This window comes from Dipodomys merriami, unplaced genomic scaffold (genome assembly GCF_024711535.1).
Source record: "Dipodomys merriami isolate MVZ:Mamm:240054 unplaced genomic scaffold, mDipMer1.0.p SCAF_71, whole genome shotgun sequence".
NCBI lineage: Eukaryota > Metazoa > Chordata > Mammalia > Rodentia > Heteromyidae > Dipodomys > Dipodomys merriami.
Window position 1 is genome coordinate 5,682,397 of NW_027206302.1, and position 115,860 is coordinate 5,798,256.

General features: G+C 46.4%; 3 protein-coding genes and 1 long non-coding RNA gene across 8 annotated transcripts; 1 reads left to right on the plus strand and 3 right to left on the minus strand.

Moving 5' to 3' along the window:
• Nucleotides 1-37,564: 37,564 nt before the first annotated feature.
• LOC138817975 (uncharacterized) lies at nucleotides 37,565-43,085 on the minus strand. Its single transcript, XR_011368946.1, has 3 exons — nucleotides 42,981-43,085; nucleotides 41,908-41,948; nucleotides 37,565-39,611 (listed from the first exon to the last, which is right to left on the minus strand). It is a non-coding gene; the product is annotated as an uncharacterized lncRNA (long non-coding RNA).
• A 160-nt stretch (nucleotides 43,086-43,245) lies between these two features.
• Nucleotides 43,246-52,283, plus strand: Zc3h12a (zinc finger CCCH-type containing 12A). Its single transcript, XM_070008728.1, has 6 exons — nucleotides 43,246-43,355; nucleotides 44,170-44,649; nucleotides 48,666-48,805; nucleotides 49,912-50,146; nucleotides 50,586-50,692; nucleotides 50,816-52,283. Exons 2-6 carry the CDS (start codon nucleotides 44,204-44,206, stop codon nucleotides 51,664-51,666), a joined length of 1,779 nt encoding a protein of 592 aa, XP_069864829.1. The 5' UTR covers nucleotides 43,246-43,355; nucleotides 44,170-44,203; the 3' UTR covers nucleotides 51,667-52,283.
• Nucleotides 52,284-63,648: 11,365 nt separating this feature from the next.
• Nucleotides 63,649-91,241, minus strand: Meaf6 (MYST/Esa1 associated factor 6). 5 transcript variants are annotated; one of them, XR_011368948.1, is made up of 9 exons: nucleotides 91,061-91,240; nucleotides 89,549-89,664; nucleotides 86,836-86,923; nucleotides 86,699-86,744; nucleotides 71,708-71,900; nucleotides 66,647-66,676; nucleotides 66,484-66,541; nucleotides 65,830-65,863; nucleotides 63,649-64,270 (listed from the first exon to the last, which is right to left on the minus strand). XR_011368948.1 is itself a non-coding variant. In XM_070008781.1 (8 exons), exons 1-8 carry the CDS (start codon nucleotides 91,148-91,150, stop codon nucleotides 64,262-64,264), a joined length of 606 nt encoding a protein of 201 aa, XP_069864882.1. In that variant the 5' UTR covers nucleotides 91,151-91,240; the 3' UTR covers nucleotides 63,649-64,261. The 5 variants fall into 5 exon arrangements, 3 of the variants coding, with proteins under 3 accessions (XP_069864882.1, XP_069864883.1, XP_069864881.1); XR_011368949.1 differs by lacking the exon at nucleotides 66,647-66,676 and having other exon boundaries at nucleotides 91,061-91,239; XM_070008781.1 differs by lacking the exon at nucleotides 66,484-66,541.
• Nucleotides 91,242-102,541: 11,300 nt separating this feature from the next.
• On the minus strand, nucleotides 102,542-111,862 carry Snip1 (Smad nuclear interacting protein 1). Its single transcript, XM_070008709.1, has 4 exons — nucleotides 111,569-111,862; nucleotides 110,128-110,230; nucleotides 105,442-106,028; nucleotides 102,542-104,094 (listed from the first exon to the last, which is right to left on the minus strand). Exons 1-4 carry the CDS (start codon nucleotides 111,787-111,789, stop codon nucleotides 103,827-103,829), a joined length of 1,179 nt encoding a protein of 392 aa, XP_069864810.1. The 5' UTR covers nucleotides 111,790-111,862; the 3' UTR covers nucleotides 102,542-103,826.
• Nucleotides 111,863-115,860: the final 3,998 nt, after the last annotated feature.

A 115,860-nucleotide genomic window follows, 5' to 3' on the forward strand; every position in this document is an offset into this window, starting at 1 on the left:
CTTCGTTGGGGATGGGGTAGGGGAGAATTGGGGGGGGGAGGTATGGGAAGGGGAAAGAAAGGAGGAGGCAACAATGCTTGATAAGAAGTATACTCATTATCTTGCCCATGTAATTGTAACCCCTCTGTACAGTATTTTCACGATAAAAAAAAAAAAGAGCTACAGGGTGTGGCTCAAGTGTTTGTCTATGAGGCCCTAGGATCATACCCATTACCAGGGGCTGGGAAGGTGGCTCAGAGGTAAAGTGCTTGCCTCACATGCATGAGTCCCTGGGTTTAATTCCTTAGCATCATATAAACAGAAAAGGCTGAAGTGGCACTATGGTTCAAGTGGTAGAGCACTAGCCTTAGAGCTGAAGAACTGAAGGACAGTGCCCAGGCCCCACAACCAACCGGAAAAAAAAAATACCCACTACCAGAAAAACAAGCCAACCACCAATGGTTTGTGCCTATAATCGTAGTTACTCAAGAGACTAAGATCTGAGGATCGCAGTTCAAAGCTAGCCCTGGCAGGAAAGCCCATGAAACTTTTATCTCCAATTAACCAGCAAGGATCCAGAAATAGAGCTGTACTCAAGGAATAGAGCACCACTCTTGAGAAAAAAAAAATCTAAGGGATAGCACCCCAAGACAGACAGACAGACACACACACACACACACACACACACACACACACACACACACACACACACACAACTTAAAACTAGTTATATGATCCAAACATTACAAAAAAAAAAAACTGAAGCAGGGCTGGAAATGTGGCTTAGTGGTAGAGTGCTTGCCTAGCTTGCATGAAGCCCTGGGTTCCATTCCTCAGTAGCATAGAAACAGAAAAGGCATGAAGTGGTGCTATGGATCAAGTGGTGCTAGTCTTGAGCAAAAGAAACTCAGGGACAGTGCCCAGACCCTGAATTCTAGCCCCAGGACTGGCAGAAAAAAACCTGAAGCAGGGTCTCACACAGATTTTAATGTGCCACTGTTTACTATCAACAGTAATCACAATAGTCAAAATCTACAAACAACCTGATGAACGGCACACAATAGCACACATACTGCACCATCTAATTCAGCGTTAGACAGGAAGGACGTTCTGGGAAGACTCCAACATGGATGTATCTTAAAGGGAAATAAGCTCCCATCCAGGGTCATGGAAAGACAAGAAGCAGATGAGTTCATTTATCCCAGGTGTGTAGAGCAGAGAAACTCATGACATGGAAACTGGACTGGGTCATCAGAGCCTGGGGTTGGGACCTGGGAATGCTCATTCTGGTTTGGAATGAGACGTGTTGGACACAGGTGTTGGTGACAGCCCCAGAATGAGGTGAATGTTTTAAAGTCCTGGCTAAAGATGGTAAAAAAAAAAAAAGGTCAGTTTCATGATGTACCCTTCATCATCATAAGAAATGTTGTGGTACTCTACCACTTGAGCCACACCTCAATCCTTTTTGTTCTAGCTTGTCCTTTCATTCATTCTTTCTTTCTTCTTTCTTTCCTTCTTTCTTTGTCAGTGGTGGAGGCTGAACTTGGGCCTAAGGCGCTGTCCCTCAGCTCTTCAGCTCAAGGCTAGCACCCTACCTCTTGAACCACAGCGCCACTTCCAGCTTTTCTCTGCTTATGTGGTGCTGAGGAATCGAACCCAGGGCCTCATGCATGTGAGGCAAGAACTCTACCACTGAGCCACCTTCCCAGCCCTATTCTAGTTCTTTTTCATATAAAGTCTTGCTTTCTACCCAGGCTAGCCTGGACTGTGAACCTCCTGTTTACACTTCTTACCATACCTGGAATGACTAGCATATATAACCAAATGTCTTTTATTGAGATGGTGATCTTGAAAAGTTTTGCCTGAGCTGGCCTCAAAATGGGATCCTCCTGATCTCAGCCTCCAGAGTAACTAGGATTATAAACCCAGCTTGACTCCTGTTTCTTCCCAGGATCCATCTATAATAACTCCTGAGTCCCCAAGCCCACACTGCATGTGGTTTATTCCTAAGTTTCCCCACACAGGCCACATTAGGACTGAGTCTTCTCATGCCTCTTCCTGGCATGCACCCCAACGTGGCCTCTAGTCTGCCAGAGCCAACTGTTTCTCCAGGACACCTGTCTCCATCTGACAATCTGGTCATTCTTCAAGGACAGTCCAGGCTCTGCAGAGCTACCTATCCACTTGTCAAAAACTGTAAAGAGCAGGAATTTCCATCGGCAGAGAAGATCCCCCCCAAAGATTGGGGTGTTATTGCACAGGGGACATGAGCCAAGCTTGGGTCTGACTTAATCCTCCCTCCCTCCCTCCTTATTCACCCTATGTGTGCTTCTCACCTCCCCGCTCTGAGCGGCTTGCTCTGTGAGTTAGACTTCCATCAGGCTTGTTACATATGAGTGTTATATGTGATAGCTTGAAAACTGTGCCTAGGTGTACGTGTCCCACGTGTGAGCAGTCCTGAGCACTGCTGGAACCTCTGCTCTCTTTCTGCTCCAAGTCCTGGCTTCCTCCCCCACCCCACCCCTTTTGTTCTCATCTACCACTTCATCATCATCATCATCATCATCATCATCCTTCCTCCAAGGCTGTGGTAATCACGACTCTTACACAGCCACACATCATCACCCAGGGTCTCCAAGCCCAGCACCCAATCTCAAGGTACCTCATGACCACAGGCAACGGCCCCGCCTCCCTGCTCCACGCCAGCCAATAAAGCAGCTCCCATCCACAGCAAACTCTGCTGGAGACCAGTCAGCACCAAACAGCATTTCATGTCTCAAGCCTGTGTCCCAGTACTGAGATTTCCTCTAGAAAAGCTGGCTGTGAGCCGGGTACTGGTGGTTCATGCCTATAATCCTAGACTCAGGAGGCTGGGATCTGAGAATCAGTGGCTCAAAGCCAGTCTAGGCAGGAAAGTCCATGAGATTTTTTATTTCCAATTAACCTCCAGAAAACTGGAAGTGGAGCTGTGGATCAAGTGGTAGAACTCTTGCCTTGAGCAAAAGAGAGCTCAGAGACAGCATCCAGGCCCTGAATTTAAGCCCTACCATTGACGAGAGAGAGACAGAGAGACACAGAGACAGAGACAGAGAGACAGAGACAGAGACAGAGAGAGAGACAGAGAGAGAGAGTCAGAGAGAGAGACAGAGAGAGAGGAAAAGAAAGAGAAAGAGGAAGGAAGGAAGGAAGGAAGGAAGGAAGGAAGGAAGGAAGGAAGGAAGGAAGGAAGGAAGGAGGAAGGAAGGAAGGAAGGAAGGATAAATACAGGCTGTGTTTGTTTGTCTGGCTTCTACCCAGGCCTCCCCTCATAGTTTTCTTACAGTGGGGGTGAGAGATATAATTCAGGGTTAGGAGGGTCTACATCTCTGTGATTAAAACAGCTTCTAGAAAGTAACTGTCCCCAAACTGAGCTACTGCATTGTTTTGTTTTGTTGTGTTTTTTTTTAAAAAAGGGAAGACCTTCTCCAGTTCATATTTTTAAACAGATTATGGCTATTATTTTTTTCAAAGCTTAAAACTTTTATTATTTTGTATCAGACATCTTCCTAAGCTCTCTTATTTGCCATAATTAATTGTCTTGTTCATTTTATCAGGTTTTCTAGTTATAAAATTGCATCTTTGGCAAACGATGATAATTTTCCCCTGACTTTCATAATTGTGTTTTCTGTCTTATCACATCAGCTGGGATCTGTGTTCTTGGCTATGATTAAACATGTGGAGCTTTTGAGCAGAATTTTTAATAGAAAAGAAAAACATCTTTGGCAGGCAAAGAGGCTGAGTAAGGAGCTAAAGGAGACTGGTGGTATCAGGGATGGTGAATAAGGACCACACTGGGGTGGGGTGAGGATTGCGGGCAGGAAGGCGTGGCGGGCACTGTAGTGGCCTACAGGCTCCTGGTGGTCCTTCTGTGGATGGCTGGAGCTCCAGGCACTTTACAGACTGAAGCCAAACAGGCAAGGCTGGCATTCTGCCCACCCTGGCTCAGTCTAAAGAAGTAGAGCTCAGGCCATTCTCAGCCTAGAGATGACTGCGTTCAGTCTATTCCAAGTGTGTTCCTTTCCTGATAAACTTTCCTTCCTTCCTTCCTGTTAGTGCAATACGTTCCACTCCCCTCGTTCAGTATGCACTTCTCTCAGGCAACACTAGGCCCATTTAGTACAGGCAGTAAATAATCGGCCTCCTCCCCACTTCACCGTGAGATGGCACTCCTTTGGGGCAGTTACAACCATACAAGGCAACAAGATCCTCTTAAGTGACTTTCAAGTCTGGGTAGCTGCAGGGCCCCCTATCTGCCGTAAATCCTAGCCTGCCATGATGAAGCCCCTGGCTCACATGTCCACACCAGGGTCTCTGCGTCCTAGCCCCTCCTAGGTCACCTCAGACAATAGCCTGCACTCTCTCATGTGAGAAGGGGTCTTGCAGGTCTCTTTGCTGGCAAGAAACCCTTCCCTTGGTCTCCGTACCTGGATGTCTGCGTGGTTTTCTGAAAAAGTCTCCCTCCCTCCCTCCCTCCCTCCCTCCCTCTCTCTCTCTCTCTCTCTCTCTCTCTCTCTCTCTCTCTCTCTCTCTCTCTCTCTCTCTCTCTCTCTCTCTCTCTCCTCTCTCTCTCTCCCTCTCTCTCTCCCTCTCTCTCTCTCTCTCCTCTCTCTCTCTCTCTCTCTCTCTCTCTCTCTCTCTCTCTCTCTCTCTCTCTCTCTCTCTCTCTCTCTCTCTCTCTCTCTCTCTCTCTCTCTGTCATGGGGCTTAAACTCTGAGCCTGAGCACTGTCCCTCAGCTCTTCAGCTCAAGGCAAGCATTCTACCACTTGAGCCACAGCACCACTTCCAGTATTGGACACTAGAGTCTCATCGCCTTTCCTGCCCAGGCTGGCTTTGAACCACAGTCCTCAGATCTCAGCCTCTCAGCCTCTGGAATAGCTAAAATTACAGGTGTGAGCTACTAGCACCTGATTTAACAAAACAATTCCTTTTCTTTCTTTCTTTCTTTCTTTCTTTCTTTCTTTCTTTCTTCCTTTCTTTCTTTCTTTCTTTCTTTCTTTCTTTCTTTCTTCCTTCCTTCCTTCCTTCCTTCCTTCCTTCCTTCCTTCCTTCTTTCTTTTTTGTCAGTCATGGGGCTTGAACTCTGGGCGTGGGTGCTGTCCCTCAGCTCTTCAGCTCAAGGTGAGCACTCTACCACTTGAGCCACAGTGCCATAGTCTTTCTTCTTTCCTTCCTTCTTTTCTTTCTTCCTTCCTCCTTCCCTCCCTCTTTCACTTTTCATTCCCTTCTTCTGGGAAGATACTAGGCCTTAAACTCAGGGCCTGGGTACCGTCCTTCGCTTTTTTGCTCAAAACTAGTGCTCTACCACTTGAGCCCCCACTCCACTTCTGGCTTTTTGGTGATTAAAAATAAGAAATGTCACGGACTTTCCTTCCTGGGCTGGCTTGGAACCATGATCCTCAGATCTCAGCCTCCTGAATAACTAGGATTATAGGCATGAGCCATGGGTGCTGGGCTAAATTGTTTTTATTATTACTTCAGCTTAATTTTGGTTTTGCTCTTTTCCCTTCCAGCCTTAGTATAGATAAATCTGGACTAAAGCTAGATCTTGACATAAATATGCTTGAGTTCTCAGTTGCAGGTCTGGCTTAGGTTAATAGCTTTTAAATACTTAGGCCTGCCTATTTATTACATGTCAAGTACTAATGTAACATTTGTTTGCAGACAAGATGAACAAATCCCCTTTTGATAAATGCATTTGGTAGAAGTTACTCTAAAATTTCTTGACGCTGGGCACTGGTGGCTCACGCCTGTAATCCTAGCTACTCAAGAGGTTGAGATCCGAGGATCGCGGTTCAAAGCCAGCCCAGGCAGGAAAGTCCATGAAACTCTTATCTCCAATAAACCACCAGAAAACCAGAAGTGGCACTGTAGCTCAAGTGGTAGAGCGCTCGCCTTGAGCTAAAGAGCTGAGGGACAGCGCTCAGGCCCAGAGTTCAAGGCTCACGATCAACAAAAAAAAAAACAAAAAATAAATAAAATTTCTTGATGCAGAATGGCCAACAGCCATTAAAAACCCTTTTACCCAACAAAAAATAAAAAATGTCTGATAGATGTTAGATATTTTCTATAACATAGATATGAAATTATATTCAAAAGTTTATTTTTATTTTTGAAATTATTTTATCACACAGTAATTTTTTCACCTATTTAAAGAAAACCAGCCAGGCCCTGGTGGCTCACATCTTTTAATCCTAGCAACTCAGGAGGCCAGCCCAACCAGGAATTATCTCCAATTAACTACCAGAAAACCGGAAGTAGGGCTGTGGCTCAAGTGGTAGAATGCTTGCCTTGAGCTGAAGAGCTCAGGAACAGCACCCAGGCCTAGAGTTCAAGCCCCATGACCAACGAAAAGGAAGGAAGGAAGGAAGGAAGGAAGGAAGGAAGGAAGGAAGGAAGGAAGGAAGGAAGGAAGGAAGGCAAACTCCAAAATTTTGCATGAGAAGCCTCCCCTGAGAGGTCATGCCTCAGGATTGGGAGAAAGAAATCTGAACATTAGAAAGTGTTAGTGGGCTGGGAAGTTGGCTTAGTAGTAGAGTGCTTGCCTCACGTGCATGAAGCCCTGGATTCCATTCCTCAGTACCACATAAGCAGAAAAAAGCTGGAAGTGGCACTTCAGCTTGAGCTGAGGAGCTGAGGGACAGCACCCGGGCCCAGGGTTCAGCCCCCCACAACCAACCAAAAAAAAAAAAAAAAAGAAAGAAAGAAAGAAACTATTAGTACCCAAGGTGGAAAAGCCAGACTGAGCTTCAGGAATCACAAACACTGGATCAAATCTTCTTGGAACAGTGTCCTACTGAGTGAATTGCACCTTCCATGTTCTGACTAAGCTGGATCCATGACATCACCTTGCCACCCCCTCTAGGCAGAATCCCAGGGAGCACCCCAGGAAACTGATAAGACTTTAACAATAGTATCATTCACTTTCTATGTATTCATCTGCAAAGAAGAGTGAGAAAAGCAATTAGAACTGTTTATAAACATCTCCTAAAATGTGAACTCAAGAGAGAAATTAGCAGATCTTTTCATTGTTTGCTCCGCTCCCACAATCTACCTCCTCTCTTAATATATTAATTAGCATTTTCCTAACCACTCCTCCAGTTCACCAAGCAACTTCACACATCTCCACTCAAGCTGCATTCCTCATAGACAAGAGGAATGCAGAATTAAAGCCCATAGCCAGTGTCTCACGCCTGCAATCCTAGCTACTCAGGAGGCTACGATCTGAGGATCACTGTTCAAAACTGGCCCAGGCAGAAAACTCCGTGAGACTCTCATCTCCAGTAAACTACTCAGAAAAAAAACTGGAATGGCACCATGGCTCAAGAGCTCCAGCCTTGAGCAAAAGAAACTCAAGGAGAGTACTCAGGCCCTAAGTTCAAGTCCCAGGACCAGGAAAAAGAAAAGAAAGGAAAAGAAAGCAGAGTTAACAGCAAGAGTTCCTTTGGTTTTTTTGTTTGGGGTTATTGCTGCTGTTGTTGTTTTGGAGGTGGGATGTCACCGGACAGCCTGCCAAGAGCCTGTGTTATTTTGCACGATCCTCAGAGCTCTGGCTCTGCAAGTTCGAGACTCCAGGAAAACCAGGTTCTTTTGGCCCTGGCTGTTTACACTTCTACCTTCACCAGTCAGTCAGTACTGTCCTCCAGGTGAACTTCTATCCATACTTACAAACCCATTTCAGACTGGGCACAACTATCTCTTTTCCCCCAGAGAAGCATGGGCAGGTCAGCCAGCTGACCTGCTATTGGGGTGAAATGAGGACTATCTACTTCTCTGTAGTATAGGCTGGGCTCTCTCTATCATCAAAGGAAAAACACTGACAGCACTGACAGCCCCCTTGCTGTCAGAACCCACTTCACGCTTGGCCAACTCTACTGATTTTGTTGTATGGAGAGAGAAGGGTCCAATGACAGCGTGGCCTGGGCCCCCCCCTTTTTTTTTGGCCAGTATTGGGGCTTGAACTCAGGGCCTGGGCACTGTCCCTGAACCTCTATGTGCTCAAGGCTAGTGCTCTACCACATGAGCCACAGTGCCACTTCCAGCTTCTTCCATTTATGTGGTACTGAGGAATCGAACCCAGGGCTTCATTCATGCTAGGCAAGCACTCTACCACTGAGCCACATTCCCAGCCCCTGTGGGCCATTTTTATTCGTTTCTTGCTACTGGCCCTTTTAGGCCTTCAAGCAGGCCTCGTGCCAGATGCTGGTGGCTTATTCCCATAATCCTAGCTATTCAGGAGGCTAAGCACTGAGGATTGCAGTTCAACACCAGCCCAGGCAGACAAACCCAAGAGACTTATTTCTAAACAGCAACACACTGGAAGTGGAGATGTGGCTCCACTCATGTGTAGTAGAACCCCAGCCTTGAGCAGGAAAGCCATGCAAGAGCTCAAGACTTTGAGCTCAAGCCCCAGTTCTAGCATGCACATAAACACACACACTCACTCTTCAAAGAGTCTTACAGGTAAACTTCAGTCAGGTTCTCAAGTTGCTCCCATGGGGTCCTTAACCTGGATCCTCCCACCAGCTTAGGAAGGACTTTTTGATGGGGTAGGATCACTTCTGTGTTCTCAGCACTGTTGAGCCCTGGTGGAGGAGGGGACCTTATGCTGATGTCCCCAGAATCTCAGCCTTGGGCTTCTCCTGGCTCCTCTCCAAGCCCTCAGGCCAGAGTAGCCCGCCACCCTCACCCACGCCTCCACCCCCCCCCCTCCAGAAGACGGGCTCCAGCCTGGTCCGCAGCTCTGCTGGCCCAAGGCCACCATACCTAGATGGTCCCCCTCCTCTCCCTCTCCCATGCACCAGAATCTGTGATCTGGGCTGGGCACTGGAGGCTCACACCTATAATCCCAGTTACTCAGGAGCCTGAGATAGGAGGATCAAGGTTCAAAGCCAGCCTTCCCAGAAAAGTCTCAAAGACTCTTATCTTCAATTGGCCAGCAAAATAACAGAAGTGGAAGTGTGACTCAAGTGTTAAGAGCCACAAGCCTTGAGCCAGACAGCTAAATTAGAGCACAAGGCCCTGAGTTCAATCTTAGTACCAGAACAAAAATAAAAACCAAGCGCCCTCCTTTTGGGAGGTTGCTACTGGATTGCCAGGACCATTGGTTCTCACACACCTCACCTTGGAGCCCTCCGGCCCCCGGCCCCCACCTGGCCTCCCCACCAGTCCTGTGTGTCTGCCCTCGAGGGATACCCACACAGTCCAGGCCTGGCAGCCATACCTGGAAGGCCCTGCCCTCCTCCAGTCCCCAGGGGGTCTCTGACACATCCTTACTGGATAACAAGTGCACTGCTGCAGGTGGCAGAGCAGCACTGGAGCTCCATTAACCTTACCTGGCACTGAGCGTGCGTGCGTGCGTGCGTGCGTGCGTGCGTGCGTGCGTGCGTGTGTGTGTGTGTGTGTGTGTGTGTGTGTGTGTGTGTGTACAGAGCTACAGAGCCTCTGCCAAACCTTGGGGCACAGTTGCCATGAAGAGGAAGCCCACCTTGCTCCAGATCCCAGAATCCAGGACCTCAGAGTCCCAAGAAGCGGGCCTGCTCTTCAGACCCCACCCCCCCACCCCAGATCCATGGCCAGCCACAAGGCCACAGGCATGGAGAGCTGGCAAGACTGATGCCCCACCCCAGGTGCCCCCCCCCCCGTGTCCTCCCTGGCCACCTGGCCTGCATTTACCCCCCTACCTCTGAGCCTACCGCTCTCCCGTTGTTTAATTTCATTGAACACCAAGTCCCAGCCCTGTGTTAATTGGTTTTACTCCAGCCTTTTGTGCCTCCCATTAAACGAGAAAATGCCACCCATAAAATTTTAATTTTAAAAGCCAAGTTGTTTGTTTTATATTGAAATTCCCCAGGCAGCTCAGCAGAGGAAACAGACACATTTTCATTTCATTAAAGCAACTTGAGTGAAGATAGAAAAAAAAAAAAAGACGAAGCTGAAAAATTAGATTTAAGAATAGAGAACAAGAAGCATTTAAAGAAAATTAATGGAAATGAGCTGCTCGTGGAAGTGGGGGTGAAAGGCAGAGACCAACAGCTCAGGCTCTGCCCCCCCCACCAGCCTTGTGCAGGGACAGCAAAACAGAACAAGAAGTTGGGGGCCACTCTCAGCTGGTGCCCCAGAGGCGGGGTCACGGAAACCCCACTGCTTGTCCTGGGGGGCGGGGGGAAGAGGGCTGCCTGCTACCTGTAGAGCTGTGTCACCCAGAGGGGCCTGGCTTAGCATGTATCGATGTGTCAGAGTAGGCAAATCACCTTGGTTTTCCTCATTTGTAAAATGGGAATAATTCATAGCTAATTGGGGTGTTGTGAGAAATTGATGAGTACCTTGACAATACTTTAAAAGCCAGGTGGTGGTGGTACATGCCTATAATCCCAGCCATCAGGAAAGCAAAAACAGGAAGAAGTCAAGTTTCAGGTCAGCCTGGGCAAAGTTAGGAAGACCTTATCTTAAACATAAAATCAGCTGGGTGCAGTGGCTCATGCCTAATCTAGTTACTCAGGAAGCTGAGATCTGAGGATCTCAGTTCAAAGCCAGCCAGGGCAGCAAAGTCCATGAGACTCTTATCTCCAAAAAACCACCAGAAAACCAGAAGTACTGTGGCTCAAGTGGCAGAGCACTCACCTTGAGCTGAAGGGCTGAGGGACAGCGCCCATGCCCAGAGTTCAAGCTCCATGACTCACAAAAAAACTAAGTAAAATCAAAGCATGCATGAAGCCCTGGGTTCAATTTCTCAGTACCACACAAGCAGAAAAAGCCAGAAGTGGCGCTGTGGATCAAGTGGTAGAGTGCTAGCCTTGAGCATAGAGAGGCTCAGAGACAGCCCAGACCCTGTGTTCGAGCTCCAGGACTGGCAAAAAAAAGCAAAGCCAGGCATTGGTGGTTCACACCTGTAAGTCTAACTTGTCAGAAGGCTGACACCTGAGAATCACAGTTCAAAGCCAGCCCAGAAGGAAAGTCTGTGAGACTTATTTCCAATTAACCAGCAAAAAGCTGGAAGTAAAGCTCTGAGTCAAGTGGTAGAATACTAGCCTTGCGCAAGAAAAGCTCTGAACAATGACCAAGCCCCGAGTTCAAGCCCCAGGACTGGCACATAAAAAAAAAAAAAAAAGAAAAATATAAACAGCTGGGCCTGGTGGCTTACTCCTGATATCCTAACAACTTAGAAAGCTAAAGTCTGAGAATCAAGATTCAAAGCCAGCCCAGGCAAAAAAGTCCATGAGAAACTTATCTCCAACTAACCACCAAAAAGCCACAGTGGAGGTGTGGCTGAAGTGGTAGAGCACTACCCTTAAGTAAAATAAACTGGCAAGAGTTAGAAGCCCTGAGTTCAAACTCCAGTATCAGCACAAAAACAAAAACAAAAACAAAACAAACTTTTAAAGGGCTAGGGGCATGGTTCAAGTGTTAGAGTGTGTATAAAGAAGCCCCAGGTTCAGCCTCTAGTACTACAAAAACAAAACAAAACAGAGACTGGTGTACAGCGAGTGCTAGCTTTTCCAGTCCTGTCCAACTCTGCCCTTTAGCTCCATGTTCTGACATTGCCCTCCACCTCCCTCCTCTCCTGCCCTCCTAGCCCCCTCCTCATGGTCAAGTTCCTTTTATGGAGTCCCTGAGCTAAAGGCAGCTGACAGAGACTGAGAGGTCTGGTATGAGGGGTTAAGGGGGAACGGGCAGCTATTAGCTATTCCATAATTCAGTTCTTGCTGCCCAAACTCATTCATTAAAACATTATTAGAGCCAGACGCTGATGGCTCATGCCTATAATCGTAGCTACTCAGTATGCTAAAATCTGAGGATCATGGTTCAAAGACAGCCTGGACAGGAAAGTCCGTGAGACCCTTATCTCCAATAAACTGCTCAGAAAAAGCCGAAGTGGTGCTGTAGCTCAAGTAGTAAAGTGCTAGCCTTGAGCCCAAAGAGGCTCAGGAAAAATCCCAGGCCCTAAGTTCAAGCCCCAGGACTGAGGGGGAGGGGAATTATTAGACCCCATCTTTGTACAATTCTCACACTTCTCAGCTGTGTGTTCTTGGGTAAGTTTCTTCTGGGCCTTGATGAAACAGGAATCATGTCAACCAGCCACATGTAGTGAAAGTTCAGAAAAGGAACCTGTGGGGTACAGGACACAGAGAAAGGGGAGCAAGGAGAAGCTTCAGGGCTGAGATCAGAGACGAGGGGAGAGGAGGGCAAGGGAGGGGAGAGGAGAGGAGGGGAGGGTAAGGGAGGGGAGGGGAGAGAAAGGGAGAGCAAGGGAGGGGAGGGGGGAAGGGGAAGGGAGGGGAGGGGAGAGAAAGGGAGAGGAGGGGAGAGAAGGGGAGGGGAGAGAAGGGGAGGGGTGAGGAGGGGGGGAAGAGGTGGGAGGGGAGGGTTTTCACAATGGAGCAAGAAGCCTCCTGCTGGAGTTCCTCCAGATATCTCAGAGGGATATTCATGGTGCTCCCTTTCATTCTTAAATGATGAATTATATGGTCATCCTTCTGCAAGTGTGTGCGCGTACGCACACACACACACACACACACACACACACACACACACACACACACACACGAGTATACATGCTCTCAAGAGTGGCTATTAGTCCGGGGACTTGTGCAGGAGCCCCTGGGTGCCAGCGGAGGGAGGGCACAGAGGGTCAGAGATGCCTGTGTGTCTTCTCAATCCCTAGGGGTGTGGAAATCCCAGCACGGGCAGCCTGTGTCCTGCAGCCTGCAGCCCACTTCCCACGGCCTGCCAGTCACCCTGGGCTCTGCCCAGGCCCCTGGGCCTCCTCGGAGAGCACCATCCTCAGCCTCCATCTCCCTGCACACAACCTCCACAGGGCTGGGTGTGAGAGCTGCCTGGGGGCTTCTCAAAGCCCAGAAAAGACATCTCCGGGGCTGCAACAGGTACATGTTTTATGCTAGCAGGATTTTTTTCCCATGCAGTTCCCAAATTGTATGCCAAGGAACCCCTAGGACTTATTTACAGCTGGCAGTTCTGAGAGGGTAGGACCAATGAGATCTCTCTCTCCCTCTCCCTCAACCCCCCCCCTGCCAGATAGCATACTGGGTGCTTGGGGACAGACCAAGGGTAGAGTAGACTTCTGCCCACAGAGAACAGACATGGGAGGGCCATGACAGGACCTGAGCAAGGAGGCACGGAGGCACAGGGAGGGAATAGTGGGGTCTTTCATATGGCCAGGAAGCATGGAGAGAAAACCAGCTATGGAGGGAGGAAGGTGAGTGGGCAAGGTGGATTGGGCCCTGGTGGCCATGACCCTGGGCCTCCGTTTTTCTCCCTGCTCCTCCTCACCTGCCCAGATTCATCCTGCCCTCTAGGGTCACAGCTACCAAGAACCCCATTAGCTATACAGGAGGCTAAGATCTGAAGATTAAGGTTCAAAAGCAGCCTAGACAGGAAAGCCCATAAGACTCATCACTAATGAACTCCCAAAAACTTGGAAGTGAAGCTGTGGCTTAAGTGGTAGAGCACTATAGCTTTGAGGTGTTTTGTTTTGTTTTTTATTTAAGGGGGGAAAAAAAAGCTCAAAGGGGCTGGGAATGTGGTTTCATGATAGAGTGCTTGCCTAGCATGCATGAAGCCCTGGGTTCGATTCCTTAGTACCACATAAACAGGAAAAGCTGGAAGTGGCACTGTGGCTCAAATGGTAAAGTGCTTGAGCAAAAGAAGCTCAGGGACAGTGCCCACACCCTGAGTTCAAGCCCCAGGATGGACTGGCATACACACAAAAAAAGAACCCAACCAGAGGCTTTTTAATCCCAGGATTCCTAGGACTGCACCCTAGACACAGCTACCCCAGACAGACAGTTTCCAGGAAGCATCTTACCTTTCCTGACATATCCCGCTCATCTACAGGGCTGTCCAGATAGAAGAACCTTCTTCTCCCCTTTCTGAAGCCAGACACTTTCATACTGCTTCCTCATCTTCACTCACAGCCTGCTTGCTTCTCTTAAAAATAGAGCCAGGAGAGGCGGAGAATAACAAAAAAGAAACAGAGGAAAAGAAGAATTTCAGAAGAAAAGCGAAGACCCCTCCCCCAACCTTTACTGGCCGCGCGGCAGTGCGCCAAGCCGCCGGCCAGCCGGCCCGGCGGGGGCTGCGGGAGCCCCAAGAGACACAGCAGAGACACAGGGGGCCGCTTTCAGATCACCAGATACTGGTTTACAGAACAGCGGATCGCCAGGAACAGAGAAGCCTACCAGCCGGGAGTCTCCACGAGGATCCCACCCCCACCCCTCACTCTCCACCTGAGCAGAGAGGCTCCATCCCGCCAAAGCCGCTCGGCACCAGCAGCGCGCCTGCCCGATCCCGATCGCAACGACCCGGCACTCTCCACCCGAGCAGAGAGGTTCCATCCCGCCAAAACCGCCAGCAGCGCGCAAAGGGAACTGTCTGCAGACCACCCACCCGCCCGCCCGATCACGATCGCAACGACCCGGTGGGGCCACTCGGGCCCCAGAGGTACCGCGAAGAAGCTGTCTGAGCGGGGACACTCTTGACCCGACAGCTTCGACAGAGGCAGAGACAGAAAAGAATCACACAGAGCCACCACCGCCCAACCCAGCCCGGATTGCAACAACAACTGACGACCAACACCACACAGAAACAACCAGCTCCAGGGTGAGTACCCCACAGGGGAAGTGTATCCCTCAAGGGAGACCAGAGCTGGAGGGAATCCCCAGACCCTGACCTAGACTCCCTACCCCAACACCCGGACCACAGGACCCACTAAAACTGGGAACTGTTTGAGAGCTCCACCAGCCCGTGGAGCACACTCAGCTGGCCAGGCTAGAGCAAGAGCACCCCTGGAAGGGAGCTTAAATGCCCAAGCCAGGAACAGCGCCCCTGGGTCAAGACTACCAACAGTAGAAGAAATTTGAACTGTGTCCCCCAGGCTGTATAACCTAGGTGGTATACACATCAGCACAGGCCTAACGAGTGCGCTCCAGGCTGCATAACCTAGGTGGTATACACATCAGCACAGGCCTAACAAGCGCGCTCCAGGCTGGGGCCGGAACCAGGCCCGGGGATCCGGCGCCTGAACAACACAACCAACTCCTCCCAATTGAAGTAAAAAGCTGAGCATACGCCTCAACAGAGGGGAGAAAGCCAGGAAACAACACTCCCCGGGGAAGCACGCCTGTGACAACAAAAGACCTGGAGGCCCAGGACAAGAGAAGCCCAAACCCCACCAAAACTCCACCCATATACCCTAGACTGGGAATTGGGCAACACAGGCTGCCAGCACCTGATAGTAAGCAGGAGCTCAGACTGTTAAGGCGGCTCAGCAATAGAGTGATAGTCTTGGATGTATGAGGCCCTGGATCTGATTCCTCAGCATCACAAAAGCAAAAAGGGTCAGAAGTGGTGCTGTGGCTCAAACGGTAGGGTGCCAGCCTTGAGCTGAAAAGCTGAGGGACAGCACCCAAACCTAGAGTTCAAGCCCACAACCAGCCCAAAACAAACAAACAAAAACACATCAGGAGCCCATAGCAGACTCCAGCATTTGGGAGAGTGCATCCAGAGCATCTGTTCTTCACAAGAGCACCCGTAGGAGCAAACACAAGCAGTCTAGGCTGCTCAACCCTTCCAAAGGCGGGAACTGCCAGCAATCTACAGCAGAGAGCTGAGAATCCTAAGTAAGTCAGAATAGCAGCTGGAAATAGGCTCCCAACAGAACCCAGATCAGGCACAGACTCTCTCTACCAATACAGAATCAGCAACCAAGCAAAGACAGACACACCAAAACAAAATTGAAGAGCAGTCTCCTGAACCTCCATGCGAAAATCACAGAGAAAAATCACAAGGTTTACTACCACCCAGGACAGCAAGCTCACCTCAAAAGCCAGCAGCCACACAGGGGAGAGCCCCAGTGGGAGCAAAGCAGGAATGGAAGACAAAGGCTACTTCCAAGGGTTGCTGGAGGCAATGACTCAAGAAATAAAGCGAGAAATTGATCAGAAATTGAAAGAGCACAAGGATGAACTATCCAAAGAGATACAGGGTATCAAACAAGAGATGCATGCAAAAATAGAAGCTGCACAAACCTCAGTAAGAAGTGAGATAAACGCCAAATTAGAGGTAATGCATACCTCATTGAGAGATGAGATCAGTACTCTGAGAACCAACATTGAATCCATAAAGGGATCCATTTCCTCCATGCAAACCACAATAGAAGCCACTGTCAACAGAGTGAATGAAATGGAAGGTCGAGTGTCAGATACAGAAGACAGAATACACCAACTGGACCAAAAAGTGACAGATATGGAAAAATTACTCAAATTAAACCAAAGGGATATTCAAGAGCAAGCAGATAATGCTAAAAAATTTAACCTTCGCATAATTGGAGTGGACGAAGGTGAGGAATTCCAGAGCAAGGGAATGCACCACCTATTTAACAATATAATCAATGAAAATTTTCCCCACCTCAAAAATGACCATCTTAACTACATCACAAAAGCTTATCGAACACCCAACAAGCAAGACCCCAGGAGAAACACTTCTAGACACATTATAGTAAAAATGATAGATCTGAATAATAAGGAAACAATCCTGCATGCAGCAAAAATGAAGAAGGAGCTATACTACAATGGGAAAAAAATAAGAATTACTGCAGATCTCTCCACACAAACAATGAATGCAAGAAAAGCCTGGGAAAGCACCATACGAGCCCTGAGAGCCAATAACTGCCAACCCAGACTGATCTACCCGGCAAAGCTAGCATTCACATTTGATGGAGAACTGAAAACTTTTAATAGCAAAGAAAAACTAAATGAATACATAAACATTAAGCCAGCATTACAAAGAATTCTAAGAGGGGGGACACAACCTGAAGAAAGCAGCCAGGAACTGGGGCCTGCCCCAAACAGGCGTTACTCAAAGTCTAACTGAGCAAGCACAGGAGGAAAGGAAAAAAGAAAAACTTAGGAAAACGGAATGGCAGGGACAACAATGCATCTCTCTATACTTTCTCTTAATATAAATGGGCTGAATTCGCCAATTAAAAGAAAACGAACTGAGGACTGGATAAGAAAACAAGACCCATCCATCTGTTGCCTTCAGGAGACCCACCTCTCAGCCAAACATACAAACAAACTCAGAGTGAAGGGGTGGAAAAGGATCTACCAATCAAACGCCCCCAGTAAGAAAGCAGGTGTAGCTATCCTGATATCTGACAAAATAAACTTTTCATTAAAATCAGTACAGAAAGACAAGGACGGACACTACATATTAATAAAGGGAACAATCCAAGAGGAGGATATAACCATCATCAACTTATATGCCCCAAATATTGGTGCACCCAGATATGTCAAACAAATGCTCTCAAACTTACAGAATAAAATAGATCCCAATACGATAATACTAGGAGACTTTAACACACCACTCTCACCAAAGGACAGGTCTACCAACCAGAGGATTGGCAAAGAAGCTACCGAATTAAGAGAGGCCATACTGCAAGCGGAATTAACTGACATCTACCGAGTATTTCACCCTAAAACAACACAGTACACATTCTTCTCAGCAGCTCACGGAACTTTCTCCAAAATAGACCATATCATAGTTCATGCAAGGAACTTAAGCAAATACAAAGGGATCGACATAATCCCCTGTATCCTATCTGACCACAGTGGAATCAAGCTAGCTCTCAATAACAAAGCATACCGCAGAAATTTCTCCAATACATGGAAATTGAACAGCACACTCCTTAACAATGCCTGGATAACAGAAGAGATCAGAGAAGAAATAAAGCATTTCCTACAACTCAATGAAAATGAAAACACCTCACAAAGAAACTTGTGGGACACAGCAAAAGCAGTCCTGAGGGGCAAATTTATTGCCCTCAGTGCCCACATCAAGAGAATGGAGACAGACCAAGTAAATAATCTCATGTTGCAATTAAAACAGCTAGAAAAACAGGAAAAAATGGGACCTAAAGCTACTAGAAGAAGCCAGATAACCAAATTAAAAGCAGAGATTAACCAATTAGAAAATCAGAAAACCATAACCAAAATAAACCAAACAAAAAGCTGGTTCTTTGAAAAAATAAACAAAATTGATGGCCCATTGGCTAGATTAATTAAAAAAAGAAGAGAGGAAACCCATATTAATAGGATTAGGGATGCCACGGGAAACATCACCACACGTACCCAAGATATCCAAACAATTCTAACAGACTACTTTCAAAAGCTATACTCTCTAAAGGAAGAAAATCTGGCAGAAATGGATGCATTTTTAGAGAAATACAAGTTGCCCAAACTGAGCAAAGAAGAAGTTAACCAATTAAATAAGCCAATATCCTATAATGAGATACAGGAAGCTATCAAAAGTCTTCCAACAAAAAAAAGCCCAGGACCAGATGGATTCACAGCAGAATTCTATAAGACCTTCAAACAAGAACTAATACCCATACTCCTCAAGCTCTTCAGAGAAACAGAGAAGGAAGGAGCTATCCCAAACTCATTCTACGAAGCCAATATCACACTCATCCCCAAACCAGGCAAAGACCCAACCAAAAAGGAGAATTACAGGCCAATCTCCTTGATGAACACAGATGCAAAGATCCTTAACAAGATTCTAGCTAACAGAATCCAGAAACACATAAAAAAAATAATTCACTATGACCAGGTAGGCTTCATCCCAGAGACACAGGGATGGTTTAACATACGTAAGTCAATAAATGTAATCCAACATATCAACAGAGCCAAGGTCAAGAATCACATGATTATCGCTACAGATGCAGAAAAGGCCTTTGACAAAATTCAACATTCATTCATGCTAAAAGCTCTGGAAAAAATAGGAATAGAAGGAACATTTCTAAAAACAATAAAAGCCATTTATGACAGACCAATAGCCAATATTATACTTAATGGGGAAAAGCTACAACCAATTCTCCTAAAATCAGGAACAAGGCAAGGATGCCCACTGTCTCCACTCCTCTTCAATATAGTCCTAGAACCCTTAGCCAGGGCAATAAGGCAAGAAAAAGACATTAAAGGGATCCGCATAGGAAAAGAAGAAGTTAAACTATCCCTTTTTGCAGACGACATGATACTATACCTCCAAGATCCCAAAAACTCCATCCCCAAACTCTTAGAAATCATAAATCACTTTGGCAAAATAGCAGGATACAAAATAAACCCACAAAAATCAGTTGCCTTCCTATACACTGATAACGTACAGGAAGAGAGGGAAATAAAGGGAGCAACCCCATTCACAATAACCTCCCGAAAAATAAAATATTTAGGAATTAACCTAACCAAAGATGTAAAAGAACTATTTAATGAGAACTATAAAAAGTTAAAGAAAGAAATTGCAGAAGACACTAGGAAATGGAAAGACCTCCCATGCTCCTGGATAGGCCGACTTAATATAGTAAAGATGGTAATACTTCCAAAACTAATATACAAATTCAACGCAATTCCTATTAAAATCCCAATGACGTACATCTCTGAAATACAGAAAACAGTCCAAAAATTCATATGGAACAACAAAAGACCTAGAATAGCCAAAACAATTCTAGGGGATAAAGACAATATGGGAGGGCTATCCATGCCGAACTTCAAACTCTACTACAGAGCTATAATAACAAAGACAGCATGGTACTGGCACAAAAACAGACCCGAAGACCAATGGAACAGAATAGAAGATCCAGAAATAAATCCACAGGCCTACAGCCAGCTGATATTCGACAAAGGAGCCAAAGACATACAATGGAAGAAACACAGCCTCTTCAACCGCTGGTGCTGGGAAAACTGGGCAGCCACATGCAGAAAACTAAAAGTGGACCCCAGCCTATCACCATGCACCAACATCAACTCAAAATGGATTAAAGACCTTAACATTAAACCTGAATCTCTGAAACTACTGCAGGACAGAGTAGGAGAGACACTTGAACTAATAGGCACAGGAAGGAACTTCCTGAACAGAGTCCCAGGGTCACAACAAATTGGAGAGAGACTCGACAAATGGGACTACCTTAAAATAAAAAGCTTCTGCACAGATAAAGCTATCGCAACCAACCTAGAAAGACAACCAACTAATTGGGAAAAAATATTTACCAGCAATATATCAGACAAGGGGTTAACATCCTGTATATACAGGGAACTCAAGAAACTAATCCCTCCCAAACCTAACAAACCAATTACTAAATGGGCAAGGGAACTAAAGAGGGACTTCTCAAATGAAGAAATAAAAATGGCAAAGAAACACATGAGGAAATGTTCATCATCCCTGGTGGTGAAGGAAATGCAAATAAAGACAACCCTGAGATACCACCTTACCCCAGTCAGAATGTCCCACATCCACAAATCAGCCAACGACAAATGCTGGAGGGGATGTGGAGAACGAGGAACGCTATTACACTGCTGGTGGGAATGTACACTCATACAACCACTTTGGAAAGCAGTCTGGAGGGTCCTTAGAAAGCTAAAGATTGACCTCCCTTACGACCCAGTCATACCACTTCTAGGCATCTACCCTGAACAACAGGAACCAATATACAAGGACACGTGCACCTCCATGTTTATTGCAGCACTGTTCACAATAGCTAGGATATGGAAACAACCTAGATGCCCCACCACAGATGAATGGATCCAAAAATTGTGGTATCTATACACAATGGAATATTATGCAGCCATTAGAAATGACAAAATAATGGCATTTGCAGGGAAATGGATGGAGCTAGAAGGAATCATGTTGAGCGAGGTAAGCCAAGAACGAAGAGACAAACAGTACATGGTCTCCCTGATAAGCGGATGATAAATCCAAAATGTTAGGTGATATGACAAAACTAACAGGACTTAAGAAACAAAGAACTCCCACTCATCTGGTTGAACCACTACTAAATATCCCCATGCTGCTGATCACGTGTATGGTATATAACATATGAACACCGTTATATATTACAGACTGTGATAGACAATTTGCTCCAGGAAAGTTAGAATGAACGTGTGACTTTAAATGAGCATCATTATTCCACAATACTGTGAATTTCCGGAAATTAAGTAATCACTTAATCACAATCAAAAAAAAAAAAAAAAAAAAGAACCTTGGGGAAGGGAGGGAGGGAGGGGATGGTAGGGAGAAAACAATGGAGGGGGTAACAATGTTCAAGAGGAAGTGTACTCATTACCCCACTCATGTAACTGTAACCCTCTGTATAGAATCTTTACAATAAAAAAATTAAAAAAAAAAAAAAATAGAGCCAGGGCTGGGCAGGGAGAAGAGTGTTGACTCTAGTGGTAAAGCGCCTAAAACAGGCCCTGAGTTCAAACCCCAGTACTGCCAAATGGAAAAAATAATGCCAAATGGGCTGGGGAGATGGCTCAGTGGTAGAGTGCTTGCCTTGCATGCCTGAGGCCCTGGGTTCGATTCCTCAGCACCACATAAGCAAAAAGAAAAAAGCCGAAAGTGGAGCTATGGCTCAAGTGGTAGAGTGCTAGCCTTGAGCTGAAGAGCTGAGGGACAGTGCCCAGGCCCAGAGTTCAGGCCCCACGACTGGACCAAAAAATAATAATAATAATAATAATAATAATGCCAAATAACACCAAATAGTTATCTGTTTGGTGGGTCTCTGCTCACGGGGAGAGGAGGGATGCAAATCCACTCCTGGACAGGGCCAGCAATGGGGGGGGGGGGGGGGCGCTGCTTTGTAGTCTGCTCTTCAGTGCTTTGGCAGGGAAATGTCCTTTGCCTTCACCAGGCCAGATGACCCCCAAAGGGGAGATCCTCTGGACATTCTACAGAGGGCCTATTCCAGACAGCTCTCTCCACTTGGCCTCCAAGATGCCTGGGCATGTTAGAGAATACTAAATCACTTGGACTCTTTAAGACCTAATTTTGTCAATTGGCGAGAGAGCAAGCCACCCTTAGCTACCCTGATGGGATACATCAGGGCCCGTGAAAGATGGAGAGTGGACTACAGAAGGGACTTCCTTCTGTTCAGGGTAGCTATCTCTCTGAGGTGATCAGGAGGGGATGGCATGAGCCAATCCTGGAACATACACTGTCTCCCCCAGGGTTCCGCGAGGGTCTGGCTAGCACTGAGACTTCCTGGGGAAAAGGCCTGGTAGGACAGCCACACCCACAGAGCCTAACTCTGGAAAGGAAGTGGCCTGTCTTCGCTTGAGTCACAGCCTATGTAGACGCGAGGCCTCACGCATCACCTCTGCTGATGTCAGGGCTTCGGGGGCTCTCAAGAAGGGTGATGTGAGGCCCGGAGGTTACATAACTTCCCCAAGGTTCTGGTGGGGGTGACAGGCATGGCAGGGCCTAGAGCCCAGAAACCCCTGCAAGTGCTCATCTGAGGCAGCCTCCCACACACACCAAGCCTCCTTTACAAACTCAGGCTTTGGCCCGGATCCTTTCTGGTTTCTAAAGCATCTTTCATAGTAAGATCTCCTTGGCAGCGTGAGCGTTTGCACTGTCCCTCAGCTCTTCAGCTCAAGGCAAGCTGCTCTACCACTTGAGCCACAGAGCCACTTCCGGCTTTTTTGCTTATATGGTACTGAGGAATCGAACCCAGGGCCTCATGCATGCAAGGCAAGCACTCTACCACTGAGCCACCTCCCCAGCCCCCCATATGAGTTTCTAAATGCATTCAGGTCCCAACTCTCAGACGGGTGGAGTAGAGGACAGCGAGGCAGGTGCACTGGGCATGGGCCTCCTGCACAGCCACCAGTGGACCTCAAGGCCCTCAGCAGTGCCCAGGGCTGTCTGCTTTCCAAACTCCCCAGCTCTCATGCCCTGGAGTGTTCTGACTTCTGTCCATTATGAGAAATCTCCTCTTGAACATGGACACATTCAAACCCAAATATTGTTGCCTTAGAACAAAAGCTCCCTCCAAATGCTTTATGAAGTAGATTCCCATCCTCAACAGGAATAACAATCTCTTTCTCTCTTTTTTCTTTTCTTTTTTATTTTTTTTATCAGTTGTGGAGCTTGAACTCGGGGCCTGGGCACTGTTCCTGAGCTCTTTTACTCAAGGCTAGTGCTCTACCACTTTGAGACACAGAGCCACTTCCAGTTTTCATGGCTAATTGGAGATAAGAGTCTCATAGGGACTTTTTCTGCCCAGACTGGCCTAGAACCTTGATCCTCAAGCTCTCAGCCTCCCGAATTGCTAGTATTACAGGCACAAGCCACCAGCACCCCGCAATAATTTCTCTTGATAAGTGGAAGTTTTCCATAATCAAGAACCTACTTCTCTGAATTGGTGAATTATGGCAATAGGCTGATTCCACCCCCATTTCAGATGCCAGGATGGCAGGGACCCAGGAATGTTACTGGCTGGAAGAGCCAACAGGTTGAAATATGGAGGCACTATGAAGAGAAGGGGTCTCCCAGGAAGACCCTCCTTTCAGGCCTTGGCTCTTCCTCAGAGCCAGGTGGATCCTCACTGTCCATCATTGGGACAGAGACTGACCTCACTGCCTTCCACATTCCTTCCCAACATCCGCATCCCATCAGGGTAGAAGCAGCCAATGACGTTTAACCCACAAGATCCTGCAGGGGGCGCGCTTAGCTTTGCATTTATTTTTATTTTTATTAATTTTCATTGTTAAGCATGGAACCCAGAGCTTCACACAAGCCTTCCTCTGGGAGGAAGGGAAGGGAGGGACTTGAACTCAGAGCCTGGGCACTGTCCCTGAGCTCTTTTTGCTCAAGGCTAGCACTCTACTACTTGGAGCCACAGCACCATTTCATTTTCTGGTGGTTAATTGGGGATAAGAGTCTCATGGACTTTTCTGCCCTGGCTGGCTTTGAACCATGATTCTCAGATCTAAGCTTCCTGAATAGCTAGGATTACAAGCGTGAGCCACGGGCACTCAGCTAAAACAACTTTTAAGACCTCTCCCAAGACCTACAAAAACTTTCCCCTATTACTATATATATTTTTTATTTATTTATTTTTGGTTAGTTGTGGGGCCTGAACTCTGGGCTTGGGCAGTGTCCTTCAGCTCCTCAGCTCACCACTTGAGCCACAGCACCACTTCTGGTTTGCTGAGTGGTTTACTGGATTTGAGTCTCATGGACTTTCCTGCCCGAGCTGGCTTTGAACCCCGATCCTCAGATCTCAGCCTCCTGAGTAGCTAGGATTACAGGCGTGAGACACCGTGCCCAGCTACTACCTATATTTTATAACTGAATCAATGAAGCCTCAGGGTGGTAGGGCTGGGAGGTGGCAGATCATGATGTGCCCTTCAACAAAAGCACAAGATTCTTGGGATCCATCCTGGGGGTTCCTGACTTTAAGGACAGTAATAGCATCTGTTTCTAGTTCAACATTTTAATCAGTTAATAAACACTCATTAATCCTTGAAGTGGAACTGTTCATGAGACTCCATCAAATGGAGATTTACACTCTTCCTTCCTTAATCTTCATTGGAACGGTGCCAGTCCCTGGAGTCATTCTGCCTATTAAATGGTGCTCAATTATTTTTTATTTAATAACTGATAATGGATAGTCTACACCCAGAATAGACCCAAGTTCTAAAACACATTAATCCTAAAATAGAAGTTCACAAAGAAAGATTCTTAATTTAAAAAAAAACATTTCTATGCTGAGTGCCAATGACTTCAAGCCTGTGATCCCAGCTACTTAAGAGGCTGAGATCTGAAGATTGCAGTTCAAAGCCAACCCACAAAGGAAAGTCAGTGAGATTCTTGTTTCTAATAAACCAGCAAAAAGCCAAAAGGGGGTTGTTTACTCAAGTGGTAGAGCATCAGCCATAAGTCAGCACCCAGGCTCTGAGTTTGAGCCCTAATACCAACACGAAAAACATAAATAATAAACACTTCGGTAACTCCTCCACGTATCTTCCTTGCTTCTGCCTGACATTGTTCCCACTGAGATGCACACTGTTAGGACCTGAGTGTCTACCTGGACAATGAGCCTGAGTCCTGGCCCTACACCCTGTGCCAAAACATGTCCCAACTGAGCAAGATGGTACACACAGAAAATAGCTACATTAGAAAACAACGGGCAATTTCATGTCATAAATTGAGAGTGAAAAGACTTCTTGTTTTTAAAAAAAAAATCACAGAAAACTCTAAAGCCAGCAAAGAAAATGATGGTTTCCTATACAAAACTGGGAGGGGGAGGGGGAAATCCCTGGTTTTTAAAGACAATAGAAATGCATAGGCAAAGTCAAAAACAATTTGGCTGTCAGGAAAAAAATACTGGAAACAAATCACAAAAGAGTTCATTTTCCTTATCTTTAAAGAGTTCCCACAAACCAATAAGCACAAAAATGACTACCACCAACTCAATAGGAAAAAAAAAAGATCCACAATATAAACTGGCCACAAAATCTGTGAAACAGTCTGAAATGTCTGACTAAAGAGCCATCATGTGGCACCACCTGGACCCGAGGGAGAGACCACTGTCTACCTTCTCTGATGGCCTCTGCACTAGCATAACTTCATTCACATGATGAAGGCCACTCCTTTCCATTGGTGGGAGGGTAGCTGGCAGTGTCTGTGAACAGGGATTTAATAAGATCTTTATAAGATAGATGCTGGGCTGAGGGTATAGCTCAGAGGTGCAGGTACTTGTTGACAACAGGTGAGGCCCTGAGTTCTAAAACTAACACTGCAAAAAGTAATTGAGGGGCTAGGAAGGTGGCTCAGTGGTAGAGCACTTGCCTTGCATGCATGTGGCCCTGGGTTTGATTCCTCAGCACCACATAAGCAAAAAGAAAAAAGCTGGAAGTGGTGCTGTGGCTCAAGTGGTAAAGCACTAGCCTTGAGCTGAAGAGCTGAGGGACGGTATCCAGGCCCAGAGTTCAGGCCCCACAACTGGACCCAAAAAATTAAAAAATAAAAATAAAAAAGTGATCGATGTGCCAGGCACCAGTGGCTCACACTTGGAATCCCAGCTATTCAGGAGGCTGAGATCTGAGGATCGTGGTTCAAAGCCAGCCAGGGCAGGAAAGTCCGTGAAACTGTTAGCTCCAATAAACCACCAGAAAACTGGAAGTGGTGCTATAACTCAAGTGGTAGAGCATTAGTCTTGTGCTGAAGAGCTGAGGGACAGAGCTCAGGCCCAGAGTTCAAGCCCCATGACCAACAACAAAAAAAAGAGTGGAGCTGTGACTCAAGTGGTAGAATGCCATCCTTGAGCAAACAAAAAATCTCAGGGACAATGCCCAGGCCCTCAGTTCAAGCCCCAGAACAAGCATATAAAAAAAATGAGTAAATGAATTAAAAATAAATGAGCCAAAGGCTGGGATGTTGTAGCTCAGTGGCAAAGCACTTTGCTAGCCGGTGCAACACCCTGGATTTGATCCCCAGTACCAAAACAGAAAAGAAAAAAAAAAAAAATGATGAGCTAAGCCAGGCACCAATGGCTAGCTCACACCTGTAATCCTAGCTACTCAAGAGGCTGAGATTTGAGGATCACGGTTTGAAGCCAACCCTAGCAGAAAAGTCCCCAGGAGATTCTTATCTCCAATTAACCACTCAGAAACGAGAAATGGGTCTGTGGCTCAAAGTGGTAGAGTACTATCCTTGAGCAAAAGAGCTCAGGGACAGCACCTAAGCCCTGACTTCATGCCCAGTACCAACACACAAATAAATAAAAGCTCATATTCTCTGTTATGGAGTAAACTATATCCCCCCTCCCCACACAAAAAAAATTCATACACTGAAATCTCAACCCTTTCAGTACTTCAAGACATGACCTAATTTGGAAAGGACTTCCCAGATGTAATTAGTCAGGATGAGGTCACACAGTGGGCGGGGTGGGTGCTATTTCAGTACATCAGTGTTTTAATAAGAAGGGGAAATGTGGCCACAGGACTCACGTACAGGGAGAGAGTCCTGTGAAAGTCAAGGATGAGATTGGGATGCTGCAGCTACAAATCAAGCAGGCTAGATGGAAGCCCCTTTCCCCCAGGCCTGGAGAAGAGCCTACATGTAGCTTTCATAAGGAACCAGCCTCGCCCACACCTCGATCGTGGATCTCTAGCCTCCAGAACTGTGACACACATTTCTATTGCTTAAACCATTCAGACTGGGGGAAATTGTTACAGCAGTGCTACTGAACTAAGACACCCTTTGACAGAGCAGAAAGAATGTATTCTTCTACTCCAAAGGCCTGGTCACTGGTCTATGGTAAAACTGGAAGTGTGTGGCCTTCAGAAGCCCAAAGGGTTACTGGGAAGAGGTTAGGTCATGGGGTGTGTACTCCAAGAGCCAGACCCGGCCCCTTCCCGTCTCTTTGTTTCCCCACTTCCCAGAAGGGAGCAGCTTCTCTCCAAACTCCCACCATGATGTATCTATAGACTTGACACAGGCCCAATGATAACAGGACCAAGAGGCCATGGACTGAGGCAACCTTTCTTCCTTACAAGCTGATTTTTCTCAAGCATTTGGTCACAGTGACAGAAAGCTGACTGGCACACTTACTATCCACTGGTGCAGTTGCAAAGTGATGAGCGGACATGTGTGACAGTATTGCTCCTAATAGCTAGAGGCCAAAAACAACCTCAATGCCATCAGTTGCAGACTGCCTAAGAAAACATCCTTACCTCAGAAACTTCTACAACTGACAACTGTAAAAGACAGGGTAACATGGACTGAGTGGAACTCTCTCAGAGCTGGGTTTTCCAACGAGAAAACGCAAAGCGTAGTTAGTCGGTTGTATAGACAATCTGTTTGTATTAATAGAAAGATAAATGGGATGAAGCCTCACTCTGGTAGCATACTTGCTTAGCATGCACAAAGGTTAGCATACAATTCCCAGCGTTGCACTCACATATAAAACAAAACAGAGATCCAAGCATAGTGGTACGTACCTGTAATCCCATCCCTGGGGAGGCTGAGGCAGTAGGATCACAAGTTTGAGGCCAGCCTGAGCTATATAGGAGACCCTGTCTCAAAAATATATTCTATGAAAGCTGGGCACCAGTGACTCACTCCTAACTGCTCAGGAGGCTGAGATCTGAGGATCGCAGTTCAAAACCAGCCCAGGCAGGAAAAGCTGAGAGACTCATCTCCAATTAACCACCAGATAATCAAAAGTGGCGCTGTGGCTCAAGTGGTAGAGTGCTTGCCTTGAGCTAAAGAGCTGAGGGACAGCTCCCAGGCCAGAGTTCAAGCCCCAAGACCAACTATATAGATATATATAAAATGGGGCTGGGAATGTAGCTTAGTGGTATAGTGCTTGCCTAGCATGCATGAACCCTGGGTCAATTCCTAGGTACCACATAAACAGAAAAAGCTGGAAGTGGTGTGATGGCTCAAGTGGTAGAGTGCTAGCAAAAGCAGCTCAGGGACAGTGCCTAGGCCCTGAGTTCAAGCTCCACGTCTGGCCAAAACAAAAACAAATATATATTCTATGTTGGGCTCACATCTACAATCCTAGCTACTCAGGAGGCTGAGATCTGAGGATCTCAGTTTGAAGCCAGACCCAGCAGACAAATCTGAGAGATTTTTTTTTTAATCTCCAATTAATTCAGAAGTGGAGGTTTGGCTCTAGTGGCAGAGCATTAGCTTTGTAAGAGAGAGCATGAGGCACTGAGTTCAAGCTCCAGTGTTGGCACAAAATAAAAAGAATCTGTCTATCTACCTACCTATCTCTCTATGTCTAGAGGAAAGGAAGCTGGGGGGTGGCAGTATGTGAGTGTGAATACTTTACTTCCGGGTGCAGATTCTCCCTGGAAAGATCCCGAAAAACTGCCAGCTTTAGTTGTCCCTAGAGAGTAGAAGCTTTTTTAAGGCCCTTGGAAAAGAGATTTTTCTCCACCACATAATCGCACCTGCCCTGATCATGTATCACCCATTTTTAAAATAAGAAAAAAATTTGCCTGAAACATCAAGATGTCTCCACTACTTCAAAAAACGGACACTAAAAGGAGAAAAAGTAGCCATTTTGGCTTTTCATCTTTTGGAAATAACAGCTATTCACAACTTAAATGAGTTCTTTGAAGAAGTGAGAGGCTCTTTCTATCTCTTCATTTAGAAAGAAAGCACATGATGTGTTTTTAAAACAACCAAAGAAATCACAAAAATGGAGCCCAAGATGCAAGAATTCTAACCCCCATCTATTAAAAGCAAATAGATTCATTTTTTAAAATTCATAGTCTGTAAGGTTTTGATCTGTAATGATAATTTCAGTATACAATCAGCTCTCAAATCAAGACTAGCAAATTATTTTTAATTCACTTATCTATAAACCTTAGTTTTCATGATAAAACTAATTTAAATTCTATAAACAATAGGCTTCACTTATTAAGTAGAAAGCAATCAAAAGTAGCCTTTAAGAATAATGAAATTGGGGACTGGGAAATTGGCTTAGTGGTAGAGTGCTTGCCTCGCATGCATGAGGCCCTGGGTTCGATTCCTCAGCACTACAATAAGCAGAAAAAAGCCAGAAATGGCACTGTGGCTTAAGTAGCAGAGCACTAGCCTTGAGTGAAGGGCTGAAGGACAGCACCCCAGCCCAGAGTTCAGGCCCCACGACTGACCAAAAAGAAAGAAGAAGAAGAAAGAAGAAGAAAGAAGAAGAAGAAGAAGAAGAATGAAATTAGCTGGGTGCTGGTGGCTCACACCTGTATTCCTAGCTACTCAGCAAGCTGAGTTCTGAGGATTGCTGTTCAAAGCCATCCCCAGCAGGAAAGTCCAAGAAACTCTTTTTTTTTTAAATGTTTTTTTTAATTGTGAAAATAGTGTACAGAGGGGTTACAGTTACACAAGCAAGGTATTGAGTACATTTTTTTCTTTATTTATTTATTTTAATTGTGAAAATACTGTTCAGAGGGATTACAATTACATGAGCAAGGTAATGAGTACTTTTCTTATCAAGTATTGTTGCCTCCTCCTTTGTTTCTCCTTCCCATCCCTTCCCATCTTCCCTCCCCCCCCTTACCCTTCTCCCCTCCCCCCCACCCCGCCCCCCTCCATGAGACTCTTATCTCCAATTAGCCACCAGAAAACCAGAAGTGGTGCTATGGCTCAAAGTGTCAGAGCTCTAGCCTTGAGAAAATAGCTCAGGGACAGGGCCCAGGCCGAGTTCAAGCCCAAAACTCAATCTCTCTCTCTCTCTCTCTCTCTCTCTCTCTCACTCACTCACTCACTCACTCACACACACACACACAGAAAGAATAATGGAATCTTTTTTTTTTTTCCTAGTCCTGGGGCTTGAACTCAGGGCCTGGGCACTGTTCCTGAGCTTCTTTTGATCAAGGCTAGCACTCTACCACTTGAACCACAGCACCACTTCTGGCCTTTTCTGTTTATGTGGTATTGAGGAATCAAACCCAAGGCTTCATGCATGGTAGGTAAGCACCCTACCACTAAGATACATTCTCAGCCCAGAATAATTAATCTTTTTACACATCAACTTTTTCTTTTTAGTGGGGGGGAGGAGGGTGTTTGGTCACTCATACGTCTTGAACTCAGGGCCTGGGAACTGTCCCTGATCTCCTTTGCTCAAGGCTATTCTTCTACCATTTTGAGCCACAGAACCACCACTTCCGTTTTTCTGAGTGGTTTATTAGAGATAAGAGTTTCACGGACTTTCCTGCCCAGGCTGGCCTTGAACTAGATCTTTAGATCTCAGCCTCCTGAGGAGCCTGGATTACAGGTGTGAGCCACCCGCACCCGGCCACTTTCAGTTTTCTTGTGGTTAACTGGGGACAAGAGTCTCACTGACTTTCCTGCCTGGGCTGGCTTTCAGTCACTATCCTCAGAACCCAGCCTCTTGAGTAGCTAGGATTATAGGTTTGAGCCACCAGCACCTGGCCAATGAATAAACTTTTTATTAGAATTGGCTAATTGTACAAAGTGAGGGTTTTTGTGATATTTCCATATGTGAATATACATGTATATATTCCTACCTACAGCTGCATGCTATATACCCAGCTTTATATTTAAGCTGAAGACCCATTAACTTTTTGCCTGAGCTGGCTTCAAACCTCAATCCTCCTGATCACTGCCTCCCAAATGGCTGAGATTACAGGCATGTACTGTTAGGTCTGCCCTGGGCCATGTAGGCCCTGCGCAGACACATCCCTACCTCTTGGCTAACTTTCCATTCAGTATCTGTGTTACCTAGGTAACTGGAACACCTGAAAGCAGTCAACTCTCCCCCACCCCCACCCGCTAGGTTACATCCTGGGCCACCTCTGGTCATGCGTCCCATCTGACCATTGGAGGGTCCCAGGCCCTGAGGTCACATGCAGATCCAATGTGGCCATACCTGTCCTCCACCTGGCCACACCTCTTCCTGTCCCTGGCCTAGATAAGTCCTGGGGGGGGGGGTCCTCTTTTGGCCATGCCTCTCCACCACGCACAGCAGGGGCAGCAATTTAGTAAATAAACTTCTTTTCCTGCCTAAATATCATATGTTCTCTTCATAGGCTACCTAATAAAACCTACCTATTTAATATACCTTACATGTACCACCATGCCCAGCTCCAACCTCCCTTTTTAAACTTCCTTACAAAATTCTATATACATCTCATTGTGATTTCATATGCATATACAATGTGCTTTGATCATATTCTCCCCTCATTCCCTTTTTCCCTTCCTGCTTCCAACTGGATTCCCCCTGTAATGGTCCCCCATTTATGTTCATGTTGCCCTCTAGTTGTATCCATTATTCTGCAAGTGACATTCATTTCTCATTCTTTTTTATGGCTGAATAATAACTCTACTTACACATAAACTTTCTAATACAGCCTTTGGATTAGACTGAACTAAAATGATATAAATTTTTTCATTTTCTAGATCCTATCGAAATGATAGAATGATTTCTTTTTCCTGATTCAGAATAAGGTTTGTGAGGTCATCAATTGCTGTGAAATTCATTTGAGTGTCTAAGCATATTGAGCAAAAAAATGCAGCCTAGACCTGCCGTGTGTGGTTGTATAAACCATAAGCTGCACAAGCCCAGGGGCACCGCACAGATCAGAACCCGCATGGACAGTGTGCCACCGGTGCAGCCATGCACACGGCCTTCTGGGCACAGGAAATGTTGGAGAAACACAGATGGCTTTGGAGGAACGAGAGGACCATTGTCAAGAGCTGGGGTTATGAGGATTGTGAGGCCAAACCTCTCTAGGCTGACCTCCCTTTTAAAGGCTCTGGCAACTGAAACATCCCAGAGTTGTTGTAGAGTGGAGAGGGAGGAGTCGTCTGTCAGTTCCCCTGTCTGTTCCTCCACCTGTTCAGCTTTTCAATCACTCAGGAGCTGAGAAGGAAAGCCAGAAGAGGGCCCACCATGCTCTAGATCTTTACTCCTTCCTATAGCTTCAAGCAAGGCTTGATCCAAGCATCTATGCTCTTTTCATTGCTTGATCCCATCTCCTATTCTATGTCCTGATACTCCTTGCTTTTCTTATCTGTAATTAGCAAGAAAACATTGGCTTCCTGGTTAGGCCAAAGAGAAGACCCAGCACTAAGACTCAGCGGCTCTAGTTGACCTAAATGGGAGCATAGGTCTTTTCTGGACCAATTACCATAGCCTGGAGAATGAACTTTTCTGATTTGCTGAGCCCAGCTAGGCCCCTCCCCTCAAATAAGGTTATTTCCAAGGGGATCACAAGATCAGGAAATTCCCACTCCAGTTAGGAAGGGCCAACAGGTCTAAGTAACATGATTATCAGCACCTTGTACCTCTGACCAGACGGGGAGTGGTACAACGGTGAGCCACATGCAATGACCTCTCTGTGTCACCCGTCTGTGACTTCACTGGCTTCAGGGAGTCCCTGCCAGCCCGGAGGGCAGCCAGGCCAGGCTCTGCAGTCAGATCTGGTCTCACTGCTGGTACATCCCTGCCCAGCTTCTAGTCCTCCACTTCCACCCTACCTCCACAGACAGCCCAGCTGGAGACCTCTCAAATTCTGTGCTCTCTCTCAGCTCTGAGTCCCCAGTGCCTCTGACCTCCTAGAAGTGACTCAGGTAGAGATGACCATGCAAAGCACCATGGGAGCTTTAGATTTCATCCACATCCACTCACCAGGCACTAGACAACCTGTTGAGGATCAGGGGCCTTGTCCTCAGGCCAGAATGCCAGGCAGAGACACAGCTAGGATGTTCTTCAACAGTCCCCTCCCACCCCACCCCCGCCAGCCTGCAGACACAAACATCTACCCAGCATCCTCCACAGCAGGGTCCCTCCACCTAGGGCCCTACTTACCAAGCTCAGAAGAAGACCCAGTTTTCTCTGGCAGTATCCAGTATATCACCAAATCCAAGTCCCTTAGTACAGACGAGGGACTTCAAGCCCAATGTAGGTTGAAGTTGGAAGGCTCAGGGCTATCCAGAATCCTCCCTGGGCCCCAGAGTGGTGGCCGTAGGACCTAGCTGGTGGGGTAGAGACCATCCACCTTTTACCTACTTCTAGGCCCCGCCTCTTCTGGGAACTTCAAAACCAGATGAGACTCACCTGTGAGTGAAGTGCTCCACATGAAGGTAGAAGAACCTTCTACTCAGCACTGAGGTTCTGCCCCTCAAGTGTTAGGCCTCACTTGAGGCCCAGGTGAACCACATGTACCGGGGGAGGGGGAGGGGATGGGTAGGGGGCTGTGTGGGTCTGACTGCCATCAAATGAGGCCAGGAGTGGTGGGATAGAAGAAGCCTGGCTAGTCTTGGAGTTTTAAAGGAGCCTGGCATGTGGCCAGAAGCAAGGACCTTTCCTCCTTCCCTCCTTCCTGCCCTGCTGTCTGTCTCCCCATCTATAAACTCAAGGTTTAGGTTAATCAATCTCTAGGGGCTTTGAAGCTCCAGCAGTCAGACTCAAGGTTCAGAAAAGAGGGAGCAAAGGCAGCAGGATTGGGGGAGGGGAGAGGCTGAACAAAAAGGCCTCAAGATTAGACCTTGGATGTGGTTTGTTGTTTCCCCCTTCCCCCCACAAATGGGAGTCTACTCAACTTCAGGAGAACTGAATGGACACATGAGGCCCCATCCCCCAACCCACTGTAGATCTCTAAGGGCCATGCGATCAGACTGTATTTTTTTCTTTTTTTGCCATTCCTGGGGCTTGAACTTAGGGCCTGGCCATTGTCCCTGAGCTGCTGCTGCTTTTTTTTTGCTCAAGACTAACACTCTACCATTTGAACCACAGTATCACTTCTAGTTTTTTCTGTGTATGTGGTACTAAGGAATCAAACCCAGGGCTTCCTGCATGTTAAGCAAGTACTCTACCACTAAGCCACCTTCCCAGCCCCAGACTGTATGTTCTAGGCAAATTTTCAGATTTAGGTGTTAACTTTTGGTTAACAGGAGAGCTACAAACATGGTAGTTTCCTTGATCCTTACCCAGTTTCTGTCCATCCTTCTGTGTGTGTGTGTGTGTGTGTGTGTGTGTGTGTGTGTGTGTGTGTGTGTGTGTGTGTGTGTGTGTGTGTGTGTGTGTGTCCATATGCTGCATACATACACACCTATGCCAGTCAGTACTGAGGTATTAACTCAGAGCATGGGCACTGCTCCTTAGCTTTTTCTACTCTAAGCCTGATACTCTACCACCTTAACTACACACAAAAACCTCCACTTCCAGGTTTTTCCTGATTAATTGGAGATAAGTCTCATAGACTTTTCCATCCTGGCTGGTTTCAAACCTTGATCCAAGGATCTGAGCCTCCTGAGTAGCTAGGATTACAGGTGTGAGCCACTAGTGCCCTGCCATCTTTCTAACAGCTTATACCACCAGTTCCTTGTTCAAGGCCCAGATATACTTGATAAACTTACTTCCAGGCCCCTGTCCCCAGGCCCAATGCTGGGCACCTTTTGTATCATGTCAGTACAGGTCCTCGGGTCTATGACCATTCCAGTCTGCCAGTATTTCTCATGAGTATTGGCAGTTTTTTGCAGAGCCCTAGTCTGCTTTAATTTGGGTTTGTCTTATGTGCTGATCTGGGGTGCTGGGTACCACAGAGGCAAAGTGCCTCTGGTCACATCATCTCCTGGCAGGGATAGAGGTCTCACTGCTGAGTTTAACCTTGGTCTCCCAGCCACGGTGCTGTCTGTCTACAGGTATCTCCAACTGTAAACTTACTGGCTTTTCCTTTCCTCACATGAGTGGTCTCCAATCGTTGTCTCCAGAGCACACCCAAGCTCCACCTCCTTGGGAAGCAGGTAAGCATCCATATTCCTTCCAAGGGATTTCTGTGTAAGGAAGATTTTCCTCGGCCCAGCATGACTGTAACCCCAGCACTAAGAGGCTGAGGCAGGAGGTTGGTAGGTTTGAGGCCTTAAGAAGGGTTAGAGGCTGGGAAGGTGGCTCAGTGGTAGAGGGCTTGCCTTGCATGCAAGACACCCTGGGTTCGATTCCTCAGCACCACATAAGCAGAAAAAGCTGAAAGTGGCGCTGTGGCTCAAGTGGTAGAGTGCTAACCTTGAGCTGAAGAGCTGAGGGACAGCGCCCAGGCCCAGAGTTCAGGCCCTACAACAGACAAGAACAAACAAACAAAAAGTGTTACACCAGGTGCTAGTGACTCATGCCTGTAATCTTAGCTACTGAGGAGGCTGAGATCTGAGGACAGCGGTTTGAAGCCAGCCTCACAGGAAAGTCTGTGAGACTCTTATTTCTAAATAACCACCAGAAAACTAGAAATGGAGCTATGGTTCAAAGTGGCAGAATGTTAGACAAGCAATAAAGCTCAAGGAGAGCACTCAGGCCCCAAGTTCAAAGCCCCATGACTGACAAAAAAAAAAAAAAAAAGAAAGTACCAGGCACCAGTGGCTCACACCTGCAATCCTAGCTACTCAGGAGGCTGAGATCTGAAGATCATGGTTCAAGACCAGCCCAGCCAGGAAAGTCCTTGAGTCTCTTATCTCCTATTAAACACGAATACCAGAAGTGGAGCTGTGGCTCCAGTGGTAAAGCACTAGCCTTAAGCTGAAGAGCTGAGGGATAGCACCCAGACCCAGAGTTCAAGCTCCACGAAAGAAAGAAAGAAAGAAAGAAAGAATAAAAGAAAGAAAGAAAGAAAGAGAGAAAGAAAGAGAGAAAGAAAGAGAGAGAGAGAAAGAGAGAGAGAAAGAGAGAGAGAGAAAGAGAAAGAAAGAAAGAAAGAAAGAAAGAAAGAAAGAAAGAAAGAAAGAAAGAAAGAAAGAAAGAAAGAAAGAAAGAGAGGGGGGAGGGAGAGAGAGGGAGGAAGGAAGGAGACAGAAAAAATAGGAGGAGAGAGAAGGAGGGATGGAGGAAGGAAAGAAAGGAGAGAGGGAGGGAGGAAAAAAGGTGGGAGGGATGGAGGGAGGGAGAGAGGAAAGAAGTTAAAGAGAGTTGCAGGGTACTCTGAAACTAGGAAAATGTTTTCCTGAATTCAGACGTTGGCTGTACCTATGGTTCAAGGAGACCCAGATGTTTAAACTGGCAAGACTATGGCATGAGGTACTAGTTTTGCACAGAGAACTTGTCTCAAAAAAAGAAAAAGAAAGAAAAGATCTAGCTCTTTGCTCTTCGTTATATATTTAATAATACACTATATATATTTAATAATACACTTTATAATACACGTTATATATTTAATAATACACTTGTATCCTTATTTTGAACTCTCTGTAAAATGCAATGGTCCGCTATGTATTCCATTAGTCCCATGGTTCCAACCCTGGCCCTGGAAGCTCCTTTGATTCAGGTACTCTGCCATGCCATTTGTGTGTCTGGAGCCGTTCTTTACCCTTTAGCACCACAAGAAGCTCCAGGCACACATTTTTCATGGCCCCATGCTTATAAGCAGGTTGTCTTCAAGGAAATATTGTTTAAAACAAGTCCTCCAATTATCTTGCCAATAATCCAAATATATTGTGCCACATTTCAGTGCATAATAAAAAAAAGCTGTTTGATTTTTGCAGCCCTGCTGTGACAAATCTTTGTAAAATACACCAAGAATCTTAAAACAAGAGAGATGCAGTCCTTCTGCCTTGATGATTTTAAGGATCAACTCTGCAGCTAAGGCAAGGGAGAATTCCACCTAATCTTCCTGTTCCTCTTCTTTTTTTTTTTTTTTTGTCAGTAGTAGGGCTCGAACTCTGGGCCTGGGTGCTGTCCCTCAGCATTTCTGCTCAAAGCTAGTGCTCTACCACTTGAGCCATAGCACCACGTCCAGTTTTCTGGTGGCTTATTGGAGATAACAGTCTCACGGACTTACCTGCCCAGGCTGGCTTTGAGTTGTGATCCTCAGATCTCAGCCTCCAGAGTAGCTAGGATTACAGGCACGAGCCACCAATGCCCAGCTTTCCTTTCTTTTGTTGGGGTTTAAACTCAGGGCCAGAGCACTGTCCCTTAGCTTTTTCATTCAAAGCTGGTACTCTATCACTTGAGCCACAACTCTACTTCTAGCTTTTGGTTGACTAACTGGAGATAAAAGTCTTATGAAGGCCGGGCGCCAGTGGCTCACGCCTGTAATCCTAGCTACTCAGGAGGCTGAGATCTGAGAATCGCGGTTCAAAGCCAGCCCGGGCAGGAAAGACCGTGAGACTCCTATCTCCAATAAACCACTAGAAAACCGGAAGTGGCGCTGTAGCTCAAGTGGTAGAGCGCTCGCCTTGAGCTGAAGAGCTGAGGGACAGCACCCAGGCCCAGAGTTCAAGCCCCACGACCGACAAAAAAAAAAAAAAAAAGTCTTATGAACTTTGCTGCCCTGGTTGGCTTCAAACAATGATCCTCAGATTTCTGCCTCTGGAGAAGCAAGGATTACAGGCATGTGCCACCAGTGTCTGGCCCAATCCTCTCACAGAGTTGCCCATCTTCAGAGTCCTCCCCAAGCTGAGCCTCCAAGGTCATTTGTCCAGCCTTTTCCACCAAGCCCCTAAGGGAGGCCAGTTTTGTAGACTTCGTCCAGGGAAGTGGGCAAGCCAGCTCTCCAGTCATGCATGGTGGGAAGCAGGCTCAGCTTCATGACCAGTGCCATTAAATCCAGAGGGCTCCTGAGGACTGGGGCAGAGGTTTGCAAAATCCAGCTGTAAGTGGAGCAGGGCTTCCCCAAAGGAACCCTGAGTTCTGCAGAAGAGAGGCAATTCTCAGGAAGAAACTGCTGTCACCAACCAGAAGAGGGAGAGACTGTGGTTCGCAGAGGAGGGCAGGGAACTGGCTGACTCATCACCAGATCGTGTGGGCTCTCCCTGGCAAGTGCTGGCCAGAACAAACCTGAGCCCGTGAGGCATGCCAGAAAAGATCCGGGCAGGAACAATCCGGCATATAGGGAGAGCACAGCAGGGAGCCGAGGGAACCAACCACTCAACTTCTGGCAGGTCCCACAGAGGAAGTGATGTCACCAAAAAGATGAATGGAATTGGGCAGGCAGCAGTGTGGGGGAAGGGAGGGGACGGGGGGGGGGGGGGACAGCATGAGACACTCCTAGCCCACGAAAAAGCTGACACAGAGGAAGACACAGAGGTATCTGTCAGGTGCTGGCATTGTGCCCACTGCCAGGAGAACACTGCCTAAGTGTGAGGCATATGGCTGTGGTGGTTCATGAATCTGGACACACCACTTTGTGTGTGTGTGTGTGTGTGTGTGTGTGTGAGAGAGAGAGAGAGAGAGAGAGAGAGAGAGAGAGAGAGAGAGAGAGAGAGAGAGAGACTAGTCCTGGGTCTTGAACTCAGGGCCTAGGCACTGTCCCTGAGCATTTTTTTTTTTTTTTTTTTGGTCAGCGGAGGGGCTTGAACTCAGGACCTGGGCGCTATCTCTGAGCTCTTTTTGCTCAAGACTAGTACTCTACCACTTTGAGCCACAGCTCTAACGTCCAGTTTTCTGGTGGTTAATTGGAGCTAAGAGTCTCACAGACTCTCCCTGCTCCAGCTGGCTTTGAACCGCAATCTTCAAATCTTAGCCTCCTGAATAGTTAGGATTACAGGCATGAGCCACTGATGCCCGGCTCACTCATGTTTTTACCATCTTAAAGGTAGTGAGATCAGTGAAGAATCTGCCATCACCAAGCTCTTCTCAAACAGAAGAGGGACTGAGGGAGATGAGCGCATGACGTGCCTGGTGCTGACTGGAGTAGATGAGGTGCTCAGAATCAGGCTGGGGCTGGCACTCAGTAGGGCAGCCTTAGGTCCCCTCTCTCCTCATCCTGTGGGGTCCAAGGGTGGCTGTGCTTGATTGGGGCAATACTTTGGGATCTTCAAAGATGACCCAAGCTCCACAACAGACAAAAGACTAGAAAGAGCCAGGCCAACTCAGAGAGCAGCCTCAGGACCAGGGGCTTTCCCCTTCTCTCATGTCTTCTGTGGGCTCCCATAGGCAGGAGTCCAAGGTGAGATCACTGCCTCAAGAAGGGCTGTGGGACTTCCAACCCTGCCCCTCCCCCCCCCCCCACCTCCATCCTGAGCCAGCAACTTCACTTTTCCCAACCTTCACATCCATTTCCTCAAGTGTGCTACTGCATGCCATTGCATCCACTGAATTAAGACATTGGCAAGCAGAACCAAAATGTGCTTTGTGTGTGTGTGTGTGTGTGCGCATAGTTTTCTTGGTTTGCTTGAAGAGACAGCATTCTACCACGTGAGCCAGATTTTTTGCTGCCTAATTGAAGAGTCTCAGGAACGTTTCTGCCCAGGTTGGTTTTGAACCACGATCCTCCAGTCAGCCTCCTGGGTAGATAGGATTACAGGTGAAAGTCACTGCTTTTTTGTAACAAAGTCCTAGAAAAAAAAAAACATCCAAATAGAGATAGAATTCCATTTTAGGAATTGAAATAGATCGAGAGAGAGAGAGAGAGAGAGAGAGAGAGAGAGAGAGAGAGAGAGAGAGGAGAGAGAGAGAGAGAGAGAGAGAGAGAGAGAGAGAGGTATGTATGTTATAAAAATTGTAAGTAAAAAACTACATAAGTAGCAGGCAATGGACATGAATTTTTTTTCTTTTTTCTTTTTCTTTTTTGCCAGTCCTGGGACCTGAACTCTGGGCCTGGGCACTGTTCCTAGGCATCTTTTGCTCAAGGCTAGCACTCTACCACATAAGCCACAACTCCACTTCTGTTTTTTTTGAGAAGAGTCTCACAGACTTTTCTGCCTGGGCTGGCTTTGAACTGTGATCCTCAGATCTCAGACTCCTGAGTAGCTAGGATTACAGGTAGGAGCCGCTGCTGCCCAGTAACATGGATTTTTAAAAAAACAAAAGGAAGTCATATTTACATAAAGTAAAAAAAAAACTAAACAATACACCATTTAGGGACTGACAGCAAGGGAATGACTTGCAGAAATTCAGGAAAACAGTTCCAGGAAATGGGAAGGAGGCGGTACAGGGGCACGAAAAGGCTACACTTCACCAGCTACTGGCACTGGTTTCTTTTCTTTTCTTTTCTTTTCTTTTTTTTTTTTTTTGTCAGTCGTGGGGCCTCAACTCTGGGCATGAGTGCTGTCCCTCAACTCTTCAGCTGTAGACTAGTGCTCTACCACTTGAGCCTCAGCCCCACTTCCGGCTTTCTCTGCTTATGTGGTGCTGAGGAATCGAACCCAGGGCTTCAGGCATGCAAGGCAAGCGCTCTACCACTGAGCTACTTTCCCAGCCCCTAGTTTATTTTCTAAATTAAATAATATGTGGGTTCTTTGGAATTATTGCTACTTTTTTTCCTTTTTTTTTTTTCTTTGCTGGTACTTGTTCTTAAACTCGGGGCCTGTGTGCTGTCCTTTAGCTTTTTTACTCAAGGCTGGCACACTATACCGTTTGAGCCACAACTCCACTTTTGCCTTTTGGTGGTTTACTAATGATAAGAGTCTCACAAATTTCCCTGCCTGGGCTGGCTTCAAACCATAATCCCCAGATCTTAGTTTCCTCAGTAGCTAGGATCAACAGGTGCTGGTGAGCCACCAGCACCTGGCTATTATTCTTTAGATTGTACATGTACAGTTGTATCTAAATTATCTTTCATAATAACCAATGTTTGATTCACACAGAACAGCACCCAGGGCTGGGAATGTGGCTTAGTGATAGTGCTTGCCTAGCATGCATGAAGCCCTGGGTTCAATTCCTTAGTACCATATAAACAGAAAAAGCCGGAAGTGGTGCCATGGCTCAAGTGGTAGAGTGCTAGCCTTGAGCAAAAGAAGCTCAGGCTCTGAGTTCAAGTCTCAGGACTGGCAAAGAGGGAGAGAGACAGAGACAGAGAGACGAAGAGAGAGGGAGTGGGGAGGAGGGCTGGGAAGATGGCTCAGTGGTAGAGTGCTTGCCTTGCATGCATGAGCCCCAGGGTTCAATTCCTCAGCACCACATCAGCAGAAAAAGCCAGAAGTGGCGCTGTGGCTCAAGTGTCAGAGTACTATCCTTGAGCTGAAGAGCTGAGGGACAGCACCCAGGCCCCAGTTCAAGCCCCATTACTGACCAAAAAAGAGAGAGAGAGAGAGACTAGCACCCTGTGCTTTTGATAAGGTAGAGATTATGTAATTTAAGTGCCAGACCACAGTATTAAGCCCTTAATTTTGAGGGCTTTGGCCCTCTGAATCTCAGTTTCACCAGGAACAATGTAAGCCAGTGGTATGACTAAGACTTTGTCCTCTGGTTTGTGGCTTCTGTTCCCTTTCTCCCTCTCCCCTTCCTCTTGCTCCTTTTCCTTTCACTTCCAGTGAAAACACCTGCAGCCATGTACAGTCACACACTGAAAGCCAAACTCTCCCGTCCTGGGGTCTTGGGGCTTTCCCAGAGGGCAAAGGCGACCCGTGATGCACTGAAATAGGTGTTCTTGGTCCCAGATCCACCCATGTCTTTCCCACTGAGGCAATTCTGCCTTTTCTGAGTTTCTCAAGAGTAAACATAAACAAGCATGTCAATCTCCTTCATCTTAGCCTCTGGATAAATACTGTGAAGTGCTGTGTTCTCACAGTACTGGGCACTCACTGTGCTGGGCACTGGTGTCTCACACTTGTAATCCTCGTTATTCATGAGGCTGAGATCTGAGGATGAGTTCAAAGCCACCCTGGGCAGGAAAGTCCATGAAACTCTTACCTCCAATTAAACAGCAAAAAGCCAGAAGTGAAAGGATGGACCTAGAACAAATCAAATTAAGTAAGATAAGCCAAGCTCAGAGAAACAAATGGTACATGTTTTCTCTCATATGCAGGTGCTAGAGCTAAAATACAATGTATGATAAATGAAACATGATAAATGAAACAGGACTCTAAGCATTCACACACAGTGAGGCCAAAGGAGGATACTCTTAGGAGAGGAAAACAGGCTAAGTGGCTATGTGCCTCTGGTCATATACAATAATATGTATTGAAATGACCTCCAGAAAATGGAAACAAGAAGGTTTTTTTTCTTTGTTGCTGTTTGTGTTTTCCTTTCTTCCTTCCTTCCTTTCTTTTTTTCTTTCTTTCTTTTTTCTTTTTTTGTTGATCTTGAACTCTGCAGGCTTGGGCGCTGTTCCTCAGCTCTTCAGCTCAAGGCAAACGCTCTACCACTTGAGCCACAGTGCCACTTCCGCCTTTTTCTGCTTATGTGGTGCTGAGGAATCGAACCCAGGGCCTCATGCATGCAAGGCAAGCACTCTACCACTGAGCCACCTTCCCAGCCCAATAAACAATTAAAAAGAAAAAAGAAAAGAAAAGTATGTATTACTGGTCAAAAAAAGCCAGAAGTGAAGCTGTGGCTCAAGTACTAGTCTTGAGCCGAAAAGCTCAGACACACCACCTAGGCCCTGAGTTCAAGACCCAGTACCAGGAAACACACACCCACAGCGCTGTGATCTTGGAAGGGACCATGCACTGACCTGGGCATCAGCCTTTTCCTTGCCCTGGCTTTTGTCCTCACTGTGCAACTTCAGGTGGCAACCATCGTTCCATCCTGGGTAAGTAGCTATTTCAGAAAAAGTGGCTTGGCTCCTGCGAGTGTGCCAGCCTCTGTGTACCGGGCATCCGTCAGGGTAACTGGTCTGCCTCTGAACCCGTTTTTATCTACTTCGGACGGTGCGTGGACCCCTCTCTGAACCTCCTTCACTCTACGTGCACCTTCATCAGGCCGGTGGACTAGTCCAGTCCTAGGTACCCAAAAGTTGCGCGCACCTGGTGCCGCGTGCTTACCTGGCGTGGGGCGGGCCGGCAGGCCGCGCGCTCCCTGCAGCCGTCTGCAGTGGGGCCGCGGAGGCCTGGAGACGGCGGGCAGTGGACCGCGACTGAGAACCAACCCTGACCTGACTGACACTCAGCAGACTGCACGCAGGAGGCGGGGAAGGCGGTCTGGGGCGTGGCTTGGGCGGGTGGGCGTGGCTTGGAGTGGGTGTGTCCGGGGCGGGGCGTGCCGGGGGCGGAGCAGGAAGGGGCGGCGGCCGTACCCGGCTTCCGCGTCGCGGTCCTTAAAGCACCTGCTCGTCCTCCGCCCGTACGAAGGCGCCGCCTGCTGACCCCCGGGACGCGGCCCCATGGAGACGCCGCCGTCCGCGGCCGGCGCTTGGCGGGGTGAGTGGGCGGCGGGGAAGGCGCGCGGGCCGCGGAGTCTGGGCGGAAGGGGGTGAGGGGGGGTTCCGGCGGGGTCGGAGCCGAGCGGAGGAACACGGGGCCGGTGCTGCCTCCCGCCTCGCCGGGCCGGCCTCCCGCCTCGCCGGGCCGGCCTCCCCGCCTCGCCGGTCTTCAGGATCGCTGTAGCTTAGCTCAAGTTTGGGGAGCCCCGGGAAGGAGGCGCCGAGCGCGCCCGGGTCTCGGTCCGGGACGGGCTGGCGTCACCGCCGCCCGGCAGCCAACCAGAGCCTCCCAGCAACTTTTCTCCCCGGTTGGTCACCCCGGAAACTTCCCTCCCCCGTCCCGTCCGGGAGTCCAGCCACGGGCCGACACCTCCTGGGCCTGGGCCCTCGAGTGTGGGACGGGTGGACGGAGGTGATGGCTTCCACCGGGAATCCCCTCCCGCCGTCCCCACCCCCCCCCCGCCCGCTGCGCACACACAACGCACTCACAACCCCAAGTTTCCATCTGAGAGCCCCGCCCCTGCCTTCTGGGCCCCCTGGGCTGACGCGGGCGTGATTTGGCTTGTGGGGGGAGGTGGAGTTAGACCAAGTTCAAATTCTTCAGTCGCCAGTGAACTGCAGAATGACCTTGAGCAAGTTCTCAATGCTTGTGCCTCCGTTTCCCCCGTATATAATGAGAATGATGATCATCCCCAGCTGAGGCTAGCTTAAGCTGACACATGTGGATGGTTGTAAGTAGTCGGTGTGGTGGGGCAGGCAGGAGAAAATGAAAGTGACATTCCTCGTTCCTCTACTCTGTGGTCGTCCCCCAGGAGTTGTGACAGGTGCCTTTCTGCAGTCCGAGATATGAATGGCCCCTGTGACACGGACAGGCTTATCCAGGAAGCCAACTCCATCATGAGTTTGTGGGGTCCTGAGGACAGCTACAGCTGTCAGGGAACCCTCCAACCAGCCCAGGAACCTGCCACTGAAGAGGCCTTGGCTTCAGAGCTGCAAATGAAGGTGGACTTCTTCCGGAAGCTGGGCTATTCATCCTCTGAGATCCACGGAGTCCTACAGAAACTGGGGGCCCATGCAGACACTAACACCGTGCTTGGGGAACTGGTGAAACATGGCTCAGCCACGGAGCGGGAGCACCAAGTCCCACCAGACTCCTGCCCTCAGCCCCCTCTGGTGCCTCGGGGTGGGGGCACCCCTAAGGCTCCCGCCCTGGAGCCCATACTCCCAGAAGAGGACAAAGAAGGCAGCCACCTGAGACCTGTGGTCATCGATGGAAGCAATGTGGCCATGAGGTACGTGCCACCTCAAGAGAGGATGGATGGCATGGAATGGTTGTGGTGTGCCTCTACCACAGTGGTAGAGGGGCATACAGGCAGGAGGTTGACTCCCCCATGGACTGCTGGTGAGGGGAAGGGGAAGTCCTCCATGTGGCCCTACTGCACGACAGCTGGCTCCCTTAAACCAGCCTTTGGGTTTTTCAGCAATGGCCTAGGATTGAAAACACAGGGGTTAAAGCCTTGTCCAGTGCCACACTACTGCTGAGTAGTAGGGCCAGGGTTCAAATCTAGAATCTTCTGGCCTCAGAGCTCACTTTTTACTGTGTAGTCCCTGATGAAGCTACTCTCTCAAGCCTCCATTCCTCACTTGTGACAGGATGCCAGATGGGGCCAGGATTAGCCTGTAGGCACCAGCTCTCTGTAGGAGCCAATCACATAATGAGCCTCATTTTCTCATCTGAAAGACAGAACTATAGCACCCCTTGGGTGGTCCTCATGGGAGTAACTGCTATAGAACCTGGAGGGCCCCAAATGCCTGGCAGTAGTTATTCAGGGGCTGGGTCCTCTGAAGTTTCCTCTGAGGGGAAGTCGCCCTGGCTTCCCAAGGTGTGTTGTGGGCAGGTAGCTGATGCTCTGGCTGAAGGTGAATGCACACCAGGCAGATGGACTGCCTGGACTAGACAGGTCTCTAGGGGATTCCTGGCCTTGCACTTGTCTCCCAAGCACATCTTACAGGGAATAGGATGAGGTGGAAGCAGAGGTTGAGGGGAGGCTGCCATTGACCTGACTTCTCCCTTCAATCTAGGCCCCACCCTCTGGCCCTCCTTTCTCCCAGTTCGCTGCCGTGTGGCTGGTGAGTCAGGTCTGGGTGGATCACCCAGAAGGAAAGGTTCCTGTCTGGCATGGACCCGGGGAGACCCCAGACACAGGGGAGGGTTTCTCTGCTGGCCTGAGAGATCAGGTGGGCTGCTGGAGGCTGGTATGACATCAGCCTCTTCTCTCTGGCACTTGGCCACACCTACTCCCAGCCCAGCAAGGGCAAGTGAGCTGTTTAGCTGGTCTTGGCCTGGCTCAGCAGGCATGCAGGTGAGCCAGCTCTCTTCCATCCCCCTCGTCTGTCTTCTGGTCTCTAAATGGACTGGTCCTGGACAGGAAGCTGAGATACATTGGGGCAAGCAGATACAGCCAGTGCCTTGAGAGTTCAGGATCCTCTCTCAGGCTCCAGCCTGATCTGGGCTAGAGGGTCTGTGACTTCTAGGCAGAAGGAGTCTAGGGCAGGGAGGAGAGCCAGTGGTAGAGGGGTACAGGGGAGCTGAGGTAGCGCTGAGAGCGCCTTTGCCTGCCGGCCTGACTGCTGGGGGTTTCTAGGCTGGGGCAGAGGCAAGAGGGGAATTCCAGCCTCGTACTTCCTGTCTCAGCTGCTGCTGTGTTCCTGCCCTTCTGCCCCCTCCCCGCAAGTGCAGGCGGGCTAGCCCCTACCACATGCAAATTGTGGGGAAATTCACCTCTGTTTCCTTCTAAGGGAATTTTTCTCCACTAGTCCAGCCCAGCCCAGGCAAATCTTTTCACCTGGGGAGCCTGGCCCAGCCCTGCCCTCTGTCCTGGGGCGGGAGCCACGAAGCTGGAGTCTCCCACATAAATACATCTCTTCAGCCTGGTTGGCTGGGCCAGGCTGCCCGTGCCGCAGACCTTCAGGCAAGCTGGACTCCAGGGGTGGAAACCTATCTAGATTTTCCTGGGCCAGTTCCTGAGTTGCAGTGAGCTGGATGGAAGTCTAAGGTACCCAGGCCTGAGTTGCAGTGAGCTGGATGGAAGTCTAAGGTACCCAGGCACGGGATGTTGTGGTTCTGCCAAGAGGAGCACTGTGCCTACCTGCTGAAGGAACATTCCAGATGCCAGGGCTCCTGAGAGCAGACTCATTCCTAGCCAGCGTTTTCAGTGTCCAGAGGCACTGTACACCCTAGCGTGCCTCGTTCCAGGCTTAGCAGTTCTGGCCCAGGAGAAGCGAGCGCACACACAGGTGAGTGGTGTGTGTGATCAGTGTAGCTACCACCTGGGGAGACAGCAGAGGGCTCACAGAAGGTGACAGTGTGATGGGGAAGCACTGGACATTGCAAAGACACAGGTCAAGGGCCTGACCCGTCCTGGCAGGTCAGGAAAGGCTTCTCAAGCTATGGAGCCTTCAGTGGCTCTTGGAGGGGCAGGAGTTTGCAATGTTCATCATTTTTCCTGTTCCCAGACTGCTCCTTCATCTGCTTTCTTCCTCCCAAAGTTTTGTGGGAGCACACACATTCTTAGCACTTAGGAGGCAGTTCAAAGCCCACCTGGACCACATAGGAAGTTCCAGTCAACTTGGATAAGACCCTGTCTCAACACTTCAGGTCTTACGTTAGGGGCAGGAAGGTAATCCAGTGGCACCAATTCCAGTTCAATTCCAGGTGTCCTTGGAATAGTCAGGGAGGATAAAGTGCTGCCCCTGGCCTCCAGTTGGAGTCAGTCCTGCTCATAATTGTGTGAGCATCAACAGAGAGTGGTTATGAACACTGGCTCTAATTCTGCATATCTGCTTCATTATTGCTGTGTGACTTTAGTGACTAAGTAACCCTCTCTGGGCCAATTTCCTCATCTGAAAAAAAGGAGGGAAAGGCCCATGACAATACTCATGGGCTTACTGATGATTCAGTGTTGAGACTTGGACTATCAGGTTGGTAGCTTTTGGTAAATGTTAACTGACAAGCAACTGAGTGATAGGAAGGTACCAGGCAAGGATGAAGGCTGCACTGGAGCTGGACTGTGTCTCCCCTACAATTTATATGAGACCCTGGAGCCCATTATACCCCCCAGACAACCTCCATGCTTTCCACCACCCCATGCCCACTGCCTTCTCTTGGGGCTCCAGCTGTGCCCCCTACCCCCACAAGCCACACACAGGATGTGGTCTGCTATGGACTTGCCTCTTTTGCGTAACGTTTATTCTGCCATATTTTCCAGACACAAGAGTCTGAGTTGCTCATTAAGGGGTCAGTGAAAGACAGAGCTCTGGGCAGGGAGCCCCCAGCCCCAGATCTTTCCTCCCTTGACAGAAAGTCCACTTTGCTGACCTTGCCTTGGCATCAAATCAGCATGAAACTTGTCCACTGACATGGCCCGTCTAAGGAAGCTCCTGTCCACTGGGCCCATTTTTCTGATGGAGAAACAGAGTCAGGGCAACTCCTTCAAGACTGTCTTCTCACTAATCCAGCCAGTTTGGTGAGATCTGGCCCACAGACCTGGGCTGGCAGGGTATCATTGCCCTAGCTCTTCTGGCCAGCTAGTGGAACCTCTAGCGCTGCCTGGCCATCTTTTTGCCTCAGTCCCAGAGGAAGTGAGGGGAGGGGTGGGAGGGGGGGATGAGGGGGGAGGAGCCTACAGCCGCTCAGGGAATTGGCCTCTTGGTAGGAAAAGCTTTGCCTTTCACTTTCACACTGCACATCGAGAGACCCACTGTCACTTCCTGTCCCAAGTGTAGCAGACTGACACCCCTTTGGGGTGCTAGCCTATAGCATGGTGCACAGACTGAACTTTAATCCGGAAAGATCTGGTTTCTCTCTGGTGAGTCTGGCTGGTGCTTCCCCCGCCCCCAACGCAGCACAGTGCTGTGTCACGGCGTTGCTGTGGAGCCGTGGTGTTGGAGGGGGTGACTCAGTGGGCGTGCGCACATCTGTGTCCCTGTGGTCCTGGCAGCTTGAGGCAGGGCAGGAACTCAGTACCTTTCCCTGGCCCCAGGTGTGTTGTAAGTGGCCCGGCCCTCGCCAAACATGGGTAGCCAATGCTGCCAGATTCCTGGGTGGATCCATACTTTGAGATGGAATCTCAGGGAAAGTCCCTGGGCTGGGCTGGCCATCCCAGCACTGTGGAACCAGGCCTCAGGCCCCGCTGGCCACCGGCCAGGGGCTGGAGCAAGAGCTGCCTTATGTTCTTGCTCAGGCCCTGGTGACAGCGTGCTGGCTGCCCGCCCTCAAGAGCTGACCTGTCCCTCCCCTCCCTCCCAGCCACGGGAACAAGGAGATCTTCTCCTGCCGGGGCATCCTGCTGGCCGTGAACTGGTTTCTAGAGCGGGGCCACACCGACATCACAGTGTTTGTGCCATCCTGGAGGAAGGAGCAGCCTCGGCCCGACGTGCCCATCACAGGTATGTACGTGTACTGCCCTGGGGCCCTGCTTTTTCCCCAAGAGACCCAAGCCAGGAGCATCAGCTCTTGTCCCAGTTTTTAACTCTCCTCAGAAATCACCGTCGTCAGCCAAACACTGGTGGCTCCTGTCTGTAAATCCTTAGCTACCCAGAAGGCTGAGATCAGAGGATTGCAATTCATGGTCAGCCTAGGCAAAAAAAGCCTGTGAGACTCCATCTCCAGTTAAATAGAAAAAAGCAGGGCTGGAAGCATGGCTCAAGTAATAGAGCAGCAAGCTGAGCAAAACTTTGGAACGCTGAATTAAAGCTAGAAGCAGAAGAAAACAAGGTGAGGGGAGGGACAAGGAGGAGAAATTGCTTTGTGCAGCCTCTGCCTCCAATCCTAGGCATTTCCCATGTTACGCCTTCAACCTCCCAGTGTCAGAGGAGCACTATAGCTTAATACCTGAGGCTGTGGGCACTGGACCAGGGCAGCCAGGGTTGGAATCGTGGCTCTCCGCCCCAGACAAGGACTTTGATTCCCCTACCTCCACCCCCAGCCTCCTGCCCCTCCTATGTAAAATGGGGGTGAGGTGGAAGTTGGGTGACAACAGGGCTGCATGCCTTAGCCTAGGAGTACTTAGGAAAGCGTTGGGCATAGGATGAGTGCTCAGTACATAGGGCTGCTCCTTTCCCCTTTCAAGACCCCCAACTTCAGAGAGAAACTTGTTTATAAGTGTGGAGGTCTATGGGGCAGGGTGATGGGGCTGCGGGCTCCAGGAAGAGCTGCTCTTTCCAAACAAGAACTAGTAAGTAGCCTTGTCCTGCCTATGCAAGGGACAAGCCAGGGTGCTTCTCCATGAACCCCTACAGGACGGGCTGTTGAACAGCCACCTCTGGCTCCAACAACCCTGCCACCCAGAGCAGGGGAAGTAAACAGGCCAATAGAACAGCCCTGTGACAGTTCTTGGACTTCAGGCAGGCACTTCTGGCAGTGAACTTGGCACGGCTGGGTTTCTGCTGTGAATTGGGGTATTAACAGCCCCTAGCCACCAGGAGATTGGACAGCCCTGGGGGCTTGATTCAGTCCCTGCTGGGCCCTGACCTATGCCACTTCACTCCCTCAGACCAGCACATCCTTCGGGAACTGGAGAAGAAGAAGATCCTGGTGTTCACCCCATCTCGGCGTGTGGGTGGCAAGCGGGTGGTGTGCTACGACGACCGCTTCATCGTGAAGCTGGCCTTTGAGTCTGACGGCGTTGTCGTCTCCAACGACACCTACCGTGACCTCCAGAATGAGAGGCAGGAGTGGAAGCGCTTCATAGAGGAGCGGCTGCTCATGTACTCCTTCGTCAATGACAAGTATGCTTCCGGGACCCAGAGCCCCCAGGGTCTGGGTAGCAGGCAAATCTGGAAGGAAGGTGGATGGGGAGAGTGCAGACTGGGACCTGGCGGGTGAGGATCTTGATTTGGAGATGGGCTGGGGTCTATTCTTCAGCTGTCCACATTGCTTCCCCCCAGCAGATACAGCTATAGGATGTGGCCTCCTAACCACCTAGGGAGCACCCAGCCTTGAAGTTACCTAAAGGTGTCCCTGGGCTGTGACCCTCTAGATGGGGATCCCTTTTCCCTTGGCTAACCCCAATAGCGTGAAAGAGCTTGGATATCAGGACGTGGGAACCCATTTTAGGGCTACTCTCCCAGTCTTCTCAGTGAGGCTGCCCATCCAGCCCTGCCTTCCATATATAGAAGTTCCCCAGGTGTCTTGCTCCCATTGAGAGATCTTTCTTCCCCTCTGTAGGTTCATGCCCCCTGATGACCCCCTTGGCAGGCATGGGCCTAGCCTAGACAACTTCCTGCGTAAGAAGCCACTGCTTTCTGAGCACAAGCAGCAGCCTTGTCCCTATGGTAAGACCAGCTCTGCCTTTATACCTTCCTTAATCCTGCACCTCCGCTTACCTGAGTCTGCCCCTGCCCCAGCTGCTTCCTCCCCTCAGGCCCCAGCTCACCACGCCTCCCCCCCTCTGGCAGGGAGGAAGTGCACCTATGGGATCAAGTGCCGATTCTTCCACCCAGAGCGGCCAAGCCGCCCCCAGCGCTCTGTGGCAGATGAGCTCCGTGCCAACGCCCTCCTCTCACCCCCCCGGACCCCCAGCAAGAACAAAAGTAGCCAGCGGCCTTCACCTACCCCGAAGTCCACATCCGTGCCACTAGACCGTGAGCACAACAGCCTGGATGGGAAGAAGCTGGGGGTCCAGGCATCCCCAGGGCCCCACCAGGATGGCCTCACACCAGCCTTTGCCCCAGCAGGCAGGAGCCTTCCGCTTAGTGGTGGCGGTGGCAGCAGTTTCGGGCCCAAAGACTGGGTCCCCCAGACCCTGGACTCACTCCCATACACCTCCCAGGACTGCCTGGATTCTGGCATTGGCTCCTTGGAGAGTCAGATGTCAGAACTGTGGGGGGTGCGAGGAGGGGGTGCTGGAGAGCCAGGCCCCCCTCGAGGCCCTTACTCTGGCTACCGCCCCTATGGGTCTGAGCACCCTGCTGCACCTGCCTTCCCTGCTTTTGGCCACTTTAGTGTCCCCGCTGACTATGCGCCTCCCCCACCTGCCTTTGCACCCCGAGAGTACTGGTCTGAGCCATACCCACTAACCCCACCAACCCCAGGCCTTCAGAAGCCCCAGATACCCAGCACAGGGGCTGGCCGCACCCCTTGGAGCAAGGCAGGCAGCCTGGCAAAGGAGCGGGCTGGTGTGTACACCAAGTTGTGTGGCGTCTTCCCCCCACACCTGGTGGAGGCTGTGATGGCGCGTTTCCCACAGCTCCTGGACCCCCAGCAACTGGCCGCCAAGATCCTCTCCTGTAAGCACCTCAGTGAGTAAGCCAGTGTATGGCCCATGGCCCACAGGCATGGCAGGGAGGAGTAGGGGAGGGAAAGGAACCCCAAACCAAAGATACTGTAGGATTGTTTCTGGCCCCCATGGCACCTCTAGCTGTGTGGATCATAAGCGATCACCCTGTTGATACACATTGTATCTGTCATTTAGGCTCTCGGTCTGGGGCTGAGGCCCAAACCCTCTTTTCTCAGTGGGTGAGGAGGAAGGCCTTGGGGAGCAGAGGCCCGAGCAGGGTCCTATGCTCAGCCCCTTCCCTGCTCCACCTCACCCCTGGGATGCCGGTGTGGCCGGCTAGTTGGGCACTGTGTGCCTTCCCTCCAGGAACCCTCCTCAGAAGCCAATGCAGCCTCACCCTGCTCTCACAGGCCATGAGGCTTCATGTTAGTAAGCAAGATGCTCCTTAATAACCCACCTCCACCCCCTCCGCTCACCCATCCCATTGCCCCTGCCAGGGTCCAGGGCCCCCTGTCCCATTCTCTCTTGCCCTTCCCCAAAGATGGGGGATGACATGTATGCTGTGTACAGACATAAATTTAAAATATTTTAAGTCAAAACTCCGTATCTCTATAAGGCATCAATAAAGAATGTCAGCCATTTTAAAAGTTCATCTTTGTTGTGTATGAGTGAAAGAAAGCAGGCCACTCCCAGCCTGCCGGTCCCAGGAACTCCATGCCATTCTGTTCTCAGTTAAGATTTCCAAAAGTGCTGTGTCCCTTGTGGCGGGAGCATCTTTCCTAAGGCTTTGGGCTGGCCTTGGTAAGAGCAAGGAGCAGTGGGCACACAGCAGGAGGCAGGGCTGCAGCGGAGGGGATAGGAGGCAAGGTTGAAGTACAAAGGGTAGGACAAGATAGAGCTGTTCTGTTCTGTGCTGGCCACAGCTGAGGATGAGAAATGACTTGGCAGATAAAATGGCTTGTGAGGGAGCCCTCGGGTGCTCCTCTGGCCCCTCCCAGATACTGTAGCCTAGAACTTTCGTCACAAAGCAGGGAGGAGAGGACTAGGTGGCAGCAGCTTGGGGAGGTAGTGCCAAGGGGCCCTCCAGCAGGTTGGGGGTCCTAGAACCAAGTCAAGAACAGGTTGTGCCACTGGTTATGTCACCAGGGGCAAGTGGCTGTCCCTCACGGGCCTCGTCTGTGAAATGGGGCAGTTACTTTACAGGGTTGTCATAAGGATTCCACAAGATGATACATGCTAGGTGTGTAACCCAACACCTGCCACATAGGAAGTGCTCATTAAGAGGCTTGGATATGACTCCTATAGGCTGGCCTTGGTCCCTGTGTCAAGCTGTTCATCTGTCCCTGGAAAAAAAAGAGGCTGGGCATTCTGACATCCTTCCCATCCCCGCCCCTCTTACAGCCAAAAAATAATTTGGATGTTAAATATTTAAAGTAAAAAGCTGGGCTATCAGATTGATCCCCCAAGTACTATCATCCAGGGAAAATATACTTACTGTTGTTGAAGCTTGTAGGGCACCTGCATTTTTGTATAGCTGCAAACTGTAGCTATACAGTATGTGCAAGTATCATCCTACTGTCACCCCTGCATGCAAGGCAGGGCTCACTTTACCAGAAGCATGCTCAAGCCTGGGTATAAGGCAAGGAGAGCCATAGAAATAGCTCTGACAAGCAAGAGCTCAAAATGTCCTCTTCAAGGTATCTGGTCCCTATTGCCTCTAGCCTCCTCATCAGGTTTTATCTGCACTAAGAAATGTCATTGCTTTATTTTATATGCTATATTTTATATGCTAGTTTTTCAATTAATTAGTGCTTCCAGATTAAAAAGCTATTTATGGGCCTCTGTTTGTTTTTATGGGACAGGAAGTGAAAATACCAGACTGTCCAGTTCATTATCAGCCACTTGGCAATGCTGAATGACTTGTCCAAGGTGCCACAGAGGACAGGCTGGGGCAGCACATGAGTTCCCTGACCCCAAAACCTGAGATAGGGTGGACATACAGGAATAAGGAAATAGGGATACCCTCAGCCTCATACCTCAACATTCTCTGAAATGATGGCATTCATATTGGAGTCTCCAACACAGCCTGTTCAGCAGAAGACCCTATAGCCCCATCCACCAAGACTATCTACTACTACTATCCTAGTAGTAGTAGAGTCTGTGAGGCTCCAGGAGTCTCCTGGAAGGAGAGACAAGGAACTCTTTCCACTTGCTTTTATTTTACCTTTTCTTTGTCCTAGGGTTTGAACTCAGGGCCTGGGTGCTGTCCTTGAGCCTCTTTGTGCTCAAGGCTAGCACTCTACCTCTCAAGCCATAGCACCACTTCTAGCTTTTTGAGTAATTAGAGATAAGATCTCAGACTTTTCAGCCTGGGCTGGCTTCTAACCTGGATCCTCAGATCTCAGCCTCCTGAGTAGCTAGGAGGCATGAGCCACCAGCTCTGGGCTATTTACTTTTTAATTTCAAGACGTTTTCTTTTATCCATTTTTCCTCTTCTGTGCTGGTTCTAAGGCTTGAACTCAGGGCCTAAGTGCTATCCCTTAGCTTTTTCACTCAAGGCTGGCACTCTTAAAAGGGTTTCACAGACTTATCTTCCTGGCCTGGCTTCAAACCTTGATCTTTAGATCTTAGCGTCCTGTGTAGCTAGGATTATAGAAGTAAGCTACTGACACCCAAGACACTGTTTTCAAGATAGGTCCCAACACTAAGCTTCTTGTCCATTCTCTCATTGCACAAGCTACAAATGTGTGTGTGGCAAGGGAGGGCCTTCTTTATTTAGTAAACAATTGGAAAGTCACATTTGCTGTTAGGCCAGAGCTGATTTCTAGTCATTTGCTGCGCCTACTTTTGCAGGTATAAGGGAAACAGGTGTTTCTACAGCAGATAGGCAATGGCATTGTACCACAGACTATGGCTAATGTTAAAAGGTTGCGCCTGGCCCTGTTCATTCAACAGGCACCCACAAGGAATGGGGAATCCATAAGGCAAGTGCCAGCTAGGGCTGGGCCTGGGTAGGGTCAGGTCATGATGTTCAGTGCCTCTAATGGCCCACACTGACATTCTATGCTTTCTGGACAGGCCTAATCTGGCTAATAAGCTGGCCTGCCAGGGCTCAGAGCCTCTCTTCCAGGTCTCTTTCTCAATCTAGCCTCTGGCAGAGCCACTCAGAGGCTTCAGGAGCCGATGCCAAGGCTGTTTCTTTCCCATGATTTGGGTTTTGGGTTTTTTTTGGGGTCATGGGACTTGAATTCTGGGCCTGAGCACTGTCCCTCAGCTCTTCAGCTCAAGGCGAGTGCTCTCCCATCTGCCACAATGCCACTTCTGGTTTTCTGGTGGTTTATTGGAGATAAAAGAGTTTCAGGGCCTTTCCTGCCTGGGCTGGTTTTGGTCTGGGATCCTCAGATCTCAGCCTCTGGAGTAGCTAGGATGACAGGTGAGCCACCAGTGCCTGGCTTGATTTTGACTCCAAATTTTCCCTGCCATGCCCTCTGCCACTGCCCACTCAAGTAGCTTAGATCAGTGGCATTTATAGAGAGGGCTTTAGTTTTCCCATCTGTGTAAGAGATAGTGTTTACTGCCTGTCTGGATGTGACAAGAGAATAACCTCAGTTCACAGGTAGCAGCAGCTAGAGAATAGAAGCCCACACCCTAGCTGTGTGTAGCTGGGCAGACCACTCCTTAACAGGGTATCAGCTGTCTGGCCTACAGCAGCTCCTTGTATGCACAGCAGGTAAGAGACTGGCAAAGAAAGAATCTGATTGAGACCAAAGCTCAAGCCACGGAGGCGGGCAAGCTGGAAGAAGGGATCAAATTCCAAGTAGCTGCCCCACTTGCTTTTTCCGCCTACATTTTCCTGGTTCCAGGAGCCAAGAAACCGATGGGGAAACCAGAGTATGCAAATTACTGCACTGTTGGGAAATGAGCCTAGGGAGCCACCTTTCCCTAATCTCACCACAGGAACCAACCTTGAGCTTTCCTGTTAAGTTTTTCCAGACCAGGACTAACCCCATCAGTGCAGACTACCCAGAAGCCAGGATGACTGTGGTCAGACGGCAGCCTGGCTCCCAGGTAGACCAATTCAGCTCACAATCGGTTTAAATATCTCTGTTCCAGATGCCTTGCTGGCTTGTCCAGCTGGGGAAAACTCTTAAGTCCCTAAACATCTAGATCCCAAATCTAACAGCAGGAAAGCTGGGGTTGGGAGTATGGAGCTTCCCAGTGCTAACCCTCAAACATTACTATATCCTGCAGGCTGGGAAGAACTTCAGATTCATCTCTCCACTTCCAGCCTTTCCTACCAGCAGTAGAAGTCCTCTGTCCTCCCTTCTCTCAGATAAAAAGCTTAACACGAAAGAGCAAAGGCCTGCCAAGGTGCTGGGCAGGCATCTGATAGGTTTCCTTGAACCCTGGCTCATCCTTTTTCCCTAGCCCTTAGTCGAGTAGGTGAGGCAGATTTACATTCTAGTCTATTCCAGGGACCTCCCAGTTTATGGGAAGGGTGTGGGAGATTTGGCTGAAGGAGGTAGGAAGTAGAGCCTAGCAATTAAGGAAACACAAGCCATACCAGGCCATGGCATGTAAAGACTTCTAGCTAGTTCCTGGAGGTGGAGGTGGCCCAGGCTGTTACCTGGGTGTGGCTTCCTCACACTTTTAAGGCCACTGGTTATGATCTTAAAAACTGCTTATCAATTTAAGAACTAGCAGTAAGACTTTGGTGGGAGGAAAGGCTCAAGGACTCAGGCCCACATTACACTGGGCCTGAGGCTGGGAACAGTCCAGAGATAGATTCTGGCTGCTCTCCAGGCCCTTGTTGAAGACACCCAGTGGCCCGCCTGCCACCTACTGGTGGATCCTGGTACTACTGCCTGCTGTGCTAGGACTTGCTTAGAGGTTGCCACAAACAACTTAAACATGGGTGGCCTAGAGGAGGATCAAGAAGAGTGGTTAGCCGTGCATCTCGGTATGCCTGTAATCAGAAGGCTGAGATCTGTGGATCGAGGTTCAAAGCCAGCCCGGGCAGGAAAGGCTGTGAAACTTTTTTTTTTTTTTTTGGGGGGGGGTTCTGGTCGTGGGGCCTGAACTCTGGGCCTGGGCGCTGTCCCTCAGCTCTTCAGCTCAAGGCTAGCGCTTTACCACTTGAGCCACGTGCTAGCGCCACTTCCGGCTTTCTTTTTTGCTTATGTGGTGCTGAGGAATCGAACCCAGGGCCTCAGGCATGCAAGGCAAGCGCTCTACCACTGAGCCACCTTCCCAGCCCAAGGCTATGAAACTCTTATCTCCAATAAACCACCAGAAAACCAGATGTGGCACTGTGGCTCAGGTGGTAGGCACTTGCCTTGAGCTGAAGTGCTGAGGGACAGTGCCCAGGCCCAGAGTTCAAACCCCACAACCGACCAAAAAAAAAAAAAATCGAGTTGTCATTTGTAGTTCTGCCCTGCAGAATACCATCAGAGGTTACTGTCAGGGACAGGAGCTGGGCTGCAGCTCTGGTAGTGACTGCTCAGCATGAGCTAGGCCTTGAGTTCCATCCTCACCACTGCAAAAACGGGGAATTTTTACTTATAAAGCTTTAGAGATCCATCATCGTATTTATATTCTAACACTACATAAAGTTCAGTGGTAGAGCACTTGCCTAGCATGGGCAAGGCCTTGAGTTTCATTCCTAGCACCCACCAGAGACCAAAACAGAAACTGGAATAATCAGGAAAGGAAAAAGAGAAAAATAGTCATACTTAGTATAAAATTACAATGACATGCCATCACTGCGACTCTGTCATGGTGGGAGGTGAGGGAAATAGGCCTGTCAATACCCAGAGCTTGCGTTTTCCCAAGATGCACATCTTCCTAGACATAGAGGATCCCACTGCTATGAATGAAACATGGTGTTCATCATAGGATTGAAATGGCAGAAGAGAGGAAATAATATAGCACTGAGTTGGAGTGTGACAGTACCCCCTCCCTCCCAATATAAAAGGCACTTTGTTGGATGGGAATGTGGCTTAGTGGTAGAGTTCTTGCCTAGTACACATGAAGCCCTGGGTTCAATTCCTCAGTACCATATAAACAAAAAAAGCTAGCGGGGCGTGGGTGGCTCACGCCTGTAATCCTAGCTACTCAGGAGGCTGAGATCTGAGGATCACGGTTCAAAGCCAGCCCAGGCAGAAAACTCCATGAGACTTTTTTTTTTTTTTGGTCAGCCGTGGGGCTTGAACTCTGGGCCTGAGTGCTGTCCCTCAACTTCTTCAGCTCAAGGCTAGAGCTCTACCATTTGAGCTACAGCGCCACTTCCAGTTTTCTGGTGGTTTACTGGAGATAAGAATTTCATAGACTTTCCTGCCCAGGCTGGCTTTGAATTGTGATCCTCAGATCTCAGCCTTCTTAGTAGCTAGGATTACAGGCGAGAGCCACCGGCACCCAGCTCTGTGAGACTCTTATCTCCAGTAAACCACTCAGAAAACCAGAAGCAGTGTTGTGGCTCAAGTGGCAGAACACTCGCCTTGAGCTGAAGAGCTGAGGGATAGTGCCCAGGCCCAGAGTTCAAGCCCTACGACTAACAAAAAAAAAAAAAAAAAGCTGGAAGTGGCACTGTGGCTCAAGTGGTACAGTGCTAGCCTTGAGCAAAAGAAGCTCAGGAACAGTGCTCAGGCCCGGAATTCTAGCCCCAGGACTGTCAAAAATAAGTAAATAACACAACAAAACTAAGAAAGCACCTTGCTAATTTTGTTTTATGATGCACATACAAGGTATAAGGAGCCCATAAAAGTAAGGTAGCTGTACTTGAAATGTTCTCTAAGGCACATCTGTAGATGAACAAAAAGCAAATGCACAGCATGGGACCATCTTGGCAGTCACATGTATGTGTGCATACTGCTCATGCACATGTATGAAACTCCTGTAAAAGGGGAAATGGGGACATGCTTTTGGATAAAATTTGAGTCAATGTTATTTCCATGTTGCTGTGGTCTGACTAATGAATGGTGCTCCCAATTCCTCTTCAAACTTTAACTCCCTGGTTGAAGCCCCTGTGGGAAGTAATTAGATCCTGGAGGGCCTTCATGAGAGGGCCAAGGTAGCTTTTTCCCCTCCATCATCTGAGAATTCAGCAGGAGCCCCCTACAAACCAGTAATCACAGACAACCTGACCTAGAACTGACCACAACTGTTAGAAATGAATTAGTATAAGCCATCTATTTTGTGTTTTGTTATAGAAGCCCAAAGCGACTAGGGCACATGCTTTTATATTATACATGTTAAGTCCCCCTCCCTTCTAGGGATACAGAAATAGTTGTGGGGTGGTAATGTGTACTTAGGGAAATATAGGTGTACTGGCCAGGGGGAAAAGAGAAAAAAAAAAAAAGGGAGTTATACACACTCCAACACACACATGTTGTTAAACTGTAACATCTGCCACTTTAATAAACCAAAGCAATTTGAATACAACAATGTCTGGTGGTTCAACCTAGTATTTATAAATTATCTACATATATTAATGGACTAATACTTAGGCATATTATACAACACATTCAAAGTGAAGAACTACATAAGGCTGACCCCCAAAGTGAATACATGTCAAAGGTCTAATCTCTCTTCCTCACACCTGAGCCATCCACATCCTTCCTACTCCCTTAGAGACCACCACCCTTAGTGAGGCCAGCTTGGACTCCACCAGAGAGCCCCCATCTGTGGTGACAACTGTTACTCCACAGTGAAGTTTTCCAAAGTGGAAATTTTGCTTCAAATCACAAAGCACTTAGAAAATTCAGTCACAAACAACCTTCACTGAGATGACACATTAAGCCTACCCCTAGGTAGGCTTAATATGGCCCATACTAGGAGCAGTAAATGGGTGCAAATCAGAATCCTGCACTTTCTCCTACCCAAAAGGAGTCCAGGGTTTCAGGTGTGAATGTTTACAGGTGACAATGCCTTTACAGCTTGGAATAGGGTTGAGGGGTAGAAGTCAGAATAAATGCAAAACATTAATTCAAAGCACTCAAAACAACACAAGTAACTACTGCCAAGCAAAGGCTATTTAACATTCATTTTAATTCTCTTATTTACAAAGAGTCAAGATGTTAAAGCTCTAAGATGGGTATAGTGGTACACATTTGTAATCCTTGCTACTCAAGAGGCAGGAAGATCTCGAATCTGAACCAGCCTGGGCAAAATCAGCAAGACTTCATTATATCAAAGACAAAATAAAAGCTAGGTGCTAGTGGCTCATGCTATAACTAGCTACTACTCAGGAGGCTGAGATCTGCAGGATGACAATTCAAAGCCAGCCAAGGCAGAAAAGTCGAGACACTTCATCTCCAAAATAACAAAACCTGCTGGGCTGGAAGCATGGCTCAAGTGGTAAAGGACCAACCAAGAATAAGCAAGTCTGGTAACAGGACAAGACTCTTGAGTTCAAGCCCTAGTACCAGCACTAAATAACTACATAAATGGTAAAACCTAAAAGGGTTAACATCACCCAGCCAGGACAGGGACAAGGTGCTGGGCCTCTCTAGCTTTTTCCTTTCTCCCTTTCTCCATTTGTACTCCCTCTAGATTTGATGCTTCTATGTATGAATGAGCATGCATGTGTACATGCAGTAATAGAGAGTATGTACACCCAGTACTAGAGTTTGAACCCAGGACCAACACACTGTCCCTTAGGGTTTGTTAATGCATTAACATTTTTTTAACCAAAATCTGTATTTGATACCATCTACCAGTAAATACATTGTTGGAGAAATGTTGTCACTTTTAAACTGTCTTTAAACATATCTTTTTTGCATGCATCCAAAAGGTCTCAAACATTAGGTGTAATTTTTACTATGGTAGCTTCAACTTCTCTTAGTAACAATTACTCTTCATTAATTGTATAAAATACTAAAATTTATTCACATGGGGCTGGGAAGGTGGCTCAGTGGTAAAGCGCTTGCCTTGCACGCATGAGGCCCTGGGTTCGATTCCCCAGCACCACATAAGCAAAAAGAAAAAAAGCTGGAAATGTTGCTGTGGCTCAAGTGGTAGAGCGCTAGCCTTGAGCTAAAAGCTGAGGGACAGCGCCTAGGCCCAGAGTTCAGGTCCCACAACCGGACCCAAAAATAAAATTTATTCATATAATAGAGAAATAAGGGCAACAAGGTATAATTTAAGTGGTAGATAAGCATGAAGCTCTGGATTCAGCCTCCAGTACTCTCAAAAACAAAATAATAAATGCTCTAAAAATTTATCACAACATTCCTTGCATCCAAAAGCTCAAGTTTGAGGGGAGAGTATCCGGATATCTGCTTCCCTCTCTTCCAGAAAAAAGACTTCCTTCCTTCCAAGCAAGCAGATAGTATTCCCAAGTGTGGCATAAACCTACATAAAACAGCTGGGCTTTTTAGTGCCCCAAGGCCCCATGGCCTATCCACACCAATAGAAAACTCTGGGCCACATCACCCTAAGCTTCCCTGAGGTCCCACCTCAACTCCAAATGGCTTCCCATCTTGTACCCTTGTGGTTGCTCTGCTCTCCAGGCTCACCTTGTTGAATCTGAGGGTGGTCAGAGCATTCTGAGTGCAAGCAAAATGAACTACTTTCTCAGTCCTTGGAAGAGCATACTTGCAACCCCAACACTTTATACTAGCACCACACTCCCAGTTAAAGGCAAAAATGTTAGCATAGAGGGCCTGTTTTTGAGATAACTATCAAAATTAGTCAACAACCACCCATTCCCATGTTAGACAAGATGGATAAGTACAGAAAAACGAATGTACCCAGATGATAGAAAAAAAAATATGTACAGCTACTTTTAATGTTCACATTCCCTTTGTCCTGCTGGATTAGGAGAAGGAAAGATACATCACTTTTTTAAACCAGCTCTAGTTTGTTTTCAGAGGGGGGCACTGAGGATTGAACTCAGGGACTAACAAGTGCTATTCGACTGGAGCCAAGCTCCCAGGCCTTTGCTTTAGTTTTTCAGATGTCTCCCACTTTTGCCTAGGCTACTCTGGGACCGTGATCCTCCTACCAACATCCCATCTGTCCTCCAATTCTGGGTCTTTAAAGCATGTTTTCTGTCGCTACAAGGAACAGGCACACAGTACTGTTCTAAAGGCAGGAAAGCACCTTGGTAGGGGATCTCAGCAACAGTTCCTTTTTAGGGATAGTTGGCAGACTGAGAAAGACAACATAGGTTGCCTATATAGATGTTCCTTAGTGTGAGCATATGTGGTCTTGTGACCAATGGACTTAATAAAAGTTACTTCAGGGGCTGGGAAGGTGGCTCAGTCGTAGAGCGCTTGCCTTGCATGCATGAGGCCCTGGGTTCGATTCCCCAGCACCACATAAACAAAAAGAAAAAAGCCGGAAGTGGCACTGTGGCTCAAGTGATAGAGTGCTAGCCTTGAGCTGAAGAGCTGAGGGACAGTGCCCAGACCCAGAGTTCAGGCCCCATGACCGGACCCAAAAAAAAAAAAAGAAAGTTACTTCATCCTCATCTTCAACATAAGCAAACTTGGTTGATAACCAAAATAGCACAAGCATGGTATATGGCAGGCAAGGACCCTTGATGTCTTTCTCTAAACCACCATGGTGTAGAGAAACTAAGCAATCTCTCATCTTGGCTATTTCCAGTATGCCTTGCCATCTAATAGGCAAAAGAAGGCCCCATAATAAATGGTTAAATCTTGTAGAGAAAGTATAAATCAAGTACCTATCTCTGACCATGATTTTATATACATACACAGGTATAATCATATGTAGAAATGCTTTTAAAATTATACATATTTCCAAGTGTCACAGTTCAAACCATAATCTCACCATAGTCTCTTGAATACTTAGGATCAAAAGTGCACCACACCCCAGCTTATCAACTGAGATGGGCCTTACCAACTTTTTTTTTTTTGCCTGAGCTGGCTCAAACTGCAATCTCCCTGATGTCTACCTAAGTATCTAGGATTACAGGAAAGGACTATAGCGCCTGGCAAGACAAAGATAAGGGCATAAGTATAGGAATATGACTAAATAAAATCAAAGGGAAGGAAAGCGAAGTCCCCAGTCTTATCCACTCAGCTGATTCAAAGACCGTACCTGCACACTCAGGCTCCCACTGCAGTGGATCCCAGTTTGGATTTTAATCAGAATCTAAAGGACCCTAAAAGGACCCTAAAAGTATCAAGGGCTGCACCCCAGAGTCCAAGGGGCTGGGCTCCAGGCATCAGGATTTTGGTAGGCAACCTAGGTAACTACATTGTGCAAGGAGGCTACTGTTCCTAGAGACAGAACATAATAATAAAGCAAATTCGTTAGAACACTGACCTACTGCAAAGAAGGATATTCACAGGGCAGTGGCTAACATACTGATGCAATCTTTCACTCCACTCAAGAACACCTTGCTTTGGGTGCAATCTTGAGCCTTTCTATTATCTTGGTGATTTTTAGAGCAATATTTAATCAGGTGAATACCAGTAAAAAAGATACAGGATGGAAAATGAGATTTCTACAATGCATGAGTAAGTGAAAAAAATCTCAGGTTTAAATATAAAGTATAAAGAAGTATAAAAAGTGAAAGCCTGTAAATTTTTACTTTATATATATATATATATATATCTCTATATATATACACATATATATGTGTGTGTGTATATATATATATTTTTTTAATTTATTTATTTTTGGGTCAGCTGTGAGGCTTGAACTCAGGGGCTGGGTGCTGTCCCTGAACTCTTTTGCTCAAGGCTAGCGCTCTACCACTTGAAGCCACAGTTCCACCTCTGGTTTTCTGGTAGTTAAGTGGAGAAAAGAGTTTCATGGACTTTCCTGCCCAGGCTGGCTTTGAACCATGATCCTCAGATCTCAGCCTTCTCTGAGTAGCTAGGATTACAGGCGTGAACCACCAGCACCCAACTTAAAATTTCATTTTTATAAAAGAATAAAAATACCTGTTTTAAAAGGATGGAATTAAAAACTTGAAACTGCTCCTAACTCCGAGTGATTTAAATAAATACTCTGTAAACACAAGCAGACAAACAAAAAAACAAAGAGCCAAGTTGCCACTTTACTTATGATAAACTACATTATTTTCAGATAAGAATAGTGACAGCCATATGAAACAGATGATCAGGAGTGTCACCATGAAGGTATGAGCTGCACAAAGTCATTACAAAAAGTCCCAAAAGAAAATAAGATGGTAAAAACAACAATAGAAAAACAATAAAACACACAACAGAAAAAGAGAATGCCAGATATTTACAGCCTCCATCTAAAAGGTGAAGTGTGTTCTACTTTTAGCATAAAACAAAACCAGAGAGAACTTTCTGGTGGGATTATAGGTGTAGCTGGTGCCAGCCAGTTTGAGGGGAGACAGTCATTCTAAGGGAGAAATGCACAGTTAAGCCACTTGTTGGGATTAGAACCATGGAATGATCTTCCTGCAATTTTGCTACTAAAAATGACACAGAGCAAATGATCCAGTATCTTGCTGAAATGACTTTCACCACATTTAGAACAAAGTACTCAAGAGTCACAGGCACTGGGTCTGGGAGAGCAGAGGTGGGCGGCCACGCACTCAAGTGAGGGACGTTTATCTCCGTGAGACTGGAGACGGGAGGCAGGACTCTACAGCCTGGATACTTCTGCACTAAACAGTCTTCTAATAGTCCTAAAAAGAAAGAAAGGGAAAAGTAGCAACTTACTCTCAGCAGAAGTAAGAGGGGGAAAAAAAAAATCACATAAACATCTGTGCTTGGGGATTGTTCTGTAGCTGAAGAGTTTAGGTCAAATGCACTGAACTGTATATCACATCTGAAAATGGCTTGTCTCCATGTCCATAAAGGAACAAACATCAATTCTGATCTTACTAGAGCACCTAAACTAGAAAGTCAAAAAAAGAAAAGAAAGCAAGAAAAAAAAAATCTATTAATCAGCAGGAATTTTTCTTCACTAAAAATGTGTGTGAGCCAGGTTTTGGTGGTTCACACCTGTAATCCTAGTTCCTCAGGAGGCTGAGATCTGAGGGCTGTGGTGCAAAGCCAACCGAAGCAGGAACGTTCACGAGACTCTGATATCCAATTAGCCACCAAAAGGCCAGAAATGGAGCTGTGTCAAGTGGTAGAGCACCAGCTTTGATCAAAACATCTCAGGGACAGCTCCCAGGCCCTGAGTACAAGCCCCAGTACCAAAAAACGTTTTTAAAAGTTTGTGAGCCAGGCTCAGTGGCTCAAGCTTCTAATCCTAGGTACTTGGAAGTTTGAGAATGGGGTAACTCTGTTCAAGGTTAACTCAGGCGTAACAGTATGCGAGATTCCATCCCAACCAGGAGGGGTGGCAGACACCTGTGATCTCTGCTACAGCAGAGCACACATCATCCCTAGCAATACAGGGAACAAGCAGAAGAATCACAGCACAGCCAGATATAAATCAAAACCCTATTTTAGAAATAAGCAATCCAAAAGAGGCTGTGTGAGCCAGTGTTCAATACCCAGTATCACACACAAAAAGTGCATGACCTTTATCTAAAATACAAAAAAAGTAAATTAACAACTAAAGCGTATCCAGATGGATAATCTGGTTTTCTTTTTTTTTTTTTTTTTTTGGGGGGGGGGGAGGGAGAATGGTAGTGGGATTTGACAGGACCTCAGTTTGCTCTCTATCAAGAGCAACACCTTCAACTTTTTCTTGCTTTCAGGTATTTTTCAAGTAGGGTCAAGCGGTTTTGTTCAGGCTGACTTCAGACCTTGATCCTTCTATCTACAGCCTCCTGTGTAGCTAGAATCACAGGTATGCAATTACCACACCTAGCTTGTTAGTTGAGACTGAGAGTAGAGGGTAGGAATGGGATGCTACTAACTTTTTTGCCTATGCTATCCTTAAACTTCAATTCTTTCAATCTCCACTTCACCCTGGGACTTTAAAAGAAGAATGTGACCCAGAGTCACCTGCTCCTTGTTGGTTCTAACACCTTTTAGATTGTAGACAGGTAATAAACAATATACAAATGGCTGCACTTTTCCTTTCCAGATTAGGAGCAACCCAAACTCTGAAGATATTACATTGTTCTAACAATCTACAAAAATGCCAGATTCTGGGCTGGGGATGTGGCTCTGTGGTAGAGCACTCACCCTAGGTTTGAGGCCCTAGGTTTGATTCCCCAGAACAAAAAAAAATTTAAGTAAACATGAAAAACTGCCGGCCTCCCTGAGTTATTTGGCTGATACTTACAGCTCGTGGCTTTTTGTTTAACTTCAGATCAATCCTGTGATAGGAAAAATTAAAAAATATTTGCATTTTAATTTACAGAAAAAGGGTCTAACAATCAGCTACTGCATAGGACAAGCTATAACAAAGGCTATTTGGTTAAGTAAAATCCACATTCTTCATTAGACTATGTCACATTTAGTTGTTTACCCAGATATGATCAAGCAAGTATTAAAAAATATAAGCAGGTACTTTTGCCATAAGGCAAACTTAGATAACTCAAAAAAGAAATATACTGCAGTTATGAAGGTTACATTAATTTCTAAACACTATTGCAAAATTACATGTTAATGAGATTGGATTAAGAAAGCATGCTCTATGTTAACATGTTAGCTCTATAACTTTATCACTGAGAATTACTGAGACACATGATGACTAGCAACAGCACAGAGAACAGGAGTTTGTACTCTGGATATAAAATACAACACAAGTTACTTAATCTCAATTTTTAAATCTCTCCAAAATACAGCATCAAAATCTTAAAACTATTCTTATGAAGCAAAGCCAGGAAATAATTTAAATATGAATTAAAAGTAAAGGTTATCTATTTAAAAGAAATTAAAAGGCATAAAAGTGAAGTTTACTTAAGTTTGCTTAAGTTATTAAATAAAATGTTACCTCCATCACGTTTTTCTGTTTTTAAAAAAAACTTCCCAGCCTAACCTAATATACATACCTACAATTAAACAGATAAACTATGGGTTAGAAAGGTCTCAAAAAGGCATACCAGCATCTATACACTAAACAACACAGCACAAATACTAATTCAAATCAAACTTACTCAAAGTCATAATCAAACATGCCAGACGGGCTGAGGGGCAGCATTTGAAAGAAAGAAAGCAATAGAAATTAATACACTAATTGAATAAATTAGTCAATTAGCCATTCTAAGCAAGGTTTATAGAAACAAAATCAGCTTTAAGAATTTTAAGCCATAAAGTTTCAAACATCAAAGCACCGAAGATTGTGTGATTCCCTTCCCTCCAGAGTCGATAGCAGAAAAAGACAATAAAAGAAAGTTATTTCATTAGAAAACTACATATACCTATAGAGCCCTTTTATGAGCTGCTAGATTCAGAGTTAGAGCTTTTGAAACATTTGTACTAGAAAACATAATTAGAGCATTAGAAAGAACAGAACGAAGGAAAGTTTAGTCACATAATAAAAAGTGCTTATAAACAACTCAGCACAACAAAGTTTCATTAAAACAAAAGATGACAAAAATTATTTCAACCTTTAAAAAGGAAAAGCATTTTCCAATTTTTCTGATTAAGTTATAAGTTCTAAACTTCTAAATATGTCCAACCAAGAACACTGTGCTCCTTTGCTACAGTAGCCATTCTAGAAGCCAAGGGGTCCACGAATAAACTCCAGCAGTAGTTTCTTGATCCAGACGTGAAGAGCAGGTAATATTCTGCCTGGCAATTTGGTGATGGCAGTCACCTGTTTACATCAGGGCAACAACTAGGGAATAGTGAAGTCTGCAGAGCCCCTATCAAAACAAAAAAAGCTGACATCCATAAGTACCCAAGCCCTGGAGGTTGTGTAATATGAGTACATGAAGGAGGCCAAAAATTTACACTAACAGATCCTTGTTTGGGCAGATCTCCAAAGCAAACATTAACCCACAGAATGACACCTGCTCCTTGCTTCTTTACTCAGGTGGTAAACAATACGCAAATATTGCATTTTTCTTCTAGAAAATGTAACAGTAAAGCTGGAAGAAAGCTTAACTCCTTCCAACTTCATTTATACGTTTGGGAAATTATGTACTGAGTATACAAAACTGAAGTACAAAAATGCTTTTGACTTTCAGACTGACTTTACTATGTTCACAAATTAAGCTGGAGGTGGGGAGAAAAGGTAACTCATTGGTAGAGGCATGCTTACTATGCATAAGGATCTAGATTCTATACCTAAGTTGAAAATAGTAAGAGTGTACACCTACTTAGTCAAAATGTGAGTTTGATGCTGAACATAGCAGTATGTGCATTTGAAAGGCTAATGTAGAAGAATTATGAGTTCAAGACCAGCACAGCACAGGCTACACAGTAAGTATGAAGCCTACCTGAGTTATACAGTGAGACCCTGTCTCAAAAGATTAAAAAAAGGGAGAGGAGCCAGGTACCAGTGGCTCACACCAGTAATCCTTGGTACTCAAGAAGCTGAGATATGAGGATTGTGGTTCAAAGCCAGCCCAGGCAGGAAAGTCTGTGAGACTCATCTCCAATTAGTCACAGAAAAAGCTGGAAGTAGAGCTGTGGCTCAAGGTAATAAAGTGCTAGCCTTAAGCAAAAGAAGCTCAGGGACAGTGCCCCAGAGGTCAAGCTCCAGGACTGGCAAAAAAAAAGAGGGGGGGAAGGAATGAGAGGGAAGGGAAGCAAAAGATACCTATACCAAGAACAAGGCCCTAAATTCAAAGCCCAGTACACTTCCCCCACAAAAAAGTGGGATCTCAGGGCTGGGAAGGTGACTCAGTGGTAGAGTGCTTGCCTTGCATACATTGAGGCCCTGGGTTTGATTCCTCAGCACCACATTAGCAAAAAGAAAAAAAGCCGGCAGTGGCGCTGTGGCTCAAGTGGTAGAGTGCTAGCCTTGAGCTGAAGAGCTGAGGGACAGTGCCCAGGCCCAGAGTTCAGGCCCACGACCGGACCCCCCCCCCTCCCAAAAAAAAAAAAAAAAAAAAGTGGGATCAGCCTGGGCAGAAAACTCTGTAAGACTCTTAAGCACTCTTACTTCCAATTATGGGAGAGCTCAAGGACTTGAGTTCAAGCACCAGTATTGGCACATACACAAAAAATAATAAAAGTATCTGATATATATATATATATATATATATAGCAATATCTCAATGAAGCCTTCAGTGTACAATTAATTAAAAACTAATCATTTTTTAAGCAGCATATTTATTTCTAAGTGCCTGAAACATATTAAGGACTCAAACATCTATTGAAACAGTTCACTGCTGTCTCTGAAGAAGAAAGCAGCACTGGTTCTGGAGGCCAACTTACCAGTGTATACAGACAACATGCTCCATCCTACCCCTATCTGTCAGCAGACTAGCCATCAATCTGATCAGTGTTAGGCCAGACACAATCTCTGCCTATGTAACTGACAAGATTCCAACAACCTTTAATGCTTCTTGAGGAACCACTTAGGAGGCTCTGAAACTGGCTTCCTGAGAAATATAAAGCAACTCGGCTCCACTCTTCTCCCTTGGATCAATCAAGCACCTAAGGCCAAGGAGGGAAATCTGCCAGATGTTATATAGTGGGAAAGAATAAAAAGGCTAGGATCATGCTGTCTAAATAAAAAAAAAAAATCATGTGTGAAAGCAGTAACACCAGCAATCTTAATAATACTAGTTTGTCTGGAGTACCTAGGACCAGGAGAGTACAAAATAAGAAAGAAGTGTTGTTGTCATGGAAATTTAGAACTCTCTTAATGCCTTTGATCATCATCAGTTGATCACATCATTAGTGAAATGACCATCTCTCTAAAGAGACTATCTGATCAGTAGTGGAAATTCTGAGATACTTCTTTTTCTTCTTCTTTTTTTTTTTTTTTTGGGGGGGGTTCGGGTCGTGGGGCTTGAACTCTGGGCCTGGGCACTGTCCCTCAGCTCTTCAGCTCAAAGCTAGCGCTCTACCACTTGAGCCACAGTGCCACTTCCGGCTTTTTTCTTTTTGCTTATGTGGTGCTGAGAAATCAAACCCAGGGCCTCAGGCATGCAAGGCAAGTACTCTATCACTGAGCCACCTTCCCAGCCCCTTCTTTTTCTTTTTTTAAAATTTTTTTGGTGCCAGAACTGGGATCTGAAAACTTAGGGGCCTTGAGCTCTTATTTGGCATTTTGCAGTCTTGGCTAGAACTCTATCACTTGAGCCATACCTTCAATTCTGATTTTTTGTTCCTTAATCAGAAATAAGTCTCAGGGATTTGGCTGGCTTTGAACCTCAATATTCAGATCTCAGCCTCTGGAATAAACTATAATTACAGACATGAGCTACCAGCACCTGGTTCCATTTTCAAGGAATTTCCTCCCTATTCCAGACATCTTGAAATTAAGAAAGGAATCTTTTTTTGTGGGGGGAAGAGGCCTGAACTCTGGGCCTGGGCCTTGTCCCTCAGCTCTTCAACTCAAGGCTAGCAACTCTATCACTTGAGCCATAGCACCACTTCCAGTTTTTTTTTCCTGCTCATGTGGTGCTGAGGAATCGAACCCAGGGCCTCATGCATGCAAGACAAGCGCTCTAACAATGAACCACCTTCCCAGACCAACTTTTTTTTTTTGGCCATTCCTGGAGGCTTGATTTCAGGGCCTGAGCACTGTCCCTGAGCTTCTTTTGCTCAGGGTTAGCACTCTACCACTTGAGCGCTACTTCTGCCTTTTTCTGCTTATGTAGTATTGAGAAATTGAACCCAGGGCTTCATGCATATAAAGCACTCTACCTCTAAGCCACATTCCCAGCCTCATTGCTTTTGTTTTTTGTCCGTTGTGGGGCTTGAACTCTGGGCCTGAGCAATGTCCCTCAGCTCTTCAGCTCAAGGCTAGCACTCTACCACTTGACCTACAGCGCCACTTCCAGTTTTCTGGTGGTTTATTGGAGATAAGAATTTCACAGATTTTCCTGCCTGGGCTGGATTTAAACCACGATCCTCAGATCTCAGCCTCCTGAGTAGCTAGAATTACAGGCATGAGCCACCGGCGCCTGGCTGTTTTGTTTTGTTTTTTAAGGTCTCAGATGAGGACTCAAACTCAGTACCTGCCACTGTTTTTGCTCACTGGCTAGCACTCTACCAAATAGCCATGCCTCCATTCCCAGAAATCTTTTTTTTTTTTTAATGGCACTGGTGGCCATACCTGTAATCCTAGCTACTTAGGAGGCTGAGATTGGAGAATCCCTGTTTGAAGCGATCTGGAGCATGAAAGTCCATGAGACTCTCATGTCCAATTAACCAGCAAAAAGACAGAAGTAGAGTTGTGGTTCAAGTGGTAGAGCACCATCTTGAGAGATAAAAAGCTGAGAGTCAGGCTGGAAATGTGGCTTAGTCGTAGAGTGCTTAGCATGCATGAAGCCCTGGGTTTAATTCCTCAGTATCACATAAACAGAGAAAAAGCCAAAGTGGCACTGTGGCTCAAGTGGTAGAGTGCTAGCCTTGAGCAAAAGAAGCTCAGGGACAATGCCCAGGCCCTGAGTTGAAGCCCCAGTACTGGCATTCCCTACCCCCCCAAGGCAATGCCCAATCAGTTCTTCTAAAAGGGGCTGGAAAGGTGGCTCAGTGGTAAAGTACTTGCCTTGCATGCATGAGATCCGGGTTTGATTTCCTCAGTACCACATAAGCAGAAAAAGCTGTAAGTGGCACTGTGGCTCAAGTGGTAGAGCGCTAGCCTTGAGCTGAAGAGCTGAGGGACAGTGCCCAGGCCCAGAGTTCAAGCCCACGACCAACAGAAAAATAAATAAATTAAAAATAAAAATAAAAGTAGTCAAGGGATCAGGAGTAAGAGCCAACCAAATACTTTATTCCATTTTTCAAGTGTTACCACACAGATTCTACGTCTATTTCTTTTTCTCTTCTCAAAGGAATCCAAACTGACCACATCAGCAGATATTTTGGCAATTTCATTCTGCACAAAGAGCTTAAGATGCCCTAGTCATCCTTCAGAATTACTCTACTGCCCACCAACTCTATCCTTTAGAGAATACTGAAGGAATTTCTACCCCAGCCCCCGACCCTGGCACCAGAAAGGCTCTGGCAACAACCTGAAAGCACTTTGCTCTCCAAACCCCTTCCCAGCAATGGTCATGGGAGCTCTGGGAAGCAAGGTTTCTGCCACTGACCTGTGCCGGTTTTTATTCTTCCGTTTTTTGTGGCTGCTGTGGTGACTCCCTGAGGAGGTAGAAGAAGCTGCCTTCTGAGGCTTCACTCCCTGCACAGATCCATCCAGATCCTCGGGGTCCTCTTGGGTGGGCTCATTTTCCTGATTGTGGAAGTCTGGAGAGGTATCACTTTCTGTCCCACTTCCTGGCTCCCCTACACAGAACAAAACACAAGTTCCTCAAATTCTCATCAGTACTATTAGGGCTGTAAGATTGACCATCATCAATATGAAAACAAATGCTGGTGGGGTTGAGAGGGAAAAAAGAACCCTACTACAAGATTAATGAGAATGTGAACTAGAGCAACCACTCTGGAAGATGGTTTGGAGATTCCTAAAAAAAAAAAAAAACAAGCATAGAACCAACCTACAGGGCTGGGAAGGTGGCTCAGTGGTAGAGCACTTGCCTTGCATGCACGAGGCCCTGGGTTCGATTTCTCAGCACCACATAAGCAGAACAAAAAGCCGGAAGTGGTGCATGGCTCAATTGGTAGAGCACTAGCCTGGAGCTGAAGAGCTGACAGTGCCCAGGCCCAGAGTTCAGGCCCACCACTGGACTGCCCCCCCCCAAAAAAAAAGAACTACCCTAAATGCAGTGATACCACTCCTGGGCATCTACCCCAGCATTACAGGTCAGAACACAGAGAAGACATTTGCACATTCATGTTCACTGCTGCACTATTCACAACAGCCAAGCTTTGGAAAAGCCCAGATGCCCTACAACAAATGAGTAGATCACAAAAATGTGGTTCATATATACAACAGAATTTTTCTCATCCACTGGGAAGAATAAATTATGACATATACAGGGAAATGGATGGACCAAGAAAAATTAAGTGAAGTTCAGAGACAAATAGGACATGTTTTCTTTCATATGTGGAAGTTATAGCTAATATACAAATATACACAGTCACATATACAGTGGTTATATGCATGTACACACAAACAAATTGTAAGGATAGTATACTTATGGGAGAAGCCCAACAGTGTAACTCCTTTGAACAACTAATGAATATTAGTTTTTCATTCAACAAAATGAGTATGAAACATGTTGGGGGGAAAACATGACCACAGGAATGGATGAAGGACAAGCAAAAGTAATCATTATATTCAATCTTCATTTTATAAAAAATGGATAAGGATAGCAGGGAAAAATGGGGGACAATGAGTGAAGGGGTGACTCTGACTAAGAAGCATTGTATTCAAAATCTCACTTATGGAATTGTAATACCTTTGTACAACTATTTAATAACAACACTAGTAATAAAAGAATATAACTACAGGCCAGGGAGTGTAACATTGGGTGTGTCTCTCAAGAGATAAAACACTTGCCTATTAAACATAAAGCTGTAAGTTCAAACCCCAGAACTGCCAAAAAGAAAGAAATGGCATAATGTGAGCAACAGGACCAGGGCTCATTTGTCTTCATTTTATATCTATTATGAACTTCTATGAAGGAACATATGGATACCAGGAACAGAGGAAAGACAGTCTCAAAAAAGCAAAATAGACAAGCCAGATCTCTGTAATCCTGAATGCTATTTTGAACACACCTCATGAAAGCAACAGAAGAGGGAGCTCTAGAGCTATAAAAACCTACAAAAGTATTCTGACCCACATGAAGTTCAAGAAAACTAGTTTCACATAAAAGTGACCAAAAGAAGACCGGTATATGCTTGTGGCTCACACCTGGAATTCTAAGCTACTCGGAAGCTGAGATCAGAGAATCGAGGCTCATAGCCAGCCTAGACAGACAAAACCTAGAGCTTTCATCCCCAGTTAACCAGTAAAAAGCCAAAAGTAGAGGTATAGCTCAAGTGGCAGAGTGCCAGCCATGAGCAAAATGTCAGAGTGTGAGGCCCTGAGTTCAAACCCCAGTACAAGCACATAAATAAATAAATAAATGGTAGCACTCCAGCCGTGAGTGAAAAAGCTAAGCAAGCCCCAATATCAGCATAGATAGACCTCTTAGAATCCATTAGGGAAGGCAGTGGCTTCTTAGGTATGAACACAAAAGCAAATGCAACAAAATGTATATATATTGGACTATATCATCTACCTGAAAACTTTTTTTTTGGGGGGGGGCCCAGTCGTGGCAACAGAACTCTGGGCCTGGGCACTGTCCCTCAGCTCTTCAGCTCAAGGCTAGCGCTCTTACCACTTGAGCCACAGCACCACTTCCAGCTTTTTAGTTTTTTTGCTTATGTGTGCTGAGGAATCGAACCGAGGACCTCAACATGCAAGGCAAGCTCTCTACCACTAAGCCAGCTTCCCAACCCCTCTACCTGAAAACTTTTGAATCAAAAAGACAGTATCACCAAGAAAGTGAAAAGACAATTCCTAGGATGGGAGAAAATACATGCACATTCCATACAAATTCTGACAAGGGATATACATCCAGATATATAAAGAACTACCAGCTACTCCAGAGACAGAGACAGGAAGATTCCAGTTAGCAGACAGACCAGCTCAACCCCAGGTAAAAAAGTTAGCAAGGCTGTTTCTCAACAAACAAGACAGGTGACCAGGCATCAGTGGCTCACCCCTGTAATTCTAGCTAAACAGGAGGCTAAGATGTGAGGAATTCAAAATCAGCCTAGGCGGGACTAGTTACTCAGAAGGCTGAGTTCTGAGGATCACAGTTCAAAGCCAGCCTGGGCAGAAAGTATGTGAAACTCTTACCTACAATTAACCACTAGAAAACTGGAAGTAGGGGCTGAGAAGGTGGCTCAGTGGTAGATCACTTGCCTTGCATGCCTGAGGCCCTGGGTTCCATTCCCCAGCACCACATAAGCAAAAAGAAAAAAGCCGGAAGTGGTGCTATGGCTCAAGTGGTAGAGCGCTAGCCTTGAGCTGAAGAGCTGAGGGACAGCGGCCAGGCCCAGAGTTCAGGCCCCACGACCAGAGTCAAAAAAAAAAAAGAAAGAAAGAAAAAAAGAAAACTGGAAGTGGAGCTGTGGCTCAACTGGTAGAACACTTGCCTTGAGCTGAAGAGCTCAGGGACACAGGCCCAGAGTTCAAGCCCAGACCGACCAAAAAAAAAAAAACACACCAGCCCAGACAGGACAGTCCCTGACACTCTTATCTCTAACCACCAAAAGGCCAGAGGTGAAACTGTGGCTAAAGTGGTAGAGCACTAGCCTTAAGCTAAAAAACTCAAGGACAGTACCCAGGTCCTGAATTCAAGCCCCAAACACACACAAAAGATAGTTATGGTGAGGTACATCTGTAATCCCAGATACTTAGGAAGCAGCAGTAGATCAGGAGCCAGGTGGGACAAAAGCATGCAAGCCTATCTGAAAAATAACCTATAGCAAAAAGGGCTGAGTGGTATAGTGCTTGCTTAGCAAATACAAAACCCTGAATTCAAATCCCAGTATACTGCCAAAAATAAAAATTAAAAAACCCTATTTTTAAAAAAAAATCATTTCTGCCAGGCGCCAGTGGCTCACACCTGTAATCCTAGCTACTCCGAAGGCTGAGATCTGATGATCACAGTTCCAAGCCAGCCGGGGCAGGAAACTCTGTGAGACTCTTATCTCCAATAAACCACTCAGAAAACTGGAAGTAGCGCTGTGGCTCAAATGGTAGAGTGCTCAGTCTTGAGCAAAAAGAGCTCTGAGTCCAAGTCCCACAAGTGACAAAAAAATTTTCAATACAGGAAGACTATCACAGAAGAATGATGAGAAGAATATTCATCTATCATGGACCAAAAGATTGCAAGGCTTTACACTGCTGACTGGCTGGGCATATTCCATCCCCCCACCCCACCCCCCATCCCCGCTACCAACACATCCCTGACCAGGAAAACAATCTGAGGCCACAGTTAAGAAGAATTCAAAGAAGGCCTAGCGCTGGTGGCTCACTCAGGTAATCCTAGCTACTCAGGAGGCTGAGATCTGAGGATCATGGTTCAAAGCCAGCCCGGGCAGGAAAGTCTGTGAGACTCTTATCTCTAGTAATCCTAGAAAACCAGAAGTGGTGCTGTGGCTCAAGCAATAGAGCGCTGGCCTTGAGCTGAAGAGTTAAGGGACAGCGCCCAGGCCCAGAGTTCAAGCCCCACGACTGATTTAAAAAAAAAAAAAAAAAAAAAAAGAAATTCAAAGAGAATTCATTTGTTTATATCCTTCTGAGCCTGTTTCCCAACAGTAAAGCAGGAATTCTTTCTCTCTATTGGGTGGACATCAGCCTGACACAGGCTACAGCAATGTTCCCTGCCCTTGGGTAACTTGCAATCTCATTCTCAGCTATAAGGATTACAGAAAGTAGCAAAAGAACTGAAGCGTCCGTGTGTCCCAGTAAGTATTCAAATCCTTGAGAGCTACAAACATCCAAGTCTAAATAAAGGGCAAAAACTATCTATAGATTCTTTTTTGTTGAGGAGTTGAGACAGGGTGTCACTATGTCACCCAGGCTGGCCTTGAAGTTGTGATTCTGTGTCCCACGACCAACAAAAAAAATAATAATAATACAAACGCAGATCACAAAGTAAGAACTTTTCTTCCTAGCTCATGGAAGCAGGAAGTCATTATCAGATCTCAGTAGGCTGAGATCTGAAGACAGTTTGAAAGTTGCCTATGTCTAAGCGCAACAGAAAAGTTGATCAGTATTTCAATGATGACACCATGAAAGACCTAAGTCTGCTTCTCACTGACACAGATAAACAACTCATTTTTAGTGCAAAGATCAGATTTTCGTTAACTTAGTAAGCCCATAAATGAGGAAGTACTTATGAGAGGAAGGAATAGCTATTAAAGTCAGTAACTTTCGATCATCACAAAAGGTTTAATTGAGGGAAAGATATCCAGCACACTTATTTGCCACTCGAATGACCTAAATGCTGAAAAGACTGGTTTGATGAAAGCTTCAGAGAAGCCCAGTTAAAACAAACAGCTAATCCTTTAAAGAATGCAAGATGAAAATCAGCCTGTTTTGCTTTTATCCTTTTTATAAAAACATACATTTCACAAATTCGCATGAAATTCCTCTTTAGCAACCATGCAAATCCTCTCTTTCTAGTCTGGGTTACATATGTAGTCAAAGGAAGCAGAAATTATGTAAAGCATTTTTGAGGAAATTTTTTAGAATGGTTTCAAAATAAAATGTCAAAAGTGCAAAATTCCAAAATTCCTTGAAATCTAAGAACATCCTAGGCAAAATTCTAAGAGAATGTTTGTTTTATTACCGAAGATCAATGGCATTTATGAGCACAGAAACTCTGAGGCACTGAGGGGGTCCACACAAAGGAAAAGGATTAAAAGGCAAAGATGACAATTTCTCTTGTGGAATTAAAGCTGGCTTTGAGCCTGAGCTTCAAATCCCTTAGCCTTGTTTAAAAAGATTGAAGCACCTCGCAGAAGCAAACCAAGTCTTCTCTAGAAGATAGTACTTTCATCCTCGTCCTCATCTTTGTATATGTAGGCTCCATTTCCATGACTCAACCAAATTAAAAATAGTCATTTTCCCCTTGTCATTACTCCCTAAATACAGTAAAAATTTAGGTGTTGGTGGCTCCCAACTGCAATCCTAGCTACTCAGGAGAATGAGAAATGAGGATCAGGGTTCAATGCCAGCCCAGGCATGAAAGTCTGTGAGTCTCTTCCCTCCAATAAACCATCAAAAAAGCCTAAAGTGGAGTTCAAGTGGTACAGCATCAGCTTTGAGTAAAAAAGCTAAGGGAGAACACAGGTCCTCAGTTCAAGACTCAGCACCAGTATTAACAACAAAACTCAACAACAAAAACAAAACAAAACAGAGGACTAAAATATAACTCAGTAGTAGAGCTACCTAACATGCACCATGCATAAGGCCCCAAGTTTGATTCCCAGCAATACAAATAGGTAAAAAAAAAAAAAAAATCTAACAAAACTCAAATATTCAAAGCCAGACAAATTGAATGAAATCCCTAGACAAATTCTAATTAACTGCAAAAAAATCCAAATGAAAATTAAATTCTAGAGAAAATGTGGTCATTAGGCAGGATAGACTAGGGAAAATAATGAGAATAGCAACCAGAAATTTAGAAACTGTATTTAAAAACATAGCAATGGGAAGAAAGCAGGAGAAAATTGCAAGGGGTAATAAAGTTGACAAGAAATGTACTCATTATCTTACTTATGTAACAGAAACCCCTCTGTACATCACCCTGACAAAAAAAAAAAAAAAAGAAGGGGAAAAACAAAGGAGGGGGTAACAATACGCCATAGGAAATGGACTAATTACCTTGCTCAGGTAACTGTAACCCCTCTGTACAGTATCTTTACAATAAAAATATATATTTAAAAATTAAAAATATATGGGCTGGGAAGGTGGCTCAGTGGTAGAGCGCTTGCCTTGCATGCCTGAGGCCCTGGGTTCGATTCCTCAGCACCACATAAGCAAAAAGAAAAAAGCCGGAAGTGGCACTGTGGCTCAAGTGGTAGAGCACTAGCCTTGAGCTGAAGAGCTGAGGGACAGCGCCCAGGCCCAGAGTTCAGGCCCCATGACCGGACCAAAAAAAAAAAAAAATTAAAAATATAGCACTATCTTAGGCAAGAAAAATAGGAAGCAAGAGCAGCCTTCTCCATTAGACCTTGCCTGCTGGCCCCAAACAATTAATGTCCTCTAAAAACTAAGAAACGACATTATAAAAAAAAGATATGTGGACTGAGAAGGTGGCTCAGTGGTAGAGTGCTTGCTTTACATGCATGAAGCCCTGGGTTCAATTCCTCAGTACCACATAAGCAGAAAAAGCCAGAAGTGGTGCTGTGGCTCAAGTCGTAGAGCGCTAGCCTTGAGCAAAAGCAGCTCAGGGACAGAGCCCAGGCCCTGAGTTCAAACCCCAGGACTGGCATAAAAAAAAAAAATTAAATATATATATGGCAGAATACATTCTTTCCTAAAAGTGATGCCTAAAATATCACGGCCCTATATTTAATGTACAGGTCAGTCTCAGAGATCCTGAGCCCCAGTGGTAAAAGTATAACACCAAGAGTGATTAGGAGCAAAGATAAATACCTAACCTGCATAATTTTAAGTCAAACTCTGCCTTGATCATATAATTACCCCTGATATCAAAGAGCCCAGGGTGTCTCTCTCCCTTTAAGAGCACTCAACAAAGCCGGGCACCAGAAGGCTGAGATGTGAGGACCATTCAAAGCCAGCCCAGGCAGTAAAGTCCATGACACTCTTTTTTTTTTTTTTTTTTTTTTTTTTTTGTCGGTCGTGGGGCTTGAACTCTGGACCTGGGCGTTATCCCTCAGCTCTTCAGCTCAAGGCGAGCGCTCTACCACTTGAGCTACAGCGCCACTTCCGGTTTTCTGGTGGTTTATTGGAGATAGGAGTCTCACGGTCTTTCGTGCCCGGTCTGGCTTTGAACCGCGATCCTCAGATCTCAGCCTCCTGCGTAGCTAGGATTACAGGCGTGAGCCACCAGCGCCCGGCTCCATGACACTCTTATCTCCAATAAACCACTAGAAAACCAGAAGTGGCACTGTGGCTCAAGCAGTAGAGCGCTCAGCTTGAGCTGAAGAGCACAGGGACAGCGCCCAAGCCCAGAGTTCAAGCCCCATGATTGACACCCCCCCCCCACCGCCACACACACACACACAAAAAAGAGCACTCACAATCTGTTAAGAGTATGCCCCTGCCTTTCTTGTCTGCTTGCCTGCTTGCTTAGTCAATAAAACTGTCAAGTTTTCTATTTTGTTGTTGTTGTTAGTCATGGGGCTTTAACTCTGGGACCTTTTTGTCTCTTTTTTTATTGTTGTGAGGCCTGAACTCTGGTCCTGGGACCTGAACTCTGGTCTTGGGTGCTGTCCCTCGGCTCTTCAGCTCAAGGCAAGTGCTCTACTGCTTGATCCAAAGCGCCAGAGCCACAGAGCCATTCTGATTTTCTAGTGGTTTATTGGACATAAGAGTCTCTTGGACTTTACTGCCCGGGGTTGGCTTTGAACCTTGATCCTCAGATCTCAGCCTCCTAAAGTAGCTAGGATTACAGGCGTGAGCCACCTACGCCCAGCTTCTGCTGGGGTTTTTAAATATCAGCCCAGCAGCCCATGAGATTTTTTTTTTTCATTATTTAGAGAATACTTTATTAGTTTCTGTAATCAAACCCACGTAGATAAGACCTTACATATTTAATACAGTGTGTTTACCCCTGTACAAATGGAAAAAAATTAAGGTTAACATTTCTAGACCAATATGGCTATTAATTTCTGTACAATGCCAACTCAACACGGTAAACTGAGATACTTTTTCCAAAGTTGACAGCACAGCTAAAGTTTCCAAAAATTCAAATTATATATATGTATATATATATATATATTTATATTTATATAAAAGACCAATAATAGCAGTATGTTATGCATCAATAGCAGCAACAGCTTTTCCAGGTTCTGCAGTCATCTGAACAAAATTAGACATCCAGCACATCCATTAATAAAAAGAAAAAAAAAAGATAAAAAAACAAAACCCCAGAAAAATGCGAAGTTCTGTTACTGTTGTGGTACCTGGCACCATTTTTTTTTATTAACTTCTCAATCATTATCTGGAAAGAAAACATTCTTGAGTAACATCATTAAAAACAGCTCTGATAAAGCACAGTCACTACTACGTATCATAAAGCAGGTACAAGGGCCCATGAGATTCTTATCTCCAATTAACCACCAGAAAACTGGAAGTGGCACTGTGGCTCAAGTGGTAGAGGCTAGTCTTGAGCCAAAGAGCTCAGGGACAGTGCCCAGGCCCAGAGTTCAAGACCACAACTAACCAAAAAAACCAAATCCTTGCTCTGCGATCAAGGTTAAGGACCCTAAGGTAGGAAGAGTTCCTACCTTTGGAAGGAAGTCTCACAAATCCTCACCTGCATCCAGGGACAGTAGTACAAACCTTCCAGCATTTGGAAGGTGGAGACAGAAGGTTCAAAAGGCCAGTCTTGGGCTACACAGAGAGTTCAAAGCTAACCTGGGTTGTGTACCAATCCAGAAGAGAGCTTTTGCCTAGATCCATCATGATATATTAGGATCTGACACTTCCTAGCCTGGAGAACTACAAGCCCTCTACCATTGAGCTACATTCCCAGGCCTGACACCTCTCTGATTTCTCTACATGTTCTAGGACACAAAACCTCTGAACTCATATAGGAACAATGCATAGAGTACCATAACTGGCATGATTCTTCACACCCACAGGCTTCAAATGGTAGCATGCCTACTTAGCAAGCAGAAGACCGAGTTCAAAACTAGGGAGGGAAAGAGATAGAGGAAAAGGGGGAAGAGGAGACAGACCAGCAATAGTTTCTCATCTCAGAAATGTAGGTGAAGGGGCTGGGAAGTTGGCTCAGTGGTAGAGCGCTTGCCTTGCATGCATGAGGCCCTGGGTTCGATTCCTCAGCACCACATAAGCAAAAAGAAAAAAGCCGGAAGTGGCACTGTGGCTCAAGTGGTACAGCACTAGCCTTGAGCTGAAGAGCTGAGGGACAGTGCCCAGGCCCAGAGTTCAGGCCCCACGACCAGACCCCACCACCACCAAAAAAAGAAAAAAGAAAAGAAATGTAGATGAAACAAAGCAACTGGGTCTCAGGCCAGTCTTGAATTTTCAGACTCAAATGATTGTCCTGCCTCAGCTTCACAAGTGTTGGGACCATACACAAATACAAATACTAATACAAATTTTGAATTTTCTTGTTTGGTGATACCAGAGTTTGAACTCAGTGCCTCACTGCATGGCTCACACTCTACCACTTGAGCCATGCCTCCAGCTCTACTTTATGCTATGGGAAGATAGTCTAGCAAACTTTTATGCCTCGGTTGGCCTTCAACAGCTCTCCCTAATATCCTGACCTTTTGAGCAGTGCTAGGATTATAGTATGAGCCATCAGCACAAGCTGTATTTCTTTTTTTCTTTTTGGCCAGTCATGGGGCTTGAACTGGGGGCCTGGGCTCTGTCCCTGAGCTCAAGGCTAGCAATCTACCACTTTGAGCCACACTACCACTTCTGCTTTTCTGGTGGTTAAATGGAGATGAGTCTTTCCTGACTAGGCTGGCTTTGAATCACAATCTTCACATCTTAGCCTCCTGAGGCTAGGATTACAGAAATGAGCCACTGAGGCCAGTTGAATTTTTTAACTGCAACTCTTTTAATAAAATTCATGACTCATCAAAGGTATGGGAAAATTTGTGAATTTCCTCTACTGTTATACTGTATCAATTAAATGTGTTAAAAAAAAAAAAAAAGGATATAACAATTACTGTAAAAGAGCTCAAACCAAGGGCTCAAGTAATAGGAGGGCACTTGCCAATCAAGCAAAAGTCCATGAGTTGAACACCTAGTACTGCCAGAAAAGGTTGGGAAGGGGAAGAGCTATTGGAATCAATGGATTCCAGTATTTTTATGCAATTCACTATATTATGTTTTATCCCAAAAAGAATTCAAGGCAGCTTATCAAGACTCATATAATGAAACACAATAAAGTAAGGAGTTAAAGTAAAGCAATGAGAAATAGAATAAAGTAAGCTGGATATTTTTCTTAAGATTCATTCCCAAAATGCTTGCTCTGTCAGAGGAAACCACAAACTTAGCTTTAAGGATTTCAGCAAACAAATAGGAGAACAGTCAAACAAAATTTTTGAATTAAAAAAAAAAAAACTGGTTGTTCAGAGAAAAGTATTCCTAAAATAGTTAATAATTAGCAGAGATTTTTTTTTAAAAAAAGGTATCTGAAACATTCAGTGACTTTTTTTTTGGCGGGGGGGGGGGGGGGGGGGGTCCAGTTGTGGGGCCTGAACTCTGGGCCTGGGCGCTGTCAAGCAGCTCTTCAGCTCAAGGCTAGCGCTCTACCACTTGAGCCACAGCCTACTTCCGGCTTTTTTCTTTTTGCTTATGTGGTGCTGAGGAATCGAACCCAGGGCCTCATGCATGCAAGGCAAGTGCTCTATCACTGAGCCACCTTCCCAGCCCCATCAGTGACGTATTTTATAGAACCAAAACATAATTCAGAAATAATTAAGTTTATGGAAAAATGAAGAAATATCCATTATATTGCCCTCCAAGGGTGTGGTTCAATCCAGAATAAAGATTTTAGAGAAAATACTGGGTGCCACTGGCTCAAATCTGTAATCCTAGATACTGAGGCTTAGCTCTGAGGATCCTGGTTCAAAGCCAGCCCAAGCAGGAAACTCCATGATACCTGTGGCTCAAATGGTAGAACATCAACCTTGAGTCTAAAAAAAAAGCTAAGGGTCAGTGCACAGCACCCAGGTACTGGGAAGGTGGCTCAGTGGTAGAGTGCTTGCCTCGCATGCATGAGGTCCTGGGTTCAATTCCTCAATACCACAAAAACAGAAAAAGCTGGATGTGGTACTGTAGCTTAAATGGTAAGGTGCTAACCTTGAGCTGAAGAGCTCAGGGACAGCGCCCAGGCCCAGAGTTCAAGCCCCAGCACTGCGCGCGTGCATGCACGCGCACACGCGCACATGCACACGCACACGCACACGCGCGCACACACACACAAAAAGGCTGGGTACTAGTGGCTCATGCCTGAAATCCTTGTACTCAGGAGGCTAAGATCCGAGGACCAGGGTTGGAAACCAATCCACAGGCAGGAAAAGTCCCTGAGATTCTTAGCTTCAATTAGCTCCTTAAAAACTGAAAGTGGGCTGGGTGCCAGTGGCTCTTACCTGCAATCCTAGCTACTCAGGAAGCTGAGATAGAAGATCGCAGTTCAAAGCTAGACCAGACAGAAAACTGTGAGACTCTTCAATCAACCACTAAAGAGCCAGAGCTGAAGGTGTGGCTCAAGTAACAGAACAGCAGCTTTGAGAGACAAAAAAAGCTTGAACCAAGAGCTTGAGACTCTGAATTAAAGCCCCATTATTAGCATTAAAAAAAAAAAAAAAAAAAAGAGGGCTGGGAAGGTGGCTCAGTGGTACAGTGCTTGCCTTGCATGCATGAGGCCCTGGGTTCGATTCCTCAGCACCACATAAGCAAAAAGAAAAAAGCCAGAAGTGGGCTGTGGCAAGTGGTAGAGCGCTAGCCTTGAGCTGAAGAGCTGAGGGACAGTACCCACGCCCAGAGTTCAGGCCCCACGACCGGACCCAAAATAGAAAAAAAGAAAGAAAGTAAGTCACCAGGTGCTGGTGGCTCATGCCTGTAATCTTAGCTACTCAGGAAGCTGAGATCTGAAGACCATGGTTCAAAGCCAGCCAGGGCAGGAAAGGCTGTGAGATTCTCATCTCCAATAAACCACTCAGAAAACAGGAAGTGGTGCTGTGGCTCAAGTGGTAGAGCACTCACCTTGAGCTGAAGAGCTGAGGGATAGCCCCCAAGCCCAGAGTTCAAGCCCCATGACCGACAAAAACAAAGTCTCTTCCTGACAAGTGTCTTGATACAGTTATTCTGAGTTATTCTGGGTGGATAAAGAGGTACAGTCGCTTCCTGCTAAATTGTCAGCTAACATGGGGCAGAATTACAGACTCCTGTGAAAGCTGAGAAGTCAAACATCATCCCATCTCCATTCATAGGAGACCCAGAGCACAAAGGATTCCACAAAGGAGATGAAACAGCTTTGCATTCAATAGCATTAATTGGAAGATTTAGCTGAGAATCATACCAACCAACAGAAACCTCAGAAGCACCTGATGTAATAGACAAGTTAGCAGCAAGAAGGCAGAATGGCTTGAGTTCTAAATGCAAGAAAACAGATCCATAACAATGCCTCACTATATAACCCAGACTGGCCTCAAACTCATGATCCTATTTTAGCCTCCCAAGTACTGAAACTATAGGTGTGTGTCAATCATGATGCCCAGCTTTGGACAGAAAACTTAAAAAGGAAATAGGAGAGAGAGAGAGAGAGAGAGGGAGAGGGAGAGGGAGAGAGAGATAGAGAGAGAGAGAGAGAGAGAGAGAGAGAGAGAGAGAGAGAGAGAGTATGTGTGTTAAAGAAAAAGGTTTGAGGGGCTGGGAAGGTGGCTCAGTGGTAGAGCGCTTGCCTTGCATGCATGAGGCCCTGGGTTCGATTTCTCAGCACCACATAAGCAAAAAAAGAAAAAAGCCGGAAGTGGCGCTGTGGCTCAAGTGGTAGAGCGCTAGCCTTGAGCTGAAGAGCTAAGGGACAGCGCCCAGGCCCAGAGTTCAGGCCCCACGACCGGCCAAAAAAAAAAAAAAAAAGAAAGAAAAAGGTTTAAGTATAACTGAATGTACATGTCTAAATTCCAGAAAATCAGAATTAAAGATCAAGAAAGAAGTTAGCCATAGAGTTATAAACTTAGAAATCTGGGGCCAGAAGTGTAGCTCAACTAGTAGTTACTGAACAAGTATGAGAGGCCCTGAGTTCAATACATATGGCCAAAAACATTCCAAAGCGGATAGTTTAAAGAATACAATCCTAGCTACTCTGGATGCTACAATGTGGAGAATACCAGGCTCAAAGCTTGCTAAAAAGTCTAAGAGACTACATCTTCAATTAATCAGCAAAAAGCTGGCTAGAGGTGTTGCTCAAGAGGTAGAACACCAGATGCGAGCAAGCAGGCCAAGTCAGAGCACAAGGTACAGGATTCAAGTCCCAGAAAAGAGAGAGAGAAAAAGAAAAAAAAACTTTACACAGAGATAACTGAAGTCACTGAGGAGTTCAAATTCCTCAACTACTTTTCCTCAAACTACTTCCCCAGTACAAACAAAAGATTTAGAAGCAGGGTACTGGATTGTCTTAAGTTAGTAAATTCCAAGTAGCTGAGAGGTAAAGATTGGATGAACACAGTTCCAGAACAGCCTAGAAGGGAAAAAAGTTGGTGAGATCCTATCTCAAAGAGCCTATGATCTCAGTCTGAGGCCAGTCAATAACTCAAGACACTACCTGAAAAATCACTATATAGTAAATAGGGCTGGGGACTTGGCTAAAGTGGTAAAATACCAAGCTAGCAAACAGGAGGACCAGAGTTTACAATCACCAAAAGAAAAAAAAATCCGCATCTGAATGATAGTACACAGCAGCAATACACACACACACACACACACACACACACACACGCATCTGAATGATAGTACACAGCAACACACACACACACACACACACACACACACACACACACACACACACACACACACACACACACACACACACACACACGTATCTCAAAAAGAATACCCAAAGTGTTGGGTATTCTTGACACACAGTCTGATTCAGAGATAAATGTGCAGATCTACATCCTATCACTATAGATTAGACTAAGTACTTTACATACCAAAATGTTATTATCGGTTTAACCTGTTTTCAAAGTAAGTAGTATCTACTGCTCTTTCTGTAAGAATGAATACAAAGATGCATATTTAGAATCACAATTTCCTAAGTCAAGTATGGTAGTACACTTCAATAATCCCAGCACTTGTGAGTTTGAAGTTAGCCTGAGCTATATGGTTAGTTCAAGGCCAGAATGAAGTATATATAGCAAGACACTGTCTCAAAAACAAAATTTCCTAAAAATTATTCAGTATCAAGGACATACCAAGTATACTTGAAATTTCCTATAGAAGTTTATAAGACTTATCATGAGCAAAGGCTAGAGCCAACCTTTATGGGAGAGAAGAGCGAGGAAGGACATGAAACCTTCTTCCTCAAAAGAAAGGATTAGAGTCCCCAAAAGGCCTCCCAATGGGAAAGGATGCAGCCCCCCCCCCACCCTATTTTTTTTTTTGCCAGTCCTGGGGCTTGAACTCAGGGCCTGGGCACTGCTCCTGAGCTTCTTTTACTCAAGGCTGGCACTCTACCACTTGAGCCACAACACAGCTTCTGGCTTTTTCTGTTTATTGGTACTGAGGAATTGAACCCAGGGCTTCATGCACCCTAGGCAAGCACTCTACCACTAAGCCACAAACCACATTCCCAGCCCAGAATGCAGCCCTTAAATACATGAGTACACAAATATGAATTAAAGTTAAGGATTGTGAACTGACAGAGTAAAAACATTAAACTTACTTTTTTCAATGAGCTGGTCCTGAACTCCTGCTAATGCACTTACTGCCTAAAAGAAAGGCCAATGGTTACTACATACCACAGAGAAAAGGAGAATTTATATCCTTTGACAAAAGGCCACAGAAGACAACTCCACTTACAGCTGCTGAAGTAACTGAGGATTTACTGAAGAGTCTCTCAGCTTCCTTAAACTTCCGGTTCCTCCGATCGTTTTTGCTATTGGAGTTTCTAAAACATACAGAATTTTGTTATAAGCATACTGCTATGTCTATACAGTTGGAGCTAGGGATATCCAGGACAGATGGAAGGAACTTACTCTTCCTTTTAACCAAGTTTCACTCAGATATTCTGATCCTCATGAATTGGCCCAAACAACCTTTATGTTAAATTCTACATACACAGCAGTACTTCCCAATGGATGAGATGTGCCCCATTGTAAAGCTGAGCTTTTATTACTTTAGAAACATTTTCATTTATAATTTTTTTCTTTTTTTTTTCTATCGGTTATGGGACTAGAACTTAGGGCCCAAACCCTGTCCCCAAGAGATCTTTTGCCCAAGGCTAGTGCTCTACCACTTTGAGCCACAACACCACTTCTGGCTTTCTGGTAGTTAATTGGAGATAAAAGTCTCATGGGGGCTGGGAAGGTGGCTCAGTGGTAGAGCGCTTGCCTTGCATGCATGAGGCCCTGGGTTCGGTTCCTCGGCACCACATAAGCAGAAAAAAAGAAGTCGGAAGTGGCATTGTGGCTCAAGTGGTAGAGTACTAGCCTTGAGCTGAAGAGCTGAGGGACAGTGCCCAGGCCCAGAGTTGAGTCCCCATGACCAGACCCAAAAAAAAAAAAATTTTTTTTTTTTAAAGTCTCACGGATTTTCCTGCCTGAGATCGCTTTGAACCATGATCCCCAGATCAAACTCCTGAGTAGCTAGGATTACAGGTGTGAGCCACCAGTACCCAGCTCAATTATTTTATTAAGAGGCAGAAGGGACTGAGAGACATGAGAGATGTGCATTGCCCAGGGGTGGCAGCCAAGCACATCACTAACCCCTCACCTTACCTGTCCAAATCTCCTTCTTATCCATTTCAATATGCATTTATTTTAATGTTTAAATGAAATAACTAGTATAAAAACTAGCTGTGATAACAGAGTTGTAACCCCAGCTTTCAAAGGCTAAACCACGAGGACTGTAGTTCAACACCAGTCTGTGCTACCCAGCAAGGCCAATTAGCACACACCAGTGATCACAAAGTGTCTTGTTAACAAACTTATTTTTCACATTTAAGAAATAACCAGGTACTTTAGAAAAATGCCTAGAAGCTGGGTGCCGGTGGCTTATGCCTATAATCCTAGTGACTCAGGAGGCTGAGATCTGAGGATTACAGTCCAAAGCCAGCTAAGGGCAGGAAAGTCCATGAGACTCATCTCCAAGATACTACGCACCAAAAGCTGGAAGTGGTACTGTGGCTCAAGTGGTAGAGCACTAGCCTAGAGTACACTGTCTCTGAGAGGCTCAGAGACAGTGCCCAAGCCCTGAGTTCAAACCCCAGGACCAGCAAAAAAGAAAAAAGAAAATGGCTGGAGCCAAAGTTGAGTCTGGAACATCTTTTTAAGGCCAAAATTAAACAAAGTGCCCCTCCAAGACTTACTATAAGGCCGTATCAGTAGGAAAAAGGAGCTAGGTGCCCTTGGCACACATCAACAATCCTAGCTGTTCAGGAGGCTAAGATTTGAGAATCAAGATTCAAAGACAGCTTGGGCAGACAAGAGACTCTTATCTCCAATTAACCAGAAGGAAAAAAAACACACACACACAAAACAGAACTAAAGGCACAGCTTAAATGGTAGACCACCAACCATGAAAGCTAGATGTGGTAGCATATGCCTATAATCCCACACTTGGAGGATTGAGGCAGGAGGATTGTGAATTGGGAGGCCAGCATGGGTTACATTGTGAAACCCTGACTCAAAAAAGGAGGGGCTGGAGATTAGGAGGGATATATACCTATCTAGGTATAAACAACTTTGAAAGAGGGAGAGGGAACACTCATACACATGTTAATAGCTTATAAATATGGGCTGAGAAGAGTGCTTGCCTTGCATGCATGAGGCCCTGGGTTCAATTCCTCAGCACCACATAAGCAAAAAAAGCCGAAGTGATGCTGTGGCTCAAGTGGTAGAGGGCTAGCTTTGAGCTGAAAAGCTGAGGGACAGAGTACAGGCCCCATGACCATCAAACAATAAAAAAATAAAAAATAACCTGTAAATATAGGTGAAGGATATCAACTATTTGGGTACTACATTCTTTCAGTTTTTCTATAGACTGAAAAATGACCACATTCATTAATTTGACAGAAATGTATTGCTATAGAAATACCAGGTACAGCTGGCTCCCAGATACAGCAACAACTAGAAATTAAAAACATTAAGGAGAGCACTGCTTGGAAGCCTCATACAGCTCTGCTATGGATCCTTATTTACAACTGTGGGCTCTGTCCAAGGTTAAAGCAGTTGAAGAATCACAGTTCAAGCCCAGACCATTTTTCTTTTCTTTTTTTTTTTTTCTTGGGTCCGGTCGTGGGGCCTGAACTCTGGGCCTGGGCACTGTCCCTCAGCTCTTCAGCTCAAGGCTAGAGCTCTACCACTTGAGCCACAGTGCCACTTCCAGCTTTTTTTTTTCTGCTTATGTGGTGCTGAGGAATCAAACCCAGGGCCTCATGCATGCAAGGCAAGCACTCCACCACTGAGCCACCTTCCCAGCCCCCAGACCATTTTTCATACCTCCTACTTTTACTACTGGCTACCAAGAACATAAGAGACCTAAAACAAATATTACCAGAACATCTGACACTCACTTTTGGTTAGTTAGATAACGATCCCAGCCACGAATAATATTGCCATACATCTGGGTGTCTTCCAGATAGCTTCCTTCAAAAGCATAGATCTGCCTCTCCAAGTTTGCAAGTGTTTCCTGAGAAATAAAAACAGGGACATAGAAAACGTGTTTAAATGTGAACATTAAGTAGGAACAAGTTGAAATCTTGCTATTTTTAAGGTCATACACTAATGGCTCATGCCTGTAATCCTAAATGCTCAGGAGGATGAGATTTTTTTTTTTTTGGTCTGGTTGTGGGGCTTGAACTCTGGGCCTGGGCGCTGTCCCTCAGCTCTTCAGCTCAAGGCTAGCGCTCTACCACTTGAGCCACAGCACCACTTCCAGCTTTTTTTCTTTTTGCTTATGTGGTGCTGAGGAATCAAACCCAGGGCCTCATGCATGCAAGGCAAGTGCTCTACCACTGAGCCACCTTCCCAGCTCAGGAGGATGAGATCTGAGGACTGAAAGCCAACCCAGGCAGGAAAGCCCTTGAGACTCTATTACTCCAGTTAACCACCAAAAAGCCAGAAGTGGAACTGTGACTCAAAGAGGTGCTCAGGCCCAGTTCAAGTCCAAGTATAGGTATAAAAATAAAATAAAAAATAAGCCAAGCTTATCCACATGAAACTATCTTTATATAGAAAGATGTTCAGGGCTATACAGTCTAGACCTGAGGGTGATGGACCTCTTTGTAAACAGAAAGGAATGTACAGAGCCTGTTGGGGGGGGAGAAGCATAGAATATCCTTCCCAGTAAAACAAAACTGGCCGTCAAGACAGGACTGAAGCAGAACGCGGGCCGGCGCCCACTCCAGGAAGGAAGGGTGAGCAAGCAGCCTCTCGGCTTCTACTCGCCTCCCCCTCCCCGCAGGCTCCGAAAGGCCCAGAGACCCGGCTGCCAGTTGCTATGGCAACCTGGGAGGGCAGCGGCAGGTGAGAGGGGCCTCCCGGGGCGCACCGCAAAACGCGGGGTGGGTCGGGCCAGGATGCCTCGGGTGCTGGCGGCCCGGAGAACACCCCACGAGTCCTAGTTCCCCACCTGCGTGAGGACGGCGCTCCGCTTCCAGGGGCTCCCGACGGGAACACGCCACCGCTGCCCACTGCCCGTCAAACACGCCGCCCAACCGCTCCGCGGCCGAGTCCAGAGACCGGCGCCACCCTCCCAAGGCCACGGCCCCGCCTCCCACGGCCGCCCCCCGCCCACCGCAGCGCCCACCCGAGCCGCGACGCCGCCGCCCTCCCCCCGCCTGACACCGCCCGCCCGCGCTTCCGCTCGGCCCCTTCCCCCTCCGCGCCGCGACCGCGGACCCGCCCGGACGAGGCCCGAGGCCGGAGGCCGAACCGCCGGCGGGCCCCGGAGCGCACCGGGGAGCCGGCCGCCGCACGCACGCACGCACGCCCGCCGCCCGCCCGCCGCGCTCGCTCGCTCGGCAACGACCAGCCTGCGCGGCGGGATCGACCGCGCCGCCGCCGCCCCAGCTCCAGCTCCTCACCGCCAACTCTTGCTTCCGTTTCACCAGCTCCGCCAGCTCTCGCCGAGTGTCTGGGATCTGCGGAGGTGCCGCCTTGTTATGCATCGCCATGTTGGGTTGAGGCGAAGGCGGCCACGGGCGCAGCACGGCTGGAGGCAGGCCCAGAGCGTCTCCGGTACCGCCCACCACAGAGCGCCACGCGCACCGCGCCTGCGTCAAGAGCTTCTGAAAAGGCGGGGCGACGCGACGCGCGACCGAAGGGCGGACTCTTGTGTGTCCCCGGCACCGCCCACCAGCGTGCCTCCTGCACTGCGCCTGCGCACGAATTTTCAGGAAGGCGGGCGAAGCGACTCTTGGCTGGGCCTTGCGCGCCCACTCGCTGTTCATTGCGCCTGCGCGCGCGCCTCCTGGCAAGACTGGATGAAGTCTGTAAAGAGCCAGACACTTCTGGCCCGCCGGTGCCGATCCGGTTTTCTTTCCTGCCCCGCGGTTGGCCACGGGGTTTTGCAGATCCACCCCGTCCACCGCGTCAGAAGCTAAGCTATTCCTCCGGCCTAAATGTTTTATATGTGCCGCACCTTGCTGGCCACCAGATCACCCTGAAACATCGTCCTCTTCCATCTTGGATTTAGAGCAGAACCCGAACCCAGTCTCTAGACTGCATTCTGGAGGACCGTGCACATCCTCATGCTTTTGTCTGCTTCTCTGCGACCTCCCTAGTTCATACAGACCCTATTTTCACCTCCCTTCATTCTTTGGCTCCACTTAATCCATTATCTTCAGTGATGCTAGGAGTCTTCCCAAAGCCAAATGTAGCATCCCTCTCCGGTTGAAACTGTGTCTGGAGGGTAAATGTACAACATAGAGCCAGGACTACCTTGTTCCGAATCCTGTCTCTACAGAGGGTGGTGGCCCATACCTGTAATCCCAGCCCTCTGGAAGTTGAGGTGGTAGGCTCTTGACTTTGAGGCCAATGTGGTTCCAGACTAGCTTAGAATACATACATTAGACCTATACACAGAAGAGGAAGACAAACTAGAAAAGTACGGGAAAAGTAAAAGAATAGGTAAAAAATAGGTATCAAGGGGCTGGGAAGGTGGCTCAGTGGTAGAGCACTTGCCTTGCATGCCTGAGGCCCTGGGTTCGATTCCTCAGCACCAGATAAGCGAGGGGAAAAAAAGCTAGAAGTGGCACTGTGGCTCAAGTGGTAGAGTGCTAGTCTTGAGCTGAAGAGCTGAGGGACAGCTCCCAGGCCCAGAGTTCAGGCCCCACGACTGGACCCAAAAAAAAAAAAAAAAGTTTCAGAAAACAGCAAAGTAACAGTCAATATGACATAACCTCTCAGTGTTAACACTGAATGTTTGTTTGTTTGTTTGTTTTTTTGGGTCCAGTCGTGGGGCCTGAACTCTGGGCCTGGGAGCTGTCCCTCAGCTCTTCAGCTCAAGACTAGCGCTCTACCACTTGAGCCACAGCACCACTCCGGCTTTTTTCTTTTTGCTTATGTGGTGCTGAGGAATCGAACCCAGGGCCTCAGGCATGCAAGGCAATCGCTCTACCACTGAGCCACCTTCCCAGCCCCTGTTAACACTGAATGTAAATGCTCTGAATTCCCTAATTAAAAGAACAAGGAATGGCCAGCTGCCAGTGGCTCACTCGTGCTACTACCCAGGTGGCTGAGATCTGGGAATCCTAGCTCAAAGCCAGCCTAGACAAAAAAGTCCATAAGACTGACCTCCAATTAAGCAGCAAAAAGCCAGAAGTAGAAGTGTGGGTGAAGTGGTACAGCACCAGACTTGAATGAAAAAACCATGAGAATAAGAGCACAAAGCCCTGAGTTCAAGCCCTAGTACTAGCACCAGCACCAAAAATAAAAGGACAGATTAAGGCCAGATGTCAGTGGCTCATTCTACTCAGGGGACTGAGACCTGGAGGATCCATTTTGGAAGCCAGTCTGGCAGAAAGTCTGGTAAGACTATCTCCAATTAACCAGCAAAATGTTGTTTGGAGGTTTGGTTCAAGTGGCAGAGTGCCAGTTATGAACAAAAAAGCTAAATGAGTTTGATGCCTTGAGTTCAAGCCCAGTACGACACACAAAGAGATAGAATGGTAAATTAGGTTAAATAACAAGGTTTATTGTCTCCAAGAAACATGTTTACAAAGATAAGCATAGGATTAAGATTAAAGAATGGGGGACTGGGAAGGTGGCTCAGTGGTAGAGTGCTTGCCTTGCATGCATGAGACTCTGGGTTCAATTCCTCAGCACCGCATAACAGAAAAAGCCAGAAATGGCTCTGTGGCTCAAGTGGTAGAGTGCTCCTCTTAAGCTGAAGAGTTGAGGGACAACACCCAGGCCTAAAGTTCAGGCCCCATGACTGACAAAAAAATAAAAAATAAGCCAGGCATCAGTGGGTCATGACTGTAATCCTAGCTACTCAGGAGGCTGAGATCTGAGGATGGCAGTTCCAAGCCAGCCTGGTCCAAAGACTTATCTCCAGTAAACCACCAGAAAACCGGAAGTGGCTCTGTGGCTCAAGTGGTAGAGCACACATCTTTAGCTGAAGAGCTGAGTGACAACGCCCAGGCCCAGAGTTCAAGCCCCATGGCTGTCAAAAACTTTAAAAAATAAAAATAAAAAATTAAAGGATGGGAAAGTTTTCCAAGCTCATAGACTCCAAAATCAGATAGGAGTAGGTGCACTTATGTCTAACAAAAAGATTTTAAATAAAAATGAGAAACTGAGCAATCCTGGCTCACACATGTACTCCTAGCTACTCAGGAGCCTGAGATCTGAGAATCAACGGCTCAAAGCCAGCCCAGGCAGGAAAGTCTATGAGATTCTTATCCTCAATAAACCACCAGAAAATGGGAAGTGGCGCTGTTGCTCAAGTGGTAGAGCACACATCTTTAGCTGAAGAGCTGAGGGACAGCACCCAGGACCAGAGTTCAGGTCCCAGGACCAGAGTTCAGGCCTCACGACAATAAAAAAAAAAGAGACAAAAAGGTCAATTCAGGGCTGGGAATGTGGCTTAGTGGTAGAGTGCTTGCCTAGCATGCAGGAAGCCCTGGATTCAGTTCTTCAGTGTCACATAAACAGAAAAAGCCAGAAGTGACACTGTGGTTCACGTGGTAGAGTGCTAGCCTTGAGCAAAAGAAGCTCAGGGACGGTGCCCAGACCCTGAGTTCAAGCCCAGGACTGTCAAAAAAAAAAACGGGGCTGGGAAGGTGGCTCAGTGGTAGAGCGCTTACCTTGCATGCATGAGTCCCTGGATTCAATTCCTTAGCACCACATAAGCAAAAAGAAAAAAGCTGGAAGTGGCCCTGTGGTTCAATTGGTAGAACGCTAGCCTTGAGCTGAAGAGCTGAGGGACAGTGCCCAGGCCCAGAGTTCAGGCCCCATGACCCGACCCCCCCCAAAAAAAAGCTGGGTGCCAGTGGCTCATGCCTGTAATCCTAGCTACTCAGGAGGCTGAGATCTGAGGATCGTGATTTAAAGCCAGCCCAGGCAGAAAGTCTGTGAGACTCTAGTCTCCAATAAACCACCAGAAAACTGGAAGTGGCGCTGTGGCTCAAGTGGTAGAGCTTGCCTTGAGCTGGACAGCACCCAGGCCCAAAGTTCAAACCTCCCCCCCCAAAAAACCCCAAACTACTAAAAGGAAACAACAGCCTAATGTGTACCAAATATTGGTACACCCAAGTTCACACAAATACATCTGGACTTACAGCACTAGTACACAACACCTCAACATAATAATGACAAACTTTAATACCTACTCTTGCTAATAGATATGCCATCCTAACCAAATTATATATATATATATATATGTGTGTGTGTGTGTGTATATATATATATATATTTTTTTTTTTTTTTTTTTTTTTTGCTAATTCATGGGGCTTGAACTCAGGGCTTGAGCACTGTCCCCCAGGTCTTTCAACCAGGCTACCACTCTACCACTATGAACCACAGCATCACTTTTGGTTTTCTGGAGGGTAATTGGAGATAAGAGTCTCATGGACTTTTCTGCCCGGGCTGGCTTTGAACTACAATCCTTAAATCTCATCCCCTGGAGTATCTTGGATTATAGGCATGAACATCAGTGGCCAGCATAATAGTAATAACAGCAAAAAGCAGGTCTGGAGGCATGGCTAGAATAATAAAGCACCAAGCAAGGAAGTTGAGTTTGAGGCTGAGCTTATCCACCTGTACTGTCCTGCCTACAAAAAGCTACATACCACATTTTTTACTCTCATGAAAAGTGAATTTCAAAGGTACACACACATGTACTCTCTATATATATGCATAAAAATACCATAATGAAATGTCTTAGTATAATTAATATACACTATTTTTTTAAAATGGCAAGAGAGGGCTGGAAAGGTGGCTCAGTGGTAGAGCGCTTGCCTTGCATGCATGAGGCCCTGGGTTCGACTCCTCAGCACCACATAAGCAAAAAGAAAAAAGCCGGAAGTGGCACTGTGGCTCAAGTGGTAGAGTGCTAGCCTTGAGCTGAAGAGCTAAGGGACAGTGGCCAGGCCCAGAGTTCAAGTCCCACGACCCGACCCAAAAAAAGAAAAAATGGCAAGAGAGCTGAGTACCGGTAGCTCATGCCTGTAACCCTAGCTACTCAGGAGGCTGAGATCTGAGGATTGTGGTTCAAGGTTCAAAGCCAGCCCAGGCAGGAAAGTCCATGAGATTCTTTTTTTTTTTTTTTTGTCAGTCGTGGATCTGAACTCTGGGCCTGGGTGCTGTCCCTGAGCGATTCTGCTCAAGGTAATGCTCTACCACTTGAGCCACTGTGCCATTTCTAGCTTTTTCTGCTTATGAGGTGCTGGGGAATCAAACCCAAGGCCTCATGCATGCAAGGCAAGCACTCTACCACTGAACCACCTTCCCAGCTCCATCTATGAGATTCTTATCTCCAATTAACCACTGGAAAACTGGAAGTGGTGCTGTGGCTCAAGTGGTAGAGCACTAGCCTTGAGCTGAAGAAGAGCACAGGGACAGCACCCAGGCCCAGAGTTCAAGCCCCCGATAAAAAAAAAAAGAGTTAAGTAGGAGTGGGTACCAGAGGGACTGGGAAGATGAATGCAGAGGGTAAATGAGAATTAATATGGTCAAAATATACTTTATCTGCATGTATGAAAATAGAATGAGGCAGGCACGGGTGGCTCATATCTGTAATCCTAGCTACTCAGGAGGGTGCCATAGTAGTAGTGCCTTTAGGGAAAAAGCTCAAGGACAGTGTCTGGGTTCCAAGTTCAAGCCCCACAACCAACGAAAAATAAAAGTAAAAATAATTTAAAAAATAGAGGGCTGGAAGTGTGGCTTAGTGGTAGAGTTTTTGTCTAGCATGCATGAAGCCTTCCCTGAGTTTCATTCCTCAATATCATATACACAGAAAAAGCTGGAGAATGCTAGCCTTGAGCAAAAGAAGCTCAGGGACCTGAGTTCAAGCCCCAATACTGGCAAAAAAAAAAAAAAAAAAGAAAAAGAAAAGAAAAAAAAAAGAGTGAAACAGTTGAAGGGGTTGTAGGGAATAGAGGAAAGTGATAGAGATAGAATTTCCAGTCCTGGGACTTGAACTCAAGGCCTGGCACTGTCCCTGAGCTTCTTTTGCTCAGGGCTATCACTCTACTGCTTGAGCCACAGCACCACTTCTAGCCTTTTCTGTTTATGTGGTAATGAGGAATTGAACCCAGGGCTTCATGCATGCTAGGCAAGCACCCTACCACTAAGCCACAATCCTAGCCCCCCTTTTTTTTTTTTTTTTTTTTTTTGTCAGTCATAGGGCTTGAACTCAGGACCAGGGTGCTATCCCTGACCTTTTCTTCTTCTTTTTTTTTTTTGGCCAGTCCTGGGGCTTGAATTCAGGGCCTGGGTGTTATCCCTGACCTTTTTTTCTTTTTCTTTTCTTTTCTTCTTTTTTTTGCCAGTCCTGGGGCTTGAATTCAGGGCCTGGGCACTGTCCTGCACTTCTAAAAGAAGCTCAAGGCTAGCACTCTACCACTTGAGCCACAGCACCACTTCCAGCTTTTTCTATTTATGTGGTGCTGAGGAATTGAACCCAGGGCTTCATGCATGCTGGACAAGCACTCTACTGCTAAGCTACATTCCCAGCCCACAAAAATAAAAATTAATTAATTAATATGACTGTAAAAATGAGTGTATCCCAATGGCAGTCTACAGGTGGCCCACTCAGGAGGGTGAAGTTCAAGGATTCCTTGAAACCAAAGAATAAAGACCAACCAGACCCTATATCAGAGAGAGAAGAGAAGAGAGAGAAGACAGGGAGATTATATCTGAAGCCAGTGCCTGGGTTTGTATCCCAATCCCACCTACCAGTGTATGAGCTTAGCCTCTCTGTGCCTCAGTGTTCTCATTTGCACAAAGGACAGTTGCAGGCTGCCTCACTGGGTTATGGTGGAATCAAGGAGCTCATGCATGTTAGAGTACATTCAAAATACTTAGAACTGCATTTTTCATAAAGTACTCTTCACACTGGAGTCATGGCTCAATTGGTAGAACATTTGCCTAGAAAGTAAAGAGCCCTGAGTTCAAACTCTATTACTATAATCAATCAACCAAATGAAGTGTTCTTCAATACGGATCTGGTTTATTGACACTATGAATTCATGGCATTCTTTCAGCACTGTTACTAAACATTTGCCTTTTCTTTTTTCTTTTCTTTTCTTTTTTTTTTTTTTTTTTTGTCGTTTGTGTTGTGGGGCCTGAACTCTGAGTCTGGGAGCTGTCATTCAGTTTTTCAGCTCAAAGCTAGTGCTCTACCACTTCAGCCACAGTGCCACTTCTGGCTTTTTTTTTTTTTTTTTTTTTTTTGCTTATGTGGTGCTGAGGAATTGAACCCAGGGCCTCATGCATGCAAGGCAAGCACTCTACCACGAAGCTACCTTCCCAGCCCACATTTGCCCATTTTTATGAGTCAACATGGCAATTTTCAAGTAGACATGTCTGTGACTTGGTGAAGATTTGCTGAAGCTATTCTACTCCCAGATGTCTTACCCAAAGTGAACTGGGCAGCCTAATACCAACTGGTTCTTTTCACTCCTCCACTTTCTTCAGTAAGCTCTGCAGGTGGGAAAAATCACCAGATCCTGGACTGAGTGATTTCTCATTCCAACTCTACCACTATGGGACTTTGGGTCAATAGTCTTTTTCCTTGTACCCATTGCAGTTCTGCTGCTCCCTGAACTCTTCCCCATCTGGCACAACATCCTCTACTACTGATCCAAAACCAACCTTTCTTTTTTATTTTTATTTTTTGTTGGTCATGGGGCTTGAACTCTGGGCTTGGGCACTGTCCCTCAGCTTTTCAGCTCAAGGCTAGTGCTCTACCACTTGAGCCACAGCACCACTTCCTCTTTCCTGGTGGTTAATTTGAGATAAGAGTCTCACGGACTTTCCTGCCCAGGCTGGCTTTGAACCATGATCCTCAGATCTCAGCCTCCTGAGTAGCTAGGCTTACAGGCATGAGCCACCAGCACCTGGCCTAAAATCAACCTACTTTCTAAGGCACACTTCAAATGTTATCTCTTCTACAGATGCAAAGCATCTTTGATTATTGCTCTTTCACAGCTACAAAATAATTGCTAGCATACTAAGTTTATGCAACTGATAATAGGTTTACCTTAACTTTACAGCATGAACTCATCAATCCACTGCTTCCTTTTGTTTATATACATATATATTTATTTGATAATGCTAAGGATCAAATTCATGGCAGGCCAGCCGTTTACTGATAAGGTCCATCCCTACCCCTTCTGAACTTTTGTTTTGTCGGTCATGGGCTTGGGCGCTGTCCCTGCGCTCTTCAGCTCATGGCAAGTACTCTACTGCTTGAGCCACAGCGCTACTCCCAGTTTCCTGGTGGTTTATTGGAGATAAGAGTCTCTGGGGGGGGGGGGGGGTGCTGGGAAGGTGGCTCAGTGGTAGAGCGCTTGCCTTGCATGCATGAGGCCCTGGGTTCGCTTCCTCAGCACCTCATAAGCAAAAAGAAAAAAGCCAGAAGTGGCACTATGGCTCAAGTGGTAGAGCGCTAGCCTTGAGCTGAAGAGCTGAGGGACAGCGCCCAGACCCAGAGTTCAGGCCCTACGGACCCAAAAAAAAAAAAAAAAGAGTCTCTCGGATGTTCCTGCCCGGGCTGACTTTGAACCGTAATCCTCAGATCTCAGCCTCCTGAGTAGCTAGGATTACAGGTATGAGCCACCGGTGCCCAGCCCCAGCAAATATATGTTAATATAAAAAGTTCAGAAGGGGCCGGGCACCGGTGGCTCACACCTGTAATCCTAGCTACTCATGAGGCTGAGATCTGAGGATCACGGTTCTAAGCCAGCCTGGGCAGGAAAAGTCCTTGAGACTCTTATCTCCAATAAACCACCAGAAAACCGGAAGTGGTGCTGTGACTCAAGTGGTAGAGCTGAGGGACAGCGCCCAGGCCCAGAGTTCAAGCCCCCCCAACCAACAACAGAAAAAAGCATTTGTTGGGGAACTCAGGAGTTTCACTGTTTATAGACTTTTAGCAACTGTGTTCGTAAATTGCTTCTCACTTAATAACTATACCACACACTTTACCAAAGAGACCAAATGAAGCTTTAAATTCCAAAAGTTTTCATTTCAATCACGTTGCCTGTTTAACATAAACTCACATATATAGAGTATTAGTTCATAAGCAGGTATTGCTGACACATTGTGCAACACATTTAGGCTCCAGTTACCAGATGCCATTTGTTCCTCAGATCCACAACTCATTTCTACAATGAGGACATTTAAAAAAATATGGCCTGGCATCAGTAGCTCATGCCTGCAATCCTAGCTACTCAGGAGGCTAAGATATGAGGATCAAGGTTCAAAGCAAGCTGGGGCAGAAAAGTCCATGAGACTCTTATCTCCAATTAACCACTAGAAACTGGAAGTGGTGCTGTAGCTCAAGTGGTAGAGCACTCACCTTTAGCTGAAGAGCTGAGGGATAGTGCCCAAGTCCAGAGTTCAAGCCCCATGACCAACAAAAAAAAACCAACAAAACAAACAAAAAATATGATCATCTATGCACTAGATCAGAGTTAAGTTCTAAAGAAAGAGTTAAGTTCTAAACTTTTCAGGTCAGGGAGAGATAATTGGAGATGGAACCTTGAGCATAGCGGGCAAATGCTCTGCCACTGCCCTAATTTCCCAAACTCTAAGCTTGGTAAAACTAAGCTATATTATAAATATGAAAATTTTGTTGTACACTTCCGCACAAGGATGGGCCACCAGAGGCCCTGCTAAAAAGGCTCAGTAGCAAAGGGCTGTTATAACTTGATTCTGACAGCAATGATATGCAGACAAGCTAGCCAGGTAGCCAGGGTTGAGAAAAGATACTGAACTTAGCCAAGCACCAGTGGCTCACGCCTATAATCCTAGCTACTCAGGAGTCTGACATCTGAGGATCATGGTTGAAAACTAGCACAGGCAGGAAAGTCTGTGAGACTTTTATGTCCAATAAACCACTCAGAAAACCAGAAGTGGTACTGTGGCTTAAGTGGTAGAGCACAAACCTTGAGCTGAAGAGCTCAAGGACAGCACCCAGGCCCAGAGTTCAAGCTCCACCCAACAACAACAAAAAAGATAAATGTACTTGCAAAAAGCTAAAATGAACAAGTATCAACTTTGGAGATGGATCTTTCTTGGAAAATTTTTGTACAAAAAAAAAGAAGGGCCTGGGAAGGTGGCTCAGTGGTAGAGCGCTTGCCTTGCATGCTTGAGGCCTTGGGTTCGATTCCTCAGCACCACATAAGCAAAAAAAGAAAAAAGCTGGAAGTGGCACTGTGACTCAAGTGGTAGAGCACTAGCCTTGAGCTGAAGAGCTGAGGGACAGCGCCCAGGCCCAGAGTTCAGGCCCCACGACCAGACAAAAAAAAAAAAAAAAAGAAGAAGAGAACTTCCCACATTTTCAGCATGAAAAAAAAAAAAACACCTAAATCCAGGAAGCTATTGCCCTACTAATACAAAGTTCACAATGTAACTGGGATTTGTCATTGAAAGGTTGGCAAAGTTGTTGTGTACCACAGTACCCATCAGTGAGATGTCCAAGCAAAGCCCAAGGTCAGCAGGGAGTAGTAGCAGCAGCACACACTGAATCAGTTAGCCCCGGATTAAGATGCCAGATCAGGGCTTGAGGTGGCTCAGTAGTAGAGTGCTTGCCTTGCATGCATGAAGCCCTAGGTTCAATTCCTCAGGACCACATAAGCCAGAAAGTGGCACTGTGACTCAAGTGGTAGATTGCTAGCTCTTGAGCTGAAGAGGTGAGGGATAGCACCCAGGCCAAGTTCAGGCCCCATGACCGACCAAAAGACTTAAAAAAGCCAGATCAGTGCTTAATCCCAGAGGAAACTCTGGGTGGAAACCTAAACTAACCGAACAGTATCTACTTTCTAGACAGGTGAAATGCTAGTTGCCCTGTAGCTTCCCCTCATTTCTTTTTTTGTGTGTGTGGGGAGGGTCCAGTCATGGGGCCTGAACTCTGGGACTAGGCACTGTCCCAGTGCTAGCACTCTACCACTTGAGCCACAGCGCCATTCCTGGCTTTTTTTCTTTTTGCTTATGTGTTGCTGAGGAATCGAACCCAGGGCCTCATGCATGCAAGGCAAGCACTCTACCACTGAGCCACCTTCCCAGCCCTCATCATACCTTTCATCTAGTTAATCTTAAGTGCTCACTTTTCAAAGATCTTTCCATTTATTTTGAATGAATATAAGTCAGCTGCCTCTCTGCAGCAGGCAACATCTAGCCTTGAATATGAGACTAGAATGTAAAAAACAATGGAAATGATCATCTAACTCACTATCACCCTGAAGTTCCAACCTCAGAGGAGTTAACAGCCATGTCACCTTCCCCACCCCCATGAAGATGAAATGGTAAGGATGGTATTTTTTATTTTCATTTTTTTTTGTCAGTTATGGGGCTTGCCTGAACTCAGTGCCTGGGCTCTGTCTCTGAGCCCTTCAGCTCAAGGCTAACCACTTTGAGCCACAGCTCCACTTCTGGTTTTCTGGTGGTTAACTGCAGTTAAAAGAGTCTCATGGTTTCCTGACTGGACTGGCTTTGAACCACCTTAGATCCCTGCCTCCTAGGTTGCTAGGATTACAGGTGTGGGCCCCTTCCCCCCCCCCCCCCGCAACTTGGCAGGGATGGTATTTTGCTGTATAAAATACCAGAGCTCACTACACATAGCCTGCCTGCCCTAATCTCTACTTGAAAGAAAACCTGTCTTTTCCTGCCAGTTCAGAAAGTACTATTGCTTCCCCATGACCCATGTTCACCTGCTGAAATTGGAAGGGCTGGATTCCGTGCAGAGCTGGGCCCACTTCTCCATGTCTTGGTATCTCCTTATGATTCCCTACACAATTGCTTATTTTACTCAAATTCACTATTATGAAAACTCTTAGCAGCAAATAGACATTGAACTTAAGACCTCTGTGCTAGGAAAATATTAACCTTTGAAATAGGAATATATTTACAAATTTTATTTTTTTATCACAAAAATACATATAATGAAAACCTTCTCTTCAAATGCAGAGAAGCCTTTGCCTGTCGTGTGGCGTTATATTTATATGACACTGTCATACGAAAACCATCACACAGCTCTTGAACATATAATTGATATATAATACACACATAGACACTATATGTAAGTAGTACTTTTCTACCTACACATTATTCTCGGTGGAAAATTATAGGAAAATGGGCAGCCCCCTTGCTTTCCTGTCCTTGGAAGGTAAATACAACTTCTCTTAACAATTTTTAAAGATGAAACATGTAGAAATGCTACACAACCTTCTTCAGACATATTTACATGTTGTTACAATAAAGCAAGGCCCCTGTCACATAGGTGATGGTATATTTCTCAAAGAAAAAGAAAAGAGAAGGAGAGGGAGAGGAAGGAAGGAAGGAAGGAAGGAAGGAAGGAGGGAAGGACGGAGAGAAGGAAGGGAAGGAAGGAAGGGAAGGAGGGAGGGGAGAAAAGGGCTAATGTTTGACTAAAAATGCAAAACTGAAGAATAGACCAGATGATCGAAATAGTTACATACATGCTCCATGGAGAAAGCAGAATTCTCTATAGGAAACAGATCCACAAGCATCTCAGCTTCTCCCATTAATCAGCACCCAGTGATAGTAGCCATAATCTTCTTGTATGTCACATGTTTAAACAGGTGCCACAAAGCATCTGTTTAAGTTGATAATGAGGTCATGTGGTAACACTCCCCCAAACCTCAAAAAAAAGTGCAAAATTAAGTTATATGACTCAAGAGTTCAATCAGGTCGAAGTTTTGGTATATAATGGAGGCTGTTCTGCTGACAATCAAAGCTCAGTAAGATTCTCTGCTCAAGGATTTGCCCCAAAAAGAAAAACTCCTGGTCCACAAAGCTTAATAACTATATAAATAAACAAACTGTACAAAGAGAACAAACCACAATTCCCCTTCAACAAAGGGTTCCATTTCCTAGGCAGCAGTTCTCAAAGCACCAACTAAAGCCACAATGCTTCTACTAAAACACGATGTACTGTAATTGGCGAGACTGTTTAAAAACAAATGACCACAGGCACATGATTATGTGCCACAAAACAAATCAACAAAACCTAAGTCAGTGTTCTTAACACATGCTGGTCAGCAACAGAGGAAAGACTTAAGGCAATAAGAGGCGTTACAGCGAGCACCGTGGTGCTTTGAAGTCAATCCCAAGCCTTTCAAGAAGGAAAAGGTGTCTCAATAGAATGGGTTGTTTCTTAGTTTGCTAGCTGTCAGACACTGCTTCCTCTTCCTCCTCCTCATCCTCGTCCTCCTTCCTGTCTAGTTCAGAAGTATCGGATGATTCATGGAGCAAGACATACTCTCTGCTACTGAATCCAAACTTAAGTACATCCTTCTCTTTCAGTTCGTAGTATCTTTGTGGCTCAATACGCTTGTTATTCAAGAAGGTTCCATTTCCTGAGCCAAGGTCAATGATGTAGGGCTTTACCCTCCGGCCAACTGTACCATCAGCACGAGTGTACTCCACAAGCCTAGAAGAGACCAAGGAGAAAAACTTGTGAGCAAAACTCTGCCTTATCATTCAGCTCTCCTAACACTCCTTGCTACCCAGCCTAGAAGATGTTAAGCAACCTGGCTTGAACATGATTCAAGTTAAAAACTCTAAGAAGTCAAGAGGAAGCCATCAGTATGGCTCACACCTGTAATTTTAGCTCTACTCAGGAGGCTGAAATCTGAGAATCACGGTTCCAAGCCAGCCAGGGCAGGATAGTCTATGAGACTTTTTCAAGCCCCAATCTTGGGGCTTGAATTTAGGGCCTAGGCACTGTCCCTAGCTTCTTTTGCTCAAGGTTAACACTCTACCACTTGATGCACAGTACCACTTCTGGACTTTTCTGTTTATGTGGTACTGAGGAATTGAACCCAGAGCTTCATGCATGCTAGGCAAGCACTCTACCACTAAGCAACATTCCCAGCCTTCTATGAGACTCTTATCTCCAAAAGCTGGAAGTGGAGCTGTGGCTCAACTGGCAGAGCACTAGCCTTGAGTAAAAATAACTCAGGGAAAGAGCCCAAGCCTTGAGTTCAAGCCCCATGAATAGAACAAAAAATAAATACAAATAAAAATCTGTTGTGGTTTAATAATAAAATGCTTCTTTTAGCTATAAATCAATATTACTTTACCTCTAGTCCAAGTGGAAAAAAAAATCAGTGGCTTAGGACTTCAGATTCAAAGGGGCTGGGAAGGTGACTCAGTGGTAGAGCACTTGCCTTGCATGTATGAGGCCCTGGGTTCGATTCCTCAGCACCACATAAGCAGGAAAAAAAAGCCGGAAGTGGTGCTATGGCTCAAGGGGTAGCCCACTAGCCTTGAACTGAAAGCTGAGGGACAGCACCAGGCCCAGAGCTCAGGCCCCACGACTGGACCCCCCCCCCCCAAAAAAAGAGGTCATCTGGCTGTGCCCACCTTTACTTTCCTTGTCTTGTCAAATAGGATAGTATCTCATCTTTCCCACAGGGTTGTTGTGAGGATCAAATGGCAACAGATAGACAACTCAAGCTTTCAAGATGCAGATTCAGCTAATAAATACACCAACCATTTTCATTTCTATTTCCAATTAAACCTCATAATGACACTGAAAGGCAGGTACAAACAGGACCAGAATGGCTTGTCCCAGAGTCAAATACTTGGCAAGTGCTAAGGGCATATTAAAAATCTGAGTTTCTGAAACGAAGTTGAAAGCTCTTCTTCAGTGGGTAGCTAGATTACAGTACTCTATAATACTGCTACTAGACAAGAGGGGCACAGACTCCTGAGCACTGCTGAGACGTTTAGCCCCTGCTGGCATTCCAAGGTCCTCTTCCAGGTGTATACTTACCGATACTGAAAGACTGCATGCTGCTTTGAACAAGAGGGATGATCGATTGGAATGTCTGCAATGCGCCGGTGTCGACCCAAAAGATAAGCACTCTGTCGATGGATGTACATGACTGGAAGAACCTCATCATTTTTAAATGGGTAGAGACGCCAGCGTTTTTTAGGGATACGTGCTTCTGGGGGCTCACTGTACTTAATGACGACACCCCGGAAGGTGTTAGTGTCCTCAAGAAGTGCCCCAGAAAGTTCAAAGCTTGGTTTTTCTTTAACAGGCACTTCTTTGTTTCTGTTGCCACCAGGTTGAGGAACCATCTCTTGAGCCTCATTAGCAGTGCTAGTGACTTCGTTCTGGCGGTGCTCCCGGCGTCTGGCATTATAAAACTCCCGCTCTTCCTCCTGAGCCTGCAAGTTGTGGCTGTCTCTATCCCGGCCCTGTCCACCACCAGGCCTTTCATCAGAGCTCTTCCTTTGGCGGGAATGGCCCCGATGCTTGTCTCGGTCACTGTTCCTAGATCTCCTGTGTTCCTGCTGTGATGGGTCCTGGTGCTGTCGGTCCTCCCGTCCTCTCCGAGGGTAATCCTCACGTTCCTGAAATTCAAACAATCTGTGAAAAAGCTGCTGTAATCATAGTTGTCTGGGGGCACTCAGAACAAAGTTTCCCACAGACATAAAGTTAAATGTGGTGTTTATGTTCCCTTGTAAAAGGCACTAAAGATCTATATCATGCCGCTACACAACTGCAGCCCTAACAGCACAAGCCATGCCCAGAAAATGAAAAGTAAGGAAGCCTGATACAAAAAGAAGGAAAAAAGCACATTCCCTTTCAGAGCACTATTAACCACAGGCAATTTTCAGAGCCATGAAAATAAAAGAACAATTAAGTAGTCACATGCAGCTGGGCGCTGGTGGCTCACACCTGTAATCCTAGCCACTCAGGAGGCTGAGATCTGAGGATCACGGTTCAAAGCCAGCCCGGGCAGGAGAGACCGTGAGACTCCTATCTCCAATAAACCACAAGAAAACCGGAAGTGGCGCTGTAGCTCAAGTGGTAGAGCGCTCGCCTTGAGCTGAAGAGCTGAGGGACAGCGCCCAGGCCCAGAGTTCAAGCCCCACGACCAAAAAAAAAAAAGTAGTCACATGCAAGCTTTTTTTTTTTTAAAGGTAGTTTCCTCATGGCAATAATGAAATCATAATACTCATCTTAAAAGATTACACTTCAGGGGTTGGGAAGGTGGCTCAGTGGTAGTGCTTGCCTTGCATGCATGAGGCCCTAGGTTTGATTCCTCAACACCACATAAGCAGAAAAAGCCAGAAGTGGCACTGTGGCTCAAGTGGTAGAGCGTTAGCCTTGAGCTGAAGAGCTGAGAGACAGTGCCCAGGCCCAGAGTTCAGGCCCCACGACCGGACCAAAAAAAAACCAAAAAAACAAAAAGCAAAACTCAGCTTGAAGCCGGTCGCTGGTGGCTCATGCTTGTAATCCTAGCTACTCAGGAGGCTGAGATCTGAGGATCTCGGTTCAAAGCCAGCCGGGGCAGGAAAGTCTGTGAAACTTTTTTTTTTTTTTTTTGGGGGGGGGGGGTTGGTTATGGGGCTTGAACTCGGCCTGGGCACTGTCCCTCAGCTCTTCAGCTCAAGGCGAGCGCTATACCACTTGAGCTACAATGCCACTACTGGTTTTCTAGTGGTTTAGTGGAGATAGTGGAGATAGGAGTCTCACGGTCTTTCCTGCCCGGTCTGGCTTTGAACCGAGATCCTCAGATCTCAGCCTCCTGAGTAGCTAGGATTACAGGCCTGAGCCTGTGAAACTCTTATCTCCAATAAACCACCAGAAAACCGGAAGTGGCACTGTAGCTCAAGTGGTAGAGCGCTAGCCTTGAGCTGAAGAGCTGAGGGACAGTGCTCAGGCCCAGAGTTCAAGCCCCACGACTGACCAAAACAAAAAAAAACAAAAAACAAAACTGAGCTTGACAAAAGAAAGTTGGGGCTGGGAATGTTAGTGGTAGAGTGCTTGCCTAGCATGCATAAAGCCCTGGGTTTGATTCTTCAGTTCCACATAAACAGAAAAGGCCAGAAGTGGCGCTGTGGCTCAAGTGGTAGAGTGCTAGCCTTGAGCAAAAAAGCAGCTTAGGGACAGTGCCCAGGCTCTGAGTTCAAGCCCCAGGACTGGCAAAAAATAAAAATAATAAAAAGTTTGCAATATACCATATATTAATATATCAGTGAGTTTGTTAATAACACAAATACTAGAAAATGGGCAAAGTACATTATTAAGGAAATTCAGAAGAAATAAAAGCTTAATAAGGGGTAAAGATATGCCTGCTTGGCAAGCTAGGGAGCCTGAGTTCAATCCCTAGAACTGACTTTAAAAGAAGTACAAATTCCTGATGATATGTTTAGTCTCACTACTAACCAAAGCATCAGTGCTATATAAAGAACATGAATTTTCTCTGCTTAGATTAGCAATATTAAGCCAAGCAGCTACTCAGGAGACTGAAAGCTAAAGACTGTAGTTCAAAGCTAACCCAGGCAGGAAAGGCAATGAGATTCATCTCCAATTAACCACCAGAAAACCAGAAGTGGAGCTATGGCTCCAAGTGGTAGCTCTATCACTTTGCTAGACTTGAGCTAAAAAGCTCAGGGACAGTGCCCAGTCCCTGAGTTCAAGCCCCATGGCCAACAAAGAAAAAAAGAAACAGCTTACACCTTTAATCCTTGCTACCTAGGAGGCTGAGATCTGAGGATCCTGGTTCAAAGTCAGCCCAAGTAGGAAAATCCATGAGAGACTTATCTCCAAGCAGGTGTGGCTGAAGTGGTAGAGTGTTAGTCTTGAGATAAAAAAGCTAAGTGAGCCTTGACTCAGAATCCTGAGTTTAACCCTCAGTACCAACCAGCACACACACACACACACACACACACACACACACACACACACACACACACACACACACACACACACACACACACACACACACACACACACACACACACACACACACACACACACACACACACACACACACACACACACACGGTTAGGTATGGTGGTGCCACTACATTTGAGCTGTACTTTAATCTGAAGCCCACCAGGAAAAACTTGAGACTGACAACAAACTAAAAGCAAAATGCACTGAGGGCCAAGAACTTGTCTAGCAAATTCAAGGTTTTGAGTTTAAGTTTCTGAGTTCAATCTCTAGTATTCCTCCTCCCCAACAAACAAAACTGAAATTCAGAACCCAGAAATACAAATACATGTCTACAAATACATATCCAACTAATATGTGCATGTATGTGCATGTGGATGTGTGTGTGTGTGCGCGTGTGTATGTGTGTGTGCGTGTGTGTGTGTGTGTGTGTGTGTGTGAATACTGAGGGTTGAACTCAAAGCTTGGGCACTGTCCTTTAGCTTTTTCACTCAAAGCTGGGGCCCTAATACTTCAGCCATAGTTCTACTTCTGGCTTTTTGTTAGCTAATTAGAGATAAAGAGTCTCATGGACTTTCCTTCCCAGGCTGACTTCAAACTAGGCCTCCTGAATAGCTAGTATTATATTATAGATAGGTACTAGTCACAAGCATCTAGCCCAACCGATTGTTGACAAAAGAGCAAAAATCAATCAAATAGAAGAAAAACAACTTTCTTTTTTATTTGGGGGGGGGAGAAGGGAGGGATTGTTGGTTCTGCAGCTTGAATTCTCAGTGTACATTTTCTTCTCACCGACTGCACTCCACCATTTAAACCACATTTTTCTACCTGGGCTGGCTTCAAACTACCATCTTCAGATCTCAGCCTTCTAAATAGCTAGGATTCAGGTGTGAGCACCAGCAACTGATAAAAAACAGCCTTCCCCACAAACAGTACTGAATAAAATGGTCATCATCCATAGGCCAAAACCAAATCTTAGTACCAAATTGAAACAAACTGAAAACCTACAAAGAAGCAACTACTTAAAGAAGCAAAAAACAGCAGAAGAGGCAGTCAGGAATTAAGGAAGGATAAAGGATTAAGGAAAGAAGTGGGTGTGGCTCGGAAGTACCACATTGGAGATCCCGGTAGAGACAAATTCTACATCAATAACAATGTTCTGGTTGTGATCCTATCAACAGTTCTGTTAAAACGTGACCATTTGGAGAAGCAAAAAAGAGTACACCTCTCTGAATTGCTTGTGATAAATGCAATTATCAGATGTGAATTAACAACTGCTTCAAAATAAAAGCTTAATATAAGCAAATGAGCAGAACTACTCCCTGCATACACTTTTTAGAAAAGCTTGCACACACATGCACACGCGCACACACACACACACACACAGTGTGCACGCACACACACGCGCACGCACACACACGCGCACGCACACACAAATACTCTCTCAAGCCAGGCACCAGTGACTCTCGCCTGTAATCCTAGCTACTCAGGAGGCTGAGATCTGAGGATAAAGGTTCAAAGCCAGCCCTGGCAAAAAAGTCCATGAGACTCTTATCTCCAATAAACCACTAGAAAACCGGAAGTGGCACAGTGGCTCAAGCGGCAGAGCACTCGCCTTGAGCTGAAGAGCACAGGGATAGCGCTCAAGCCCAGAGTTCAAGCCCCACACCAACAAACAAAAAAACAAAAAACAAAAAAAACCACCACTCTCTTCAGCTTGGCATGAAGATATGGAGCCAGTTATCAAACACCCTTGATCCATTTACCTGCTTAACTTTGACTGTTGAGTGGTGAGGACTCCGGCTTCTCTTAGTCCGAGGAGACTTGCTTCTTCTCCCTGACGATTTGATTTTCTTTTTGGCTGGGGACCTTTTCAGAGAAAGGGATACTAGATTTTATCTCAATTTCCCTTCTCCCACACAAATCAGATTCTCAGATCAGGCTTACCTACTAAACATAAACCATAAACACCACATTTGGAAGATTGCTTCTGATCACTAGAGGAGTTAAGGGATTTATTTCTTTTTTCTTTTTTTTTCATTTTTTGGGGGGTGGGTCAATTGTGGGCCTTTAACTCTGGGCCTGGGTGCTGTCCCTCAGCTCTTCAGCTCAAGGCTAGCACTCTACCACTTGAGCCACAGGGCCACTTCCAGTTTTTGGGTGGTTTATTGGCAATAAGAGTCTCACGGACTTTCCTTGCCCGGGCTTTGAACCATAATCCTCAGATCTCAGCCTTCTGAGTAGCTAGGATTACAGGTATGAGCCACCCGGGCCTGCCAGGGCTTTCTTAACACTAAGGTCCCCTCTAAAGCCACATCTTGACCCTTCTTGCTTAGATACTAATTCTTGATTTCAAACCCCTTTCTTATCCCAATGTTTGCCACTTTATTAGCCAACACCCAGAAGTCAACTTTGCCTCTTTTTTTTTTTTCTCAACAGTCTCTCCTTTCACCAACAGTCACATTCAATCTATCAACAGGTCATCCAGAGGACTTCCCCCGATCCTACCTAGAACCAACACGATTCTGCTTCAGGTTGTTTCCACAAATTGTTTCCTCTGCCTAGATCTTAAAGAGCTGGATCAATCGGATCACTCAAGTCTTAGCTTAAAATAAATCCTTTCCACTTCCTCCGATCACCAGCCCATACTCTTTTAAGATGTCTTACTATTTGTTTACCATTCATCTATTGGCTGGCTATCCTGTTCGTTTGGGGGCTACATAAGTCCCCCTCCCCCGCCGGTTTCTCGAGGATAAAGACTATCTTTAGTTGATCCTTGTGACCCAGTACCTGGAATGGTACCTAGGCCCTCAGTAACACTATGTTGAATAGATGTTTAAATGAAGGAGTATAAAAAAACGTGTTTGTTTTTTTTCCCCCCCTTCAGAGTTCTAGGTGGACCGCCTAGAACTCGGTATAGGAATCTTTGAGGGAACAACACTAGAAAGACACCAGTCGCACTCTTTAGTGGGGGCAGGGGAGGAGCGATGATCTCATTCTGACTTCATAAGTGTTCGGTGTTACCTGCTGAATGGGGAGGGACCCCGATCGTTAAGCGCGCACTTAGCAGCGCCACAAGGCGAGAGGCAGTGCTGGGGTGAAGGTTCTGTAACCAACACGCCCGGACGCCCCCACCACCTCAGGATGGAGTCTTCTTCCCCACAGGGATCCACCCAAACTTCTCCATCCCGGGTGTCTCGCACTTACCGGCTCACTCCCCGGGCTCGGCTCCCGCGGCGGCCTGGTGGCGGGGTCGGGCTGCCGGCGCCGCCGCCGCCGGCGAGGTCGGGACGGCGCTGGGTGGGAGGCGCGGCTTCCGGACTGAGGCGTTCCTGCTTCACCACCACAGCCGGGGCCATAGTCACCACGTCTCCGTTCCGGTGCCTCCGCCGGCCCCCGCGCACTCGCTCTTTCCTCACCTCCTTCATCCCGCAGCTTGGACGGAGCAAATGAAGTCCAGGCCGTTGAGCTCTCCTTTATCTTCAGGAAATGACGCGCCTACTCCCTGAACTTCCGCTTCCGGGAGGGTGTGCTTCCCAGAAGCCCTCACGGCCTCAAAGTTCTGGGCGTGTGACCACGCCCTTGTGGGCGTGGCTCCAGGTAACCAGGGTGGGTGGTAGATGGTTATACTTCAAAAGCAGTATCTAGGGCAGGGGTCGTGGCTCAAGTAGTAGAGTTCCAGCTCGGTAAGCGCATCAGGCCTGAGTGCCGAGCCCCAGAAAAACAAGCTGCATCAAAGTTACCTCTCCCAGCGAGGAACTTTCCAGCATCCATTTGGCCCCCACCCAGTTGCTGGAAAGTGGCCCAGTGGGGCTGTTGCTAGAATGTGAGTTGGGGGCAGACAAAGTGGGGCTATCTGAAGGACAGGAAAACCACCAAGATAGGTATATATATAACATGTTTTATATATATATATATAAAATATATATAATATTTATTTTTTTGGTCGTGGGGCCTGAACTCTGGGTCTGGTGCTGTCCCTCAGCTCTTCAGCTCAAGGCTAGCACTGTACCACTTTGAGCCACAGCGCCACTTCCAGCTTTTTTCTGCTTATGTGTTGCTGAGGAATCGAACCCAGGGCTTCATGCATGCAAGGGAAGCACTCTACCCCTGAGCCACCTTCCCAGTCCCTATATATATATTTTTATAACAATACAGAAAGAGTAGAACTGGGTATCATGATTTCTGCACAACTGGAAAGAAATTGTTCACCTGGTCAGAAGTTGATGTCAGCCTGCCTGACCTTTTTTGTATATCTGATTAATGTGTGTAACCAGCTTGTACAAAACTCAAGGTCTGGGCTGGGAATGTGGCTTAGTAGTATAGTGCTTGCCTGGCATGCATGAAGCCCTGGGTTCAATTCCTCAGTACCACATAAACAGAAAAAAAAAAATAGAAATGGTATTGTGGCTTAAGCAGTTGAGTGCTAGCCTTGAGCATAGAGAGGCTCAGGACAGTGTCCAAGCCCTGAGTTCAAGCCCCAGGACTAGCAAAGACAAAAAAACAAACAACCACAACAAAATAAAACAAGGTCTCCCCTCCCTTAGGATCCAAACTTCTTCTGGCACTAGCCTGAAGTATTCCAACTTCCCAGAGCCTATGGAACTCCAACCCACGCTTGGTGAAAGAAGTCCCCAACAATCAATAGGGTTAGGAACCTTTATTAACCCCGGCGACTGACCTCCACTATTGAGACAGTAAAGACCAGCCCAGAACTCAAATAGCTCAGGGAATAGAAAGGCAAAAACCACAGAGGCCACTCACAGGTGGTCAGTGGTAATTTTTTTTTTTTTGTCGGTGATGGGGCTTGAACTCTGGGCCTGGGCGGTGTCCCTCAGCTCTTCAGCTCAAGGCAAGCGCTCTACCACTTGAGCAACAGCGCCACTTCCGGTTTTCTGGTGGTTTATTGGAGATAGGAGTCTCACGGTCTCTCCTGCCCGGGCTGGCTTTGTTTTTTTTTTGTTTTTTTTTGGGGGGGTCCGTTCGTGGGGCCTGAACTCTGAGCTTGGGCGCTGTCCCTCAGCTCTTCAGCTCAAGGCTAGTGCTCTACCACTTGAGCCACAAGGCCACTTCCGGCTTGTTTCTTTTTTTGCTTATGTGGTGCTGAGGAATCGAACCCAGGGCCTCATGCATGCAAGGCAAGCGCTCTACCACTGAGCCACCTTCCCAGCCCCCCGGGCTGGCTTTGAACCGCGTTCCTCAGATCTCAGCCTCCTGAGTAGCTAGGATTACAGGCGTGAGCCACCAGCGCCCGGTGTCAGTGGTAATTTTGCAATCAGTAAGGAAGCCAGTTACAGAAGCAAAGCTAGCAGTTAATAATTATAAATGGCAATTACAATTTCAATAACCAAGACAAAGTTCTCATCCTTTGTTAGAACCAGGTTAAATTAAACAAATAGAGTATTCATTAGACCAAGGAAAAACTAAATTTAACTGGGACAAACAAATCCCAGGTAACCTGAGAAATGTAAGTACGGATCCTAGGAATAGAACAAACTGAGGCCCAGCATTTACTGAAATTTGCAAGGTGAGGAAGAATAAGGCCAAACTTGAAAGGCAGAATCTCCTTGTAGAAACTGCAGGTTAGTCATTAAAGGGAAAATTCCAGAGATAAAAATTTGAAGTAAATTAGTTAGTTTATTTATTTTTTGGGGGGGTCCAGTCATGGGGTCTGAACTCAGCTTGGGCGCTGTCCCTCAGCTCTTCAGCTCAAGGCTAGCGCTCTAGCACTTGAGCCACAGCGCCACTTCCAGCTTTTTTCTTTTTGCTTATGTGGTGCTGAGGAATTGAACCCAGGGCCTCAGGCGTGCAAGGCAAGCGCTCTACCACTGAGCCACCTTCCCAGCCTCTGAAGTAAATTAGTTAAACACCAGGTTACTGGAATTCAATAGATAACAGTGAAACTCAGACAGAGCCAGAAAACCTGGAAGGTGGTTTAATTTTGGGGGTGTGATAAGAAATTTGGAATGTGGTTTTTGCTTCAAGGACTTACTACTTTGTATATAGAGGCTGTAATTGCTATTTCACTAACTTGCTTCTTCGATGGGAAGATTTGGGATAAGAACTTTGCCTTGTGATTTATGGTCTTGGTTATTGGAATAACTGGAATTGTAATCACCATTTTATAATCACTAACTGCTAGCTCTGCTTCTGTAACTTGCTTCTTTGCCAGTCATGAAACTACCACTGGCCACCTGCTAGTGGTGCCCCCTCCCCTATGGATCTTGCCTTCAAATACCCTGAGCTATTTGACTTCACTGCTGGTCTTCACTGTTTGGGTGTAGTGGAGGTCAGATGCCATGCCATTTAATGATTCCTAGCCCTATTGACTGAGTGTTGGTGACTCCTTTCACCCATTGTGGGTTCGAGTCCCACCAGCCCTGGGAAACTGTAATATTTTACCTTGATCTTCCCTTTGCTCTCAGTTTTGGGTTTTCTCCTAAAGGGTAATTCCCACCTTTCAAGTTTGGCCTTATTCATATTAATCAATAAAACTAACTGCAAAGGGTCTAGTTCTGTTTTAATATATTTGCTAAGCAAGCATAATCACAAAAAAAGAAACATTGGGACATTGGTGGTCAGCCTTGCATACTGTTGGCCCTATTTTTATGCGCTTTGCAATACTTGGTAAATGTCAAAGCACAGTTTTGTTCCCCTTTGTCAAGTTTGCATTTCTTATTTTTAGGTGCTGGGACTTAATTATCCCAGTTAAATTTCCTTCTTCATTAGTCTAATTAATACTTAATTTGTTTAATTTAACCTAGCCCTAAGAGTCTAGTTGGGGTCAATGGCGGCAATAAACTCCTTTATCCTCTCTAAAAAGTAGTCTTGATCTTTGATGGTCTGTGTTGGTTGCTGTAACAGAATGAATCAATCAATTAATAGCAGAGGGCAGGTGGTACACACCTTTAATCCTATCTACTTGGGAGGCTGAGACTTGGAGGATAGTGGTTTGAAGGCAGCCGAAGTCCACAAGACTTTAACTCCAAGTAACTAAAAGGAAAAGAATAAAAGAGAAAAATAGGAAACTGGACTAGAGATGAGAAAATTGGACTTGAAGTGTGGTACAAGTGGCCAGTAGAGGGGGTGGGGAAAGCCAGAAAAAAAAGCTGAGGGGCTGGGAAGGTGACTCAGTGGTAGAGTGGTTGCCTTGCATGTATGAGGCCCTGGGTTGGATTCCTTAGCACCACATAAACAAACAAACAAAAAAAGCCGGAAGTGGCGCTGTGGCTCAAGTGGTAGAGCGCTAGCCTTGAGCTGAAGAGCTGAGGGACAGTGCCCAGGCCCAGAGTTCAGGCCCCACGACAGGACCCAAAAAAAAAAAAAAAAAAAGCTGAGTGAGTTCAGTTCTGGTCGCTCACACTCGTAATCCTAGCTGCTCAAAAGGCTGAGATGAGATGACCATGATTCCAAGCAAGCCCAGGCAGGAAAGCCCAGTACCAATTAAGGAATATATATGAGAGGGGGAGAGATCTCAAGGGCTTGAGTTCAAGTCCAAT

What these genes read in the sequence shown, in the direction of transcription:
- Snip1 (XM_070008709.1), bottom strand. Translation starts at nt 111,789, where the DNA reads ATGAAGGAGGTGAGGAAAGAGCGAGTGCGCGGGGGCCGGCGGAGGCAC. An exon ending in CGAGCCCGGGGAGTGAGCCG is followed by an intron (nt 110,231 to 111,568) that starts GTAAGTGCGAGA and finishes TTCTCTGAAAAG; the next exon opens with GTCCCCAGCCAAAAAGAAAA. An exon ending in CATGCAGTCTTTCAGTATCG is followed by an intron (nt 104,095 to 105,441) that starts GTAAGTATACAC and finishes GGTCTCTTCTAG; the next exon opens with GCTTGTGGAGTACACTCGTG.
- Meaf6 (XM_070008780.1), bottom strand. Translation starts at nt 91,150, where the DNA reads ATGGCGATGCATAACAAGGCGGCACCTCCGCAGATCCCAGACACTCGG. An exon ending in AACGGAAGCAAGAGTTGGCG is followed by an intron (nt 89,665 to 91,060) that starts GTGAGGAGCTGG and finishes TTTATTTCTCAG; the next exon opens with GAAACACTTGCAAACTTGGA. An exon ending in AAGAATAAAAACCGGCACAG is followed by an intron (nt 71,494 to 71,707) that starts GTCAGTGGCAGA and finishes CTCTTTGTGCAG; the next exon opens with AATGAAATTGCCAAAATATC.
- Zc3h12a (XM_070008728.1), top strand. Translation starts at nt 44,204, where the DNA reads ATGAATGGCCCCTGTGACACGGACAGGCTTATCCAGGAAGCCAACTCC. An exon ending in GCCCGACGTGCCCATCACAG is followed by an intron (nt 48,806 to 49,911) that starts GTATGTACGTGT and finishes TCACTCCCTCAG; the next exon opens with ACCAGCACATCCTTCGGGAA. An exon ending in TACTCCTTCGTCAATGACAA is followed by an intron (nt 50,147 to 50,585) that starts GTATGCTTCCGG and finishes TCCCCTCTGTAG; the next exon opens with GTTCATGCCCCCTGATGACC.